This window comes from Eucyclogobius newberryi, unplaced genomic scaffold, assembly GCF_026437365.1.
Source record: "Eucyclogobius newberryi isolate DKJ021-1_F unplaced genomic scaffold, fEucNew1.0.hap1 SCAF_21, whole genome shotgun sequence".
Lineage (NCBI taxonomy): Eukaryota > Metazoa > Chordata > Actinopteri > Gobiiformes > Gobiidae > Eucyclogobius > Eucyclogobius newberryi.
This window is the reverse complement of record NW_027315846.1, coordinates 30,016,930-30,161,108: the sequence shown is the minus strand read 5'-3', so window position 1 is coordinate 30,161,108 and position 144,179 is coordinate 30,016,930.

The following is a 144,179-nucleotide window of genomic DNA, read 5'->3' as shown; positions in this document are numbered from 1 at the left end:
GAGGCAGTATCTGTGAGGCAGTATCTGTGAGGCAGTGTCTGTGAGGCAGTGTCTGTGAGGCAGTGTCTGTGAGGCAGTATCTGAGAGGCAGTATCTGTGAGGCAGTATCTGTGAGGCAGTATCTGTGAGGCAGTATCTGTGAGGCAGTATCTGTGAGGCAGTATCCGTGAGGCAGTATCTGTGAGGCAGTATCTGTGAGGCAGTATCTGTGAGGCAGTATCCTTGAGGCAGTATCTGTGAGGCAGTGTCTCTGAGGCAGTGACTCTGAGGCAGTATCTTTGTGGCAGTATCTGTGAGGCAGTATCTGTGAGGCAGTGTCTCTGAGGCAGTGACTCTGAGGCAGTGACTCTGAGGCAGTATCTGTTAGGCAGTATCTGTGAGGCAGTATCTGTGAGACAGTATCTGTGAGGCAGTATCCGTGCGGCAGTGTCTCTGAGGCAGTGACTCTGAGGCAATATCTGTGAGGCAGTATCTGTGAGGCAGTATCTGTGAGGCAGTATCCGTGAGGCAGTATCTGTGAGGCAGTATCCGTGAGGCAGTATCTGTGAGGCAGTGTCTCTGAGGCAGTGACTCTGAGGCAGTATATGTGAGGCAGTATCTGTGAGGCAGTATCTGTGAGGCAGTGTCTCTGAGGCAGTATCTGTGTGGCAGTATTTGTGTGGCAGTATCTGTGAGGCAGTATCTGTGAGGCAGTGTCTCTGAGGCAGTGACTCTGAGGCAGTATCCGTGAGGCAGTATCCGTGAGGCAGTATCTGTGAGGCAGTATCTGTGAGGCAGTGTCTGTGAGGCAGTATCTGTGAGGCAGTATCTGTGAGGCAGTATCTGTGAGGCAGTATCTGTGAGGCAGTGTCTGTGAGGCAGTATCTGTGAGGCAGTATCTGTGAGGCAGTATCTGTGAGGCAGTATCTGTGAGGCAGTGTCTGTGAGGCAGTATCTGTGAGGCAGTATCCGTGAGGCAGTATCTGTGAGGCAGTATCTGTGAGGCAGTATCTGTGAGGCAGTGTCTGTGAGGCAGTATCTGTGAGGCAGTATCTGTGAGGCAGTATCTGTGAGGCATTATCTGTGAGGCAGTATCTGTGAGGCAGTATCTGTGAGGCAGTATCCGTGAGGCAGTATCTGTGAGGCAGTATCTGTGAGGCAGTATCTGTGAGGCAGTGTCTGTGAGGCAGTATCTGTGAGGCAGTATCTGTGAGGCAGTATCTGTGAGGCAGTATCTGTGAGGCAGTGTCTGTGAGGCAGTGTCTGTGAGGCAGTATCTGTGAGGCAGTATCCGTGAGGCAGTATCTGTGAGGCAGTATCTGTGAGGCAGTATCTGTGAGGCAGTGTCTGTGAGGCAGTGTCTGTGAGGCAGTGTCTGTGAGGCAGTATCTGTGAGGCAGTGTCTGTGAGGCAGTATCTGTGAGGCAGTATCCATGAGGCAGTATCCGTGAGGCAGTGTCTGTGAGGCAGTATCTGTGAGGCAGTATCTGTGAGGCAGTATCTGTGAGGCAGTATCTGTGAGGCAGTGTCTGTGAGGCAGTGTCTGTGAGGCAGTATCTGTGAGGCAGTATCCGTGAGGCAGTATCTGTGAGGCAGTATCTGTGAGGCAGTATCTGTGAGGCAGTGTCTGTGAGGCAGTGTCTGTGAGGCAGTGTCTGTGAGGCAGTATCTGTGAGGCAGTATCTGTGAGGCAGTATCTGTGAGGCAGTATCTGTGAGGCAGTGTCTGTGAGGCAGTATCTGTGAGGCAGTGTCTGTGAGGCAGTATCTGTGAGGCAGTATCCATGAGGCAGTATCTTGCGGTGACTTTTATAGATGGGCAAGTCTGGCTCTAGTTCTAACAGCTCATGTTAGAGAGCGGAGCCTCTGAACACGGTCTCAGACTGAGCAGCTGTATTGCAGTACTGCACAGCGGCCTGTAGTGGCCACTAAAAACAACATAACTTCAGCCAAGCTTCAGCGGCAGAAGTGAGTGGAAAACAGGCTCATTTGGATACATTTTAGAACAATTGTTATATAGTTGTGACACATTGCCCTGACCGCACGTCACTGATGTGAGGCGTTTTCTCATCAGGATTTGGTTTTAGCATTCCATCTACCAAAGTGAATTACCGTATGGAAAAAAACAGGCTTGCCTTGACATGCTAATGTAAGCATTTAGTCGTAAGGTGAGACCTCCAGCCCTCTGTCTTTAACGTCACAAATGTGAGAAATTGTGAAGTAAAGGTTTTTGTGAGGCTCAAGAGCAGAGAAGATCAGCTTGAAAACAATACTAATTTAACAAAGGTGAATGGAAACTAAATACAACTCCAGCTTGGGGTTTGATATATATATTTGATATATTTAGCATATCCTTTAATTGTCACGTTAATATTATTAAAGTACATATTTTGGCTACTGTATCACCTCTATGGCTATGAGTTTTGATTCTTAGCTTTCAGCAGAGTATGCAGAGCTATATGGACTTTAAAGTTAGATATGAACTTGCAGGACTTGTAACATTGTCACTTTTCACTTGGCGTGCTGACACTTCCATTAAACCCTGCCACCCTGTTCTCTGTGAGGACTGCTGTGGACACACTGAGCAGACAGGAGTGTTATTGTCATGGGACATATCAGGGGACGAGGGTCTAAAGGCTTCCTCTGCTCGGACGCCAACAGCTGCAATGTCCACACAAGACAACCATTCAACACACAGACACACACACACAACTCAACCCTGGCACATTGCACTGGCCCCGTTGTAACCGTGGCGATGAAAGACATGCCATGAGCCTGTGGTGGGAGACATGAAGGCTCTGTGTGCAAGTGTTGTGGACACAATGATGGGCCTGTGTGGAAGGAGGGCGCCTGGACTACACAGGCATACACAATATAATCACAAAATACAAAATAATAATCACATAAATATAATCATCACAACGGTTGGTTGATCGCAATTTTCATTTTATTTTGCTTTGCTATATTGCTTTCATGAACATTACTAAATGTTCAATTATCGCCAATTCCAATGCCAATTTATTCTTACTGCGAGGATTGACTATGGAACTCTGCATTAAAGAGACCTAAGCTGATCATTGAGGCAAACTGGCCTAAAGTGGCCAATCACAATACAAAACAAGTCAAAGTCTTTTATCTTTTGATATATATATATATATATATATATATATATATATATATATATATATATATATATATATATATATATCAATATATAGTGTGTGTGTGTGTGTGTGTGTTGAATCCCTTGAATACAGGGAAATAAAGATCACTCAAACATGCATGAATCACTCTAAATTCAAATCTGAGGGAGAAAATGAGAGGGAAAATAATTAGAACATTGTAAAAAAAACTCTTAAAAGATCCTTTGTTGAGATACTAGTGCTCTGTTGTTGCCATGAACACAATGGGCATGTTGTCTCTGCAGGCCACAGTGTGGGGCGGGACATTAGATAATATCACAACTTCAGCAGGAGCGAGCTTTAATTCCTCATGAAAAAGACAGGGCTCTACAATAAAGGTCTGGGATTGTGCTGTATTCACTTATATTTACAGTAATATATAGCTATGATTTATATCATATATATGTAGATGTCACAAGATCGAAGATGAGCTTCTCTGAAGAGCGAGAGACAGCCGAAATATAAGGATTACTTAACCATGCTTGAATTAAATTAATATAAAATGGCTTGTAGAGGTACTTATAGTCCTGAAACTTTTTCACATTTTGTCAGGTCAGAGCTTTGTCTTTCGACTCCTTATTCACCACAACAGTCCAATACAGCAACCCCATCACTGAAGACTGTCAATCTCATGCTCCATCCATTCCTCCCTCCTGAAGACCTCGAGATACTTGAACTCCTCCACTTGGGGCAAGGACTCCCCACCCACCTGGAGAGGGCAAGCCACCTTTCTCCGGTCGAGAACCATGGCCTCGGATTTGGAGGTGCTGATTCTCATCCCAGTTGCTTTACACTCGGCTGCAAACCGTCCCAGTGCATGTTGCAGGTCCGGGTTTGATGGAGCCATCAGGACAACATTGTCTGCAAACAGCAGAGATGAGATCCTGTGGTCCCCAAACCAGACACCCTCCGACCCCTGACTGCGCCTAGATATTCTGTCCATAAAGACTATGAACAGAACCGGTGACAAAGGGCAGCCCTGGTGGGGACCAACATGCACAGAGAACAGGTCTGACTTACTGCCGGCAATGAACACAGTACCCGCTCCGGTCATACAGGGACTACAGAGCTTTTGACAGTGCGCTTGGCCTGTCAATATCTGTAAGCTGCCTGCCTCAGGAGTCAAGTCAACCAAAAGAAGCCTCTTAAGCCTCCTTCTTTTGCCTGATGGCATCCCTTACTTCCAGTGTCCACCACTGGGTTCCGGGGTTACCACCGCGATAGGCACCTGCGACCAGTGTTGTGCCTGAACGCGTTCATTGAACGAAAGTTCATGAACGCGTTCATGATTTTGGTGAACGTGAACTGAACGAACGGTATTACTGCTGAAGAACAATAATATGAACGCGTTCATTCTGGTGTCTGTGAACGGCAAGTTCGTTCTTTTTATTTTCGTTCAATAAGGTGTCAGATTTTTAGAGACTTCCAGGCGAAAAACCCACCGTTATGTTGCCCAAAAAGAGCCTGTGTCTGGCAAGTGTGAGAGCTCCGAGTTGTAGAGGCGATAGCGCAGGCAGAGATTTGGCGTGTCGCACAGAACTCCGCATGCGCATCAAAACAAAAAGCAGCAACAGCAACAGAGCAGCAAGGAGTCGCCTACGACCAGTTACAAAGAGTCGCCCTACGACCAGTTACAAGGAGTCGCCCTACCACCAGTTACGTGAGTTTTATGATATGATAAGGTCGGTGAGGATGGGAACAATCTAACATTTCTGTGCAAATTCTGCCTGTGGCTGTTCCTTCAGTGTGAATGTAAATCCTGGGTACAGATTCAAAATTGGATATGAAGATGAAATCTGACACATAGTTTCAGCATTAAACTAATAAAATGTTTGCTGCCTGTGGTTGTATTTGGGCTTTGGAAATAATTTAGAAACATTATAGTATAATATTGAAAAAAAGAACTGAACTAGTTCATTTTTTGGAGCTGTGAACTTAGTTCAACATTTTTAATTATGAACTATGAACTGAACTAGTTCATTTTAAAATGTGTGAACTATGAACTGAACTAGATCATGTAGAAAGTGAACCCAACACTGCCTGCGACACTGCGACCACAGCTCCGAGCAGCCGCATTGACAATGGAGGTCAAGAACATGGTCCACTCAGACTCAATGTCCCCAGCCTCTGCCGGGATCTGGTAGAAGTTCTCCCGGAGGTGTGAGTTGAAGACCTTTTCCGGTCCGGTCCGCAAGACGTTCCCAACAGACAATGCGCTTGGGCCTCCCAAGTCAGTCCGGCTTCCACCTCCGCCAGAGGGTCCAACTCACCACCAAGTGGTCGATTGAGAGCTCTGCCCCTCTGTCAGATGACACGACAACAAAATCTATCATTAACCTCCGGCCTGGGGCCACGTGCACCAGGAAAGACCCGGCCACCAGATGGTCAACCCCAGGCCTGGCACCAGGGTGGAGCCCCGGTAACGCCAGTCCGGGCGACGTAACTGGCCTTGTTTTTGAATTGATTTCTGTACCACTCTGAGGTGAACCCCGGAGATTTATTGTTTTTTAGTCTTTGATTACAGTTGATGCTATTTGTAATTTTTCAGATGCCAGTGTATTAACCATGTTGACATCATTCTTGTAAATCTGCTTTTGTTACACAGCACAATTTTTATTTCTCATTTTTGTTAATATTTTTGATCAATTGATTGGATTCAATGGGCCATTTATATTAAAGGATGCTACTTCTCTTATGCCTTTAAGTAGATTGTGTTGATCATACTAATGCTACGGAACTCTCTGAACAAAACACTACATAACATCGAAACAAGAGAAAAGATCTATTGAAAATCAAAAAGGTTCATGCCAAAAACTTGCATTGAACCCCAAACCTGATCGAGTAAAAGATTTTAAAAGGTATTTGTGTATCTAAATACCATCTTCAATTTGACAATAATATCTTTACTGAGACTGTCAATTGAAAAACTAAAATAAGACTTCCAAGATGATGGCAGCTTAATGTCTGTCTGTCTGTGGTCTAATAATATTACATCTAAAAAGCACCAAAATATAGAAAGTAAAATTATTTTTGTTGAAAACCTTTTAGTTGAGGGCCCCCAGACCCCACAGGATTGTGATGGATGCAATATTTACAACATTTAATTTATAACAATAACACAAATTCAGAAACAATAATAATAAAACATAATAATGTATGTGCACATTAACTAAAGTATACACATTGCATATCAAAATTTAGTAAAAAAATCTATCAAAAAAAAAAAAGTATAGATACTTTTACTTTTCAAAACCTCCGTCAGTATCAATATATTTTGCATCAATCTACCCAAATGTCAAATTATAAACTTCAACCTTTAACAGTAACACGTAGTTTAACAGGTCATTTAAACTTTTTACATTTAAACTTTAGATGCATTTTAACTTCCAGTTTATTAAAAAACTTGAGTGGGTCCAAAAGAGCAGTCATGCTCTTGTACATGTTAGTACTTTAGAGAGTAACAAGGTGCTGCAGACTGTATTGGACAGGCATTCCAGTGGACTTCAGAACAGACAGTATGTATTTGGGCCACAAAACTCATCACAAAGAAATGGATGACACAAACCGCACCTACAATCAAAGAATGGACAGACGATAGGACATCTGGACTTAATCTGAACATGGACAAATTGGACAAACTTTGAACTAAATGAGTCTGTTATAAGATAAGATAAGATAAGATAATCCTTTATTGTCCCACATGGGGAAATTGCATTGTTGCAACGCAGGTAGATACAGAGGTAGATACAGAGGGAAAGAACAGATCACTTATAGGAAGTTTAAAAAACACTCTCAGTAGAAGATCTCCTATAAACAAAAACTCCTATAGACAAAACCTCCCATTTCCCAACAAGGGATGGAGGGGAAAATAATAAAGATAAAAATAAATAAATACCATTGCATGTGATCACGACAGTAATTGCACATGAATTGCACATGAATCACGACAGTAATTGCACAGTAGGACTAACAGTGTTTGTTGTAGAGTCTGACAGCAGCAGGAAGGAAAGACGTACGAAACCTCTCCTTCACACAGCGAGGGTGGATCAGTCTCTCACTGAAGCTGCTCTCCAGAGTGGACAGAGTGTCCTGCAGGGGGTGAGACTCATGGTCCAGCATAGATGTGAATCTTGCCAGGACCCTTCTGTCTCCCACCTCCTGCACCGAGTTCAGCTGTGCAGGAGGAGGGGCGGGTGACCGATCAAATCTCAAGAAGTGAGCGTTTAAATCGTTCACCCACTGTAGATCCCCCTCTGTCCGGGCAGGGGGGATTTTGAAGCCCGAGATGGTTTTCAGGCTTCTCCACACTCCCCGACTGTTCTTCTTCTGCAGCTGCTCCTCCATCCTCCTCTTGTAGCCGGCTTCAGCCTGCCTGATCTTCCTTCTCAGCTCCTTCTGCACAGTCCTCAGCTCCTCCTTGTTCCCTGACCTGAAGGCTCTCTTCTTCTCCTTCAGCAGAGCCTTCAGTTCACGGTTAATCCATGGCTTGTTGTTTGGAAAACACCGCACCGTCCGGGAGGGAACAATGTTCTCAAAACAGAAGTTGATAGTCTGTGATGCACTCTGTGATGGTGTTGATGTCCTCCCCATGTGGGCCATAGAGCTCAGTCCAGACAGTGGTGCTGAAGCAGTCCCTCAGAGCCTCCTCGCTCTCAGCAGACCACATCCTCACCTCACGGGGCACCACAGGCTGCCTGCGCACGATGGGTTCATACACAGGCCTCAGATGTACAAGGTTGTGGTCCGAGCTGCCCAGTGGAGGGAGGGGGGAAGAAGAATAAGCCTCTTGGTGTTGGCAAAAAACAAGTCCAATGTTCTATTCTCTCTGGTGGGGCAGGTAAAATACTGGGTGTATGTTGGTAGAACAGAAGAGGGAGAAGCGTGGTTAAAGTCACCAGAGACGAGGAAGAGAGGCTGTGGGTGCTGTGTTTGCAGCCTACAAGTGCAGGAGAGCAGTGCTTCACAAGCATTTTCAGCATTGGCAGATGGGGCCACATAGACTGCTATCAAAATCACATGTGAGAACTCCCGGGGCAGATAATATGGCCTCATGCCAATAGCCAATAGTTCAATATCCTTGTTACATAGCTGCTGCTTCACTGTGCAGTGTTCGGGTTTGGACCAGCTCGCGTTCACATACACAGCCAGGCCTCCACCTCTCTTCTTCCCGCATTCTCTCGTTCTGTCCGCCCGCAGCAGATGAAAATTATGTTGACCAATATGTGCGCTAGCGTTTATACGTGTCTGTTTTTACCCCATCTCCTTTGCTTCCTCTCTCTGTGTCGAGTTATGTGTTCTTTGTTCTTCTGGGGGACCAAAATGACTTGCATAACAAGAAGAACTATAAAGTATTTTCTCAGTCAGAGTTTGCCATCATGCTCAGAACTTCAGTAAGACTTTGATATCCACAGACAAGAAACCAGCACAAAGACGTCCAGTCAGGGTGACCAATGGGTTCAATATTCGCAGAGAAAGAACACAGACTTCCCGTTCATACAGTGTGGGCCCCTGTATTGTGGAACAGTATTTATCACATTGTGGAGACTAAAATCTAAACACAAACTCAAACCATGGGACGTACTGCCCTTATGGAGGAAAAAAAATCAGGCCTGAGATCAAAATCCTTTATTATTAGAATAAACTTCAAGTTAAGCTATGGTTCAAAGTTTAGGTAGTAGTAGTAGTAGTAGTAGTAGTAGTAGTAGTTAGTAGTTAGTAAGCAGTAGTCATAAGTAGCAGTAGCAGTCGCAGTAAGTAGCAGTGACTAGAAGTAACTAGCAGTAACTATAAGTAGTAGTAGTAGTAGGTCTCTGGGAAGTTAACGCAAGTCAATGTCCCTAAAAAGCATGAAAGTAAATAAGTTAAGTTCTCAGAGGATAAGAAAGAATATAGTTTTGTAATACGTTTATACCGTTGTTCCACTGCAGTGTGATAATAATGAGTACAGGAATGGTGAACAGGATTATATAATTTTGACAATGAATGTAGTTGATTTGCAGGTGCCGATTGCGATCATAGTCCTTAAATATCAGTGCACTGCTGAACTGTGACCCATAACAATCGGCTCCAATCATGGCTAGCAGTCATAGCGGCTAAAGTGGAGTCAAACCTCATATTTGGAAATCTGAGCGTATGTATCATAGCAACCAAAGAGCCAATCAGGAGTGTGGTTGTTGATGGTACTGGGAAAATGGAACCTTGTCTTCTACGTAAGTCTAAGTAAATGGATTGAAGCTATAAAAATTTATGTTTTGTCTAGATTTCTCTATTTGTTCCGAACTCTTCCTATTTTCATCCCCAACTGGCTGTTTGATGAGTGGAATAAAGCAATCTCTAGATTTATATGGCAAGGCAAAAAAATATTTTAATCAATGCAATTTGTAAACTCTAATAAAGAGGTCTGTATTTCATGCAGTGGCTTTTGTGAGTGAGGTGCTGCTTTTGCACAGAGATGCAGGTTTGGAGCTGGACTCTGAGGATTATCAGGTTTTTAGTCGGTTCTGGCTGTGTGCCGCCTCATCACGTCTCTCTCCTCTCCCTCGTTTCCCTGACAACATACATCTACATTAGCGTTTTGATTGGTCAATTCTTCTAACAAGAGTTTGTTACAGTTTTACTTTCACCCACAGTCCAGCTCCATACGCAGTAAGAGTTGTTTATGCATTATCGTGCATCGATAAATGTGATAAATGTGTCCGGCAACTTTATACTCTTTGTACTAAATATGCTGGAAATCTGTTTTCCTCTTGCTCCTCAAATCAAAATGAACTGAAATGTCCATATATTACAAATCAAACTATCGTCTCTGCGCTCTCTGGCTCCTCTCTTTTGAGCTCATTCTCAGTGATCTGGCCTCACCAGATTCACCAGGAGCAGCACAAAGTGTATGTGAAACCTCAGGCCTGAGTTAGTGTTGGTCAGACCTGGGATTATTTCTTTCATGGAACAACTTAAGGCATAAAATGGAGATGGAGCTAAATTCAGCCCAGGATTTTAGGAGTATATATATCTATATCTATACATCTATATATATATATATATATATATATATATATATATATATATATAGATATAAAACAACACTATATATATATAGTGTTGTTTTTACTTTTCTGTAGTTATTTCTTAAATATGATTGCAAAAAAGTTACCTTTGAAACTAATACTTTCAGCAAAAACATTACTGCAGTTCAGATGTATTCAACATTTTATAAACGTGCGGTGAGGTTCAGGGCTATTGAGGCACATACTCTTTCAGAGTCAGATTTACAAACACGAATGAACCCAAAAGAGCTCCTTAAACAGGTCGTTCTGGACCAAAAAGAGGAGAAGTTGTGCAGGAGACTTGCCTTCATTCCTCACCATTTGTGTGCTATACAGTCCCACTAGATCCGCCCTTAGTCTCACAAAGTCAAAAAACCTTGCATATTTTGACAGGCTCTGCAGTTTTGTGTCATCCAAATGTTGTGCAATCCACTGAACCAAGAAAGCTAGCTCACTTAATGATCAAACCTGACTTGAATCTGATCACTAATGTTATCAAAAATGTTAAAGAACCAAGTCGATCCGAGTCAATCCCAGGATCTCTTGAACTCTAGGCCGTGTCTCTAACCGCTAGGCTAAGTGTGATGTTTATAGAAGCAGCGTTTTTAGAGTTATCACTCCGTCTGAAGCAACGCGTTCAACTCCGGTGTAGCTCTTCCTTTAGTTATAACTTCTTGCTTTGTTTGAAAATCCAGATTTGCGAACTGTTTTAACTTGGAAATGTAATCGTCCAGATTCTACATACAATAATAATGAAGAAGATAGAGACATGTCCTGTCCACACACGGCCAGGCTCAGGAGCGCCCTCTTCATGTGGCACATGTACTGTTGCCTCGCTGAGTGAACTTTTACTGCGGTTTTATAATGAATCTGTGAGACTAAAACACGTTTCAGAAATACATTTCATACATGATGGAGAGTATGGAAGCACAGCATTGTTCTAAACAGAGGGAGAGAGAGCGACACATCATTTGCATTGCACCAGCTCAGTTTGTGAGGAGTGTTTGTGTGTGTGTGTGTGTGTGTGTGTGTGTGTGTGTATGTGTGTGTGTGTGCTCCAGAGGCAGAGCAGGTGCTGCCTCCTCCCTGTATCTGAACAGCAAACATCTGAACATTTTGACATTCTTATTTGACAAAAGATCAAAGATTCAAACGGAAATACAGGGTATAATACATACCAGATGACAAAATATTAATATTTGTTCTAAAACTTTTTTTTTTAAATTTCCCCAATATTGACAGGTGAGGCACTGCCTCGCCTGAATGCAGGTCACTGGAGGATGTCAGACTGAGTCTGATCTAAAGCAGCAGAGGAGTGAGTCTCCTGGTCCTGGTGCATCTGTGTCTTCATCGTCCAGTCTGAAATACTACAACACCAGACGTTATGCACAGTATTGATAATAACTGTAGAGCCAGCCTCTGTGTTACACTGTGTACATTTACATGTAGTAAAAACAGATAACTAGAACAATCTAATCCAATAGAAGATAAACTAACTGACTAACACATTTTATTGTGGTAGTTGTGATTGAAATAACTTTTGATTTCAGTCAAAAATGACCTGCTAATGCTTCTAATTTAACAAATGACCTTAACAACACTTAAACTTGACATTGTGACATCCTTAACCACAGCCAACCCGATTGAGCGCGTCATGATCACGGTTATCATGATGAAGGTCCAATAGCTTCAGAGAAAACACTTTCTTGTTCCTGGTCTCCGGACAGCTCCTCCTCGGCTTACACTAGTCCTAAAGTCGGGTCAATAAAATGGCCTTCTTCCAGGGAGACTTTGGCTTCGATCGATGTAGGCAGAACTAAAGACGGTTCAAAAGTGTGTGGACCGCACACTAACTACCCCAGAAAAACTGCTCGTGCCAGGCCTCAGCTGCTATTTTCCACAGCGTCCCTGCGCTGGAGAACCGCCGCTTCAAAACGCTTTAACCGATTGATTTGACAGCTAATTTACAGAGGAGATTTGCATAAGGGCTTTTGCTAATAAGACAGGCTCTTCTCATGCTTTTGTCTCAGCGTGGCACCGCTTTTTTCCATTTTTAGTCTGCGCTAAATAGCAACAGATAACGTGGAGAATTAGCCAAGACAAGACATTCAAATTGGATATTGATTACACGGCCAAAGCCTTGTGTTTCACCCCATTCAAGCTTGTCTTTAAATGATTGATTTACAATGCCATGCTTGACTTTTCAGTGTGCCGTGGTTGTCCGTGTTTCGCGGAAGGCGGTGAATGCGCGGTGTCGATCCGTGCTAAGTGCTTTGACACGACTGAACAAAGCAGGCCTGTCTCCTCGCTGTCTGTGGTGCTGGTTGTGGAGGAGGAAGAGAGGCCGAGGTGAGGGCTTTTAGGGAAGGACAGGGTTTCCTCACTTAGGCAGGACACAATGCACTGAGTGACAGCGTGACAGAGGACAAAGTGCGGACTGGCCGTGCAGTGGAACAGTGAGTGCAGGAAGAGGAATGGGGTCAGGAGCAGAGTGAGATCTAGGGGACAGAGGAGAAATGGTAAACAGCAGAGTGTCTGGGAGAAGGCTCTGGACACATTGCAACAAAAGACTATTGTGAGGGTAGCAACAAGAAAGGGATATTAAAGAAAATTTAGTTTCCTGTCAGAGGAACTGAGGAAACTACTTGGATGAGGAGAAACATATTTTCTCTAGTTGGTCCAGTTAACAGAATTACATTTTCCTTTGTTATAAAAGGCCCATTAAATTTGCCAAATTGCCCCTCTGAACCACTGTACATCACATTTAAAGGTTTGTTATAATGAACTATTGCAGGGGTGGGCAATTATTTTCCTCTGAGGGCCATATTTGAATCCAGGCCTGTTGGTGTGAAAAAAAAAAAATCCCCAAAATTAAACATCAAATAAAATATCACTTTTATGTCAAATATAGGCTATTGAATCTATTATTTAATTCATTTCACGTCATAGTTATTAAGGATACAAGTGCAGACAGATGCCTGAGGGCAAAAAAGAAAAAATATTAATATTACTTGGACAAGCTTGGCGGGCCGGATTGAAAGCCCCGGCGGGCCGGATGTGGCCCGCGGGCCGTAGTTTGCCCACCCCTGATTACTATTGTATGGCAAATACCTTAATCTTGTGCAATAAGAACATTGGGCCTCAAAGTAAGATGGCAGTCATTGGATGGAAGAAAAGAACGGCACTGCCTTTTGTTTGTTTGTAAAGCTCTTACTGACATTTTGCCTGATCATCTGGCACATAATATGTTGAACACCAGATCGAGAATCAATTATGATCTCATGACATGTTTATTCTGCAGTCACATCCACAAAGAATTGGAAAAAAGACTTTTAGCTATTTTGCTCCATATGGAATGAAGCACAGGCATTTATTATATTGAATAATGTGCCATTTTATGAATTTAAGGCACTTGTTGGGGATTGTTTTTACTATTGTTCACCAAAGCAAGTTCCTAGTATGCAGTATCCGAGTATTGTTCACTGACAATGGCAATAAACCTATTCTGATTCTGATTATTAAGAGTCGGTGCTCATCTTTTTAATGTGAAATTTGATTTAACATGAACGTTTTATTTACGTTTTATTCCAAATTTATTTTTGAATAAAATATATTTATTAAATACTTCAATATATAAATTATAAAACATATTGGGTGCTGGAGGGACCATCATGGGAGGACACGCCTATATGGGATGTACCACCGGAACATAACTAAACTAAACTAAGGACAGGGGAGCATGGGACATTTGTCTGTGGACACGGGTTACTATGAACATTGTTTAATCTGATTTCACTGATGCCCCTTGAGGCAACTTCTATTGTGATTTTGGGCTTTACAAAAATAAATTCAATTAAATTTAATTGAAAAAAGTTTTGGATACGGCGGAACAGTGGAAACGCTAAACTGGTGTATTCAGATCTTTGCAAAAAATCTGTTTTTAGACTCCTGAAATGCCCGCTCCTGGTGGATAATAGAATAATACTGTTTTAGATCAAATATTTTTGTAGATTTTGCTGAGTTTAGCTTCGTGTGGATGAGGCCTTAAGTACTTGGCCGTGCTGTCCAACAAGAGCTCCTTGAGAAGCAATAGCATGTTTAAATCTCTGTGTCAGCAAGGACTTTTTCTGTAATGGCTTAAAGCTGAACCCCAAAGCAGAGTCACAAGACCGATGGAGGTTTAACAGCAAGTTTTACAGCAGTTAATGTTGCAAGCAGTGGAGGTAAGGAACATGCCAATGTAACTAGAGCACAAAGCAGGAGCAAGAGGACGACACTACCAAATGTGACGGGATTATCTGGCAGTTGGTGAGAAGACCGGGTCTGATATACTGGAGATGGATGATCAGATGAAGTGAAGTGAAGCCCTGTGAGAAGCCACGCCCCTCTGGCCACACCACCGAGCCACACCCATGCTCTGCAAGAGGAGGAGAAGGAACATATCCAACCCAATGTTGTTACTCCTCTTTGACTTGTGTGACAAGACTGTGACATAAGGTAAAAACAAATGAATCATATGCTCATCATTTAGATACAAAATTGGCCATTCTGTTATTTTCACCACCTCTTTTCATATGAAATTATATATGAAGATAAGTTTGTTATCTTAAGTTGGGGAGCAGGACCACGCCCCTTCCTGCGGCTACACTACTTAATCATCCAGATCACACACACCTGTGTTCGTGATTTTCGTGCCCCTCCCTCCCACCCTCTTTAAACTGTTCTAATTCTAATTCATCTCCCAGATGGGGGTATCGAGGCTCGGGAGCCTTCAGCCCTCATCGCAAGAAGACCCAAAACGGCATCAACTTCTGTACATTTGTGTTGTTCATGTTTCTCCCCTGCCAATAAACACTTTGCATCGTATCTGGGGTCGTGGTCCTTGCTAGTGAATGTTAAACAATTAAAATCTTGAGAGAATTTTTTTTTTAGTATTTTAGTCGAAATGGAAGTAGATTAACAGAATTTAAAATAGATAGATAAATTAAATAAACTATCTTGTATATTTTACAGCTGTCTGTAGAGCTGTGGAGTAAAACAGGGCTCAAACAGCACAAATGCGTAGCACATGTAGTGTATACCCAAAACAACATTTAAAATAGATGAAACTAGGTTTGTAATATCTCACACAGTAGAAATGATGGCCAATTTACGTGTTGCAAATGACAAAAAGTGGAGTCAAACTCTAACAAGGGAAAAACGATATACTTATATAAGAGTGAGTTTGTTTTCAGTCTAGTAAAAAGCCTGTGGAGGAAACAAGGGAAAGGGAACTTAAATAAGTGTTTTCCAAATGTCTGGACTCTCGAATTTCTATTGAGCTGCACTGATTGTTACCAACCACACGGTCAGGCACAATCACTATTGATCACTTAATCAAAGACTTGTTCCACCCTAATGGAAAAGAGAGGGAAGGGAAGGTACAAGAACAAATCTGATTTAATCTTATCAGTGTTCTTAACATGTACTGTAAAGCTATGTTCCATTTGTCCTCAGAGGTTAGAACTCAGACCTTGAAGACGTTTTCTCTGAGTTTCTGTCTTCCAGTTGTCAAACTGGAAAAACAATGATCAGCGCATAATAATTTATGTACGACTCAAAACAAGTAATACAAACCAGGACAGTTCTCTAATCAAGCCCCTCATTACAAGATTATTATAATAATAAAAAACAAAACAAAAACTTTTCAGTAAAAATGTTAATTTCCTGTAAGTTATTATTGTAATATCATAGTAATACTGTAATAGTATGGCAGTAAGCTATGGTTAACTCAATACAGTAATTTCAAATGGTAAAACCACTGTAGTTGGTCATTTACTGCTCACAGCGTGGGGAGGTAGAACAGTTCTGCTCATGTGCTCGTAACATTGGCTTAAATGATGCAGTAAGGTTCAGACAGTGGTGACACTTTTGGACCAATCTGCTCCAAAGTGAGCCAGACCAAACAAGGCTTATGTTTTTGTCTGGAATAACCTGCTCTGTCCATTAAGAGGTTCTTGTACTCCACAATCTGGTGATCTGCTGCTGAATCACTGATAAGGTATGACACATCTCTGAGAACACAAAGAGGATGAGCGCGGACACCAAAGAGCATCAGCGTCACTCTCTCACACCATCTGAACTGTTAGGACCACACTGTTCTCACGGAGACGTCTGGACGTGGTCAGATCTGGAAGAGGCAAGCAGAGCGCCAGAATGTATTCAGAAAAAAAAAATAAAGCTAACATTGTTGTTTCATTATAATATTGTGAATGTCATTTACGAGAAAAAATAACAGGCAAATTGATTTCAATAATGGGTAGAAAGTCAATATTTCTTATTAATTGCAAACTCAAATGGTGCTGCCTGGTGTTGGAGAGGTTGAAGCAGCAGCACATATGCCAGGCGCTGTGTAGTCAGCCTCTCGTGCTGATTTCACTACATGAAACGCGGGTTCGAAAGATGCCACGAATCCTTGGCCCATTGTCTCCGCTTGAGTTAAGCCACAAATTTATGGAGTGAAAATCTTCAATTATTCTGAATCAGAAGTGCAGATAACTCTTGTAACTTATTTTTCAGTCTGGTAATTAAGCATTAAACTGTTACTGTATCAAAAGATAAATGTTTCTATAGAACAGTAGTAATTTCCATTGCATCTAGTGATTTTTTTCCAATGCCATAATAACTTACTGTAATACATATCATCATCTGTATTTTGGGGCAGATATGTAGTATGCTTTCCCCCTCAACACAAACCTTACATAGTGCACATTTAATCATACATTATGATTACAGGCTACTTCTCTCCAAGATTCAAATCTTAAGCGATCATTTGCTCCAGTTTTCGACTCAAGTGCAGAGCTTGTAGTCTAACGTTGCCTATTTATTGCAGATAAACATATTCTTCTCTCGTTCCTTTTAGTTTTGATACAGTCCGAATATCACATCACGCTCCGTAATCCCAACCACTACAAACGGATGGTGCTTCACATACACACACACACATAACCAAAGTAATGCACGAGGAGGCGGGACATGCGGCAGATAAACCAATGAGAGCTGCACTTCAGCCTGCTTGCGCTGCTGCTGTGGCAGAGGAAAAGATGAAATAACATTTGTCATCTTACCTACTGCGTAAAACCAATAAAACAAGTAATTTGATCAAAATGAAGTAAGAGTGAATTTACTTTGTCAAGCCGATGTTCACTTTCTCTTTCTTATTTGGTGTGATCTGAACTGTGGAGCTTCATCCGCTCGGACACCAGCAAAGAAGAAAATAGACTGCTCTGTAATTTTGTCTGATGGTGGAGAAGTGGTGCAGTCCTGTCTTGTGGAACTTCTCTTATTTACTACAACAACTGCATGAAAAACATGCTTTTGGTTCATCTAGATTAGACTAAACTACTCGATGAAAAGTTTTCAACTGGTTCAAAATGCACCAGGAATATTACTAACACGTAGGTGTGATCCCTCATTCATCCAGGAGTGATCCATTTTAGAAAAATATGCTGTTGTCATCTGTCTACAGGGCGGTTAGGGTGACAAAGAAGAAATGTTTCAGGTGAAACTTAAAACTGTGCAAGCATATAGATAAACAGGGCAGGCTATTATCAGGACTCACACAGCTCAGAGTTGGCTAAAGATGTGATAAGAATGACTTTTTGATGAAAGTCTAAACGTCTTGTTTTTCAAAAACAGCGTCCAGATGACTACAAATGAATACTTTCTGTACAAGATTACTAACAGGAGCTAAAAGAAGAGAGCACTTTACGCCGGTGCTCCTGTCAAGTTTAGAATCAAATTTACAATCCTACTCTTGACCTACAAAGCCATAAATGAAATGGCTCCTCCCACCTCAAAGATGCTATAGAACCATCTCATCCAAACAGAGCTCTTCGCTCTCAGAATGCTGGCCTTCTGGTGGTGCCAAGAGTCTCTAAAAGCACAGTAGGAGGTAGAGCCTTCTGGTGGTGCCAAGAGTCTCTAAAAGCACAGTAGGAGGTAGAGCTCCTGTCCATTTCTGGTAAAATCAACAATTTGAAAAAAAAAACTGTCTGAGGGAACTGCTGCTGTAATTTTTGGCTTTCCAAAAATAATTAGAAATAGATCTGTTCTTTTGAAACAAGTGGATCTATTTTCGAACACAAAAAAAAACCCGCCATGAGCCAGGCCAAACAGGCATAAGTCCTGATGCCTCGATCACCGTTTCAAAGCCCATAAAAGGCCTTTGATTTGGGGCTGGCGCATGCAATCACTGACTCCCAAAGCGACTGGAGCAGGGCTGAATACAGCCCAATCATGGGGCATTTGGCCTGCAGCTGCACTTATCCATGTCGGCCTGTGATGGGGAGAACAAAGGCAGAGATGGCCAGAGCGGCGGAGGGCTGGACACATCAGAGGAGCTGACAGAACAGGACAATAACGGTGATTAGCAGAGCACACTGACATATTGTTCAACTGTCTCAGGACGCTGTATGGATTCTTTGTGTCAGATCTTCTGCTGTCGTTTTATATCTGCAGATTATTGGCAATTTGGTACAAAAAAAAACATGAAGATGAGGGTTTCCATTTTGGATTTAAGATTGAGAAATGTGGACGGGTGACAAGTGAATTTACCTGCTCCTGTTTTATTAGCTGAATCTTACAGCCTCATGAGCAACGGAGGGCAAGTATTCTACATAAGGTTAAGTGCTGATGTGGGATTGAAAGCAACAATCTACTTGTTCCTAGACAAATGCATTGGGGAATGTTGGGCTTAAGGGAGATTTTAATAACTTAAATCTGATTTGTCTGTCAAAACTACTGCTAACACCTTGAGCTTTGTCCTACCTTGTTGTAAAAATAGTGTCATACTTCATTACAACTTTATGATATCAGATTCAGCAAAGTTGTCAGTGAGCAAAATGCATAACAGGAATTAACATTCTTTGTTAATGCAAAACAAGGAATTATAGTAGTAAATAAGGCTGACAGGCCTCTGGTCAGAATGTGGCGCTCGGGCGGAAATATAAATATTTTTAAAGAAGGCATGCATAAAATAAGGCGTTAGAATAAAATAGACATACAGTATACAGAATGGACAGAAGAACAGTGCAACATTAGAAGTGGAATGAACACTTCATACACCTGTCACTTTAATGAGGTGGAAGAAGATTCTAGGCCTCGCCGTGATCACACTCACAAAGCACTCATCTCAAGTTAGTTTTATATTTCCTTCACCAGCCTTGCATTGTTCTTCTCACATGGTTCAAAACGGGTTCAAAACGTTGTTGTGGCGCCGGTCAGAGCTCCTCCTCCTCTTGTCTCCTCTCAACTGTCAATATTTGTCTCCACCTTTACAGGCGATCCAAAGGTGAAGATCATTTGTACCATAAAGCTCTAGTCTACTACTGCTCTGCTCGGGGAATGTGAATCACAGGTCAGAAGCAACACTCAAATCCGAAAAGCAGTCGAGTGAACCATCCCCTACTGTGGCATTTAAACTATTCTGTTATTCATGGGGAATCTGGGACTGCTATAAAGGATAGTGATATTAAGAATGAAATGTCAGATCAGACTGGAGTACATTGTAATTAATAATCAAACAATAAGGTGATCCAAGAAAAATAAATATATAACTGGGCACCAATCGATAGCACTTGCTATTCAAGCCATTTTTGTTCTATCAGACCTGATCATTTTGTTTCTCATGGTGGGGGTCCTTCAGGTGCCTTTTTAAAAACTCCCGGTGGGTTGTCACATGCGTTGTACTGAGGAGTGTCTTCCGTCTGGCCTCTCTACCACACAGACCTGATTGGTGGAGTCCTGCAGGAATGGTTCTTCTGGAAGATTCTCCTCTTTCTACATCTGATCTCAGAACAGCAGGACCAGTGTTTTGTGTCCCTTCCCCCAAATTTGGATATACACTGCTCTAAAAATCGTAGACCCGCATTACAAATTGGAATGATCTTTTTCTAAAATGACTGCTTTCAATCTGAAGCGGGATTAAAATGTACTCCATTTCGCTGTTTTATGCTGTTTTATTAAACATTCTGATTGAAGACATGATGAGTTTATGTGCTTAATGTTAATGTTGTTCTCCTTGTTCTTATGACTCATCTTGAAAATATTTTATCCTATGTAACCATGAGGACTATGTATGTATGTATACTCACACTCGCATGTGTCGTATTGGTTGAAACTCAGCGCCAATATTCACGGTGTTGCCCAAACTAAAACTACTGCACAGGCCAACTCAAAACAGTTCCATCCAGGTTTTCCAGGACAAAAGACCCATGACCAGGGGCAGTACTGGGAAAGTTCACTTTCTACATGAACTAGTTCAGTTCATAGTTCATACATTTTAAAATGAACTAGTTCAGTTCATAGTTCATAATTCAAAATTTCAGAGCTCCAAAAATGAACTAGTTCAGTTATTTTTTTTTAATATTATGCTATAATGTTTCTAAATTATTTCCACAGCCCAAATACAACCACAGGCAGCAATTATTGTATTAGTTTAATGCTGAAAATATGTGTCAGATTTCATCTTCATATGCAATTTTTAATCCTTACACAACCAGGATTTACATTCACACTGAAGGGACAGACTTCCCCCATGTGTTGCTGTCCATTCAGCACCACACATATTCAACCCCACAGTATATTCTCAAAATCATGAGGGAAAACTTGCTGGGCAAAGTTTGCACAGAAATGATTGTTCCAATCCTCACGACCTTATCATAAAACTCACGTAACTGCTCGTAGAAGGGCGACTCCTGCTGCTGTGTTGACTACACTTCACACGCTGCGGTCGCGTCAATGCTGCTTTTTGTTTTGATGCGCATGCGCAGTGCGGTGCGACACGCGAAATCTCTGTCTCCGCAATCTATGGCCTCTGCAACTTCAGAGCTCTCACACTTGCCAGACACAGGCTATTTTTGGGAAACTTAACGGTGTTTTTCGCCTTGAAGTCTCTAGAAATCTGACACTTTATTGAACGAAAATAAAAAGAACGATTTTTGCCGTTCACAGACACCAGAATGAACGCGTTCACAGTTTAGTTCTTCAGCAGTAATACCGTTCGTTCAGTTCACTTTCACCAAAATTATGAACACGTTCATAAACTTTCGTTCAATAAACGTGTTCAGGTACAACACTGACCAGGGAGATATGTAATACATTTGCAAAAACAACCTTCAAACAACCTTCTTTCACAGTGTCATGATGGGGTATAGAATTATGAGGCAAATAAGGAATTAAATCCATTTTGGAACAAGGCCGTAACATAACAAAATGTGGGTGCGCTGTGAAGCCTTTCCAGATACACTGTATATGAAACGTAATGTGACAAAATGAAAACAGTCTGCTCCTTTTCTGAGCCTCACAAAAACACAGATCCTGAAGTCTCCTGTGTTTTTTTTTAAATCCATAAATCATCACCAGACTCATTCGTAGCATTTCTACTTCAATTCACAAACAAATTGCCCAATCTAAGCATGTAATATTATTACATGCTTAGATTGGGCAATTTGTTTGGTAAACTATTCTATTTCATGATAGCATGCCTGTTTTCAGTAGATATATCAGAATCAGAAGAGGTTGTCATAGATTCACAAACATAGGAACTCTCTTTGGTGATTTGGTGCAACATAAAACAATGAACAATGATAAAACAACCTATATAAGTCAAAAAGAGTAACGAATTAAATCTGCTATAGGATAAGGATAAAAATAGGTTATAATATAAACAAATGAAAATAGGCTTACTATGTACACACAATTTACAGTAGAATTTACCTATGTAGTGCAGAAGTGAACAGTGCAGTGAGTGATTATAGTTAAAGTGACAGTGTTTAAGAAGTGTTCATGAGTCAGAGGCAGAGGGAACGAAACTGTTCTTGTCGCGGGAGGTTCTGGACCGGATGGACCGTAGCCTCCTGCTTGAGGGGAGTGGCCTCCTGCCTGAGGGGAGTGGCCTCCTGCCTGAGGGGAGTGGCCTCCTGCCTGAGGGGAGTGGCTCAAATAGTCCGTGTCCAGGGTGAGCAGGGACGGCTGTGATACGACCTGCTCGTCCCCGAGCCCTGGAGAGGTACAGGTCCAGCAGAGATGGAAGTCTGCAGCCGATCACCTTCTCAGCAGAGCGCACAATGCGATGTAGTCTCTGTTTGTCCCTGGCTGTGGCTCCAGCGTACCATAAGATGAGGGAGGAGGTGAGGATGGACTCAATGATGGCCGTGTAGAACTGCACCATCATCTCCGCTGGCAGCTTGGCTTTCCTCAGCTGCCGGTGGGCTCCCACGTGAGGTCCTGGGTGATGGTGGTGCCGAGGAGAAGTCCACTATCATCTCCACAGTCTTCTGGGCATTGAACTCCAAAATGCTGAGGAAGCCTTCAGCGGCACCATCTTGCCAGATCCTGCGATATATTATTTCCAAAACATGAGATGCCAAAGTAAATGAACAAGAGCACGTTTAAAGGACAGGAACAAAACAAATACTGCAGAATATGTGACTGACCATGGCTAAACCAGTTACATGTCTACCCGGAGACATTTTGAGTTATTCACAGATTCTGAAAGTGTGAATTCAAAGCTATACAATGATGTCTCAGTCATGTAGATCTGATCATATTTGAGTAAGTTGTGGTCATTTGAATGTAAACAACTCTCAAAACCTTTCACTGAGAAAACGGCCACTAAAGATTCTCACCTGAGTGAGCCCAGAGTCACAGGGGGCGGGGCTCATTTGCATCTCATTGGGATAAGCCCTCCCCCCTGTCACACTGACCCCACCTTCCCCCTACAGCTGTCACTCAAGACTCAAGAGGAGTGTTGTTATTGATGGTAACTGGACTTGAATCAGAATTAGAAGTTACTATATTAAAATGGAAATACTTGGATTACAAAAGGCCCTGAATAGAATCAAAGAATCAGAATCAGAATAGGGTTCATTGCCATTTGTCGATAAACAGAATTCACAGGTGATTCAGTGCAACACAAACAACAAAACATTGAACACTTGGCATGATATTTACATAATGAAATATAATGTACAGTGTTCTCGCTGGGCTGAGGTTTGAGGGAAAGTGTATCTGTAGAAAACAGAGGGAGAGAGGGAAGGAATTAGATTAATTATTTATGTGACATTTGATAAGATATTCCTTTATTGTCCACACATGGAGAAATTTCATTGTTGCAACGCAGGTTGATACAGAGGAAAAGGACAGATAACTTATAGGAAGTTTAAAAAACACTCTTAATAGAAGAACTCTTATAAACAAAATCTCCTATAGACAGAACCTCTCATTTCTCAATAAGAAATGGAGGGACAAATAAAGATAAAATAAAAACAGCTAGCGTAAGACAAAATAATACTAATAATAATGGTAAAATAAACACTCTATTTGCATCAGTTATATGCACATGAATGTGACATTATTGCGTGTGATAGAGACATTTAAGTCTATTCATACAGTAACAGTCTATAATTGCTATTCTGCATTTGCACTTTATTGTACATTTAATAAAGTGAAGTTAAGTAAATTATGTGTAATAAATAGTACCTGCTGTGCAAAGTGGAAGCTTTAATGCAATGGACTTCTGCATAGTTTTTGATAAACTCCAGCTGTGAGCGCCTCTTCTGAAAAGTGAAACAAAGAAGTTTGAAACGAGCTAAACCAGCTAACGCGGGCTACAGTGAAAAACAGTAAAAAAAAACACAAATATACAGACATTACACCGTCCCAAAACAGATAGTTTCAAGAGACTACGTAATGTTAATTATTCAGAAAGTAGTCACATTAAATTCAAGCCCAAGTTTATAATGTAGAGTGCACTGAAGCAGCATGTTAGCTTAGCATTGCTCTGTCTCTGCTCCGGTGCCGGAGGCAAAAGTGACGAGGCTAAAGTGACATCACGAGACCACCTTAAAACACAGCGTTAAAGCAATACTTTAGAGTAAAAGTACCTCAGTTCCGTTGCAATGTAGTCCAGGGAATGTAAGCTCTGAAGACAGTCTGGAGAAATGAATAATGTCTCTGAGAGGAGAACACGGAGCTGTAGCCATGTTGTTCGCAGCTGATTGGTGGAAAAAGATCAACAGTACGCTGCTGAAAAAAGGTAACGCCCCCGCGCGGCACACGAAAACTACCCATTTTTAACAGCTTAATGTGTACTTTTAAGGTAATGAATATTGTTATCTGAACTATGGAAGGGTTCCTTTATAACTTCAACTTTCACATAATGCAAAAAACTAAAATCACAAATTTGGGGGAAAAAATTAAAACCCTGTATTCTCAGTTTGGTCGGGGCCGACATGTTCCGGCATTTACGGCGCTTCGTCACATATGTCCTTTATATTTTGTAGTGTTGTTATCGATCACTGTGACATTTGAACTTTTCTATTATTCATCAGCTCTTCGGCAAAAAATATTGTCATGTATTAAAAATCACATCCATGTTAAATCAGACCTATTCAAGCGTAGAACACTGTGAAAATAAGACAATACGTGACTTTGTACAGCTCTGCGTGAAATGCCAGGGTATTTAAGTTAGAATAGTTCCCATCTCTCCTCTAAATATCCTTTTCAGATCGGAAGGCGGCGTTCTGGAGTCGTGTTGTAACCCGGAATCTAGCTATAATAAAAGTCTCATTTCCAAAGATGAACAGATGTTATGCCAATCAGCACGGGCTTAAGGGAAGACATGGCTGTGAATATTCCGCGCTGTTTAAGAAGGACGAGCAAACGGAAGCATCATCACGGCACATTTGAGATCATTACGACATTATGTGAGCAGGGTGGAGGGAAAGTCTGCTTTACAGTGGGATTAGAGAACAGAAGGTTTAGATTATACTAGGAGGAAAACCTGGGTATGAGTTGTTTTAATGGCAGGTACCACCAATTTTTGTTTCCACATGGTAACGATTATTATTGGGGCTGTATCGCAGTATTCAAATCAAATCAGTAACACTCTGCTAACACTGCTATAGAGAATTTTACTTGTACTTGATCTACAACAATGATTAATATTTGAGGGGAAAAAACATTTGACTACAAAATTATATTTATGAATTACTAAGGAATATTTACACAGCTGCACACGGCCACAAAACACAAACCAGAACAGGAAGAACTCTAATTTGTCTTTCCGGACCATTGCAAAAGAGAAAACCACATTATAGACTGGGCTGGAACTAACATCATTGTGACCAAGGACAAGAACCATCATTGCTGGATTATGGATTTATCTGAAATACAGAAATGTGCCCGAGGAACTATAACCTGGGATGAGGGGGCCTTTTTACTCTTACAAACTTGCCCTGGGATATTGTCGCAAGTAAGTTGAACTGTAGCTGTTGTGCTGCCTCCACATCACACATCACCACCACAACAACAGAAGACCTGAAAACAAACTCTCACCTAAATAAATAATATCTTAGAAAAAATATATCGCATGACCAAATTAACCTTATAAGGCAAGTTTATTTGTAGAGCACATTTCATACACAAGGCAATTCAAAGTGCTTCACAGCAGGAAAAATGCATTCAAATCACAAAGAAATTACAGAAACAGAAATACAATAAAATTAACTAAATTAAAAATTATCAATCCAACTGATTTTCTAAACTAATAAAATCACAAACAAAAGAGAAGAGTGCAAAGCAAAAATCCTTTCAGTCATATGCGCAGCTAAACAAAACTGTTTTTAGCTTAGATTTGAACATTGTCAGAGTAGAACCTGTCTCACATCTTCAGGAAGAATGTTCCAGATTTTAGCTGCATAAAACTGAAACGCAGATTCCCCATGTTTAGTCCTGACTCTGGGCACCAGCAGGAGGCCGGTCCATGTTTAGTCCTGACTCTGGCACCAGCAGGAGGCCGGTCCATGTTTTGTCCTGACTCTGGGCACCAGCAAGAGGCCGGTCCATGTTCAGTCCTGATTCTGGCACCAGCAGGAGGCCGGTCCATGTTTAGTCCTGACTCTGGCACCAGCAGGAGGCCGCTCCATGTTTAGTCCTGACTCTTGCACCAGCAGGAGGCCGGTCCATGTTTAGTCCTGACTCTGGCACCAGCAGGAGGCCGGTCCATGTTTAGTCTTGACTCCGGCACCAGCAGGAGGCCGGTCCATGTTTAGTCCTGACTCTGGACACCAGCAGGAGGCCGGTCCATGTTTAGTCCTGACTCTGGCACCAGCAGGAGGCCGGTCCATGTTTAGTCCTGACTCTGGCACCAGCAGGAGGCCGCTCCATGTTTAGTCCTGACTCTGGACACCAGCAGGAGGCCGGTCCATGTTTAGTCCTGACTCTGGCACCAGCAGGAGGCCGGTCCATGTTTAGTCCTGACTCTGGCACCAGCAGGAGGCCGGTCAATGTTTAGTCCTGACTCTGGCACCAGCAGGAGGCCGGTCCATGTTTAGTCCTGACTCTGGCACCAGCAGGAGGCCGGTCCATGTTTAGTCCTGACTCTGGCACCAGCAGGAGGCCGGTCCATGTTTAGTCACTAGCATGTCCAAGATGTACTTTGGTGCTAGGCCATGGAGAGACTTGTACACAAGCAGAGCTGCTTTAAAGTCTCTTCTCTGAGCCACAGGGAGCCAGTGCAGAGACCTGAGAACAGGACTAATGTGATCATACTTCCTGGTTCTAGTCAGGACCCGAGCAGCAGCGTTCTGGATGAACTGCAGCTGTTTTACAGCTCGTTTGGAGAGGCCAGTGAGCAGGCCGTTACAGTAGTCTAATCTACTGGAGACAAAGTCTCTCTAAATCTGGTTTTGACACTATATTTTTGATTTTGGCAATGTTTTTTAGATGGTAAAAAGCTGCTGATGTTATTGATTTGACGTGGCTATTAAAGTTCAAGTCTGAGTCCATTATTACCCCCAGGTTTTATAGACTGTGGTGATGTCTGCATGTCAAGATTAGCCAGTTTTTCAATTACAGGAGATATTTAAGGCTACGGTACTTCAATTGTAGACATTTTAGAACCTTTGTTATACCACAAGGATGTTTGTGGTGCAACACGTGTCATGTGTGTCAGGGGCCATGTCAACTAAAACGCTGAAGAAGGCAGAAGGAACGACACTTCTGATGTTGCATCCATTCAAAAAACAAGTGAGACCCTTTTGGATATCCTTGGGTGTCTACGGGTGTTGTAAAGGTCGATGAATATCAAAAATACAAATCCTGACGTTGTAAAGTTGCCGTCAAAGTCTGGCGCGAACACAAATTTTACAACAAATGGTAAAATCCAATCCAATGCTCATTTATATAGCACAATTTATACAACCAGAGGGTTCAAAAGTGCTTCACAGCAAGGTAAAACAAAGTATCCAATCCTCTAAATAAAGTCCAGAAGGCGTCATGAGCTCACAAGTATTAAATGCAACAAGTGCATCAAGTGTGCCACATTCCGCGTATCCTTATTGCAGATAATGTACAAGCAGGAAACATTTATATTGATTCATTTATTTTTATTTGACAGGGACAATGCAATCATACATACAAAACAAAGCCTTGTGGCCGTTTATAAGTATATAACAAGTGCTAATGTTCAAATCCCGTCCCTGGTTGGCTTTTCTACACTTTTTACAGATATAAAAGGCATTAAAATGAATTTACATTTTATTAATAAATCAGTGGCAAATTTACACATCTAAATAGCTCCTTCTTTCACCCTCGCTCATGCTCGTTCGCTCATGCACGTTCGCTCATGCTCGTTCGCTCATGCTCGTTCGCTCATGCACGTTCGCTCATGCTCGTTCGCTCATGCTCGTTCGCTCATGCTCGTTCGCTCATGCTCGTTCGCTCATGCTCGTCCGCTCATGCACGTTCGCTCATGCACTTTGACTCATGCACTTTGACTCATGCACGTTCGCTCATGCTCGTTCGCTCATGCACGTTCGCTCATGCTCGTTCGCTCATGCACTTTGACTCATGCACGTTCGCTCATGCTCGTTCGCTCATGCACTTTGACTCATGCACGTTCGCTCATGCACGTTCGCTCATGCACGTTCGCTCATGCACTTTGACTCATGCACGTTCGCTCATGCACGTTCGCTCATGCACGTTCGCTCATGCACTTTGACTCATGCACGTTCGCTCATGCACTTTCGCTCATGCACGTTCGCTCATGCACGTTCGCTCATGCACGTTCGCTCATGCTCGTTCGCTCATGCTCGTTCGCTCATGCACGTTCGCTCATGCTCGTTCGCTCATGCTCGTTCGCTCATGCACGTTCGCTCATGCTCGTTCGCTCATGCTCGTTCGCTCATGCACGTTCGCTCATGCACTTTGACTCATGCACTTTGACTCATGCACGTTCGCTCATGCTCGTTCGCTCATGCACGTTCGCTCATGCTCGTTCGCTCATGCACTTTGACTCATGCACGTTCGCTCATGCTCGTTCGCTCATGCTCGTTCGCTCATGCACGTTCGCTCATGCACGTTCGCTCATGCACGTTCGCTCATGCACTTTGACTCATGCACGTTCGCTCATGCACGTTCGCTCATGCACGTTCGCTCATGCACTTTCACTCATGCACGTTCACTCATGCACGTTCGCTCATGCTCGTTCGCTCATGCACTTTGACTCATACACTTTGACTCATGCACCTTCGCTTATGCACGTTCGCTCATGCTCGTTCGCTCATGCACTTTGACTCATGCACGTTCGCTCATGCACGTTCGCTCATGCACGTTCACTCATGCGCGTTCACTCATGCACTTTGACTCATGCACGTTCACTCATGCGCGTTCACTCATGCACTTTGACTCATGCACGTTCACTCATGCGCGTTCACTCATGCACGTTCGCTCATGCACTTTGACTCATGCACGTTCACTCATGCGCGTTCACTCATGCACGTTCGCTCATGCACTTTGACTCATGCACGTTCGCTCATGCTCGTTCGCTCATGCACTTTGACTCATGCACGTTCGCTCATGCTCGTTCGCTCATGCTCGTTCGCTCATGCACGTTCGCTCATGCACGTTCGCTCATGCACGTTCGCTCATGCACTTTGACTCATGCACGTTCGCTCATGCACTTTCGCTCATGCACGTTCGCTCATGCACGTTCGCTCATGCACGTTCGCTCATGCTCGTTCGCTCATGCTCGTTCGCTCATGCACGTTCGCTCATGCTCGTTCGCTCATGCTCGTTCGCTCATGCACGTTCGCTCATGCTCGTTCGCTCATGCTCGTTCGCTCATGCTCGTTCGCTCATGCTCGTCCGCTCATGCACGTTCGCTCATGCACTTTGACTCATGCACTTTGACTCTTGCACGTTCGCTCATGCTCGTTCGCTCATGCACGTTCGCTCATGCTCGTTCGCTCATGCACTTTGACTCATGCACGTTCGCTCATGCTCGTTCGCTCATGCTCGTTCGCTCATGCACGTTCGCTCATGCACGTTCGCTCATGCACGTTCGCTCATGCACTTTGACTCATGCACGTTCGCTCATGCACGTTCGCTCATGCACGTTCGCTCATGCACTTTCACTCATGCACGTTCACTCATGCACGTTCGCTCATGCTCGTTCGCTCATGCACTTTGACTCATGCACTTTGACTCATGCACCTTCGCTTATGCACGTTCGCTCATGCTCGTTCGCTCATGCACTTTGACTCATGCACGTTCGCTCATGCACGTTCGCTCATGCACTTTGACTCATGCACGTTCACTCATGCGCGTTCACTCATGCACTTTGACTCATGCACGTTCACTCATGCGCGTTCACTCATGCACGTTCGCTCATGCACTTTGACTCATGCACGTTCACTCATGCGCGTTCACTCATGCACGTTCGCTCATGCACTTTGACTCATGCACGTTCGCTCATGCTCGTTCGCTCATGCACTTTGACTCATGCACGTTCGCTCATGCTCGTTCGCTCATGCTCGTTCGCTCATGCACGTTCGCTCATGCACGTTCGCTCATGCACGTTCGCTCATGCACTTTGACTCATGCACGTTCGCTCATGCACGTTCGCTCATGCACGTTCGCTCATGCACTTTCACTAATGCACGTTCACTCATGCACGTTCGCTCATGCTCGTTCGCTCATGCACTTTGACTCATGCACTTTGACTCATGCACCTTCGCTTATGCACGTTCGCTCATGCTCGTTCGCTCATGCACTTTGACTCATGCACGTTCGCTCATGCACTTTGACTCATGCACGTTCGCTCATGCACGTTCGCTCATGCACTTTGACTCATGCACGTTCACTCATGCACGTTCACTCATGCACTTTGACTCATGCACGTTCACTCATGCGCGTTCACTCATGCACGTTCGCTCATGCACTTTGACTCATGCACGTTCACTCATGCGCGTTCACTCATGCACGTTCGCTCATGCACGTTCGCTCATGCTCGTTCGCTCATGCACTTTGACTCATGCACTTTGACTCATGCACCTTCGCTTATGCACGTTCGCTCATGCTCGTTCGCTCATGCACTTTGACTCATGCACGTTCACTCATGCACGTTCGCTCATGCACTTTGACTCATGCACGTTCACTCATGCGCGTTCACTCATGCACGTTCGCTCATGCACTTTGACTCATGCACGTTCGCTCATGCACTTCCATAGCACTTACGGGTGGGTACAGTTTTTATTTTCCTTCAGCCAGCACTTAAGTTTGGAGGTGAACAATTTTACCTCAGAAATGCACCTTATTTCAGGGGTAATGAATTCCAGTGTTTACAGCTCTTGAAGGAGAAGGATGATTGACTGAAAGATGTCCTGCCCTATTAATACATTTGAAACATAATTTAAGTTAAGTTACTAAAGCTTTCAAAACTTAATAAATTATCATTCTTAAGAATGTGGCAGTGATGAAAGCATAATTGGTTTTCGATGCATAACTTGGATTGCCAGGTTGTAAAGTGAACCATGTTTCTTTGTGGCTGATGGGCTCATGCTGTCATCTAGTATGACTCTTATTATCTTATTAGTTTAAAGCAAGCTTTATAAAAATAAAAATAGCCTTATAATAATTATGACTGTGAATTTCAAGGAGATGCACTTTTTATTAACACACTGTCAGTATTTTAATAATTAATGAAAATCCATTATTTTAAATCATTTTGCATAGGATATTGTTAAACCAATGGGTCAGATTTTGAGATACCAAACTTAGCATTCATTCAAAGTATTCAGACACTATTTACCTGGTTAGGGTAATACATTGTAATGCAGTTTTGTAAAGAATGTCTAAGGACGTTTGCACTGCTGCTAAAAACATGTCAGATTTTGCCGTTTGATCTTAAGCTCTACAGACTCAGCTGTACTGCAGCATTTGCCAACACCTGACCTCAGCTAAGCCTTCCAAGTTCATATTTTTATATTTATATGCCCCGTTCTATTTCCCATCTCCTCCCCTCTATACCTTACCCCCCTTGTTCATAACTCTCTCTTCCATTTACTTTGCCATTTCCCCCCATCTCCGTGTAAGCAGTGGCCTACACTCCATCACAGCACTGCCTCGTCTGCTGCGTGGCCTGTGAGCTCCACCAGTCTGTTTATCTCCACTCCTGCGGCTAACACGAATGAAGCGCACCCTATTTCCCTATTTGCTGCCCTCTACACTCAGAATCTGCTGCTCCTACATCATCAGTGTGTGTCATGTTGGGGAAAATCAATAGTGAAGAGCGGTGCACCCTGTAGTTCTCTGATAAGCTGAACTCTCATCCTCTTTGCAGGTCAGAGGGACGGGCACTGCCACTTGTAATTACATCTCCTCTGCTGTTTCTGCTGGCGGTAAAACATGAAGGATAAATTGTGGCCACGGGACTCGGGTTTTAATGTACGGTCAACAGCATCTAAATCCTATACCTTCAAAATATGGCCGACATGGGATCACGTTTTTCACAATGGAACAATAAAAATCAGGTTCAGCACCTTCATGCCAAATTACAATAGTATTCTTTGCCCTTATTAGCACATGATGATGATGATGAGCTTTATGTCCAAAAGTCACACAGATAATGGCCAGACTGAAAACGCAGCAAACCAACACTTTTATAATCATTGAAAACACATTGGAAGGCATTCGTCCATTCTAACTGGCTATTCTACATTCACCTCATCAGTTTGAGAGAAACTGCTGTCCAAAGATGATACTAGATGGGTTTTGTTCAGAATATTTCATCAGTTTCAGATTACTTTGCTCATTCATATTTTAAAGCCTTCACAAATGAGGGCCGGCTAAAGTTAGACGGTTACAGAAAAATGCACAAGAGGAGTCACTGCGGAAACTAGACTTGGGGAAGTGTAGTGGAAGAAAACAAACAAAGGGATAGTGTTGTGTCGGATTCTAATATAACTGGGAAAACAAGACAGGATGTGGTCGTGTAGATCAAAAGAATGTATTCCCTACAATTACAAAACTAACAAATTAAAGCATGCATGTTCCCCTGTCCCTCACAAGTTCCACCAGACGGTCTGGGTGCTCTCTCACACACAAAGGATACTAATATTCATAAAAAGGTGGATCCTCTCGGACCACCTCTCCGTACCATTCCACGGACATCACGGACATGCTCGTTCCTAATATGAGATAAGACAGAGGAGTTGGCTTAGAGACGCAGACAGAGCATTTTAAAGACGATGTATGTTGCTTTTATTCTGCACATATGTAGATTTTGTTCTGTGGAAAGATCTAAAACTAACGAAGATAATTGACAACTGCTGAACAATGCTGGTAAATTTGTGTACGTCCCATGTAAATTCAATTTAACATAATTTTGTAACGCACCAAAATCCCAAAAGAAGTTGCCTCAAAGGGCGACACTGAAAGATAGATTAAACAATGTTCATAAGAAATTAGTAATTAATGTCCCAGCATCCTCTGTCCTTAGAGCCTCCTTCTCAGCAAGGAAAAACGACAAAACCCTTGGGAGAAAGTAGAAACCTTGGGGAGAACCAGTGAAGTAGAGCTTTTACTCCCACAGACAGACATGCTTTAATTTGCAGATAGACTGTGCTAGAACCAATCAGGAGGAGAGAGGGAGGTTCATCAAGAAACAGTTCATCCAGGCAGATGAGGAGCATCTGGATCTACAAGTCATCAGTGTCTGAAGCAGTACCATTCCCCGAGAGAAGTGGAAGAAGGAGAAAAACATGTGAACAGCAAAAAGCAGACAACAGGTAAACTAAAATATGAAATATTGTCAAATCAAATCAAATCAATTTATTTTTGTAATATGAAATATTGTTCATAGGAAAGATAGGAGGAAGCAGAGGATAGTGCTCAAGTTGCCATACTTCCCCCAGCATAGTTGCTCCTAGGGCAGCGTAGCTGGGAAACTGAAGGTTTTTATTTCTGTTCCTAACTGACCCGACCATAAGGCATTTCAAAGACTCTACCTCTACACTTAACCTCTTTCTGTGATTTTAGACACTTTTGGGAAAACCAAGAGGGATTTTAGCTATATTATGCAGATGAAAGTATGTGCTGCTGTGACTAGAGTGCTCGGTCAGATAAGACTCCATGGTTTCTTACAGAAGAACTAGAGGCTAGACTGACATAGTCCAGTGTCTGCTCGGAGTATCGTAGAGGTTTAGGGCCTAGTATGATTACAATTACTCTTTACTTAAAGAAGCAGATAATTAAGTGTCATCCAGGTTTTTATATTGTTCACACAAGCACTAAGTCTGTCTACTTGATCGCTCTGATCAGGTTTCATTGATAAATACAGCTGAGTGTCATCTGCAGAGCAGTGGAAGTTAATGGCATGTGACCTGATGAAGGGCAATAAGCCCTGTTGATGGCTCCTGTTGGTTGGGAGGGTGTGTGTTGTCTGTCTGTTTTTTTTTTACGAAGACGCTCCGGAAGTATAAAGGATTTACATAATGGACCTGATTTTTGTCCCCATAAGGGTGGCGTGTGTATAAAGATTATAGTCCCCACAATGTGCGAAATATCGGCCCACACACACATGAAACAAGTTTCTCTTTGAGCAGTACATTGCCTCTTCAGTCTGATGGACCGTGTCTTTAGTGGACTTCACCCGTCTCCTTCCTCCTCTGAAAGCAGTGCCTTCTTAGGGCCTTTCAGTGACATACTTTCTTTTCATCCATTCCCATCCATGCACCTGCAGAGGAGAGGACCCTTCTATCTGAGGCTGAACACAACACAATGGAAGCAAGAAAAGACACAGTCACTTTTCATGTTTTAATGTTAGCAGCTTTTGCTAGTTCCTCACCTTTTGGGTTCCAATCACATTCACCTTTAAAGAAGCCATGGAAGAGTAACAAGTGACAAGTGTGCTATTTTTTCTGGTTGGAACTATATTTTTTCAAACGCAAGGAATGCTGAAGGAGAATTTTATTCTTCTTAATTTTGTGCTGCTGCTTATTTGTATATAATAAACAAATATTTGCCTTACTATTTTAAAGTAGTAAAGGCTCCTGCACAAAGCTGTTTGGTTATCATGGGGCTATGTTCATGTTAGTCTTGGTCGCGAGATTATTTCATAATGTAATTTTAAAATTATGACACTGTATTACACCTTTTATATATGATATCTATACAGTACAGACACAAGTTTGGACACACCTACTAATTCAAAGTTTTCTTTATTTTTATGACTATGAAAATTGTAGATTCACACTGAAGGCATCAAAACTATGATTTAACACATGTAGAATTATATACTTAAAAAAGTGTGAAACAACTGAGAATATCTTCTTGGTTTTTCAAAGTAGCCACCTTTAGCTGTGATTACTGCTTCGCAGACTCTTGGCATTCTCTTGATGAGCTGTCACCTGAATATATATATATATATATATATATATATATATGTATATATATATATATATTATTTAAACTCTTTCTCACCCTCCGCGGGTGGTCTCTATTTCTCCCCCTTCAAGCTTGGGTCGTGGGAGCTTGGGAGCATTTCCAATGTTTTTTTCCTGGATCAAGCCATTCCTCCAGTTTGGAGGTCACTGCCCCAAGTGCTCCGATCACTACAGCACCACCGATACCTTCACGCTCCAGGCCTTCTCCAGCTCCTCTCTGAGGCCTTGGTATATCTCTAGTTCTCATGTTCCTTTTTCCAGACCATCCCATGGTACTGCAATGTCCACCACCACGGCTTTCCTCTGTACCTTGTCGACCACCACTATGTCCGGTTGGTTCGCCATTACCATTCTGTTTGTCTATATCTGGAAGTCCCAGAGGACCTTGGCTCGGTCATTCTCCCATTCTCTCGGTCATTTGGTGGTGTTTCCCACCTTGTCCTTGGGGTCTTCAGCCCGTACTCTGCACAGATGTTTCTGGATCAGGGAGTCAATGTCCCGCTCGCTCTTAGCATACAGCTTGATGTCATCCATGTAAAGGAGGTGACTGATGGTAGCTCCTTTCCTGAGACGGTATCCATAGCCAGTCTTGTTGATTATTTGGCTGAGGGTGTTCAGACCTATGCAGAACAGCAATGGGGACAGCGCATCACTTTGGTATATGCCACGTATATATTACTGCGCAGAACCCTCAAGCTCTCGGGGTTGGTAGAGGACCTTGAGGGGGATAAATATAGACCGCCCGCAGAGGGTGAAGAAGAGATTAAATAATATATTTGATTTTACTGTGGGTGTCCCGGCCTGAAAACTTTGGGAACCCCTGTTTTAGCTCATTCATACCATAGACCAAATCCCCAAAGCAAATGCCTTGTACTGAGATAGTAATTACCTGTTGTATTATCATTATTAGGAAGGAAATGTGCCACCAAAACATTACGTTTTTAAGGTCATAGAGGAGCTAAAACTGTGCTAGAACAGTTTGACACAGTAGGCACATATCATGTGTTTTGTGACTGCTGTTATTCTTAAATATTGGATTCCAGATTGTTTTTGATTTTGGACCAAATGTAACATTTATTCTGGACTATGTGCCGTAATTTTCTTTTTTTCTTCTTTTTCTTTTCTCTCTCGTTGTGCTCTGCTGAGTTTTTCTCTTCTGTTTTGTAAACACAAAAACTAGAAAAGCTGACTGCTACAAATTGGTTATGGGTGCTACACATTTAGTAAGTCACTTAAGCAGTATTTCTGCTTGTATTTTGACATGACATGAAGTAATTAAGGTCACATTCGCACACTCTTAGGAGTTAATTACTTTCAACAATCTTCACTATCTGATTCTGTCCTCTTTCCTCGCACCATCCCTGCGCTGTCAGTGGCCTGTTATCTCAGCATAGACTGTGCATGTGTCTATTGTTTTGGCTTGGCTCACAGAATCATTCATCACGCAGCAGAGGAAACGCGCTCATTTGTTTGAACATGGAGGATTTCATGTACAGTACGAGGAGGAGCAGATTTATCAGCGCGCCACAGCTTCGGTCCTGTGTGCAGCTGATAAAGCATTATTCACTATCTGCTCCCAGCATCTGGTGTACTACAAATATGAACACAAATATATGTCAGAGCTGTGCTTTTACTATTTATTTATTTTACGTCATTATTTATTCATTTGGTTGCTTCTTTTTTCCATTGCTGCTCATCAATTATCTAGTTTGTTTGATGAGTATTATGAAGATGTGATCATTTCAAATGCATTATAAGGGCCTATAAAAGTCCATGGGAAATTCACTGTTTGAAATTAATATCCACAACATTTTTATGAGGGATTGGTACCACAAACTTGACTGAAGGGGGGCAAAAAGTAAATGTTTATGCTTCTTGAGTTTTTACTTAAGAAAAAAATGTCTACTATCAGTTTTAATTCTGTTAGATCTGATGCTGCTTTTGACACTGTCGATCATGGGATCCTCTTACAGAGACTAGAGGACTGGGTGGGCATCACTGGCACTGCCCTAAACTGGTTAAAGTCCTATCTGTAAGACAGGAAGTACTTTGTTGAAATTGGTAGCTGTGTCTCAGACCACATGACCCTGACCTGTGGCGTGCCCCAAGGGTCAGTCTTGGGTCTTCTTCTGTTCAACCTCTACATGTTGCCGTTAGGTCAGTTGATAGGCAGTGAAAATGTGTCCTATCACAATTATGCAGACGACACTCAGATCTATGTTTCACTATCGGCAGGTGACTATGGACCAGTAGATTCACTCTGTCACTGCATCCAACAGATCAGTTTGTGGAGGCAAAACAACTTTCTCCAGCTGAACTCAGACAAGACTGAAATCATCGTCTTTGTCACAGAAACAAAGAGAAAGTGTTAGCGGTCACCTCCAGAGTCTCGCTCTAAAACCTACAAACCAAATTAGAAATCTGGGGGTAATAATGGACTCAGACTTGAACTTTAATAGCCACGTCAAATCAATAACATCAGCAGCTTTTTACCATCTAAAAAACATTGCCAAAATAAAAAATATAGTGTCTAAACCAGATTTGGAGAGACTTATCCATGCGTTTGTCTCCAGTAGATTAGACTGTAACGGCCGCTCACTGGCCTCTCCAAACGAGCTGTAAAACAGCTGCAGTTCATCCAGAACGCTGCTGCTCGGGTCCTGACTAGAACCAGGAAGTACCATCACATTAGTCCTGTTCTCAGGTCTCTGCACTGCCCCCTGTCGCTCAGAGAAGAGACTTTAAAGCAGCTCTGCTTGTGTACAAGTCTCTCCATGGCCTAGCACCAAAGTACATCTCGGACATGTTAGTGCCATATGAACCATCTCGGACTCTGAGGACCTCAGGGACCGGCCTCCTGCTGGTGCCAGAGTCAGGACTAAACATGGGCCGGCCTCCTGCTGGTGCCAGAGTCAGGACTAAACATGGACCGGCCTCCTGCTGGTGCCAGAGTCAGGACTAAACATGGACCGGCCTCCTGCTGGTGTCCAGAGTCAGGACTAAACATGGAGCGGCCTCCTGCTGGTGCCGGAGTTAAGACTAAACATGGACCGGCCTCCTGCTGGTGCCAGAGTCAGGACTAAACATGGACCGGCCTCCTGCTGGTGCCAGAGTCAGGACTAAACATGGACCGGTCTCCTGCTGGTGCCAGAGTCAGGACTAAACATGGACCGGCCTCCTGCTGGTACCAGAGTCAGGACTAAACATGGACCGACCTCCTGCTGGTGCCAGAGTCAGGACTAAACATGGACCGGCCTTCTGCTGGTGCCAAAGTCAGGACTAAACATGGGGAATCTGCGTTTCAGTTTTATGCAGCTTCAGTCTTCCTGAAGATGTGAGACAGGTTCTGCTCTGACAATGTTCAAATCTAAGCTAAAACTGTTTTGTTTAGCTGTGCATATGACTGAAAGGCAAGGCAAGTTTATTTGTAGTGCACATTTCATACACAAGGCAATTCAAAGTGCTTCACACAGCAGGAAAAATGCATTCAAATCACAAAGAAATTACAGAAACAGAAATACAATAAAATTAACTAAATTAAAAATTATCAATCCAACTGATTTTCTAAACTAATAAAATCACAAACAAAAGAGAAGAGTGCAAAGAAAAAATCCTTTCAGTCATATGCGCAGCTAAACAAAACTTAACTTAGATTTGAACATTTTCAGAGTAGAAGCCTGTCTCACATCTTCAGGAAGACTGTTCCAGATTTTAGCTGCATAAAACTGAAACGCAGATTCCCCATGTTTTGTCCTGACTCTGGGCACCAGCAGGAGGCCGGTCCCTGAGGTCCTCAGAGTCCGAGATGGTTCATATGGCACTAACATATCCAAGATGTACTTTGGTGCTAGGCCATGGAGAGACTTGTACACAAGCAGAGCTGCTTTAAAGTCTCTTCTCTGAGCCACAGGGGGCAGTGCAGAGACCTGAGAACAGGACTAATGTGATCATACTTCCTGGTTCTGGTCAGGACCCGAGCAGCAGCGTTCTGGATGTACTGCAGCTGTTTTACAGCTCATTTGGAGAGACCAGTGAGCAGGCCGTTACAGTAGTCTAATCTACCATCTAACCATCAAAGTCTGTGCATATGACTGAAAGCATCTCAGTAAAATCATCAATAAAACTTTGGCAGTGCTGGGGAGGCTTGTATAAAACAATGAAGAGAATGGATGGAGACCGTTTTAGCTCCATTTTAAAGGATACATACTCAAATGATGAAAACACCCCAAAAGACAACCTGCGGGTAATTATTTCATCTCTAAAGACAGCACAGACTCCACCCCCTTTTTTGTTTTCTCGTGTTTCAGATTCAAACTTAAAGTTGGGTGGAGCAGATTCTATCAGAACTACATTTCCTGTGTTTTTGTCAAGCCATGTTTCAGTTAAAAAGATAAAATCAAGATTATAAGAAGAAATAAAATTAATAATTAAGAGTGATCTGACATTTAGCACAGCAAGTTTCAGACTAGTTTCAGTGGGACTGGGCTTTATCTTTTCACAGGGAATATGAATCAAATTTCCCAGATTGGGCCTGAGTCGCATTTTGTTTTCCCATCTGTGTGATGATGTGACTACAGAAATAGCACTAGGGGGGGCTCTTTTTACATAGGGCCCCGGGTTGGTTTGATTTTTAATGTGACAATAAGTCCCGGCAACGCTGAGACCCAGTGCATCCTAGCTATGGGAGATACCAGGTGAAAGGCGAGGTTGGATGGGTGGTGGGGCTTTTGTAGCCAAGGAGAGTTTGGGACCAGGTGAGAGGCGAGGGGGGATGGGTGGTGGGGCTTTTGTTGGTGTAGTCGGTACTGACATAGCCCTTGCTATATTGGGCGTGAGTGGAGCCATCTTAATGCCTGATTTGATCAGACTTTCAAAATGGCTAGGAAGGCCCATGGGTGAGAGTGGAGATGAGAAGGAGAATGATGAATCTTTAGTGGGAGTAGATGTTGCAGGGGGAACCCAGGGCTGGTGTGAAGGCAGGGGCGATGACAGGGATGTTGTTGGGCTTGTCACAGATGGGTCCAAGGCCTTTGAAGATTGTTCCTTTGCTGGAGGCGGTGGAGGTGAATGTGGAGCAGCTGGAGCTGAATCCTTTGCTGGTGGTGGTGGAGCAGCTGCTGATGAATCCTTTGGTGGAGGCTGAGGTTGTGGTGCTTTTGATGTTGAAACATTGGCTCGGTCTCTGGCTGATGGAGCAGGAATTCTTCTCTCATTCCTCTCTTCTCTAACTATCTGCTCAGGACCCTGTCCAGGCCCAGTCCAATGCCTCAGAGCGTGGAGCAGGTTCTCTGTCAGCACCCTCACTCCACCTCTGCATAGGTGGGGGCCATTTCTCTTAAACAGGTCCTCTCGTTTCCAGAATAGATAGAAGTTCTCAATGTAGTGTAGTCCTCTCGGGGAACACTCTTTGGACAGCCATGTGTTCAGCTGAAGAAGCCGGCTAAACTTGTTTATCCTCCTGTCGATGTTTGGAAGAGGTCCACTTATGAAAGTTTTGATTTCCATTTTATCAAGCACGTCGAATAACTTCAAGAAGTCTTTTTTCAAAACTTCAGTCTGTTCCCGCCGCATGTCCACTGCACCCACGTGCACAATCAGCTGTTTAGCTCCTCCATGCTTAGCCATAATATTTGGAAGGAGTGACGTTATCTCAGAAACAGTGGCGCTTGGAAAAGAATGTGTGTTTATCTTTTCATGCGTCACGTGACTTATCGCGCCGTCCCCAACTAAAACAATCTGCGTGACCTTGGCTCCTGGCACAGATCCTCCTCGCTGTATTTTGGCCACGTCATCTTTCCTTTTTTCATTTAATTCCATCTCTGAAAGTGGTAAAAGGTGAGCTGTATTTTAGGCGACTTCACGTTATCTCTGTATCGTTTAGGCTTTGCTCCAAGTTTGTTCCAAGAAACAGCCTGGTCTTTCTGGTTTTTAGACAGTTTTGGAAACGACACAGAGTCACTGCGGTTTAGGTTGAAAGTAGCAGTTTTTCTTGTAAAAACTGTGCTCTTCTTACCGTCGGTTGACACAGGAATGGTATCGTGAAGAACTTTTTCAGATTCCAAAACAAATATCCGTGTTTTCAGCTCATTAATTTCTTGTTGATATTTCCGACAGCGTTCACAGTCTTTCTCCCTTCTTCTCCCGGACATGTCGCTGGCGTCAGATATGTCGTTAAAACTGGAAAAATGTTCTTAAAATCCTTGGTTTACTTGAAAAAGTCTAATAGGCCATAGGCTGTAGCCTGTATCGTTCAAGTCCGCTACACCTGTCACAAGACTAAAAAATTACTTCAAATATAAAATTATCATTGTACAATTAGCTCATGACCAAAAGTTCTCCACTCGGATCGCGCCAGTTTTTTTACGGCGATAACTTAAAGGCGGAACTATATTCTCAGCCTGATAGCGCAATATCCCTACGCCTGAATCATTCCGCCTCTGAATCAGCCAATCAGGTGAGAGTTATAACAACAACATAAAAGATGGCTGCTCCCGTGGACCGGCTTGTTGTCACTCGAGCCGATAGAAAACACTATGAAAATATGGATAACACGTGCATCACACACATTTCAGCGGTAGAAAAAGAACAAACACAGCCACAGACTGGTGACTTGTGCTCAGAAGTGGATAGAAATCGACGGAATAGACCGCGCGTTAGCGGCAGCTGTTTGTGTACACAATGATGACTTCGCCAAACAAAACTATCCTACGTCTTCTGTGGCTTCTTCGGACGGAAATCTTTCTAACATGCTATAGACGTTTCATTGACAAGAAACGAATTACTAGTGCTGAAAAGCAAAACAGTCGGTATGTGGGCAGCATGGCGAGGGTGAGAAGGTGAATCTACCACATCAACTCTGCCACCTTCTCCCAAACGACTGAGCTCTACCACAGATGTAAAGACAAAATCATCTAAAAAGTCAAGCAATGTACTTGCTGCAGTTTGCATCATTTGCAGAAGGTTGATCGCTGTATCAAAGAGGCTCACAAGACAAAGAAAGATAAATTGGTCCAAGCTGAAACTTGAACTGCTGGTGAGTAGATTATATATTGATTCTTGCATGTGTGTTTTCTCTTGCTCGTGGTAAATAGGACTAATCACAGTGAAATAAGTTGGCCAAAATATACATAGAAAAGATAAGATAAGATAATCCTTTATTGTCCCACATGGGGACATTTCATTGATGCAACGCAGGAAGATCCAGAGGTAGATACAGAAGAAAAGAACAGATCACTATAGGAATATGGGCCTAGTTTATGACATGTAGGTGTAGATGTAATGTACGTGAGACTGTATGATGATGTGAGTTGAATAAAAAGGCAATACAACTTTTGCGATTGTTTACTGATTGTGCTCACCCTTGATTGAAATTCTTTTACTTCTCCTTTACTGGGAAGTTTGGTCAAAGCAGCTGAATCAAGAGCAGATGAATCCATCCTGATGTGTACCAGAGGTAAAGATTGTGTTGCCATTGAAGGCACCTCTATCACAAGAGGTGTTACAAAGAATACACAAGCTTTCTGACAAAGAAGACAAGTGATGAAAGGTAACATTTTGGTAATCAAATAAAATATATATATTTCCATATATTTAGATAAATTCATAATTTAATTGAAAATTATTGTAATGACTACACGATAATTTTAAAGACGTTTGAATCAAAGCAAATTTCTGTTTGTAGTGAGCTAGTATATTTCAATCACTGACCAATCACTGCATTTCCTTGCTTTATACAGGTGACCTAAAGTCTGGGAGTACAGCAGACATACAGCATTCTGTGACACTGTCATCCGGGCACAACTGATTGAAAATCAGGAAATCCTCAGAATGAAGAAGCTCTTGTCCCTGTTCCAGAAATTCATCAAAAAACACCCTGGTCATGGAAGTTACCGGTAATTAAATTATTCTTATCGTTTATGAAAGAAAACAATAGAAGATCGGATAAACATCACAGCTATGTTTATTCATGAAATTTCATTCAAGATCAGACCAATCCAGTCCTGCTACAGGAGTCTACATATTTCCATTCATTTTGTTTATTTATACAGGGAAAACCCAGTGAGAAAAGTGGTTACCCTGTTAAAACACAACACAAAATAAACAACAAACATAGGATACTAAAACACAAATAAAATAATAATTCTAAAACTAAAACACAAATAAAATAGTAATCTATCAATACTTATGAATTTCTATTCCTTGTCTAATTTTTACAGATCCGATCTTCTGAAGAAGAGATTACAGCGAGACTTCCCACAGCTGAATTTTCACAAACCACCAAGAAGAAACCTGAGTGAAATGGTTTCCACGGAGACGACCGGACTTCTCCACCAGGATTTTTCAACTGAAACTGAGATGTCATGTAGTGATGGAGAAATGGTGCCAGAAAGTGGTAAAGATGCAGCACTGCGAGAGCTCTCAAGGACAGTTTACAGTGCAGGTGTATTACTGAAACAAGCGGTCAAGAGTGCCCCTAGTATGGATGAAACAAGCGGTCAAGAGTGCCCCTAGTATCACTGAAACAAGCGGTCAAAAGTGCCCCTAGTATGGATGAAACAAGCGGTCAAGAGTGCCCCTAGTATCACTGAAACAAGCGGTCAAAAGTGCCCCTAGTATGGATGAAACAAGCGGTCAAGAGTGCCCCTAGTATCACTGAAACAAGCGGTCAAGAGTGCCCCTAGTATCACTGAAACAAGCGGTCAAGAGTGCCCCTAGTATGGATGAAACAAGCGGTCAAAAGTGCCCCTAGTATGGATGAAACAAGCGGTCAAGAGTGCCCCTAGTATCACTGAAACAAGCGGTCAAAAGTGCCCCTAGTATGGATGAAACAAGCGGTCAAGAGTGCCCCTAGTATCACTGAAACAAGCGGTCAAAAGTGCCCCTAGTATGGATGAAACAAGCGGTCAAGAGTGCCCCTAGTATCACTGAAACAAGCGGTCAAAAGTGCCCCTAGTATGGATGAAACAAGCGGTCAAGAGTGCCCCTAGTATCACTGAAACAAGCGGTCAAGAGTGCCCCTAGGATGGATGTAAATTGGCCTCCTACATCAGAGGATCTAAATGTTTCCTCTGCCAGAAAGATTGTGCCAGTTGAACTTTATAACTTACCAGCTTGGTGTGTAGGTGCTAGTGATAAATTGACATTGTCTAACATGGTAAATGTATCCGAGGAGGTTGATCTTTGTTTACTGTCAATTTGCCAAGATATATATTTGTCCTCCAAAGGTAAAAATCAAACCAATTGTACTTACACATTTTGACATCAATCATACTTATATCATTCCTCTGTTTGTATGTATATCCTATTCTGCAGAAAGTTTGCCTTATACTAGATCGAAAGATACACATGTTAATTAGCCTGTTTATCACGATGTAAATACTGCTTTTATGATTGTAATTATTCATATTGTTCATATTGTAAATACATTACATAAAATTATATCCGTTCTATAGAATAAAACTTTTACCAATAGCCTATGTTTTCTTTCTTCAAATGGGCAACTGGTGTTGAAAGGGTTAAAATACTACTTTTAGATTATGTTTTTATAGTGTAGTATGAATCAAGACTAGAGAATTTGTAATTGTTGAAGCATCCAGTTGAATACTAAATGTGGAGTAAGAGTTTTCAAGTGCGTAACGATAACATGCAAAATTGTTAAAACTGTTTTTTTAACTTATGTTTGCACATAAACTAAAGCACCCAGAGTCTCACCACTTTACATCCTCCAAGAAAGTAGTATTGTCTCTGAGAATCTGAATTTCTGAAGTAATCAATCAAAGAATGAAAAAAATAAGAAGGTACGAAGATGGGTGTACAGCCCAATTTGTCTCATATTTGGGTAAACTGGCAACTTCGACACCTATTTTCTCAAATACTGGCAGAAATCATGCGGAGAACTTTTTCCCCCAGCTCAAGTACACCTTTGAGATTGGAAAACCACTTTTGAAAAGTAGTCTTGATGTGGTGGAGCGAAATTCATTTTCTAGCCACATTCTGAGTTACAGCCTATGGCCTATAAAGCAAAAATGTTTGGAAGACAAAAACTGATTAAAAAGCAAAATAAATAAGGAAAGCAGCGATAGCAAGCGGAGCGAGCAAAAAGGCGTGTGCACTCTTCGGAAGCAGAGGGTTAGAAAGGAGTTTTCTTTGCACTATTCTCTTTTATTTCTTAAACTGTTTTGTGATTTAATTGTTAACTGGCAGACACACTATCCTGTGACCTATTTTTGACATTTTAAACACTAAAATATGGGTCTGAGACTCTTTTGAGGTAGTACCTTTAAATTTTATCCTAAAAATAGCACCTTTAAATGTATTAATATTTAAACACAATTAAAATTGAACATGTAAATACTGCTGGACACAATAGCCCATTGTGCTGGTGTCTGGGGAGTGGGTTAGAACACTCACTGGTTAGGTTGGTCAGCACTAAGCCTACTGTAAAGACCAGGAAGAGCCTGGCGCACCTACCCACTGACCAATAGCCAGTTTTAATACTGAAAGCTTTGGTCGAGTTTTGTCTGGGACAATTAGTTTAGTGAAAGCTAAATCTAGGGAGGGGCAGACGAGACTGGGTCCGTCGGTAAAGATACAAAGCGCCACACATAAGGTGGAGGCGTCGACGAGAGAGTCGTCGTAAAAGATACATACGCTCAGCACAGACGTGTGCAGAGGCAGATAGCACGTTGATATGGGAAAGAATCAATCTAAAAGTGATGTGTCCATCCCAGAGACGCCTGTCACATCCCGGAGACGCCTGTCATGCTGCAATGTCAAATAAATATGGGAAAGAGTGTCTGGAATGCTATGTATGTGGTCTTTAATTTCTTTGTGATTTGCATGAATGCATTTTTCATGTTGTGTGAAGCACTTTGAATTGCCTTGTGTATGAAATGTGCTCTACAAATAAACTCGCTTTGCCTTAATCTTTTCCATTTTACGAATGTCAATTATATTGTTAGCCCAGTCCTTGATTGTCGGTGCATTTTGTGTCATCCATTTTTTTATGAGGGCCTTTTTAGCTGCCTCCTGCTGCTGGTTGTGTCCATGGCAGGAGTCCTGAGGCGCAAATACATTGTTCATAAATCCATTGGGATGGTGATGTCATAAATTCTTTAAGGCTTTGTTGATCTCAATCCAAAACTTCTGTGCAACAGGACAATCCCAAAACACATAGTGTTAGTGATAGTGGTTTGCCTCCTGCTGCCACATCCTCTCCAGCAGTCTGCATTTCCCTGTGAGTAGTGGGCACTTTGACATGGGATTATAAAGAAACAAGACACACTTTCCCAATAGAATTCCCTCCAACCTTGTGATTTTGTGGTTTTCCACTTAGACGTACACATACTTTACCATTCTTCATCAGCCTGAACAAAGTGATCCTCAGTATCAGTTGCTTTAGGCAAAGTTTGAGGGCATTTAATGAGAGAACATCAATTTTATCCATTTAATATCATGTATAATGGGAAGCACTAAAAAACGTTGCACAGATATAATTTGACATATAAGGAGTATATACCTGGACAGCCCCCTCCATGTGCACACGCGCACACACCCATACATACCCATACACTCTGATTTTGTACTTATGTTTTCTTCCAAATCAGAAGAGGGGGGAAAAAGAAAATAGTTTGCATGAGTTTGTCAGTGAAATAGTCAACAAAAAAGGGAACAAAACTTACGTCTAAGTCTTACCCTACTGCTACTAGTCAGAGGTTTGAGTGAGAGCTGCAAGGAATTCCTCAGCGTCCGTGGGCTCCTTGAAGATATTTTTTCACCTCCTTGCTGCAGTTTGATTGTTGCTGGATACTGTAGAGAAAGCGTGAAATCCTCTGGTACGGGCATTATGCTTTATTTTGTAACAGGGTTTGTGGCATTTTCTTTGCCTGACCCGCCAACCACATTCTGTTCGAATGCTCTGGAATCCGAGTCAGAGCCAATTAAGTCGTCGATCCTCAATTTACCGATCCAATCCCAGCGAAGATTTTAACGCGTCACACTGACGATACCGAAGTAGCTTTTCACCCCTGTTCCAAAACATTCAAGATGGCGGACCCAGCTCGTGACCCGGCTCGTGACCCGGCTCGAGACCGAGTGTTTACTTCTGCTGTCTTCAGTTTTGAACAATCAGGAAAGTATCAAATCCTTAAAAACAGAGCAAAAAACTGCGTTGAAGGCATTTTATTGAAAAGGGACGTTTTTTCCACTCTTCCAACTGGATTTAGAAAGAGTTTAATCTATCACTTGGCTCCACTTGTTGCTAAAGAAATGAAGCTGCCGTTTTCGTCATATCTCCTCTGTTAGCTCTCATGGAACAACAAGTAACGGAGGCAAATAAACTTGGTGTCGATGCAACTCGGGGTTAATAGTGAGGAAGACATCTGTAGTTGTTGTTTGGTTGCTAAATGACAAATGGCAACACTTCTTGTCCACCCTGATGGACGTTATCGGCATCGTGGTGGACGAGGTTCATCTCACCTATAAATGGTCAGTAAATCTGGAATAATGCTATTACGAGTAACTTTAAGAAGTTTTGAAGGAACGCCATGTATCGTATTAAGCATTTTAAAATCTGTACTGATATGATAATACTATTGTAACCCTTATTTCTTGTGTCTCACCAGTCTCTGAGGCAGTGGGTATTGCGGGTTACAGTTGAAATGAATGATGTTATGGGTTTTCTGTTATTTTCCTATGCTAAAATATACCAACACGACAGGACAGTGTTCAGGACCAACTCAACTTCCTGTGCGTCAACAAAATGGGTTGTACTGAAACAATATACAGAATGAATAAATGTACCCAAAATAAAATAAGTGCAACACACTAAAACCAAACCCTCAAATCAATATCAAATACAAATTCCCAAATAAATATAAATAAAATAGAAATTAATGTTAAATAAAATTATATGTTACACTATTAATAATATGTGACAACACAATCCCGAGCTCTATTAAGCGTCTTGCAGTTTCTGTCTGATCACAGTGTGCTGACTTGAACTGTTTGTGACTTTGCAGGGTACAAGCTGAGAAAGGTAGTAGTGCCTTCTGGAAGAGCTTTGTCAGGCTTGGTGAACTACGCTCCATTGTAAAATCTGTTAATTCCTATTAATCAATTAATACGATTAATCAATGTGTAGTGTTCTATTTCCTTACTTAGGAACAAGCTGTAAAATCATTCAATAGTAAAAGACAAATACAATTAAAATGCAGCAAAGCAATGTAAATACAAGAAAGTATACCAACTGTATCAGTCTAAGATACAGTTAAAGTTTAAGATCATAACTGCTCTAAAGAGACTTGTAAAAGCATAGAATTACAAGTAGAAAGTAGAGTTAAGTTATAGTGTTATATAGTTATATAGTATTGCAATAAGATATGAAAGTTAAGTTTAGATGAGTGTGTTTATTAATTATTCATTTCTCCATTTTAGGCACACCAATATTGGCACTAACAGCTACTGCAGACATTGAATCAAGAGTCAAGAGTGAAGAGACAGCTACACATGGAAGAGGCAACATTTATCACAGCAAAGCACAAACTGGGAGAACATTAGACTTCGTCATTGGACCGTCTCAACTGGATTGTGGAAGAGTATGCTACTGACATGCAAAAGTCATGTTTCAGAAAGGCTTTGTATACTTATTTTGATGAGCAAGTGACAGAGGTATCACTTATGACAGAGGTATCACTTATGCTGCACCTATTGCCACAGCATATGTTTATGAGTCTACACCTGTGTACCAACTGTGTCAAAGTGTGTCAACTTTAGCTAAAAGACGTGTTACAGAGGATGACATTGAGATGTTAACACAACACAAGTACACAAGTACACGAGTACAAGGTCATCAAATATTCTTAGAACAGTAAATTAAATATTTGATGATATTGAAAACTGTCCCGTTATGTCCATAACAGCAGCCAAAAGCCTTCCCTTAGACATTGATTACACAGGATATGTTGAAGAGGTCACCATGGAGACGCCTTCAAGCCGGAGTTCTGAATAGGGGCTGACCGCTCTTTTAAGCTCAGACTGAGGGTGGTAGACCCAAATGTAACAGTTATACTTCTAGTATATATTGTACTCACTCAAATGCAGCTTTGTAATTTTAACTTTGTTACTTTGGTTCTCTAAATAAAAATGTATTGTTTAAAATGTTACTTTGATTTTCTCTTCCTTAAAATATACATTACAACATGTTCCTTTTATGTTAGTTCAATAAATGTAATACAAATTGTAATCTATATAATGCAGTTCACTTAATTACCTAAACAGTCCATTTGATAAATTAACTATAATCAAACATATGTTCTCTTTGTAGATAATGAATCAGGACGGTTGCTTAGCTGCGAGCCACATTCAGAATTCAGATAATTGTCTTTAAAAACAGTTAAAGTTTTTGCTATATAAAAAGGAATTATAAAGTAGAAGTAGCAGAGATTTATTCAGTCATTTTACAGCTTAATGTTCATAACCATAAAGACAAATGTGACAAAGTGTTAAACCGCAATAAATTAAATTATACATAATAAATACATTAAAAACACAATATTCTGTAAAAAGAAAATGGAAATTTTATCTTTGAGTAAATTAACAGATAAATATTCATAATATCAACTGAAAGTACCAAGAACATAATGTGATCGACCAGGGGAAAAACCGCCACAACTCGGCCCGGACCAAACAGAGATAAAGCCAAAATAAGATTTTTTTTCAAATGTGTGATTTTCGTTTTTTTGCAGAATGTGAAAGTTGAAGTTATGAATAAGCCCCTGTGTGCTTCAGATAACACTATTGGTTGTCTTAAACGTATACATTAAGCTGTTAAAAATGGGTAGTTTTCGGGTCTTTTTCCAGCGCTCCTGGGGGCGATCTTTTTACACCAATCAACTGCGAACCACATGGCTACAGCTCCGTGTTCTCCTCTCAGAGACATTATTCATTACTCCAGACTGTCTTCAGAGCTTACATTCCCTGGACTACATTGCAACGGAACTGAGGTACTTTTAATCTAAAGCTTTAACGCTGTGTTTTAAGGTGGTTTTGTGATGTCACTTTAGCCTCGTCACTTTTGCCTCGGCTTCTGCATAACAAATACGGGCTTGAATTTAATGTGACTACTACTGAATAATTACCATCACGTAGTCTCTTGAAACTAGCTGTTTTGGGACGGTGTAATGTCTGTATCTTCATGTTTTTTACTGTAGCCCGCGTTAGCTGGTTTAGCTCGTTCCAAACTTCTTTGTTTCCCTTTTCAGAAGAGGCGCTCACAGCTGGAGTTTATCAAAAACTATGCAGAAGTCCATTGCATTACAGCTTCAACTTTGCACAGCAGGTACTATTTATTACACATCATTTACTTAACTTCACTTTATTAAATGTACAATAAAGTGCAAATGCAGAATAGCAATTATAGACACACAATAATGTTCTTTATTTTTTCCCCCTCCATTCCTTATAGAGAAATGAGAGGTTCTGTCTATTGGAGATTTTGTTTATAAGAGTTCTTCTATTAAGAAGAACTTCTATAAGTTATCTGTCCTTTTCCTCTGTATCAACCTGCGTTGCAACAATGAAATTTCTCCATGTGTTGACAATAAAGGAATATCTTATCTTATCAAATGTCACATGTCTTAATCTAATTCCTTTGCTCTCTCCCTCTGTCTTCTACAGACACACTTTCCCTCAAACCCTCTGCAGCCGGTCAGCACGGAGAGGCCTGCTGACCCCGTGCGCGTGCGCGCAGCTTCCAAAGATCAAGAGTTATCAGCACACACAGAGTAACTTGGCTAGCTAGTTGTTCTCGCCTTCTGTGGCTTATTTTTCGGTTTTGTTTTGTATTTCTTGACCCGTGGGTTGTGTGAGTCGTGCGGGGTGTGCTTTTATGGTGGTTTGGTGTTAGTTTTCGTGATTTTATTGTCACTTTTGCCGCTGAGTTTGGCTTGTTCCACCGGAGCCGAACGGAGCTAAGCTAAACCCCTGCATTGCATTGCAACGGAACTGAGGTACATTTACTCTTGAGGATTGCTTTAACGCTGTTTTTCATGGTGGTCTGGTGTTAGTTTTCGTGATTTTCGTCACCTTTGTCTCTATAACTTAGCGCCTTTGCGCTAAGCTATACTATGCTACGCTGCTTCAGCTCCAGGCTTTTGTCAGCCCCGGGCCCAAATTGCTAAATCAAACCCTATGCAGCATGTCGACAAGTACTACATGCATCATTTCTTCAACAACTTCGGTGTTGGAAAAAAATACGTGGATCTTCATTGTGACAACTGCAGTGGCAAAAACAAAAACACTTTCATGTTGTGGTGCTGCTTGGCGTGTTGGACACAAGCTTCACCACACAATGGACATCCACTTCCTCATTGCTGGCCACACCAAATTCTCCCCTGATTGTGGCTTTGGACTTATCAAGCAAGCATACATGAAGACCAGGGTTGACACTTTGGAAGACATCGCTGAGGTTAGTTTATATTATTTGACTACTGTAATGTGTAAACATTAGCCTGGTAAAACTTCAGTGCTGCTCTCTGCTTAAGATATGTTTCTTCTGTTCTCATTTTTTTTACATTGTCGCCCTTGTCATCAGGTAGTGGAAAACAGCTCTCCTGAGTCTCACCTCAATATCCCACAGCTTGTTGGAACGGCGGATGGCAAAGTGTTTGTCAAGAACTTGGACTGGCAGAAGCATCTGAGTCCCTTCTTCAGACGGCTTCCAAAGATCAAGAGTTATCAGCACTATTTCAAATTGTGTTAAAAAAAAAAAAAAAAGTTAATGAGTGTTTTATGTGAAATAGTTAGTCATTTCTTAAATGTCCTGTTATTTACTTACAGCTTTGATGCCAAGAGACCAGGTGTGGTGCTTGCAAAAAGTCACTGTGAAGCAGAACCTGTGGAATTTCAGCTGCTACGCAATTCAGCAGTTCTGCCTCCGGTTGACAATCTCCATGTCCTGGTCCTACCTGGACTGAACATTGACAGGCAGACCTATCTGCATGAAAAAATCAGGCCTTTCTGTCCTGACGAGGCAAAAGACATCACATGCCCAGCGCCGAGAGTCACAGCACAGAAGAGTGCACAGACGAATGTGCAAAAGAGGATGCGGATGTAATCTCTGATTGGCCTCTTGGATTGATACATTTTTATGATGTACATATCACCACTTCCTATTGCACTACATACGTTTATACCTATATATTTTATTATGTACATATCATGCCGTTTAGTGCTCAGTGTTCAATGTTTTGCTGTTTGTGTTGCACTGAATCACCTGTGAATTCTGTTTATCGACAAATGGCATTAAACCCTATTCTGATTCTGATTCTGATTCTTTGATGCTATTCAGGGCCTTTTGTAATCCAAGTATTTCCATTTTAATATAGTAACTTCTAATTCTGATTCAAGTCCAGTTCACATCAATAACAACACTCCTCTTGAGTCTTTAGTGACAGCTGTAGGGGGAGGTTCTGTCAGTGTGACAGGGGGAGGGCTTATCTCAATGAGATGCAAATGAGCCCCGCCCCCTGTGACTCTGGGCTCACTCAGGTGAGAATCTTTGAGCCCCGTTTTCTCAGTGAAAGGTTTTGAGAGTTGTTTACATTCAAATGACCACAACTTACTCAAATATGATCAGATCTACATGAGTGAGACATCATTGCATAGCTTTGAATTCACACTTTCAGAATGACTCAAAATGTCTCTGGGTAGACTTGTGACTGGTTTTCATACGGTCGGTCACATATTCACAAGGCAACATTTTGGCTCATCGCTCCTCATTTTTGACACTGTGAAACTTGTAGCGTCAACAGCTGATGTTGATTGATCTTCCGTTGTCTCTTGTGTTTTCCATGAATTAAATGTTCTTTGGTCCTATTCCAAACGTGCAACAAAGGTTATGCAGACCTCACACACTTGTTGACCTGTTCGACGTGTCCAACATTGCTGTCTCAGTTCCACAAGTCATTCGAAAGGAGGCTTTTCATGCTTAGTCCGATGACAAATCTGAGTAGTTATTTCAGCTCCTTATTTTTCATTTTACTCTTCTAACATAAGAGGCAAATTGAGGGTTTCCAGAAAGAAATTGATATCATCCTCTATATCAGTGATTCCCAACAGGGGGCACGCGTACCACTAGGGGTACGTGAAAGGTAAATAATAATACAAAAATCAAAGTAAATAATATAACAATTCCGTCAAAAATTATGTTTCCCCACGGAGACAATAGTATATGGCCCAACAGCGCCAAAATCACACAATCAAAACAGAGCTAACATGCAACCAGAAAGTTAACGTTAGGCCAACGCTTTGGATAAATGGCTGAAACGTCCGCTTGCTGTTCGGGTCAGGGTTCAGAAGAGCTCGTCGAGAAACACAAGAAAGAGGCCAAATCAAAACCAAGGCATACAGTGAAAAATATATATCATATGGATTAATTTCTACCTCTCCGGACCCGTCGCAGTCTCAGTGCTTCTTTTGCGGTGAAGTCCTGGCAAATGGTGCGATGAAGCCATCTCATTTACTGCGACACCAGTGCACCAAACACTCAGGGACTGTTGATCAAAGTGAAGAGTTTTACAGACAAAGCTCTCGGATGAGATGACAGATGTGAGTGGAGAAGCTCGGCTCCTTCGTGCGTTACAAATATGTGTCGGACACAAAGGAGCATATTTTATTTTGCAAAACGCTGCCAGGATCGACAACTGGGGAATAATTGTTCCAGGTCATTGACAGCTTTTTCAAAGAGCATGATCTGCAGTGTAAAACCTGCAGCCACATTTGTGCTGACGAAGCAGCTGCGATGACGGGGCGCGGAAAAGGACTGTTTGGACATGTGAAAAAGGTAAATCCCGACATTAAATGGATGCATTGTATTAGTCATCGTGAAGCATTGGCTAGCAAGAGAATGAGCCGTGATTTAAGTTCTGTTATGGATGATGCTGTGAAGATGACAAATTTAATTCAATCTTGGCCATTAAATCACTGTCTGTTTGAAACTCTTTGTCATGAGAACGGCACAGAGCACGATCAGCTATTACTTCACACAGACGTCCGCTGTCTCGTGGGAAAACGCGGAGAGACTTTATGAACTTCGCGGGGAAGTTTCTGAGCTTTTGACGGAGCATCAGCATCCTCTTGCTGTGGAGTTGGATGATGCAAAGTGGGTGGCACGCCTGGCATATCTTGCTGATGTGTTTACCAAATTAACAAGCTCAACCTATCTCTTCAGGGGAAGGAGTCAAACATCCTGAAATTGTATGACAAAGTTCAAGGATTCACAAAAAAGCTCAGACTATGGGAGAGGAAATGTGATGAGGGAGACGTGAGCTGTTTCCCACTACTCAATGCCCATCTTGTCACCACTGATGTTACAGGGGTCCAGTGGTCAAACTAGTGCAAGCACATCTGTCCAAACTCTGCACTGATTTAGCCATTATTTTCAGGACATTGAAGAAAAGTCAGAAAGACTGGATTGGGTGAGGAACCCATTCACTGTGAGTGAGAGCAGCAACAACCTGCAGTAAGGCTGCAGGAGCATCTGATGAAATTCTCATCGGGCCGTGAGATGAAGATGGCATATGCTGAGAAGACACTGACTGAGTTTTGGTGTGATGTAGAGAAGGAATACCCTGAGCTGGGGAAACATGCACTGTTTTAACTTTTGCCCTTTGGTTCTACTTATATGTGTGAGGTGACCTTCTCAGCTTTGACACACATCAAAGCCGAGCAGAGGAACAGACTGGATGTGGAGAATAGCCTGGTAACAGGTGTTTCCACACTGCCCCCAGAACTATCAAAGCTTATGAAAGACAAGCTTAAGTGTCTCATTAAAGCTCAGATGACTGATGAAAAGAACTAGGCCGATTGTGAGTCGGACTATTAGTGTTTTGTTCCTGGTTTAAAGTTGAAATGCCTGTTTAAAGAGGATTTACTCAAAGGGGCTCCAGTTGTTTTTAGTTAAGAGGCCATATATTGCAAAAAAAAGGTTGATTATTTTGAATTCATATTTATTTATTTGTTTATATTACATATGTATTTTCATGGCCACATATTATTCATTTTTATGATTAGTATGAGTTAAAATTAAGACAATGCCTGAGAATTAAAATAAGATGATTTTTATTGAATCATCAATTAGGTTACGTTCTATTTTTCACATAAAAATAAGGAGTGAGGGGGTCCTCATGGTATGACAAAAAGGCTCAGGGGGCACACGAGACAAAAAAGTGTGGGACCCACTGCTCTATATCTGCTGGAATTTTAGAGAAAATGTTTTTATAGAAGGATTAAAATAATGATTGAATCTGGTCTTGTTTGGTTAAGATTGCATTACTTTGCCAGTCCCGTATTTAAAAATGTTTATTTCAGCTTGTTCTTGTTTTGTGTACAAGATGGCAATTTAGACTCTGTGGATCCACTCTCATTATATCTTTGTTTGGTAAAGAGCATTTTCTTAACTATTTCCTGTGAAGTTGGATCATTAATTTCTCCTCATCTTTTTAATTTCCTGTAGCATTTGAGGACTTCTTTTTTTTTGGCATGATTTACTTCCAGCAATCATCTAGCCTTTTCTTCCTTTTTTTCTATGGTTACAATTGTTCCTCTAAAAACTGACAGCGCAAGCAATTGACAGTGCAGGGGGAATTCTTTACAAGGGGTGTGATTATGCCAAAATATGAGAAGTAAAGCAACTGGAGGGCGTGGTGTGGTGCATTTTGTGAATAGCCAGAATTGTAACTAATTGAGTGTCTGCGTGATGTCACGCAAACACGTATTTTTTATTGTTATATTTTCCATGATTTTCCATTTAGCCAGTTTCAACTCCTTAACGCTTTAAACGACATGTTATACCTCATTATGATCGCTTTCACGGTAGTACGTGTGCTATTACTTTTGACATTTGAAGTTTTTGCAGATTCTTCAAAAGTATTAGTACTTTTTCCCCATTCAAAATGAATTTGGGCATTATGAGTGTCAGCGGAATTCTTTAGCCTTTATTCTTTAGGCTTTATTCTTTAGAATTTTGGGACGGAGCCAGTCGAGCGAGAGAGAGAGAGAGGGAGGGAGAGAGAGGGAGGGAGAGGGAGATGGGGAGAGAGGGAGGGAGAGAGAGGGAGATGGGGAGAGAGGGAGGGAGAGAGAGGGAGATGGGGAGAGAGGGAGGGAGAGAGAGGGAGAGGGAGAGAGAGAACGAGGGAGATGGGGAGAGAGGGAGGGAGAGAGAGGGAGAGAGAGAGGGAGGGAGATGGGGAGAGAGAGGGAGGGAAGGAGAGGGAGGGAGAGAAGGAGGGAGAGGAGGGAGGGAGAGGGAGAGAGAGAGGGAGGGAGAGGGAGATGGGGAGAGAAGGAGGGAGAGGAGGGAGGGAGAGGGAGAGAGAGAGGGAGGGAGAGGGAGATGGGGAGAGAAGGAGGGAGAGGAGGGAGGGAGAGGGAGAGAGAGAGGGAGGGAGAGGGAGAGAGAGAGGGAGGGAGAGGGAGATGGGGAGAGAGGGAGAGAGACGCAGACACTCCAGCAATGGCTTCAGCCATTGCAGATTTCCTAGTTAACTAATGGACTCATAGTACTATCCCCATATGGACAAGATAATCAATAAAAAACAACCTTCATGGGAATAAATATCACAAATTCTAACTTAAGAATAATGAATACAATGACATTTTATGTGGTTATTTTTCCCCCCACTCACGTAAACAGTGCAGCCCTGTTACGCACTTCGCTCTTAAAGATCTATTAGCTGAACCCCTGTATCTCCTGGGTTTGGACACCTGTCATTGATCATGACTAGACTGGACCGGACGGTGTGCTCAGCTCAGAGAAAAACGTCACATTCAACCAAAAACCTCATACACACAGGTTGTTCTTTGTATGTTCAGCTACACGATGCCTCATGTTTCATTACAATCAGTCACATATTCACAGAGAAACAAGTCAAACGAGGAACTGATTTTAGAAGCGCAAAATGATACAGGCGAAGCGCGGACATGTAAAATAGTGGGGGAGAGGGGGAAAGAGCGAGCGTGCGTGCATGGAGCTGTGGCTGGTCTCATCACTCAAAAAAGACTTTCAGCATTAACAGTTTTGAGAATACGAATGTGTTTAGCAACCAATGGTTTAGCCAATCAGAGCCTATTGATGGACAGCCCTGCCGAACAAACTTCTGCTCAGCTGATGTGTCAAGAACCAGCTGCGAGAACTGACCAGCTGACAGTCCGAGGTGCACGAACAAACTTCTCGCTTCTTATGAAGTATGAATAGGCCTTAATGCAGGTTGCAGCAGTCTGTGAGAGTGCGCTTCAAGATCACCTGTTTCCATGGCTCTGTTGCTGCTGCCTGTCCTCGTTTGTGGATCACATGTTGAGATTACAGGCAGTGATGTGTGCACGTTCTTAATCTGGGTTTAGTTCGGGCAACCTGGGGATGAAGGCGAGCTCTCTTAAATAAAGAAACAACGCTCCTAGGCTGCGTTGCAAAATTTTGTTGTATTTATTTATTTCCTTTTGTTAATTCTGGGAACAGATTGATAACAGGAAATCAAACAATGTTATTGCACACATATTTCATTCCTTGGATATTAAGCCATGACAAACATCTCCTACAGGAGGTGCTTTTGAATATCACAGTTATCAGTCATTGGTTCAAACACTATCGCCATATATGGACTGGCACCATCCCACTCCAGCCTCCACCGGCCAAGTCTAGCCTCTTCATGCCAGCGTTCAAGTCAGGAAGGTAGCAAAATAGCGCTCCCGTTAACGCTATCTCCGGGGGCAAAATATGGCCCATAATGTTGTTTGATATTTTTTCCTTGAACAAAGTGTCATTAAGCAGGCTGACATTGAACCTTCATAGTGTGTTTTTCATGTAGATTGGAGCATGGTCATAAATCTTTGTTCAAACGTCTCTGGACATACTGGGGGACAGCTTTGCTCTCTACCAAAAGGCCATGAAGGAGGCCAAATGCAAATATCTGTCTGATATTATTTGTAGTAACCCCCGTGTGTTGTTCAATGCCATAAATTCTGTTGTGAATCCACACACATCGATGATTGATACTTCTGTTTCCACCTGAACTGACTGTTTTTTAACATCCTGTAATGTAGTGACACTTTGTACAGTTTGTCTTTAGTTAGTTTTTATGCTTTGGTATTGCCTTGATTTATTGTGAAGCACTTTGAGTGTTGTAAAGGGCTCTATACATAAAGGTTGATTGATCAACCTGAGTGAGTGAGTGAGTGATTGATTGATTGATCGCTTACCAACAGCCATGCTGGATCTGCAGATCAGATGCACACTCATTACATTTGTGGATGATCATGCTGGAGGATCATGCTACTGCAGGTCATGGAGCTGGAACCAAGCTTGGCTGAGAAAGTGGCACAATGGTTTGATTGATGGCTAATTGACAAATAATATGTGTTGTACAGGAAGAGGGCAGACCAATAATGAATTTGAGAGGCCAAATGCTTGCAACGCGTGAACGTTTTTAAATGTTATTTTTTTTAAAGTGATGAATTAAACTGGACTGCTAAATTTAGATGCCACTGGTAACTCGCGAGCTATTGGTTGGAAATCCCTGGTCTAGATTTTCACAGTTCATTTTTTAGAATTGCTGAAATCTGCTTCATGATTAAAAATTATAATTCAAAAATGATTTCGATTTTATTTGGGTGATGTCAGTCGCTCTGACTCTGGACCCAGATTGAGGCCCTGAGCATGAAGACACACTTCACTAACAGAACTGTTCCGCAGTGCTCCAAAACAGACCAGTCTGGGCACCAGGGTCAGTCAAAATGTGGTTTTACCACACCAGATATGCATAAATACAAACCAAATCGGACAGGTCTTATAGTATGGTATGTTTTTTTTTAATTTTTACAGGAACAGTGTGCAATGTTACATTGACCAAAAAAGGAAAGATGCCTTGTGCCAGTTCTAGCTAAATATGCTAATTTCCAGCTGTTTTCTCTGGGCAGGTCGAAGAATTGTAGCTACAATACATTCTTAATCCAAACATACTTCTGGCCTTTGTCATGAAAGAACAGCAAGTGGTTTGTGTTTCCATCACAAACAGCCTGTGATAGATCAGCCCTTTCCATTTAAACACGGGACCCTGGGGACCCTACTGTGTACGAGTACTTTGAAGTGTCCGCATTTAATTCTTCTGTATGATAAATGTGTAGCCTGCGAGGGAAACGGTGCTAACAAATGCAGCACTGGCTGATAAGGCTGTGAGTGTGTCGTGTTGGTCCTCTCTCTGCAGACATCCACAGCCTGATAAGAATCCATTCTATCAATCACAGCCATCAATGAGTGTGGCAGATGAGACAACCATTCTGGGGCTGATTGGGGGAAATGTGTGCTCCGGGTTGATTACAGAGCTTGTGTGTGTTGTTAGGAGGCTAAGCTGTAATCATGGCAGCACAATGAGCCCTGTTTTTCTGTAGACTCATGCACTGTTAAAGCTAGGAATTGTCAGCTGCTATTTCAGGACCATAGACAGTGCTAGATTCAATTTGGATTGTAAACAAGGAATATGGGTCACATCTACACAGGGGTTCAACTGACATCACAGTATTCTGTATTTGTAATCTTTTTTGTATGTACTGTTATAAGGTTTCGTTTCATGTACATCTCACAAACAGAATCTCAATTATAGGCTAGCTAACATTACAAAGTTATTCCTCATAAGATTACTCTGAGTTGAGCGATTCAGCGGCCTGAGTGGAGCAGAGTTGAACTGAAGTCAACTTTATGCAAATACAGAGCAATATTGCCGAGGCAACAGCCACTCTTTGACAGGCACTTTTGAGGTACTGGTCAAGGCACTAAATGGGCTCCTAACTACCCCCTCCTGCTGTGGACTTCCTGTAGAGGCCTGACAACAGGAGGTGAGCGAATAAGGATCAGGAAAGAGGTTTTGACGCTCTTAGTGCAAGAAAAAAAAGACGATTTACAGTTACAAGCAAGCCAATCTGAGGAAGCGCTTTCCATGCCAGCCTCTTTTGTTTTTTATTTACAGCTGGCCCAGAGCTTGGCATATGCGCTGCACAATTATGATCTACATATGTAACAAAAGTGAATAATCCTCTCACCTCACCGCCTCTGCACATCTCTCATGTTTATTCACACAACTTCTACACTCGGGTTTCACACTGAGCTATTTCATGAATTAACATGTTTAAAAGAAGAATACAGCATTACCAGTGGTACCACAATAAACCGCTGAGAGGACATGAACGACTGCATTAGCTTGAACCAGAGAATACAGCAGAAATCCTGGCTTGACTTTAGGACCTGTTAATGTCTTAATTGTCTACTTTATTATTTATTTGTCTCTTGGTCATGGCACTGTTAAAGTGAATGAGTATAGTGACTATTAGAATGATGGAGTAGTACACAAGTTCAGACCCTGAATCAAACCTGAAACCTTTCTGATGTAACAGCTCATTGCACACTCCTGTTGTGTGCAATGGAAACTTCAAAATATCCAAAAATGTTATGGCCTTTCTCACACTGTGCTCCATCACCCCCTCCAATGAGCCTGCCATGGCCTACTTCTGTCCCAGCAGTTGAGGGTTCAACTCACCTTCCCGACTCCTCCACATGCACATAATCATAATGAAGTTTTATTTAGCCTTACCTTTGTAAGTAGAGCATCTCTGAGCCAGACCACTCCATCTCCTGCGCTACACCTGGTTCACTCACACCCAGCACAGTAAAATGCTTTAGTCAGGTTGGTTTTTTGTGTTGAACAACTGTAGTAAGAGGTTTTTTCTTCTAAAAAAAGCTGAAGTGAAAAGAAAAGGAGGGGCAGAGTGGTTTTCATCCTGGACCAGCTCTATACTCTCCATCGAGTGTTTGATGGTTCATGGGAGTTTGCACAACCAGGCCACATGGGCTTCATAGATCTGGAGGTGGCTTTCGACCCTTGGGGTGTCCTTTGGGGGGTGCTCCGGGAGTACGGGGTCCGGGGCCCTTTGCTCAGGGCTGTCCGGTCCCTGTATGACCGTAGCAGGAGCTGTGTTCGCATTGCCGGCAGTAAGTCAGACCTGTTCCCAGTGCATGTTGGACTCCGCCAGGGCTGCCCTTTGTCACCGGTTCTGTTCATAGTTTTTATGGACAGAATTTCTAGGCGCAGTCAGGGGTCGGAGGGTGTCCAGTTTGGGGACCACAGGATCTCATCTCTGCTGTTTGCAGACGATGTTGTCCTGATTGCTCCTGCAACATGCACTGTGACGGTGTGCAGTGTGTGAAGTGTGAAGCAGCTGGGATGAGAATCAACACCTCCAAAACCGAGGCCATGGTTCTCCATCGAAAAAAGGTGTCTTGCTCTCTCCAGGTGGGTGGGGAGTCCTTGCCTCAAGTGGAGGAGTTCAGTTATCTCAGGCTCTTGTTCACCAGTGAAGGAAGGATGGAACGCAGTTAGATCGGTGCAGCGGCTGCAGGGTTGCAGTCGCTGCATCAGACTGTTGTGGTGAAGAAGGAGCTGAGACAAAAGGCAAAGCTCTCCATTTACCGGTTAAAAAAAATACTAAATGCACCTTAACATCTAATCAGTTCTTTGATGATGATGATTTGAATTTAATTTTGTTTCACTCAGTTCTCTGTGCATGAAATCATTGTGATTGTTGCTGCAGGTAGGCAATTCCTACAAGGGTCTATGCAGTCACCTTGTACTTTTATCACTTATTGTTTGAAATGTTGACCATTTTGTTTTGTTATATCTCAAACAACCAACTTCCAAGTGTGAAATTGTTCTTTTAAAGCGATTATTTCTTGTAAAAAGCAAACACGTACATGAGTCTCAGTGGGGGCTCGGAACAGGCTGAACGTTCGCTTTGTTCCTGGTAAACAGAAGATGGGAAGTTTGGGTAATACAGCGCGAGTTGCACCAAAGGCCTGTGGCTCTGCTCATTTCACTGTTAAACACTGGAGTGGCTCTTTCATCTGCAGCGCTGGACAAAAAAAAATGAAAATGAATTTGCTCTGCTCTAAGTGGATTATTTGTGAGTAAATGTTGTAAAACACAAGCAAAACATCATCAAGGCAAACAACAGATGCTAACATCAAACCTGCAGCAAATGAGCAGTGCATGTTGAATACTACGGTTTATAATATCAAAACCACTACCTACTACTATCTGTAGTGTTCTTCATTCATTATTTATTGCACATTTACACCCTTAAAGTTGCACATACACACCAAACTTTACAATCTTGGACTAAACAAGATTTTGACGGATCATATCAAAGGATTTGTTTGTGTCTAATTTGCACAAATGTTAAAATCTTAAGCTGGTTGGCTTTTGATCAAAATGTTGTGCCAAAGAGCACTGACTGACCAAAGAAACGAGACCAAAGAGAACAAGGATGACAAAAGATCACGATAAAAGACATCAAAATAAAACTAGGGCACACAAACTCCAACATAAATGTTCCAGTTGGTCCAAAGTCACACAGATTTGTCCAATTCGAAATTAAGTCCAAATGTGATCAGTTATGTCGGTCCAGTCCTTAAATTTCATATATGTCCCAAAGTGTTTTCTTGATTGATTCCCGCAGTGTTTAGCTATAGCACAGACTCTCTCCTTTCCTCCAATCTCCAAACTGACGGGCGGTGGGGCAAGACCGCGTCATAACCACAGGCACGCGTCATCATCCCCCCTCCCCCAATTATACACTTAGGATAGACTACGAAACATGAAAAAAGCATGTTGTGGCACCTTTAATCTTAGCGCAATTTGTGTCATCCAAAGGAGTCAGCCAGGCGCATATTCCAAAGAATGTCCATAGTGGGAGTTTTGAGGCCCAAGAACATCATTCTGAAAGTGGGATGATGATGTCAAAAAAAGTCATGCCTAGTAATAGTAATGCCTTGTTGATCTCAGTCCAGTATTTTTGAGCAACAAGACAGTTTGTTTAGTTTGTATGTTTGATTGTTTCAGGTCAGAGTTTTAGTTTTGGCGGGTAAATTAAGAGTATTAAGATTATATTTCTTCTTTGTTTCCTTTTATTTTGGTTAAAAGATATGTAGAATGATTCAAATGCATGAATTTGATCTTGTTGGGTCAAAATTAAATAATTTGCCTCTCTAGCATTTTATATATATATATATATATTTGCTCTACATACTTCTCAATGTTATTTTGACATTTTTGAAATAAATAAATAGAGGGTTATTTAGAAGACTATCATTATTTTTTTTGGTTCTGTTCCATATCTTCAGTGATGTAAATAGGGGCATGTCATTTTTTACATATCTTTGTTGAAAATAAAAAAGTAGTCTAGTGGGTTGGAATATGGACATTAGGATCAATCTCTCCAGATATTGATCAACACTATATTATGTATACATTTACTGAATGCATTATTCATAGGTTGACCAGTGCTTTGTGGGCTTGAGATATCCCATGTTGGCTGAACATGTAAGTTTCAGTCGCCGCCACAGACAAGGTGGTTTGCGGTACCTGCTGGAGCACATACATTTATCAACGTAAACACGCTTCCTATATCTTTGACCACTTAATTGGACTCAATATGCCAGTAACATTAAGAGATACTATTCATTTTTCAGATGCCTTTTTATTTACCATGTTGAAATAATTCTTATGAATTTGCTTTTGTTACACAACTCTCTGGTTCCTGTGGTTCCTGTTTGTTGTGTTCGACCAAACATAATAATACAAGCAAACTGCAAAAAAGAGCTCCTACAGTTAACATATCCAAGCTTTTAATTTGATTTACAATCTGGTAAAAGATGTTTGTACCTTTTGTTGTCCAGGCCTTCAATCTCAGGTTGGTGCTGTTTGGTTCAGCTTCATATTCTGGATCATACCAGTACAGCAATGCTCTGATTTGAACTAAAATAAAGTCATTTTTCAGATTTTGAGATTGTATTAATCCACTCATCAAACAGCCGGTTTGAGGTGGAAATTGGGAGAGTCTGAAAAGATTGAGAAACATTGGTTTCGCCTTTTTCAGATTACATAAATTGTGATTTTATACTTCATACTGAAATTACTCATTTGATCATTGTGTAATAATTCCCAATATAAATTGTAAACTAGATTTTTTGAAAATGTCAAACCAAGGTTTGTAACCAAAATAATCAAGTCCTCTAATGCCAAATGATGGCCAATTAATTGATTACCAATGCTTTAGTAGCTTTCATTTGAAATATATAACCCTCTTTGATAGTGAGCTTTCTAAACCCTTTCATTTTAGCGCGCCTGTCGAAGCTTCTCTGCAGACTCCATTGTCCTGCTGTTGAACTGTTTGAAGCTCGTGTGGCATGTGTAACTCTATCATGTTCATTGACACCACTCGCTCAGTCGCAGAGTCGAGAGCAGAGCAGAATCGCACGCCTGTTAGGTAGAAACAGCTGTCAGGAGAGATAGCACAGTGAGTCATTTCAGTCCCGCTGCTTTTTATGACCTCCGGAAAAAGTCCAAATATTCCATTCTTCCTGTTTTTCTTCTGCTAAAATGTGTGAAAGTGTTTGTGGCCAGAGGTGAGTTGTATGCCTCCAAGAAGGGGAGAAAAATGATTGAAATGAAATTATAGTGTATTTTGTGGCGCGCTGTAAGAAATAGTTAGTTTTTCATCTTAAAAGCTTGCCTCAGAGGAAATTGAATTGGCTGAGTGGGAGGTGCACGACGTAGCTAAATTAATAAATGGTTTTAAATACGAGGCAGGTGCAGAAATGTGTTTTGGTTGTAACAATGAAAGAATACATTGAATCTCAGGATGTTTGTCAAGGGCAGAATGCATTTGCTCTGGACTAACACATGCATTAACATACATGAAAACAATTCATAATTAGAGATGTCAAAAGAAGTGTTGTTCAAATGTGCACCATGTCACTTTTCAGGTGTATACTTTAAATCATAAAAAGAAAAAAGATCTGACCTGAGACTTGGCCCGATGACGTCATTTGTGTCCAAAAATACTGTATATACACTTTAGAACATTCCAAGCAACATTATTCCATCTCCATGGAGACAATGAGGTGACTTACCCTCCACCAGAAAAGATTCAGTGCACCTTTAAATTAATGTAATGTTGTTAGTCCAATGATAATATTCAAATTTTTGTATGCACGACATGTCCTGCGTCACGCTTAAATCCTCATTGTTCGATAAGACTAGTGTGAGTCAACTCTTCATTTCTTATAGGGCAAATCCTAGTCCTTTTTGGGTCCTCTTATCCAGGGCCGGGTTGTGCAATTCAAGCAGAAAGGACCAGACTTCCCTTTCACGTACAATTAAACAAACGTTGATAATAGTGTGTAACTGTGTAATAGTCAAGACCACACTAATTGGGACAAAGACCTACCCAAGACCAAGACTGGGTGTCGAGACTGAAACTTTTGAGGGTCAAGACCAAGAACAAGACAGATAGTCAAAACCAGTTTTAAAAACATACTAAATTAAGACATTGCCCAAGAACGTGGATGGAGCCCTGACAATATTAAACACATTTAGGCATTCAATTAAATAAACACATTTCTTTTAGGACCTGGGTCTCCAATTGGTAGCTCCCGGGCCAACTCCGGACTGGCAAGCAATATGGTCTGGCTCGTAACTCATTTTCCCATAATTGAAAATATACAATTTTATTTTTTTCATGTTGTTTCTTACAGTTTGCGCTTCATGTGAACATGTGATGCTGCAGACATGATTTGGTGTAAATGTTACGGTGCCCCCCAGGGCACGTTGTGAGATTTCATTTTAGATATGCATAGCAAGCAAAAAGCAAACTATAAAAGGTGCTTATGGTTCAGTCCTGCACCGAAGCCTACAGCTCTAATAGCACTGTTACAACATGGGAGTTGGCCGAGACAAATTCAAAAACAAAATTGCTCTTTGTCCATGTTTTCCTCCTAGAGCAACCACAAATGCCGGTCACAGGCATTTGTGGTTGCTCTAGGTTACTCACCAGCGAATCTCAAATCCCGCAACCAGGTCACTAAGTGTAGGCATAGCCAAAGCCTCGGCTTGGTGTAGGGTTCTGGACATGACTGTGCAGCCTGCGGTTTGTTCAGGCTACTCCTTTTGAAATGGTGCAGTCAGAACAACACACTGCTGGAGCGCACCCTACTCTGAGCAGAGGTTTGGTGCTATTCGCCGCGCGGACTGAACAGGCATTACTTTGCAAGCTTTATATTTGTATGTTGGCCTATACATACACAGTATCTTTATTAGGCTTCACCATAGTTTACAGGCAAAGGGAGTTTTGGGACTGTGCGTCATGACATGTGAAGCTGTCATGAGCTCCCTCTGGTACCAATCGTAGGCTATGCAGCGTTACTCCCAGTTACAGTGGTGGGAATTCATATTTGTCCCCTTCCTGATTTTTGGCGTGTAAAACTTAAATGCTTCAGATCAAACAAATTAAAATAATGTATCAAAGACAACACAAGGAAACACAAATTAAGTTTTTAAATGAAGGTTTTTATGTTTGATAAAAACCTTCATTTAAAAACTGCATTTGTTTGGCCCTGTTTGAAAAAGTAATTGCCCCCAAACCTATCCTTAACGTCAACAACAGCAATCATGCGCTAGTGATAATTTGCAATGATTCTAATTGTGCAATTTTACAATTTTGCATTTTTTTTATTCTATTGCAGCATTGTGAAAGAATTTTGGCCCACTCATCTTTGCACAATTGTTGTAATTCTGCCACATTGGAGGGATTTTCGAACATGAACCGGCTTTTTAAGGTCATGCCACATTTCAATAGGATTCAGGTCAGGACTAGGTCGACTAGGCCATTCTAAAGTCTTCATTTTGTTTTTCTTTAGCCAGTCAGAGGTGGACTTACTGGTGTGTTTTGGATCATTGTCCGGTTAGAGAACCCAAGTTTGCTTCAGCTTGGATTTTTTGGTGGACGGCAGAATTCATGGTTCCATTTATCACAGCAAATCTTTGAGGTCCTGAAGCAGCAAAACATCCCCAGACAAACTCACTACCACCAGCATATTTTACTGTTGGTATGATGCATTTTTCTGAAATGCAGTGTTACTTTATGGCGTATGGCGTATTTTCCCAAAAGGCCCAAAATTGAGACAAGCTTATGGTGGAGTCATGAACACTGACCTTTACTGAAGCAAGTGAGGCCTGCATTTGTTGTGGGGGTCTTTTGTGACCTCTTGGATGAGTCATTGATGTGCTCTTGGGGTAATTTTTGTGGCTCGACTACTCCTTGTGTATAATGGCTCTGCTGGAGATCCAAAGCTTTAGAAACGTCTTTAGAACCTTTTCCAGACTGATAGATCTCAATTACTTTTATCTCATTTGATCGAGAATTTCTTTGTATTTCAGCATGATGTCTATCTTTTGAGGATCTTTTGGTCTACTTCACTTTGTCAGGCAGGTGCTTTAAATAAGTGTTTTTGCTAGATTAAGCAGCCTTTTAATTTTTCATTATTTGTTGTTGTTACAGGGTCGGAAATCAATGGGACACGTTTGTCACTGCAGGGTATTATACTTTGCGTGTGCATCCTCGCATGGGCTGCACCAGCATATGTAGCGTATGGTTATGAATGTCCTTCCAGCTGTGAAAGAGGGGGACATTCAAGGTTGATTTTGATTAAGGAATTGTTCAAGATTTCAAACATGACACACTGCACAAGTGTGGGTATGTTTGTTATCTATCATATTTTAAGAGTAAGTTGGGGCACCAGCCGTATATTCGGCATTTAACAACTCTGTAATCAATATCCAAGCACCACAGTGAGTGAGATAACGTCACTCCTTCCAAATGTTTTGGCTAAACATGGAGGAGTTAAACAGCTGATTGTGCACGTGGGTGCAGTGGATATACGACAGGAACAGACTGAAGTTTTGAAAAGAGACTTCTTGAAGTTTTTCGACGTGCTTGATAAAGTGGAAATCAAAACATTCATAAGTGGACCTCTTCCAAACATCGACAGGAGGATAAACAAGTTTAGCCGGCTTCTTCAGCTGAACACATGGCTATCCAAAGAGTGTGCCCCGAGAGGACTACACTACATTGAGAACTTCTATTTATTATTAACCTCTACATGCTGCCGTTAGGTCAGTTGATACGCAGTGAAAATGTGTCCTATCACAATGATGCAGACGACACTCAGATCTATGTTTCACTATCGGCAGGTGACTATGGACCAGTGGATTCACTCTGTCACTGCATCCAACAGATCAGTTTGTGGAGGCAAAACAACTTTCTCCAGCTGAACTCAGACAAGACTGAAATAATCGTTTTTGGCCCTAAGAAACAAAGAGAAAGTGTTAGCGTCACCTCCAGAGTCTCGCTCTAAAACCTACAAACCAAATTAGAAATCTGGGGGTAATAATGGACTCAGACTTGAACTTTAATAGCCACGTCAAATCAATAACATCAGCAGCTTTTTACCATCTAAAAAACATTGCCAAAATCAAAAATATAGTGTCAAAATCAGATTTAGAGAGACTTATCCATGTGTTTGTCTCCAGTAGATTAGACTACTGTAACGGCTGCTCACTGGCCTCTCCAAACGAGCTGTAAAACAGCTGCAGTACATCCAGAACGCTGCTGCTCGGGTCCTGACCAGAACCAGGAAGTACCATCACATTAGTCCTGTTCTCAGGTCTCTGCACTGGCTCCCTGTGGCTCAGAGAAGAGACTTTAAAGCAGCTCTGCTTGTGTACAAGTCTCTCCATGGCCTAGCACCAAAGTACATCTTGGACATGTTCAAATCAAATCAAATCAAATCAATTTATTTTTGTAAGGCCCAAAATCACAACAACAGTTGCCTCTGAGGGCCACAGGGAGAAATGAATCAACAATGTATGTGGTGGCGATGAAGTCAGACAATGTCTGTGGTGGCGAGGGAGTCAGACAATGTCTGTGGTGGCGAGGGACGATGTCCCAGGGTCCTCTGTCCTTAGACTCTCCTTCTCGGCCAGGAAAAACTACAAAAAAAACCTCTTTGGGAAAAAAGCGTAGAAACCTGGAGGAGTTCCAGTGAAGGAGAGATCCGACTCTCACAGACGGACAGACGGACACAAGGAGACTGGAGCTGGACCCACTCTTCAGGCAGAATAGGGACCGTCTGAGTCGAGCTGGACCCACTCTTCAGGCAGAAGAGGGACCGTCTAGAGGCGAGCTGGACCCACTCTTCAGGCAGAAGAGGGACCGTCGGAGGCGAGCTGGACCCACTCTTCAGGCAGAAGAGGGACCGTCTGAGTCGAGCTGGACCCACTCTTCAGGCAGAAGAGGGACCGTCTAGAGGCGAGCTGGACCCACTCTTCAGGCAGAAGAGGGACCGTCGGAGGCGAGCTGGACCCACTCTTCAGGCAGATGAGGGACCGTCGGAAGCGAGCTGGACCCACTCTTTAGGCAGATGAGGGACCGTCCACATGTTAGTGCCACAAGAACCATCTCGGACTCTGAGGACCTCAGGGACCGGCCTCCTGCTGGTGCCCAGAGTCAGGACTAAACATGGGGAATCTGCGTTTCAGTTTTATGCAGCTAAAATCTGGAACATTCTTCCTGAAGATGTGAGACAGGTTCTACTCTGACAATGTTCAAATCTAAGCTAAAAACAGTTTTGTTTAGCTGCGCATATGACTGAAAGGATTTTTTCTTTGCACTTTTCTCTTATGTTTGTGATTTTATTAGTTTAGACAATCAGTTGGATTGATAATTTTTAATTTTGTTAATTTTATTGTATTTCTGTTTCTGTAATTTCTTTGTGATTTGAATGCATTTTTCCTGCTGTGTGAAGCACTTTGAATTGCCTTGTGTATGAAATGTGCTCTACAAATAAACTTGCCTTGCCTTGCCTTGCCTTATTCTGGAAACGAGAGGACCTGTTTAAGAGAAATGGCCCCCACCTATGCAGAGATGGAGTGAGGGTGCTGACAGAGAACCTGCTCCACGCTCTGAGGCATTGGACTGGGCCTGGACAGGGTCCTGAGCAGATAGTTAGAGAAGAGAGGAATGAGAGAAGAATTCCTGCTCCATCAGCCAGAGACCGAGCCAATGTTTCAACATCGACAGAACCACAACCACAGCCTCCACCAAAAGATCCATCAGCAGCCGCTCCACCACCACCAGAAAAGGATTCAGCTCCAGCTGCTCCACATTCACCTCCACCGCCTCCAGCGAAGGACTCATCAGCAACAGCTCCACAACAACCTTCGATGGCTTCGGACCCATCTGTGACAGGGCCAACAACATCCCTGTCACCGCCCCTGCCTTCAGACCAGCCCTGGGTTCCCCCTGCAACATCTACTCCCACTACAGATTCCTCATTCTCCTTCTCATCTCCACCCTCACCCATGTGCCTTTGAATGTCTGATCAAATCAGGCATTAAGATGGCTCCACTCACACCCATAATAGCAAGATCAAGAGTTATGTCAGTACATAACAACTCTTCCCCGCACAAGCCGTTTACACCAACAAAAGCCCCACCACCCATCCCCCCCTCGCCTCTCACCTGGTATCTCCCATAGCTAGGATGCACTGGGTCTCAGCGTTGCCGGGACTTATTGTCATATTAAAAATCAAACCAACCCGGGGCCCTATGTAAAAAGAGCCCCCCCTAGTGCTATTTCTGTAGTCACATCATCACACAGATGGGAAAACAAAATGCGACTCAGGCCCAATCTGGGAAATTTGATTCATATTCCCTGTGAAAAGATAAAGCCCAGTCCCACTGAAACTAGTCTGAAACTTGCTGTGCTAAATGTCAGATCACTCTTAATTAATAATTTTATTTCTTCTTATAATCTTGATTTTATCTTTTTAACTGAAACATGGCTTGACAAAAACACAGGAAATGTAGTTCTGATAGAATCTGCTCCACCTAACTTTAAGTTTGAATCTGAAACACGAGAAAACAAAAAAGGGGGCGGAGTCTGTGCTGTCTTTAGAGATGAAATAATTACCCGCAGGTTGTCTTTTGGGGTGTTTTCATCATTTGAGTATGTATCCTTTAAAATGGAGCTAAAACGGTCTCCATCCATTCTCTTCATTGTTTTATACAAGCCTCCCCAGCACTGCCAAAGTTTTATTGATGATTTTACTGAGATGCTTTCAGTCGTATGCACAGACTTTGATGGTTTGGTCATTACAGGTGATTTCAATGTGCATGTTGATAATATTTGTGACCGAAACGCTAAAGAACTTGATGCTGTCCTTGAAACCTTCAGTCTTACTCAGCATGTGAGAGGCCCCACCCACAGCAAAAGACACACTCTAGATCTCATAATTACAAAGGGGGTAAATATTTCAAATGTTAATGTGATCAATGTTGCTCTGTCTGATCATTTCTGTGTCTTCTTTGACTTGACTGTTTTTCCCAAACCACCGGCTGGTCCTGCAGTTGTTCAGAGGAGACACATAAGTGATGGCACAGGTGCACTGTTTATGGAAATTATAAAAAAAACGTCTCATGTTCTAATGATTTGTTGAACTCTGTTACATCTAGTGTTTTGAATGTTCTGGACACCATCGCCCCTATGAAGGCTAAAGTAATTAAAAATAAGCAGAAGTTGCCATAGAGTAATGATGATTCGGTCAGGGCACAGAAAAGGGAGTGCCGCCGGGCCGAACGGAAATGGCGCAAGTCAAAGCTCCAGGTTCAAAAAGAGATTTACAAAGAGAAGCTGAACATGTACAACCTCACCTTATGTAGAACTAGGGAAAGATATTTATCTGAAATAATTGGAAGCTGCAGTGACAACTTGCGTGTCCTGTTTGCCACAGTAAACAGATTAACAAGCCCTCCAGCTCAGCTGCCGTTCGAACTCATTTCCACATCCAAGTGTAATGAGTTTGCATTATTCTTTAAAGGTCCCATAACATGCAAAATCGACTTTTCAGAGCTTTTAACCTTCTTACATTGTTATTTGTGCTTCATATATGTCCAGAGTGTTTTTTAGATTGATTCCCGCAGTGTTTAGCTATATTACAGACTATCTCCTTTCCTCCAATCTCCAAACTGACGGGCGGTGGGGCAAGACCGCGTCATAAGGGCAAGCACGCGTCATTATCCCCCCTCACCCTCCCCCCTCTCCACCCCCCTACCCTCCCGCCTCCCGCCTGTTGCACAACCCTTATTATTATCAATTATACACTTAGGATGGGACTTGAAAAAAAGCATGTTATGGCACCTTTAATGAAAAAGTTCAGGGCATTAAAAATGCTATAAATTCCACAATGCAAAAAATTACCCTAAAACCACCAAGACACTTAGAGCTAATTCACTTTGCACCTGTAACTGACAAAACTGTCCATGAGATCATCACCAGTCTGAGTTCATCTACATGCTGCCTCCATGTGTTACCCACCAGATTTCTAAAGTCTGTGCTGAACAGTTTACTTGCACCATTCACTCACATAGTTTCTGGCCGAGAAGGAGAGTCTAAGGACAGAGGACCCTGGGACATCGTCCCTCGCCACCACAGACATTGTCTGACTTCATCGCCACCACAGACATTGTTGATTCATTTCTCCCTGTGGCCCTCAGAGGCAACTGTTGTTGTGATTTTGGGCCTTACAAAAATAAATTGATTTGATTTGATTTGATAGTCAACATGTCGCTTCAATCTGGAACATTCCCAATGTCTTTGAAAACTGCGGTCATAAAGCCTCTCCTAAAGAAGAGCAGTCTTGATGCCGCAGTACTGAGTCATTACCGGCCCATCTCTACTTTGCCATTTTGGGGCAAAGTCCTTGAAAAGGTTGTTTACAACAGTCACAGATTTCCTCTTAATAAACAACTCATTTGATGTTTTTCAGTCAGGTTTTAGACCTCATCACAGCACTGAGACTGCTCTTGTCAAGGTGACAAATGACATCCGCCTGAACACTGACACGGGCAAAGCCTCAATCTTAATTCTGTTAGATCTGATGCTGCTTTTGACACTGTCGATCATGGGATCCTCTTACAGAGACTAGAGGACTGGGTGGGCATCACTGGCACTGCCCTAAACTGGTTAAGGTCCTATCTGGAAGACAGGAAGTACTTTGTTGAAATTGGTAGCTGTGTCTCAGACCACATGACATTCTATCACAATGATGCAGACGAGTCAGATCTATGTTTCACTGTCGCAGGTGAATATGGACCAGTGGATTCTGTCACTGCATCCAACAGATCAGTTTGTGGAGGCAAAACAACTTTCTCCAGCTGAACTCAGACAAGACTGAAATCATTGTTTTTTGCCACAGAAACAAAGAGAAAGTGTCACCTCCAGAGTCTCGCTCTAAAACCTACAAATCAAGTTAGAAATCTGGGGGTAATAATGGACTCAGACTTGAACTTCAACAACCACATCAAATCAATAACATCAGCAGCTTTTTACCATCTAAAAAACATTGCCAAAATCAAAAATATAGTGTCAAAACCAGATTTAGAGAGACTTATCCATGCGTTTGTCTCCAGTAGATTAGACTGTAACGGCTGCTCACTGGTCTCTCCAAACGAGCTGTAAAACAGCTGCAGTTCATCCAGAACACTGCTGCTCGGGTCCTGACTAGAACCAGGAAGTATGATCACATTAGTCCTGTTCTCAGGTCTCTGCACTGCTCCCTGTGGCTCAGAGAATAGACTTTAAAGCAGCTCTGCATGTGTACAAGTCTCTCCATGGCCTAGCACCAAAGTACATCTTGGATATGTTAGTGCCATATGAACCATCTCGGACTCTGAGGACCTCAGGGACCGGCCTCCTGCTGGTGCCAGAGTCAGGACTAAACATGGACCGGCCTCCTGCTGGTGCCAGAGTCAGGACTAAACATGGACCGGCCTCCTGCTGGTGCCAGAGTCAGGACTAAACATGTACCGGCCTCCTGCAGGTGCCAGAGTCAGGACTGAACATGGACCGGCCTCCTGCTGGTGCCAGAGTCAGGACTAAACATGGACCGGCCTCCTGCTGGTGCCAGAGTCAGGACTAAACATGGACCGGCTTCCTGCTGGTGCCAGAGTCAGGACTAAACATGGGCCGGCCTCCTGCTGGTGCCAGAGTCAGGACTAAACATGGACCGGCCTCCTGCTGGTGCCAGAGTCAGGACTGAACATGGACCGGCCTCCTGCTGGTGCCAGAGTCAGGACTAAACATGGACCGGCCTCCTGCTGGTGCCAGAGTCAGGATTAAACATGGACCGGCCTCCTGCTGGTGCCAGAGTCAGGACTAAACATGGACCGGCCTCCTGCTGGTGCAAGAGTCAGGACTAAACATGGTCCGGCCTCCTGCTGGTGCCAGAGTCAGGACTAAACATGGACCGGCCTCCTGCTGGTGCCAGAGTCAGGACTAAACATGGACCGGCCTCCTGCTGGTGCCAGAGTCAGGACTAAACATGGACCGGCCTCCTGCTGGTGCCAGAGTCAGGACTAAACATGGACCGGCCTCCTGCTGGTGCCAGAGTCAGGACTAAACATGGACCGGCCTCCTGCTGGTGCCAGAGTCAGGACTAAACATGGACCGGCATCCTGCTGGTGCCAGAGTCAGGACTAAACATGGACCGGCCTCCTGCTGGTGCCAGAGTCAGGACTAAACATGTACCGGCCTCCTGCAGGTGCCAGAGTCAGGACTGAACATGGACCGGCCTCCTGCTGGTGCCAGAGTCAGGACTAAACATGGACCGGCCTCCTGCTGGTGCCAGAGTCAGGACTAAACATGGACCGGCTTCCTGCTGGTGCCAGAGTCAGGTCTAAACATGGGCCGGCCTCCTGCTGGTGCCAGAGTCAGGACTAAACATGGACCGGCCTCCTGCTGGTGCCAGAGTCAGGACTGAACATGGACCGGCCTCCTGCTGGTGCCAGAGTCAGGACTAAACATGGACCGGCCTCCTGCTGGTGCCAGAGTCAGGATTAAACATGGACCGGCCTCCTGCTGGTGCCAGAGTCAGGACTAAACATGGACCGGCCTCCTGCTGGTGTCAGAGTCAGGACTAAACATGGTCCGGCCTCCTGCTGGTGCCAGAGTCAGGACTAAACATGGACCGGCCTCCTGCTGGTGCCAGAGTCAGGACTAAACATGGACCGGCCTCCTGCTGGTGCCAGAGTCAGGACTAAACATGGACCAGCCTCCTGCTGGTGCCCAGAGTCAGGACTAAACATGGGGAATCTGTGTTTCAGTTTTATGCAGCTAAAATCTGGAACATTCTTCCTGAAGATGTGAGACAGGTTCTACTCTGACAATGTTCAAATCTAAGCTAAAAACAGTTTTGTTCAGCTGTGTTTGACTGAAAGGATTTTTCTTTGCACTTTTCTCTTTTATGACTTAAATTGTTTTTAATTAGTTAATTTTATTGTATTTCTGTTTCTGTAATTTCTTTGTGATTTTAATGCATTTTTTCCTGCTGTGAAGCACTTTGAATTGCCTTGTGTATGAAATGTGCTCTACAAGTAAACGTGCCTTTCCTAAATTAATGAATTTATAAAAAATGAATTTGCTCGTTGATCTGAAGGTTTGAGAACGTAACCGTGACATTCACCCATTTTCTGGAAATTAATGAACACTTTACCAAATATGGATTATGAAGATTTAATGACCAAATAATTACCGATATATAAATTAGGAATATGCAAATGAGTCGATAACAGATGGAAACACTAGACATGATTGTTCTGGATCTATCTAGTTGTGTGTTGTAGTTAAGATGTCTAAGATGATATTATCAGCCTGTGAAGTGCATTATACGAACGGAACCAGAAGCTGTGATCCTGAGGAGACGGGCCTGTTCGGAGTCCAAGAGTCTGCGTGTCCTTGGCTCTGAGGCGATCCTCAGAAAAAGGGCCGTTGCGCTGATTCACAGATGAAGCTGGTCTGAAAACTTGCAAAAAAGGTCCTTTGTTTAATTTTGCATGATGCAGTATCAATCACGTTTAAAAACGGGCACAGAATTCTTAGTTCTGGGAGAGGAAGTTAGCATAGTTACTCCTAGGGCGCTATGCTGCCCTAGGAGTAACTATGCTGGGGGAAGTATGGCAGCTTGAGCACTATCCTCTTCTTCTGACTACTTATGCTATCAAACAATATTTATTTTTTAATTCCACTTCCAAACTGTTCACCGCCTTCTTTTCTTTCTCTCACTCCTGAGGACCTGTGGACCCAGATGCCCCTCCCCTGGTGAAGTGGTCCCTGCCCTGTGTGGACGGTCCCTCATCTGCCTGAGGAGTGGGTCCAGCTCGCCCCCGACGGTCCCTCATCTGCCTGAGGAGTGGGTCCAGCTCGCCCCCGACGGTCCCTCATCTGCCTGAAGAGTGGGTCCAGCTCGCCTCAGATGGTCCCTCATCTGCCTGAAGAGTGGGTCCAGCTCGCCTCCGACGGTCCCTCATCTGCCTGAAGAGTGGGTCCAGCTCCAGTCTCCTTGTGTCCGTCTGTCTGTCTGTGAGAGTCGGATCTCTCCTTCACTGGAACTCCTCCAGGTTTCTACGCTTTTTTCCCAAAGAAGTTTTTTTTGTAGTTTTTCCTGGCCGAGAAGGAGAGTCTAAGGACAGAGGACCCTGGGACATCGTCCCTCGCCACCACAGACATTGTCTGACTCCATCGCCACCACAGACATTGTTGATTCATTTCTCCCTGTGGCCCTCAGAGGCAACTGTTGTTGTGATTTTGGGCCTTACAAAAATAAATTGATTTGATTTGATTTGAAATGTCTTTGTCCCGTAGCTTAGCTTAGCTTAGCCTAGCTAGGCCAGAGGCCTTCTTCTCCCAAGGTCCGGGGTCATGGACCTTCCTGGTGGGACTCTGATGGAGACTCGAATGGAACTCTGAATGGAACTGAAAAAGTGGCTCAAACTCCCCTTTCCTTTGTCTGCCTCTCACTTACCCATGCGGGGGTTGAGATTTGGCGCCTGAGGTTTCAACCAATCAGCACGCACCGCTGAGTCAGAGCTTGATAAGACAAGAGATCTTGAGTCAGGTTTAGCATTAACATTAGGCCACAATAGTTACAAAGGTAAAATTATCCACAAGACAAGTTATAAAACAGTTAAATGAACATGTTGCACACAATCATTATGTACAGTAAAGTTATCTGTGGACAAAGTCTGTGACCAAATTATTTTTACTAAAACCGTATAGTCTTTTTAGCATTTTAGCTTTTGTCTTGGACAAAAAATTACTCTCTGGGTTAATTTTAATCGAAGAAGTCATTCGATGGAAAAGTTATTTCCAATGTTCAAAGTGTCACAAAACTCCACGTGGAGGTTTATTAGCTGATAACACCTTTAGCCCGCATTCTTGTCACCATGGCAACATGCAGAGGTCATCTGCATATCCTACATCACCTTGTTTTATAATTGGTTTATTGTGAACCTAAAAAACAGTCTTACCTTCAGCAAACGCACATGCCTCAGACAGACCGAGCTGCTGTTTGACCTGTGACTTAAGTTGCTTTAGATCTTTCAGACGAATAAACCCTCTCCTGTGGCTCAACTCAAACATTTAGATGGGGCAGTTGTTGTTATGTCTTTGCCAAAAAGTTAGAAAGATACTTTGTTTTACAGCGCGTGACCCAAATGCCTCTTTGCTCCAGTCCAGATAAAGCATTTTTCTTACATCCATGAGCAGATCAAATAGCATTTTCTTCTCCGCGCTCCATGATAACTTCGTGGATTTGCAATATGCTCCCGCCCCCTTCCTACTTGCAGCCAATCATATGCCAGCTTGACAAAAACTAACCAAACAACCAATGACACAGCCTGAGAACACTTAATACCTTGTGTTTCTGCTGTCTAATATTTGATATCAGCACCGGGCTGTGGGCAGCTGTTCTAAACATGTCACACTTTCACTTTACCTTTACTTTACTTTATTCACTCTCCGTGTTATCATTGAGTCATGGCATTTCATTCTTGTGCTTTTTACATGTTGGAATGACTCTGGCAGGTGTGATTGACTATGATCCACAAAACATTCATATTTTGCAATTCTGCTTTTCTGCTACAAGACTGAAACTTATTGATATGCTTGAAAGAATCACAAAATCTCCTTTAAGCTGTTGTTGTCAAACCGTTTAAAGTCAAACCACTGCTGGCCATTCTGTCAAAGTGGGAAAGTGACAGGAGAAAACCGCCACAGCTGCTATCATTAAATCCACGTTTATCTTTTCAAAAGTATTTTTCTTTTCCAACAAATACCGGAGGCATGCTGTTATCCCAGGACAAATAAAGGAGGAATCCAAAACACAGAACGGGTGCTTGCCAAGGGAGCGTGTTCGGCCGGCACATGTCTGAGGAGTCTGAGCCTGCTCCTCTTTATGACAGTGGAGATGGTACAAAAACAACAAAAACAGAAGACAGTGGAGATGGGGGTGGGGCAACCTGCTTGAGGGGGGGTGCGGAGGATGCTGTAGGCGCCGCTTCATATTTTAGTTGTGTTTTGAGCTTGCAGCAGTTTTGCCACTTACTTGTGTTGCATCTGCATTTCCACTATATGAAACTGCATTAATTGTGATGATCACATACAAATGCCATTATTTTTGCCATATCGGCCACTATTTACTCCTGCCTGTTAGTGCCTTTGTGTATCCCTTGATCCCCCTTAATGAGCAGCCCTCTCCTGAGTCTCTGTCCACCTCTGCCCCTCTGACCACAGCCAACATGTGGCCCTTGAGTACGGGGTCTAATTGCCAGGCCCGAGCCGCTGCTGTGGCTCTGCTCTTTCACACCGGAGCCAGTCCCAAAGGATCGTAAGACAAACAAACCCGGACGGACAATCGATAAAGGAAGCACGAGTTAGCGCTCGAAACAGCTCCTGATGAGGCCTCTGCTGAAGGCTGTGTGTGGATCTGTTTACCGCGACCAAGCGCGGGCACGGAAACATTTTAGTGCACCGCAAAAGAACAAGAAAAACATATTTGCGTCGAAATGCAGGATTCGTTTTGATTTGAATAGTTTTGCTATGTACATTTTTTGTTTAATATAGGTCAAGATTAACTTGGATTTGAATTCAATTTTAGTTTAATTTGTCCTCAATGCCACTGGTTTAAACCAGGAGCAGCGGGGGCACATCTCCAGATTTTCAGCTGGGCGTGGTCAGAAGAGTACAAGAACTATACAAACATATTGTATCAGGACAACTGATACAATATGTTTGTTTTTAGAACAGATTTTTTAGCTATATTTTTGCTCAAATTAACTTCAAACAACAAACTGGAGCCTGAATGTATTTTCCTTATTGTTACATCGACTGTGCAGAGCTTAGCTAGCTTGGTAGCAAGTATTTCATATTTCGTTTAAGTGTTTATTTTTTTCAACATGGTCATGCAATATTAGCCCCATTCACACATGCAGCCTGTGAATTTACCTGTATTTTGCCAGCGCAGTGAATGAAGGCAGAACTGATTTCCCTGCTATTTGAATCCGGCAATTTCTCTTTGTTAAATTGCCAGGACTGATGCAGGGTAGGTGTGAATAAAGCCAGAAGATGGTCAGTACCACTGCTTACGGGCTTTGTATCCTGGGTTAAGTTCCATTTTTTTTTTGCAAATTGTTATAGAATACAGAGACAAATACCAGGTTGAGTGTGAACAGAGCAAATCTGGCAATGTTCTGGGACTGATGCTTGTGTGAACGTGGGTCTGAGCAGAGCAGAGTGCTGGCAATCTGAACAGGGCAATTTACTGGGAACTATGTGTGACTGGAGCTATTGACTGCTGTGAACACACAGAAGACACTGTTCTCATATTTCTGACATGAGCAAAGACACAATGAGAGACAGAACAACTGTGTTAATGAGCGCGGAGCACGGCGCTAAACCAGAAACAACCCTCCAACAAGGGCTGTCACACATTTTACTTGGAACTTTTAAAGTTTACAAAGAACTAGTGATAGCTGCATCTTTTAATGTAAAATGCTTATTTTTTTTACTTGTCAAAGTAATCTTGTAATCTTGGTGCATTGTTATGACCACTTTGTTTATTTCAACCGTCTTGTCAATAAAGAAACAAGCCGAGTCGAGCCAGTGTCCTCTGTGTTCTTCTGTAGAAAACATCTTGGTGTTCACATGGCAGACATGTGTGCTGCATATGACACACGTTTGTGTAAATACCTGCGGACTGCTGTTGTGTTGTTCTTATTGCTGACTGGATTCATTATTATAATATAACTAGACTGCAGATGGAAACAAGCTCTAGAATCTGGTGCAGAACATCCTATTTTAATCTTAAACTCAATGTCTCGGTAGAACAAAAGGAGAAGGGAGAAGAGACAGCAAGGATGTTTTTAAAGCCCTTTTTGGGGCATTTACTTAATTAAATAATCGTTATGTTACTGTTGTCAGTCTATATGGATTGTATGCTGCTGTGGCTGCATTTGGTGTGAATAAGAATCAGTAAGAAAACCTTTGTAGTGCAATGACCACTTTGTCAATAGCTGTAGAAGTGACAGCTAATGACAATAAAGGCCAAATCTCAAAACTGTTTTATAAACTGTAAATGCAATAAGCGTAAAATGAACATAATTAGATCTTTAATCTGGTTTACAAAATCAGGAACAAGATTAACATGTGCTTCTACTTATGAGTCCAGCCCACACTACAGAGTTTGCCCCGATGGCTGCTACAGAAACAGTGTTCAGGGCGTGGCTCCGGCCCCGCATTATACTGGAGCTGAGTCTCTGCAGCTGCTGGTGTATATAAACTCCAGGCTTCGTTGTGGCCGTCCAATCAGCTTGCCAGCCCATTTCAAAATCTGCAAAAAGTGCTTTTTTGTTCTTCACTGACACATTTCCAACGCAAGATGATGTGCAGAAGGCTAAAATGGACTCAATGAAAGCAGAATAAAACAACACATAATAGTCTTGTCCACACCAAAAGTCGACAGTTTCCTGAGGCAGTGCAGGCGCTGGTGTCAGAGTCAATGACTGTTTCCAGGTAGTTACACTGGGTCACCAGCTCCACAGTCCGACCATTGACTGTGACCGCTTCATAACTTCATTTGACATCTCATGTTCAAGAACTCAAAATAATGTGTCTTCTAAAACCACACATGCCTTTCTCTGAGTAAGGCGTTTTCCACATCAGGAATTGAGTTAGACATCTACCAGCAGCAGAGGGAATTACAAAGGGGAGATGAACAAAGCCAGCTTTCCCTCGACATATACAAATGTAAGCACACATATTAAATGCAATTAAAGACAGAACGAGTTTGGTGATTATTCATGGGATTTTTTTTGCACGATTGAAACAGAACACCTAACATGTTTTAGCTCAAATCATGCAGGACTACACCAGGTCTAAACCAGAATGAATAGATTGTTCCATGTAACTATTGTATCTTTGAACAACTGGCTTTTGTAATGCTTTCTCTGTTCAGTAAATACATTCACTCATACCTAAACATTTGAGTTTTAATAGCTCAAACCTTCTGCCGACAAAGTCCTTCTTGAAGCCTCCATCAGACAGTTGATGACTTTGTGCAGTGACCGTTTTCCATACACGTCCATCTCGTGTCAGCTTGTCTCCCCCAACCCTCCCTTTCCCACTTTTGTTCTCCCAGGCCCACTGACTCATGCTGATGATCTTGACCAAAGCGCGTGCAAAGGTCAAGGTTGGCCCAGTGCAAATTGCCTTCCAGCTATCAGCCTGGCCTCTGCTCGCTTCTGTCTCCGCCATCTTTCCACATCCCCCACCTCTCCGGTGTGTTTGCTCTATGGGGGGTCATGGCAGAGAAGGGGGGCGGGGCCTGCGTGTCCTGTTTGAAGTGAGGAGTGGGGTGACATTTCAGACTGACCCAGCAGGGAGGGTGTTACCCGCGGGTGCTGGTGGTAAATATCAACCTTCCAAACATGCAGAGTCAGAGGAGTCCAGCTGGGTCAGACAGTGATCGGGGTCTGGTCGTTTGCAAACACGATTCACACCCAGAGGAGAGGCTACCAGGGGCCCAGCGCTGAGGTCAGTGTGGTCAGCTGTTTGTCCAAAGGCGGTTGGGGTCTAGGATGTAATGTGTCAGAATATTTTTTTTATGCTGTTTGTGCTCTATTAGTAACATTTTTAACTTCAAATATGTTCTGGGGTGTCTTGTAATTTAGCATTAGCACCAAAACTTTGTAGAAATGATTGCTTATAAAATCATACTTGTGATCATATGTACAACCACTTTTTTTGGCAAACATAGAGTGATTTCAGTTTCTGAAGAAATGGGTTAGTTAGTTATTTGCCGCAGCACAAATAAACACTGAAGCTTCTGTGGTTTTTACTCTCACTTAAAAATAAACTTTTATTGTTGTAAATCAGTAAATAAGTTCATTGTGTGTGTGTTCAGCGCTTTGTGACAACATTAGACTATAGCACATTGTCTCCCATCCAAGGTTACAGGTCCAAGGCTTAGCTTTAAATCTGGTGAGTGCTGGCAATGGCAAGCAGTTATAGTGACACATAAGTCATTTCTCACATTTGTGTCTTCAACTGCAAATAATGTCTGAAATGTTAGGAAAGCTGTGGCCAAACTCTAGGTCATTCATGTGATTTTAACTAGACTTCATTACACAAAGACACAGAATCACCCCATGACCCCTGACCTCTGGCACAACCACAGTTCTCTTGAGTCAAGGGCGCAGCAGCTGATGGTTCTCTACAAATCCACAGTGTAACAGGAGACAGTGAACCAGGAGACAGAGCAATCATGTTTAGTCTGCCATCACCGCCAAAACATTGTCCACCCAGCCAAGACCACAGGCTTTGAAAACACTTGACAAAGAAGTTTTGGTCTGGAATCATAACCGCCGCTCTGACTTCCAAGAGACGAGACAAAAATCAAATGAAAATAACGCCGATTTGTGCAGAGTCAACAAGCGACAAGCGAGATAAATTAAGGACACGTGACACATTTTGCCGTAATTAAAATCAAACTTTTATTAACTTTAAAAATAATAAATATATATTCTTCTGTGCCAATATGTTTTTGGTTTAAAAAAAAGTACTGTTTGCTCGTTAAACCATTTTAATAAAATATTTCCTCTGCCTTTCTGCTAATCTACATATTATAATGCACATCTAAATGAGTATTTAACTATATTTGGGAAAATGTGTTTAAAAAAACAAAACATTTCACTTGTCTTCTAATAACAGTGGTATACAAGCGATAGATCATTTACCTGACATGTTTCAGCGACTGGACTTCCGCCTTTGTCAGAGGTCGTGACATGCCAGCCTGTAACACGGACTCTCAGTCGAGATGAAGGAGCATTTACTTTGGCTCACACTTGTGACTCATTTCTCCAGAGACCACCACATGGGGACAGACGTGGTCAGTCTGACAGATCTATCAGACTGGGAATAACATCTGACACGTAACAACATCTGACGAAGGCGGAAGTCCTGTCGCTGAAACATGTCAGGAAAATGATCTATCGCTTGTATACCACTGTCTATTTAGAAGAGGAATGAAATGTTTTTATTAATATAAATTGCATCTGAATAATATCTGTTAAAAGACGCGTCATAACATCAGACGTCACCTCTGACAAAGGCAAAAGTGCTGTCGCTGAAACAAGTCAAGTAAATTAGCTATCGCTTGTATACCGCGTATTTAACACATTTTTCATTTGCTATTTGTATTGGCTTACTATCTATCTTCTTGTGCTTATATGAGGCCAGGTGGCAGGGGCAGGAGTCTAAGTAGGGACTCCCAGACTTCCCTTACCCCAGACACTTCCTCCAAGCAAAAAAAACAATGTTGTGTGAACCGCGATGCGTTGTGATTTGGTGTTCATTTAAACCAAAATTGCATCGCTAGTTGTTAGAAATGCATGATCGCTACAAGTGTATTAAGGTACATACCGTATCGGTCAGAGCGCTTTGAACATGAACAGAACCGGTGACAAAGGGCAGCCCTGGCGGAGTCCAACATGCACTGGGAACAGGTCTGACTTACTGCCGGCAATGAACACAGCTCCTGCTCCGGTCATACAGGGACCGGACAGCACCCCGGTTTTATTTGTGTAGTGTATTTATGTGATAGCGACTCATTTAAAGCCGCTCCAGTCCAACTTAGCTGTGTTAGCAAATTGTTATTAGCTCAGCTCTCCACAGCTCTTTGACAAATTCATTGAGGAACAAAGTTAGTTTAGAAACATTTTGAGAGCATTTTGTGATAAAACGGCTTGCATTCTGCACAGTACTATTAAAAGTGTTTAATTAAGCTAACAAAGCGGCTTGTGTGATTACTGAAAATTCAAACGCAAACAAATTCAAGGCTCAGAGAAATCTTGGATAGATAGTTCCAAGGGACATGGATGTGGACAGCTTTTGTCCAGAGAACAGACAGGCTTGTCCTGCACAAGCTGCATCAGTGTGAAGAGGGAGGCGGAGAGAGACACACCGACTGCAGCAGCTCTGTAAATACATTCTTGCTGTCATTAATTATTAATATCTTCTCGATTAGGCCTTTCTTGCAATCGTTGGGCACAATAATCATATTTTTTTAATTACATTTGATTAATAGCACAGCCCTAGTGTGTAGTCTTGGCTGTACACTTTATTGCAATGTTTTCCAACCAGGGGTACTTCTTATCAGGCAACCCGGTCTCCTGCGTGAAGGGCACACGCCTATTCTACTGAGCTAAACATATTTATTTGGCGTGGTGTGAAACTGTGTTGTCCTCAGGGTTCAGACTTCTAAAACAATTCTGCTGTCCGCTCTGGTCATAAAAGCTCCTGAACCAAGATTCCCTCGCTCAACAGCCTGTAGAGCTCACTAAAAGACACCGTCACTTCAGCCAAGCTTCAGCAGCAGAAGTGAGTCGAAAATGGGCTTATTTGGATATATTTCGGACCAATTTAAATATAGTTGTGACACATGGTGATTTTAGATTATATTGGTCAATCACTGCTTGCCTTAATTGCCCTGATCGCACATCATTGTCTGACGCTCTGCCCTTTGTAAACGTGCACACTGAGTTGCGTGATGCATTTTTGGAGATTTAGTATAAAACATCGGCTTCGACAAGCATGTTACACCCCCCGGATATTATCATGTAGGCCTAAAAAGCAGCACACAAATGGAACTCTGGCTACCTGGCTTCTACCCTCTGCCCCTGTCAGAGTGCAGGAAGGAAGATGGCACTCAATTAAAGTCAATTCATGGGTTTCAATCACGTGCCTTGTTGTCACCGCCGTGTGGAAGGCATCACTGCATGCGGTTGCCTCTCCACTGATAGTCATAATAAACAGCACATAAAATTGGAAGGTCTCTGAATTTGGCAGAGCTTTGGAGCATGGAGCAGCGCCGCATAAAGTTTTTGCTTTGCTCTGTCTATGATGTTTTGCCAACACCAGTGAACCTCCAGAGGTGGAAACTGACTGAAAACCCCCAGTGTGAGCTGTGTGGGAGAGCAGCCAACCTAGAGCATATCCTGTCAGTTTGCCAAACTAGCCTGACAGAAGGGAGGTTCAGATGGCGACATGACCAGGTGTTGGCTCAACTGGCTCAACTGGAGATGGAGACCAAATGAGATAAATGCATCACTTTCCTTAGGCCAAGGGAGGAGACCGGGAAAGAGACTGGCACCATGGGGATGTTTGCATCCGCAGATGATTGGGACATGAGAGTAGATCTTGAAAGACAGCTTAAATTCCCTGGAGAGAATGTTGACGCTACCCTTCGACCTGACAATGTAATTTGGTCAAAGGCAACAAAACAGGTAGTGCCCTACAGGGAAGTGTAAGGACAAGGTTCTGTCAGATATGGTAGCTGTGATATTACATTGTTTTACAGATAAAATTATTAGGTTATTAGGTTTGATACTTCAAGAAGACAGAAGTTATGAGCTTTAGTATTTATCTACACTGGTGAGTTGCTGAAAACACTTAAAAGCAGCAACAACACACTTTTACATCTAAACTTCTTCATCCACACGCCCTTTGCACCGAACAAGCACTCAAAGCTTTCAAGAGCACGTACTTTGTGTCTGTCCTAAAATTTTGGGAAATTTATCTAACTGTCTGCAAGTAGGCAAACATAAACTGTCTGCAAGTAGGCAAACATTTATTAGCATAGCCACGCAATAATATGTGAACGAGCATTAGCCTGCTGCTAACTACCTGAAACAAACAGCTCAGTCTGGAAGGATTTCTGTAAGTCCACTGGTCCCTCCTGATACATTTCTGGGCAAACGGGGTCTTTGAGATATTATACAAGAGGAATCCTTTGTTTTGAGACTTTTTGTTGGCACAGCCCACAGTGCAACACGCTGCTTTTTTTCCTCAAGGTGGCAGTAACAATGAGTGTGTAATGTCACTTTGAACCCATGCATAGGATGCACTCATTGGTGTGCATCACCAGTTTAGCCTTAAGCTAGCTACATCCTGTGGCCACGCAGCCTGCCGACCATGCGCTGTAATGCTCTTCACCCACACACCAAGTGACCGCTCTGACCAAATAGACTGAGAGTTGTTAAAGTGAAGCAGAGTGAGCCAAAGCTAAAGATTAAAAAGCCTTTTTTTAAGAAAACAGAAGGATTTTAAACCGAGAATCATCACAAATTTCGACCTTTGTGAAACATGTTGGTGGCCTGTTGAACATGAGAAATTTGTTTTGACAGTGCTCTGTATCGGACTAATGCTTCTCCTGACTGTGGAGGATTGTTTTGCTCTGGTACTATTGGGCTGGCCACTAGAGCCAACTCACAACAGGTGTAAGATAGCCATGGCAGGAAGTTGGGGCTTTTTGAAAACAACCGGCATATCACCTTTACCAATGTGACCACTGCCCCTTCCACATTGCCATAGCAACCCATATTTTATATGTCACAGCAATTCATGGGTTTTAGTCACGTGACTTGTTTGTTGTTGTTTGTTGTCACCATTTTGCAGATGTCACTGTATGCTGTAGCCTGTCTCCACTGTTAGATAGTCGTCATGAAATAAGATATCTCAGTGAAAATGAGAAGATAGGTAAGTCGCTGACACCACTTAAAGCAGTGAAAACTTGCCTCAGCTTACTTTTGTGGACATTTATTCTACATCTGAGTTCCACATACAGAACATTCAAAACACTCAAAGGCATGGACTTTGTGTCTGAATCGAAAAGGCCAACTGTTAAGTATGCTAGTATGTTAATGATGTTTATTAGCATAACAAAGCAATAAGTGTGGTAGTTTAATGTTCAAGTGTAAACTTGCTCCTTAAATAAAGTGCTCTTAGTCTAGAGTGATTTCTTGGAGCGCACTGGTTCCTCCTGATGGTGCTAATCCAACCAGACGGCACTATAGTTTCTGTCCTCAAAATATGTTGCGTGTCATTTCAGACCCATGAATACGGTAGATTATGGCTCCACTGGTCCTGGACCACCTCACAGACCGACCCCAGTTTGTGAGAGCCCGGGACTGTGTGTCTGACACTCGGACCTGCAGTGTGGGGGCGCCCCAGGGCACTGTCCTCGCGCCCTTTCTCTTCACCCTTTACACTGCAGACTTCAGACATGACACGGACAGCTGTGTCCTGCAGAAGTTCTCTGATGACTCTGCCATCATCGGACTCATCACGGGCTGTGCTCTGGACTCGGTGCAGGACGTGGGGGACAGAAGGGTCCTGGCTGGTTTCACATCTATGCTGGACCATGAGTCTCACCCCCTGCAGGACACTCTCTCCGCTCTGGAGAGCAGCTTCAGTGAGAGACTGATCCACCCTCGCTGTTTGAAGGAAAGGTTCCGTAGGTCTTTCCTTCTGCTGCTGTCAGACTTCATAACAAACACTGTTAGTCCTGTGCACTCGCAATTCCGTCATATTCATGTGCAATTACTGTTGTGATCACATGCAATGGTATTTATGTATTTATTTATTTGTCTATAGGAGTTTTTGTTTATAGGAGATCTTCTACTGAAAGTGTTTTTTCAAACTTCCAATAAGTGATCTGTTCTTTTCTTCTGTATCTACCTCTGTATCTACCTGCGTTGCAACAATAAAATTTCCCCATGTGGGACAATAAAGGATTATCTTATCTTATCTTAAAGTTAACTGTAAAATGGTCTTTGCAGTTAAGAAGGTTTTTTAGGAAAATTAGTGATATCAGTATCATTAAAACACAATAATACAATAACCGATAAGATTGGAAAAAACACTGCCCCATTGCATTGAAACTATGTATTGAAAAACAAACCAGTGCTGCCTGGTGGCCGAGTGGTTAAGGCAGCAGCACATATGCCAGGCTCCTTGTGCAACCAGCTGCAGTGTCGTTAGTTTGAATCTCAGCTCTGACAATTTGTCAGACCTTTCTCTCATCCCCATTTCACACTCAGCTGTCCTGTCTAATAAAGCCTAGAAGCCAAACAATCCTTTGAACAAAAAACAATTCATTATTACTAAATATTTTGAACTTGTTCTTTTATGTAGTACACAATGCTGCCAATACCATTAAAAATGAATATGTTCCCATACTCTCTTCAAAACCTGGAGTAACCAACCATGACCTAACCATTTGTGCTGAACACAATCTCCCAGGCAATTTTTCTCCTATACTGGGATCAAGGACAGCCGTTTGGGTCAGCTGTTCTTTCCAGTCTACTGTACACGACTGGCTTTCAACTTCAATATGTCGCCCCACCACCCCTTCCCCCTCTCTCTGCATCCCGATCACTTCAAAGCCCGCCCGTCCAAATGTCTCCATCTGCCCCACGCACACGACTGTGAACAGGTGTTAACATGATCGGCCACAAGTCTCCACATGCCGCTGTGCCGTAATCTCTGTCGCAGCTGCCCGGCCGAGTGCGCACGGGGGAGGGAGGTGGCTGTTTACGGTATGCGGGCTGTAAATGGATCCACTGGGGGGGCTTGGGCTGTGGAATATTGCTCAAATCCAAGGGCAAACATAGAGAAAGGGCAGTGAATGAAAGAGCTTTAGACCTGGGATTGAGCGTCCAGGCCGAGCTCTGGTTGGTGAAGACTGGTTATAAATGGATTTGGAAAGTAGAAGCCTTTGAAGTGGGTAGTAATTATGGGGTCACGTAATTTAAAGGGGATTGTGAAAAATCTAGGTCACCTATTGAACAAGAACCTTAAGACTAACTTGTGTTGAGCTTTTAACCATTATTGTGTATTGGTGGAGTTGTATTTGGCTTCATTCACGCATGTTTCATTAATCCTGTTTATGAGCTCGTCCTCTCTGAGCACTTTTCCACACCTTGTTTGTCACAGGTAAGTTCTCCGATACAGTTTTTAAGTCCATACACCATCACCGGGCTCATTCTGCATTCAAATTGTGTTCTCAACATTCATGTTGCCTAAAGGCTTCATTTATTTATTTTATCAATGTTAATTCCTACTCCTGACGGCACATTATGTGGACAAAATGTGATATACTAATGGGCTCAGCACATAGGGTGCGATGTTGTTTCTTCTCCATTATTAGAACTTGCATGACTGTCCAACAATCGCCAGTCTCTCTCAGGTAGGCAACAAGCGACTGTAGTGCTTGAGAAAACACTCAGGCTTACTACACAATGCAAAGTGCTGTCGCCTGAACTGCAGCCAATCAGGGAGAGTTTCATGTACAAAGCAATGAGCAGTAAAAGTGCATAGTCAACTTTACATTTTACAAAACTACTAGTTGGACATGCCTATTGAAGAAAGCAACTGGCTTTCTGACCCAGGGTCATCAGGGTTAATAACTCTTTCAGTGGAGGAGACACTGTAAACAGGTGCATCTGAGCTGAAAGGCTCTATTTCCATCTTTACAGAAAGAATGATGCACAAACAATAACAGCAAGCGTGAAATGGGAATGAGACTGGGGATTCAAACTCACGACGCTGTGGCCTGGCGTACATCTGTTTTGGTGGGCCATGGGTCACATGACACTGTTTAACCAATGAAAAGTCAGGACATACATTAGCCTAAATAAAGTATTAATAATAATAATGAACTCTCTCTATAATTATTATACATTAGAAAGTGATTTGTGATTTTTGGTAGTGATTGTATTTTGTAAGATAAAAAGTTGTTCCGTTGTGTGGTCTGTAGGCGTTATCAGACAGGACAGCTTTGCGTGAAATGGGGATGAGAGAGAATTAAAAAAAATTTTATAACGCCCAAAATCACAACAACAGTTGCCTCTGAAGGCCACAGTGAAAAATGAATCAACAATGTCTGTGGTGGCGATGGAGTCAAACAATGTCTGTGGTGGCGAGGGACGATGTCCCAGAGTCCTCTGTCCTTAGACTCTCCTTCTCGGCCAGGAAAAACTACAAAAAACCTCCTTGGGAAAAGTAGAAACCTGGAGGAGTTCCAGAGTGAAGGAGAGATCTGACTCTCACAGACGGACACGAGGGAGACTGGAGCTGGACCCACTCTTCAGGCAGATGAGGGACCATCAGAGTCGAGCTGGACCCACTCTTCAGGCAGATGAGGGACCATCAGAGTCGAGCTGGACCCACTCTTCAGGCAGATGAGGGACCGTCCACACAGGGCAGGGACCACTTCACCAGGAGAGGGGCATCTGGGTCCACAGGTCCTCAGGAGTGAGAAAAAGGAAAAGAAGGCGGTGAACAGTTTGCAAGTGGAATCAAAAAATAAATATTGTTTGATAGCATAAGTAGTCAGAAGAAGAGGATAGTGCTCAAGCTGTCATACTTCCCCCAGTATAGTTACTCCTAGGGCAGCGTAGCTAAAGCTGTGGGTTTATATTTCTGTTCCTAACTAGTCTGACCATAAGCGATTTCAAAGAGGAACGTTTTAAGCCTGGACTTAAATGAAGAGACTGTGTCAGCAGATTTAACATGGGCCGGGAGCTGATTCCATAACACAGGAGCTTGGTAGCTAAACGCTCTACCTCCTACAGTACTTTTAGAGACTCTTGGGACCACCAGAAGGCCAGCATTCTGAGAGCGAAGAGCTCTGTTTGGATGATATGCTTTGAGGTAGGATGGGGCCATGTCATTTATGGCTTTGTAGGTCAGGAGTAGAATTTGAAATTTGATTCTAAACTGGACGGGGAGCCAGTGAAGAGACTCCAGCACCGGCGTAATGTGCTCTCTTCTTTTTGTTCCTGTTAGTAATCTTGCTGCTGCGGTTTGAACCAGTTGAAAGCTTTTTATGGAGCTTTTAGGACACGCTGTGAGCAGGAGTTACAGTCTAATCTAGTCGTTACAAATGCATGGATACGTTTTTCAGCATCGCTTTTAGGCAGGATTCTTCTGATTTTGGCTCTTGTTGCGCAAATGGAAATAGGCTGTTTTACAGGCTTGATTTATATGAGCTTTAAATGAGAGCTCCTGGTCAAATAAGACTCCGAGGTTTCTTACAGTAGAACTAGAGGCTACATTGTCCAGTGTGACTATCTGCTCAGATAGAGCGTCTCGTAGATAATTAGGGCAAAGCACAATGACCTCGGTTTTTTCAGGGTTAAGAAGCAGGTAGTTAAGTGTCATCCAGGTTTTTATCTCCTTCACACAAGTACTAAGTCTGTCTACTTGATCGCTCTGATCAGGTTTCATTGATAAATACAGCGAGTGTCGTCTGCATAGCAGTGGAAGTTAATGCCATGTGACCTGATAATGTTGCCTAATGGCAGCAAATAAAGAGTAAACAGAATTGGACCGAGTACCGAACCCTGTGGCACACCGTAAATTACTTTAGAACAAGGTGAGGAGCTCTGGTTTACATTAACACATTGGTTCCTATCAGATAAATAGGATTTAAAGCAGCTGAGGGCGGGGCCTCTGACCTACATCACATTCTAACCTCTGCAGTAGAATGTTGTGGTCGATGGTGTCAAACGCTGAGGTCCAACAGAACCAGGATTGAGACCAGTCCATCGTCAGCGGCTAATAACAAATCATTTGTGACTTTAACTAGTGCAGTTTCAGTGCTGTGGTGGGCTCTGAACCCTGCTGTGGTGGGCTCTGAACCCTGCTGTGGTGGGCTCTGAACCGTGCTGTGATGGGCTCTGAACCCTGCTGTGGTGGGCTCTGAACCCTGCTGTGGTGGGCTCTGAACCCTGCTGTGGTGGGCTCTGAACCCTGACTGGAAAACTTCAAATAAGTTTTGGATTTTAGAGACGAAGGGAAGATTTGAAATAGGTCTGTAGTTTACCAATAGGTCGGGGTCTAGGTTAGGCTTTTTCAGAAGAGGTTTAATGACGTCATGTTTGAAGGACGTGGAACATAGCCACTTTCGAGTGAAGTATTTATGATATTAAGAATAGAGTCTATAATTAGGGGGAGAATGTCTTTGAGGAGCTTGGAATGGGGTCTAGGACACAAGTGGAGCTTTTAGAGGACATAATGGCTGAAGTTATCTCTGCTTGATCAACAGCTGTGAACCTTTCTAAGTTTACAGCTGGATTTATATGGGACGTTAGATTTACAGCTTGGGCTAGTTCAGGGCTAATAGTGAGGCTAATTTCATCTAATGTATCTCTGATTGTTTTTATTTTATTGTTAAAAAATAGGAGGACATCATCAGAGCTGAGAGAAGCTGGGAGTGAGAGCTCTACTGCTGTGACAGTTTGTTAGCCTAGCTACAGTGCTGAAAAGAAATGTAGTGTTACTTTTGTTGACTTCTATTAGATTTGAATAGTATCTGGTTTGGGCCTTACACAGAGCTGCTGATAGGACAGGAGCAACTTTTCCATGATTTTAGGGATTCTTCTGTGTGGAGGCGACGAAATAATCGGAAGACAATGAGGTCACTAATCTCTGTTCCATACGTTAGGACAAGATCCAGAGTGTTCTTATGACTGTGAGTCGGTTTATTTACATTCTGAGTGAAACCAATGCTGTCTAACAAGGCGCTGAAGGCATTACTGAGAGAGTCATCACTCATGTTCACGTGGATATTAAAGTCTCCAGCTATAACTATTTTATCGTAGGCTAGCACTAAGTTTGATATAAAGTCAGAAAACTCTGTTAAAAACTCTGAATAGGACCAGGAGGTCGGTAGATAACCATGAACAAAACTCCTTTTTGGTTTTTCATATTTGGACATGTGATTGACAGCATGAGGCTTTCAAGAAGGGAAGACATTCAGTAAATTGTGAAAGTTGGGATTCAAACTCACTACACTACAGCAAAGAAAGTTTATATCCAGTTTCAAGCAACACAAAAACTCAAGGTAAGGTCAACCAGATTCTAGCAACAGGCAAATGGCATCGCTGCTCCAAACAGTTTAAATATCCACTGTTCCATTTCCATGACACTGACCAGGTGACCAACCTTGAAGGTGATTTCTCCATCAGCTCCATGCCCTTGACAGCAGGTCCTTGTGCGGTAGGGTCGTCTCTGCAGATTAAAGCTTCTGTTATAATCACCATGCAGTCTGATGTATATGTAAATGTGTGTCCCGGGGTGGGGCCATCACACGGACACCGCTGTTCTTCAGGGATTAGACCAGCGCCTGCTCTTTGTGAGACTGAAGATAGGTGACACAAGCTCCAGATCCAGGTCCAAATCCCCCACATCATTTCCCACCTTAGGGGAAGAGCTGCTTCAAGAGACTGCGCATAATCGAAAGGCAAAAAGAGGTCATTTTAATGTTAAAAAATCATGTTGTTTCATGTTATAAATGGTTTCTGTCAAATTTATAAAGAAAACATCTCAACCTATGAAAGTGTACACGCAATGACAATAAAAAGAAAGAAAAGTTAGCAATTTTGGACTAACATTTATTTTGGAAATCGATGAGGCCAGCGATTATTCGTTTGACCAATCAATTTCTTATTTAGACCGCGACAGGCCAGTGAATGAGAATTTTACTTAATTTTACTTGGATGGAGCTGAACTGAGGACCTCTAGTGGAGATTATTTACAGATTAGAGGGTGTTTAATCAAAAACACAAAATGTGCACATTTCCCATGTCATTTTCATATGTAATCAAACCTCTTCTCCCAGATCGTGGCCTGTTTTATGTAATGTCCAGTTAACTATTATTTGATAACTTTATAGTTGACTATTTCTATAATCGATTATAGTTGTTTTTACATAATCTATTAACTTGTTACAGCCCTAAATGAGTGTGTATGTTGGACATTGTGTGCTTTAATTTCCTTTTCGTTTGAAGGGTCTATTGGGTTGAATGTGAGATCAACAATGATATCATCATTGTATTGTATTGGTACTGCTGTAGCTTGTCTTATTCTTTAAAACAAAGTCAAGACGACAGAGTTATGATTGTGAAATGCTTTAGAATGTCTGGGCGCAAACTTTTCTGTGGCTGGCTGAGTCGATTGCTTTGAGGTTGGAATGCCGCTTGACGAGGTGGGAGGGGGCGGTGTTATGGTAGCGGTGTGTTAGGGGAGGCCGGCTGTCTTGTGTGCTATGTTTGAGAGTGTTTGAGAAAATAGGGATGGTCACTGCTAAAACTATGGACTACTCCAGGAACCAGGAATGTGCCACGGCTGCTTGTCAATACCCCATCTTGTCAGTTCTTGGAAACTAAACAGGGCAGGGCTCTGGAAAGGCGTATAGGAGGGCGTGTTCCAGTTCCTCCCTTGTAGAAGAAATTGAAGTTGCCCGTTGTTGAAAGATTTTTTGATTCCACTTGCAAATTGTTCACCGCCTTCTTTTCTGTGGACCCAGATGCCCCTCCCCTGGTGAAGTGGTCCCTGCCCTGTGTGGACGGTCCCTCATCTGCCTGAGGAGTGGGTCCAGCTCGGCCCCGACGGTCCCTCATCTGCCTGAAGAGTGGGCCCAGCTCGCCTCCGACGGTCCCTCATCTGCCTGAAGAGTGGGTCCAGCTCGACTCAGACGGTCCCTCATCTGCCTGAAGAGTGGGTCCAGCTCGCCTCTAGACGGTCCCTCTTCTGCCTGAAGAGTGGGTCCAGTTTGCCTTAGTCGGTCCCTCATCTGCCTGAAGAGTGGGTCCAGCTCCAGTCTCCCTCGTGTCCGTCTGTCCGTCTGTGAGAGTGGGATCTCTCCTTCACTGGAACTCCTCCAGGTTTCTACGCTTTTTTCCCAAAGAGGTTTTTTTTGTAGTTTTTCCTGGCCGAGAAGGAGAGTCTAAGGACAGAGGACCCTGGGACATCGTCCCTCGCCACCACAGACATTGTCTGACTCCATCGCCACCACAGACATTGTTGATTCATTTCTCCCTGTGGCCCTCAGAGGCAACTGTTGTTGTGATTTTGGGCCTTACAAAAATAAATTGATTTGATTTGATTTGATTTGAAAGAAACCAAATGACGCCCGCGTTCTAATGCAGGATACTTTTATTTCCAGTATGGGACCTGAGACCCAGAGACATGAACTAAGACATTGTGATTGAATGTGAATTCCAGTTTAGTCCAGTCTGACTATGCTTCCGTTGTAGGAAGAAATGTACCTCTGAGGATAACAAGAGCTGACCTGGCAGTGTTTGACTGGGACATGGGAAAAACGCTATTTTATAAGAGTAAGGCATTAGAGTGTTAGACTTTAGTTGGAGGATTGTGTGGGTTACAGAGGCTGGTGTCATGTCCGCTGGCTCGTGGTGCGTTCAGGAGTATGGGACATTAGAGTGTTAGACTTTAGTTGGAGGATTGTGTGGGTTACAGAGGCTGGTGTCATGTCCGCTGGCTCGTGGTGCGTTCAGGAGTATGGGACATTAGAGTGTTAGACTTTAGTTGGAGGATTGTGTGGGTTACAGAGGCTGGTGTCGGGGCCGCTGGCTCGTGGTGCATTCAGGAGTATGGGACATTAGAGTGTTGGACTTTAGTTGGAGGATTGTGTGGGTTACAGAGGCTGGTGTCGGGGCCGCTGGCTCGTGGTGCGTTCCGGAGCATACTCTTTGTTGGCTTCTGTTGGATGGTCGTGGAGGCAAAGCGGCGTAGCAGCCAGCTGGACCAAGACTGCGGGAGCCCTGAGGGTGAGCTGGCACATTTTGGGCTGCTCGCTGCTATGGACAAGGTTAAATCACCCAACAATGAATAGACATGCACACTACTGAGCAAGTGCTTCACCAGAAAATAGATCAAACTATAGTGAACTTTTCCACTCTCTCTTAAACAGATTACTGGTCAAAACATAACCTATTGAGCAATTTAATTGTTTTTTTTGGCCCCTGTTTATGATCTGGTTGCTAGGTAACAATTTTGAAATGACCTCTGTATGTCACATCTGCACATGTCTACAGGTCCCAGGAAGTAAAGGAAATTATAAACGTCACCTTAAACTTAGTAAAATCTTAGATATAATTATGTTCGCTATGCTAAAGTGAAATGTGTAATGTGTAGTCTAACCTGCCGTATGGACTTACATCACATAAATAACTTGATTGGACCAAAGTTTGTGTAGATTGGGGTAGATTCCCATTGGCCTTTAAATAAGAAGATAATGGCCCTCATTTATTAAACATTGGTAAGTTAATTTTATTTTCTGCGCTCCATAGATTTTCTTTGGCGCGCACTTTGTGCGAGGAGTGCGGGAAGTGAGGAGAGCGAGGCCAGCGTTCAGTGCTCACAGGCCGCGGCTGGTTCCGAGGAGAAGCAAAGAAAAGACAGAAGTGCATATGTGCTCGACTCCTGCTCAGCTGCACCTCCTCACGCCTCTCCCTGCTACTTCATCTGAGCCCGGCTTGAACCAGAGCTGCTCTTCTGGTTCAGGTCTGGCTCTAGTCCAGGGGTGGGCAAACTACGGCCCGTGGGCCACATCCGGCCCGCAGGGCTTTTCAATCCGGCCCGCCAAGCTTGTCCAAGTAATATTAAAAAATATATATACATATTTTTTTTCCTTTTTTGCCCTCAGGCATCTGTCTGCACTTGTATCCTTAATAAATATGACGTGAAATGAATTAAATAATAGATTCAATAGCCTATATTTGACATAAAAGTGATATTTTATTTTTAATTTTTTTGATTTTTTTTTCCACACCAATGATGGCGGGCCGGCCCTCCACTACTTGCCTGGATTCGAATATGGCCCTCGGAGGAAAATAATTGCCCAGCCCTGCTCTAGTCCCACTGTAGCACCTGCATCACACCATCACATTCAATATCACAATTATTAAGCCCTAAGCATTGATTAATTGTATCACATCAAATGTGGGATATATCATTTAGGTTACTTATTTTTCGAGTTTGAATTTTGATTACACCTTCGCTTCATGCTATATTTTCCAAAACGACATAATTCTTCTTTTCATGCCATTTTTATGATTTCCTCTTCAGATGAAGCCACTTGAAACATGAATATTTTGGGGCGTTTTATTCAAATGACGCTGGGTTTCAGCTGCTGCATTTATCACCAGAGCTCGTGCGTACTGCAGGATCAGAGCCGTGCACGCAGGTTCATAAATACCACGCAACCTCTGGTGAACCAACAAATATATATCCATTTTCAACACAAATTAAAGTGAAAATTTGGTATTTTTAAGTATTTTTTGGCTTGAATAGAAATGGGGATGAGAGAGAAGGGAGGATATGCAGTAAATTGTCAGAACTGGGGGGCCCCGGCTCTGAAACAGCCTCTGCATGTTAGAGCTGCTGAGGCACTAGAGCAGTTTCAATCTTTGTTAAAAAAATACCGTTTCTCTCTGGTCTTTTGACATGAACTGAGTCAATATTTGTATAAACTATATGTGTAATTGATTATGTTTTATGTGTCATTAATTAGGCCCGAGCCCCAGCAGGGCGGAGGGCCTATTGCTCCCGCAACGCTGCCAAAGGCAGCGTTGCAACTGTCTGACCAAACATGCGGGCTGTGCCCGCATGTTTGGTACCCCGTCGCCCCTGGCAAGTACAGTGAACTAGCCCATGCCAAAGGCATGGATCATGCATACTTACTCCTGCTATGACAGAAATAGTCAACAATGAGTGAATGGGCTACGCCCATTCACTCATTGTTGACAACAGCAGCGCGAAGCGCTGCATTCCTCCAAAATCACTCCTGGCATCGTCCCGTACGCGAGAATCCATGCCGCATGCATGGGTCATGCTTGTATCTGCTCAAATCAATGGAAGTCTATGGGGAGTGGGCGGGGCATCCCGACGGAATAGGGAATGACGAGCGCGTAAGCGCTCGTAATAATGATTCCACCCCATGGCGGCATGGGGAAGGCTTAGAGCTTTCCAACGATGTATAATTTGTTGTTATAGTGGAAACGACTATATTGTTTTTGCTAAAAATATTATTATTTTTATTATTATTAGGCCCGAGCCCCAGCAGGGCGGAGGGCCTATTGCTCCCGCAACGCTGCCGAAGGCAGCGTTGCAACTGTCTGACCAAACATGCGGGCACAGCCCGCATGTTTGGTACCCCGTCGCCCCTGGCAAGTACAGTGAACTAGCCCATGCCAAAGGCATGGATCATGCATACTTACTCCTGCTATGACAGAAATAGTCAACAATTAGTGAATGGGCGTAGCCCATTCACTAATTGTTGACAACAGCAGCGCGAAGCCCTGCATTCCTCTAAAAACCCTCCTGGCATCGTCCCGTACGCGAGAATCTATGCCGCAGGCATGGGCCATGCTTGTATCTGATCAAATCAATGGAAGTCTATGGGGAGTGGGCGGGGCATCCCGACGGAATAGGGAGTGACGAGCGCGTAAGCGCTCGTAATGATGATTCCACCCCATGGCGGCATCGGGAAGGCTTAGAGCTTTCAAACGATGTATAATTTGTTGTTATAGTGGAAACGGCTATATTGTTTTTGCTAAAAATATTATTATTTTTATTTTTTTTATTGTTCTTCTTCAGCGCTTTGAACTCTAATTTGACCCCCTGAACATGCTCAAAAACTCACCAAACTTTGCCCAAAATTCAGAATCGGCGAAAATTTTTATTTTTTCTGGGCCATTTTTTTTTTCGTTAAAAAATGGCGCAACAGCGCCACAGACAAAAGTCAAAATACATTGCGCCTATGGGAGACGCCCCGAGGTCAACTTTGGCGTAAAGCTACGAAATTCGGGACACGTATTCCTCTCGTGAGGACAAAAAAAAAATATTATTGTGGCCACGCCCCCAGACTTACCCTATGGCCGCCATCTTCCTTTGAAAATGAAAACAAGCTGAGTTAGCCATTTTATTTACGTCAAACTTTGACGAACTCCTCCTAGGGCGTTTTGCCCACCGACTTCAAAATCGGCGGACGTCCTCTAGACAAGTGGGGCATCTAAAGTTATCCAATTTTTTGAGATGCCTTTTACGGTCTGTGTGCGGCGCAGCCGCAAAGTTGGACAACTTATTTTGGAATACTGCAGATCTAAAAATTGCTCCCATTTGATCAAAACAAGTCCGATTAGGACCAAATTTGAATCAGTTGTTAAACTTTCTAGTTTGGACCAGTTTAGGCTGACAAAATTGAAATGGCCGCGATAGCGCCCCCTACAGAGTGACCTTTAAATTAACATTGAAGGTCAAAAATTAGTTTTACCAAAATTGTCTAAACTTTACCCAAAATTCTATTTTGCCGTCCTGATCACAAAAGCCAATCACAAAAATGCCTAAATTTTTACGGCGTAGTCGTAGCGATGACAGAAACCTCCCATGTTATCCCTATGGGAAAACCACAAAATCTCTCAAATTACCACATTTTTATGTTTTACACTTTAACAAACTCCTCCTAGTGCGTTTTGCCCACCAACTTCTAAATCGGTGTACGTCCTTTAGACAAGTGGGGCATCTAAATTTATCCAAATTTTAAGGATAACTTTTACGGTCTCTGTGCGACGGAGCCGCAAACGTTTCCCTGAATTCTGACTATTTGGCCTTCAGAGTGGCCTATAAACAATAGTTTTTCCAAATGACATGATATTTTGCACTAAATTCTAATTTGCCATCCTGATCATAAAAGTATGAGAGCCAAAGTCATATTTTGTACGGCGTAACCGTAGCGATGACAGAAACATCCCATGTTATCCTTATGGGAAAATTGCAGAATCGCTCAAATCACCACATTTTTACGCTTCACACTTTAACAAACTCCTCCTAGGGCGATTGTCCGATTAAACTCATATTTGGGGAAAATCATCTACACAAACGGGGCATCAAAAGTTAGTCATATTTTGATTTTAAGTGCTACGGTCTCTGTGCTGTGGAGCTGCAAATATACTGTCACAAATGGGAAAACGCCAAATCTTTGAAATGTTCACATTTATGCTTCACACTTTAACAAACTCCTCCGTGGGCAATAGCTCAATCAAGCTTTACTTTGGGAATATGATCTACACAAGCGCGGCATCAAAAGTTATCCATATTTTTATTCCAAGTGCTACGGTCTCTGTGCGGCGGAGCAGCACATTTGACTGACACTTGTGTTGATTTGCACTGGATTGGCCATGTCCAATGTGTCCCCGTCTGTCAAGTTCTTTTTTAATTCAACACACAATAAGGGCGCCATCTTTATCAAGTCGAAAGCGCAGAGTCGGAAGGCCGGTGGCCCGCGAGGGCCGTTGGATGCCGCTTGCGGCTTTAATTTTTCTTGTTCTTCATCGCTTCGAACTCTAATTTGACCCCCTGAACATGCTCAAAAACTCACCAAACTTTGCCCAAAATTCAGAATCGGCGAAAAATTTTGTTTTTTCTGGGCCTTCTTTTTTTTTTCCTAAAAAAATTGCGCGACAGCGCCACCGACAAAAGTCAAAATACATTGCGCCTATGGGAGACGCCCCGAGGTCAACTTTGTCGTAGAGCTACGAAATTCGGAACACGCATTCCTCTTGTGAGGACAAAAAAAAAATATTATTGTGGCCACGCCCCCAGACTTACCTTATGGCCGCCATCTTCCTTTGAAAATGAAAACACGCTGTGTTAGCCATTTTGTTCACGTCAAACTTTGACGAACTCCTCCTAGGGCGTTTTGCCCACCGACTTCAAAATCGGCGTACGTCCTCTGGACAAGTGGGGGATCTAAAGTTATCCAATTTTTTGAGATACCTCTTACGGTCTGTGTGCGGCGCAGCCGCAAAGTTGGACAACTTATTTTGGGATATTGCAGATCTAAAAATTGTTCCCATTTGATCAAAACAAGTCTGATTAGGACCAAATTTGAATCAGTTGTTCAACTTTCTAGTTTGGACCAGTTTATGATGACAAAATTGAAATGGGCGCGATAGCGCCCCCTACAGAGTGACCTTTAAATTAACATTGAAGGTCAAAAATTAGTTTTACCAAAATTTTCTAAACTTTACCCAAAATTCTATTTTGGCGTCCCGATCACAATCAGACAAATGCCTTAATTTTTACGGCGTAGTCGTAGCGATGACATAAACCTGCCATGTTATCCCTATGGGAAAACCGCTAAATCTCTCGAATATCCACATTTTTCTGTTTCACACTTTAACAAACTCCTCCTAGTGCGTTTGGCCCACCAATCTCAAAATCGGTGTACGTCCTCTAGACAAGTGGGGCATCTAAAGCTATTCAAATTTTATGGATAACATTTACGGTCTCTGTGCAGCTGAGCCGCAAACTTTTCGCAGAATTTGGACTATTTGGCCTTCAGAGTGGCCTATAAACAAGAGTTTTTCCAAATGACATGATATTTTGCACACAATTCTCATTTGCCATCCCCAAAATAAAAGTATGGGAGCCAAAGTCATATTTGGTAAAGCGTAGCCGTAGCGATGACAGAAACATCCCATGTTATCCCTATGGGGAAACCGCAAAATCTCTAAAATGACCAAATTTTTACGCTTCACACTTTAACAAACTCCTCCTAGGGCGATTGTCCGATCAAGTTCATATTTGGGGAGAATCATCTACACAAGCGGGGCATCAAAAGTTATCCATATTTTGATTTTAGGTAATAGGGTCTCTGTGCGGTAGAGCCGCAAATATATGTCACAAATGGGAAAAACGCCAAATCCTTGAAATGTTCACATTTATGCTTCACACTTTAATGAACTCCTCTGTGGGCAATAGCTCGATCAAGCTCATATTTTGGGAAAATCATCTACACAAGCGGAGCATCAAAAGTTATCCATATTTTTATTTCAAGTGTCACGGTCTCTGTGCGCTGGAGCCGCACATTCGACCCACATTTGTGTTCATTTGCACTGGTTAAGCACAGCATTGAACATGTACAATGTGTCGCTGTCTTAGTTCTTAGACAATTACGTTAGCGCCATCTCTGTAAAATGCAGAGAGCAGAGTCGGAAGGCCGGCGGCCCGCGAGGGCCGTTGGATGCCGCTTGCGGCTTTAATTTATTTTATTGCACTTGTCTGTACAGCTTCTTCTGTGAAAGGATCCTTTTGATGTTGTACATCTCCAAGCATTCAGTGATCCACGTGTGTGGATGAGTCTTTTTCTTCTTTGGTGTTTTATGGTGGTTGGAATCCATAGTGTTCCATTACCACCCCCTGCTGTAAATGTACGTCTTCAAAGTATGTGTTTTACGCTATACCGTAAAAAAAACAGAAAGAGAGTGAATGAAACTGAGCCAATATAGAGGAAGAAGTCATATACTTTTCTGTAATCAATCCAGGCAGTACAGATGGTGTGACAGGTTCAGCAGTCTTGAGCGACTGTTCTGTCAACCAGGAGTTGGTGTTTGGCTCCTTTTTCTTCTTCTTTTTTGGTGTTTTATGGCAGTTGGTCTCCAAGTGTTACATTACCGTCTATTGCCATTGTACATCATGGACTTTATTCTTTAGACTTTATTCTCAAAACTCCACTCCCCAGACTTTAAACTTCATTGTTCAGACTTCTCTGCCGATGCCCTTCTGTGCTTTACTCATGTGCCCACTTATATTAACCACAATGATGCCTTAAATGAGCATCCATGTTGTGGAGAGACAGGTTATTGGCCGATGGTTCAATGGGACTGTGCCCTACTATCCATATCCTAGGATATGGATAGTACGCCCTTTGGTTTGCCCTTCCCTTAGCAGCTGGTTCATTTGTGCTGCTAGGTACTCATGGAGTGTTGTGAGTTTCTTTAGCCAGTTGGCAGGAGCCTAGTGTTGTCCAGTTTTTCATACCTGAGACCCTTTCTTGGATGTCTGTCACTGTGATGGTAACACTGGGTTCTGTTCAGGGAGGTTACTGTGGTCCATTCTTAGATCCATCAGCCACTGTGCATCTCTGTTATGTGTTAGCTCTTTTTCCCTCTACTGACTTTATGTCCAGTCCTCTATGGTAACAATACAGAAGATTCCACTGGTGAAGTGGAATCTTCTTACTGCGGAACGTTTTTCTTAAATTGCTTTATTTCGCATTTAAACTGACTCACGTTTCACTGTGGGCTCTAAATATGTAACCAAACCATGTTTGAAATGTGCTATGTTTGTACCATACTTGACACAATGTACATTTCCTCATTACCTGCTAATGATGTGTGTATTCATTGAGCGTCACTCCCACTTTAATCTCCACCTCTGCTGCCAGATCAAAAACAAGGCTGCCTTTCTCTCTTCTTGCTGGACCTTTGACGTCAAGAACTCCTGGTCGGTGACTCCTCGGTGCCCCTCCCCCATTATGGGTGTGTTGGCTCCTTTGTCTGAAACTTCAGTCTGCAATGGTAAAGTCTCAGCTGCTCAGCTAGTCTCAGCTAAAGACTCTTCAACGACTTCGAATGCTAACCCTGCACAAAGATCACGCTGCGGAGGTTGGGGTTGGGTTCGGTAAGTGACCCAAAGAGCCAGAGGAGGCCCTGATCCACATCTAAGGACTGATCCAAAAGTGGCTTAAACCTGCTGAGTCTGGCACCAAAGGTAGTTGAGGTTTCTCTTAGATTTATTTGAGATTAAAAAAATCTTACTTTTTCAACACCAGCGTTTCTTTTTAACCAAGTTGAGATGAAAATAATAATGAACATTAATTACCCTCAATATTACATTAGTCTTGCCAATGGTGTGAGGACAAGTAGAACTACATTCTTTTGGCGACTGTGTGTGAAACAAGACTAATACACTCCATATTGGTTTCCACTGTGTGAGGAGGCTATTAGAGAATATGTCTTACAAAATACTTAACAATCCTACTATTATAGTAAACAAAAGTTTAGATGAAGCTAGTGCAGCTAGTATCCGCTGTTTCCTGTCCACAGTAAAGCCATTTGCTTCAAGGCGACAAAGAACTGAAGCAGAGCACTGCACTTACAAACTGTAGTAGTATCATTTTGGCAATGCAATGCAGTTTGGCAGATAACTGCTTTTAATGCACAGAAAGTTGACCATAAACTACACAGGAAGTGTGTTTATTGCTACTAACTTGCATGAGGATCTACATTCACTTTTCACATTCATGTTTTCTTTTTGGTAAGAACTCTTCAACTGAATTAATAGCAATGTTTTGTGGACTGGACTTCATTGAATTGGGGAGGAAAATACAACAAGGACATGGATGAGAACGCTGTAGTTTAACTTTAGCTTCACGAGGTGAGGAATAAAGTTGTGTTCTGTTCACTACTCTCCATGTTTGTATCCTTCCTTTGTGTCCCTAATTCCGTCTGCTTCGATCTGTTTTATTGGCCTCTGCTGTAAGAGTATTGCTGAGTTTTATAGTTACTATACCGTAGTGCAACAGTTGTCATGTGAATTAAGCGGTCAATGATCTTTTCTAGAGAACTCTGCGTCTAAGGTTTTCTAGCTGTCCTATTAAAGGAGATGGATTGTTTACCTGCTGTAACCATTGTACAATGTTCTACTTACCCCAATTCCCTTGTGTACTCAGACAGAAATGTTTCCTCAATATGTTGTGACCACAGTTAAGTTTTAAACCTTGGACTTGGATGGCATTGGAATTATTTTTCTTTTATGTTGCTTTTTTTTTTTTTTACAATTTTGTGGCCCTTAGGCTTTATTGACAGGAATGTACAGTGTGAAATGGGTATTAGAGAGAAGGGAGGACACGCAGAGTTGGGAATCAAACTCACGACACTGCGGCCGGCTGCACTTGGAGTCTGGCATACGTGTGCGGTGCCTTAACCACTCGACCACCGGGCAGCACGCCTTGATGGGTCGCTGTGGTCACCTTCCGGACTTCAGTTTGAAAGGAGCTTGTGCTCCTCCGGAAAAAAACACTCTCCTCTGATAATGGAATTTTAAATGGCCTGCTCCTTAATAACGTGTGGGTTTATTAAAAATCAAGCCTGTTTCGCCGGCCACCAGGCAGAGCCGCCAGTCCGTGTCTCTGTTGCACATTAATTAGTTTTCTATGGAGCAAAAAATGGACCGTTGAGGAAGAAAGTCAAATCCGTCTGGAGTTTAAAATAGAAAGATATATATTTTTGTGCCTAATGTGTCTTGTGTGGCTGGCAGGCTCTTATCTACGGAGGGCTGAATTTGGATGATTGCAGGTCGCCTGATGAGAATACATAATGAGAACACTGGAATTATGAAGTGTTCAAGAAAAGAAATATAAGGGTTGACCACATGAAAAAAATGACATAAAGTTCTTTTCCATTTACTTTCTTTTTTAAAACACAAAAACAAAAATAATTTAGAGTATAATCAAAGTCTGATATGTATCAGTCTCATTTGTGCACATGTCAAGCCCATTTTACTATTCTTTAAATGTCCAAAATGATTTCAGTCCAGTCCTTGACAGTTGGTTCAGAAGTCTCCTGCGCATATTCTTATGCAGCCCCGAAAACTCTCACATGTCACTGGATCCCATATCATGCAAGGATTGATTTTATGGTGAAACAATACAGCAAGATGGCTGCCAAGATGGCTGCTTGCCTGTGAATAGAGAAGAGAGTCTGTGTTCAATTTATCAAATACTAATGTTTTATCTGGCCTTTCTTCCAAGACTTTGACCAATCTTAAGAGTGAAGAAAGCGAGTGAACATGCTAGATTACCCTCTAAATCTGGTTAGTTTTGCGTAAGGACCCCTAGTTAGCTGTGGCCCAGAGCCTCAGGATTTTCCTTTTTACTGTACATCCAAGGCCAAGGGGCACATTTGGGGGACGAAACAACATGCTTTCCAAACAACCAAAAGCAACACCTCTAGAAGATGAGTCCCTTTGTGACCACCAGCAGACAAACTCAAATGCTCGAGCAGCTACGAGCAATCCTCGTAAGAGACTTTTACGAGGAAATGTTACAAAAACAGGAGAAGTTTAAATGTTATCTTATTTTGGATGGCACTTACAAATGACGGGATGATCCCATTCAAGATATTCAAGGTATAAAACTAAGCCTTGAATTTACCCAAGATAATTAAATGAGAAGAGTGCAAAAAGAGGTGCACGGTGGCAAAGGCGGTTAGCGCGCTTGCCTCCCAAGAAGGGTTCGATTCCCGGACCAGACCCCGTGTTACCGTGGGTTCCCTCCGGGTTCTCCGGCTTCCTCCCACCGTCCAAAGACATGCATGTGTTAGGTAAAAATTGGTGACTAGTGAATGAATGTGAGCGAGAACTGTCTGTAATGTCTGTGTCTCTGTGTTGGCCCTGTGACAAGTTGGCCACTGTCCAGGGTGTATCCCGCCTAAGGCCCGAAGTCACTGGGATAGGCTCCAGTCACCCGTTACCCCGAAAGGGAACAAGCGGTAGAAAATGGATGGATGGATGGAGTGCAAAAAGAGATGGATGAGTTGAAATGGAACAAGTTGGCCACTGTCCAGGGTGTATCCCGCCTAAGGCCCGAAGTCACTGGGATAGGCTCCAGTCACCCGTTACCCCGAAAGGGAACAAGCGGTAGAAAATGGATGGATGGATGGAGTGCAAAAAGAGATGGATGAGTTGAAATGGAAACCCTGGCATCAGAGGAGAGGCTGGACATGATGTTTCTGAAACTGGACAACATTGAGAACCAATCAAGGAGAAATAACATAATATTTGATGGCATTCATGAGGACAGATGTGAGTACTGGGATGAATTAGAGAAGAAAGTCAGGCACATGCTCGATGGCGGAAAATTGAGCGTGTCCACAGAGTAGGTCAGTATCATAAACTCATGCATTTTAAGGATAAGCAGACTATCTTGTCTTCGGCAAAGAAACTGAGGCACAAATATCTAGGAAAACGAGGGTTTCTGAGGCTAGAAGAAGAGAAAAGAACCGTTGCTGTTTGTGAGAGGAGAGGTGTAGCCACTCTCAAATATGACAAACTGATCGTAAAACCCAGGAACGGAGGACGCCAAACTTAAAGTTAAACATATGTAAGGATCTTCAAACATTTACATATTTTTGGTCTGAAATTATAATTTGTTTTATATTGTTAAGAACTCCGTCAACTGTAAAGATCTTACAATAGCTCACCTGAATATATGCAGTTCAGGTAAAAAATAAATAAATAAATGACGTAGTACGGATGATACATGGTATTCACATTCTTTCCTTGTTTCACAGATGCAGAGTTAAAGATGGATGGTTACAAGTTATTCAGGAGAGACAGAAACAAACATGGTGGAGGCACCGCTCATGTTAAAGATGATATCCCAGTAACAGTAAGAACTGAACTTGAGTTGTTTGTATCCCCCTCCCATAGTTCAAATGCCCAATATTTGAATGAGATTTGTAATATAATTGATGCAAAATGAAGAAATATTTATTTTGGGTGACCTAAAAAAATATATTTAATTCTTTCAAATATATACTATATCTACTGCATGTGGCCCAAAGAAAATTATAACCCAGGCAATTATAGTCTTGATCAGTGCTGTAGGAACTTTGTCTACCAGTATAGATCACATCTTTACAAATGCTTCTGGACAATGCTCTAAGTGACCATAACATTAAATGAACTTGAGGTCCAAATTGATCAACATGATAGAGAGAAGTGAACAAATTTAAGTATCCGGGGGTTGTTGAAGATTGTAAACTCAAATTTGATGCATATTATGTATCTTATATATTAAGAAAATGACCAAGACTATAAAAACATATCTATTTTCGTATGATTCGATCATGTACAGTACATCTACCCAAGCTGCACAAGTATATATGCATGCTATGATTTTATCTGGCATATTGTATTGTGCCTTTGTCTGGGGCCATGCCACAAAATCTGTCCTGAAGCCTTCAGTGTCACTGCATGAACACGTAACCGCTGGAGCTTAAGTCACAGTCTGACTTTTTTCCACAAAATTGAAATGCTGTAAATTGAAATCAACTGTGTGAACATGTCTTGGAATATTTAGTGGATAGAAATGCCTTGTTTTTATGTATTCTTATCTGTGTTTTTTTATACTTACTTTGCAGTGCTTTATCGTACTAAACTCTTAAAAACCTTTAACCTGTTCCCATCCACCTGCGCGCCGGCGCGCATTTTCCAAATTACAAATATTCTCTTACATCATCACTTTTATTCCGGTGGTCAATACCAGCAAGTTATACATCATTTCAAAGATTATTTTCTCAACAAAACGAATATCTCATTGATTTAGATTGAATAATTTGCCCCAAGAAGCAATTGCCAATAGTTTGTGAGAAAGTCTCAACTTTTACAAACGCATGTCCTGTTTGTGTTTATGACGGACGAAACGGCTTTAATTCTGTACATCCTTGTACTCAGTCTGTCCGTAAGGAATCATTGAACAACAATATACACTTGTATTTTTCCTGAAGTTATCCGATTTCGAGATATTGTCAAGAGTTTTCTTCTCTGGCTCATGCTTTTCGTCCGGCTCGTCCGGCTCATTTCTCCGTCCATAACAAATTACCTGTTTTGACTTATACGATTTTTTCTGTCGACGGGTTTGTTTTCTACAGCCTCTGGAAAAAAAAAAGTGCAGCTTCCGAGGCACATGGTTCCATTGTTTTTAGCCACATAGCGCTAGCATGCGGTCACGTAGCAGACTTTGATTGACATATTATTCTAGCCAATAAGAATAGCTTTAGAATGCGGGGCGGGACTTAGGGGTCCCACACACAGAATCGTCTCTATTCACATGCGTAACGGCTGTAAAGAGACAGATTTTTCGGCAGGAGGCGACTAGATTTTACGCATAACGTTTTCTGATTTTATTAGCCTTTTGGACACGCATTCTTGTTATTTTTGTTATTATATCAATACAAAAATAAAATAAAAATATTTTTTTCACCTCGATATGGGAAATTCATGGGTTAACTCATATTTATTTTCACATCCATTGTTTTTAGCAGTTATAATAGATATTAATGACCTACAAAACATCAAAATGTATGTTTTATGATCATAGAGGAGCTAAAATTGTAATAAAACAGTTTGGCACAGTTGGCACATATTTGGATCACTTGAATATACTTTTTGATACAAAAAGGTCAACAGCACCAAAATGCCTGTTCTAGAGATCTGAAACTTTACACAGTTGTTGTCAACAAGATAAACATCATGTACAGTGAACAGCATAAGCACACAATGAAGTATGTCCTGCTCAGGACCATTACACATGGACAATATTCAGGCTAAAAAAAGGATGTTTGGTTTATGTTTGGGCTTCTGTAGTGTAAGTTCTGAAGCCCTGACAGTGTGTCATCTGCACATCTGCAGAAACTAGAAGGCCTAAGCTTTCTAATGATGCATCACACTCACATGTGGGCTGTAAGATCCTCTTTTAATAAGCAATGTAATTTGGGTACAACCATTGTGCACAGGGGTAAAGAGGTGGAGCCTAAGCAGGGACAGAGGCTGCAAATTAGCCTGTGGGAAGAAGCCTTATGTACATGACATCGGTTACCTGTGTGGTGGCAAATTTTCATTGTACTGTCCCTGTCAAATAAAAAAAACAAATACAATCATTGTAAGTGTCACAACAATAACTAAATTACCAAATTGTGGCAGTAAAATGATTTATTAAAATCTTAATCTTTTATTAAGATTTGTACAGAAATGGAAATCAATCTGCAGACTCGTCAGAACTATGTGCAGATGGCAATCCCGATTTGGCCCTAAAAATGTTCATGGCAATGTTAATGAAAATTGTGAATTAGCATCTGAGAAAAGATATGCGCCATGGTTGGATTATTATGTTTTTATTCATGGTTTTATGTTGCACCTTAACGCTGAGACAAGTTCCTATTTGCAAACTGTGTTCAACGGCAATGGCAATAAACCTGTCTAATTCTGATTCTGGATACAAATGTAAAAGAAAAAATGCTTTCAATAGATAATGCCAAAATAAAAGCAAATCATTCTGGTAAATGGGCAGACAAAGAACATTATAGAATTCTAAAGAGAATACTTCCAGGAAAAGATCAATAAAGCAACATATGATGTAGCTCTCTGCAAGTCAGTGAGTCATTCTAAATAAAATAATGAATAACAATTCCACTTGCATTCGTTGACAATGGACAATTTGTGCTCAGTATAGCTGCTAAAATGCTGTCAAATAGACAAATGAGGGTAATAATTTTAGATTTTAGTCCGGGATTTGACCTCATTGATAATTAAATCTTACTTTAAAAAAAAATAGAAAGAAAGCTTTTCATCTACAGGGCAGCTGGATGGGCAGCTCGATAGAAAGCAAAGCCTAATTTTTAATGGTCAGTTTTCCTCTCTGAAAATGGTACACTGTGGAGGGCCTGTCTTATATTCCATCTTTACAAATGATTTGCCCGAGTTCATTGCAGAATTCAACTGTAGTTATGTATGCAGATTGACAGTTATGTATGTTATGTATGCTGCACAAATGGCTGAACGTGGATCTGAATTTTAATTTGAAAAAAGTGACTCAATGAATAAAGAATAAATTGGCCCTAAATATAACTAAAACAACATCCATCATGTTTGGTAACAAATCTAAACTAACAATTGACAGCTTACTGAAACTGTCAATTAATGGGCTTCAGTTGAAGCAGATGAAACAAACCAAATTACTAGGAGTCACCTTGGACCCTCACTTTCGTCTGCACATCATCCATCCATCCATCTTTTTTTCCGCGGCCAGGTCACGGGGGCAGCAGTCTAAGCAGGGACTCCGAGACTTCCCTCACTGCAGACCCTTCCTCCAGCTCCTCTGGGGTACCCCAAGGCGTTCCCAAGCCAGCCAAAGACTTCCCCAGGTCCTCTTCTTGGTAGGGCATGTCCGGAACACCTCCTTAGGGAGACATCCAGGAGGCATCCAAAACAGATGCCCGAGCAGCCTCAGCTGTCTCCTCTCCAAGTGGAGGAGCAGCGGCTCTATTCTGAGCTCCTCCCGTGTGACTGAGCTCCTCAACCTATCTCTCAAGGAGCGCCCAGCCACCCGGCGGAGGAAACTCATTTTGACCGCTTGTATCCGCAATCTTGTCCTGTCGGTCACTACCCAAAGCTCATGACCATAGGTGAGGGTAGGAACGTAGATTGACCGGTAAATCAAGAGCTTTGCCTTTCGACTCAGCTCCTTCTTCACCACAACAGCCGATGCAGCCGCTGCACCGATCCAACTGTCAATCTCACGCTCCATCCTTCCCTCACTCATGAACAAGAGCCCAAGATACTTGAAAACCTCAGGACAACATCATCTGCAAAAAACAGAGATGAGATCCTGTGGGAACCGAAGGACACGAACCGGACACCTGCCGACCCCTGACCACACCCTCCGACCCCTGACTGCGCCTTGAAATTCTGTCCATAAAAACAACGAACAGAACCGGTGACAAAGGGCAGCCCTGGTGGAGTCCAACATGCACTGAGAACAGGTCTGACTTACTGCCGGCAATGCGAACACAGTTTATTTAATTTTTTTAATTGAAAAAAGGAAAAACTAGTTACTGATGAGAGTGTTACAGGTACAGAGTGCTTCCTGGATGATCCCTGAAACAGGGAAGACACTCAGTAGCCCCCAATCATCTGCTCATCCGAGGGGAAGGATAGAGACTATTCTCTTGCTCAAGACTGGAGGAATCAAAAAAACACTTTGGGCACATATACCAATCTGTACAATCTGTACATACTGTAAGAAGGTTAAAAGCTCTGAAAAGTCAATTTTGCATGATATTGGCCCTTTAATGAATAAAATGTGATATATAATGTCTTGATGTGAATCTCAGTGATGCTTTGGTTAAAGGTTGCCGATAAGTCATAGAAAAGAGTTTAATAAACACAACAATGTCCTGATGCCGGATCCAAAGTCCTCACACTTGGTGACTGGCATGGCTCATGAATATGAATTACTGTGCTGGAAGTTGACGTTATAGTGGCACCAGGTCAGAAGCTAACCACGGCTGTACGCCCACTCCCCACAGTCACATAAGTATGCAACAACATGTGAATGTCAAATACCATCAGCTCCAGTTACACAAGTGCAAAAGTGTGTACAGATCTCCATGTAGCAGCTGATCAGCATGCTAAATCAGCTAAACCTCTACAATTGTTTTATGCCACCTGTCACCATATCGGTTCTAGTTCCATGAAAAGCCATGAGCTGTTAGATAGAACCAGTGTGGCGGCGACTGCTCCAACAGTCAATATGCCCTGACTGCTTTGGCAGAAACCGATAGAGTTATGTACCACGGATCTATTAAAATATCTGGATAGAATATTGCTTACTTAAACTGCCGTGAGTTTGCCTAATGGCTAGCCCATTTGTACTGGAGCAAAGATTCCTCTGCTGCCCAGAAAATCTTTTTCCCATAGAGCGCATTGTAGAAAAAACCTTTTGTATTTGGCTGAGCTGAACTTTCACAAAGGTTAGATTTTGTGGTGATTTTCAGTTGGAAAATCTTTCCGTTTTCTTAAAAACAGCTTTTTAATCTATAGCTTCGGCTTGCTCTGTTTCGTGCTCTGGACAACACAGCCAATGGGATGTACCAAAACTGCTAACTGCTTAAATGGCAACATGCGCTAATGACCGCAGCCCATGGACTTCAATGGGAGGGCATCTCACCCCCCTTGGCTTGTTATGCACTGATATAATTTACATTCGACAAATGGCAGAATTAAAACAAACTGAAAGTAGTTTCTCCTTGTTTGTGAACAATTGGGGGAGATAAAGGAAACTCAGCTTCAACAGGTCCATTGACTTCCTGTTCAAAATTGCAGAACTGATAAGTCCTGCCTCTTCATTGTGTCATTTCGCTGTAGCAAGCAGCAGATTGTTATTTACATGTTTCTATTTTTGAAAAGTGTCTACATGACATTTTAGAACCCTACATGTGTCACTCAGAGTCTGAATTTTTCAAATAATCACAACTTAGAACAGGATCTGGGCGGGAATGCGCAGTAGGTGAAAACAAGACATTTTTGGGCACTCAAGCCTCTGTTTTTCGACACAGAATTATTCAAATATTCAGGAATTAGTCTAAATACAAATTTGAGGAAACTAATGATGAGGAAACACTACTGTAACAAGGTGAAAAACTCTTTACTGAGAACTCATACAATCAAATTCACATCCTCCTGCTAGGGTAGTCCAAGCCTAGCTGAAGACCTGGTGATGGGTCCCCATGTGGTAACCCACTGCTCCTGACTTGTCCCAACCACATTGAGGGATGGGTCAAATGCAGACGGGAAATTTCCTCATGAGAATCAATGAAATGTACATTAACCTTAAACTAGGTCAGCTCTCAAAGCGCACTAGGACAGAAAATGAAAGACTAAAGCCTGCACCTTTCTAAGACCCTCTGTTCACAACGGGACTAGACTATCAGACTGTGGTCCTCGTTCGTGTGAGCCGGGCTGAGTTGGAGGATGTCTATTACCCCTGCTGATCCTCCGGAGGTAATGGCTCCTCTCGATAGCGGCAGGCTGCAAAGAGCGCCAGAGTCAGTTAAAGAGAAAAAATGAGTGTGGTGACTGGGCCTTTGAATGAAATATGACCCGTATTATTCCTGTGTGCTCCTCAGACAGTGGCCGTCCGTCATGGCCACAAGACGAGCTAAGAAACTGGGCTAAGTGGACTCTGCCATTTCTGTGCTTTTCCAACCGGCTGGAGAGATATTAAGGATTTTACAGGCTATTACACATGATAATTGCATGGCATATTGAATTTTAGGCAATTTTCTCAGAGCTCTCATCCTTTAGCTGGGCATGTGCTATAAATAAACAACAATGACAAGATCGTAGTGTGTGTGGATTGACGCAGACGTTGTTCAGGAGCAGCGATTGTGGCATTTGTGAATTCAATAACACCATTCAACTAATTGCAAAGCTTAAATCCAGCTTAAGTCTTCAGATATTTATCTAAGCCAATTAAGTCAAAGGCGGAGAGGGACCATGGCGTAATCCTTTCCATGTTGGAAAACAAATTCACTTGCAAAGTCAGAGAATGACCCAGGACCCCCAACAGTGCCATATACCTCCAGTTTTTTGGATATTGTATTGGTTTTTAACATTTTAGAAACTACAGTTATTTTTGAATTGTCTTCAAATTAAATCACACACAGTCTGCATTATTTGTATTGTTATACTGTAGGTCTTTAATAACACCGGATTTTAAGATTTGATGATTTAATGACTTAAAAACAGCTCAGAATATCTCAGAGCTGTCACAAAACTGGACAATTTGAAGCTCGTAAACACAATGAAACGAGTGATTGAAGCTAAATACAACTCCAGCTATGTGTTTGAGGAAGGAAAGAGAAAAAGCCCTTTTGAAATAATATGTGTCTTTTACTTATCTTTTTAGCCCCTCATGAAAGCTTGCCCTCTGCTGGCAGCAGTGGAAAGTGAAAATGACAAAAGCAGCATGGCTAATTTTCACGGATAATAGATGAAGTTAGCTAATGAAGTGAACATAATTCAAGATTCTTCCTTGACTGGTAACTTATGCTTATATTGTATGCTATAATTGTTGAGATTCAAAACAAATTCAATAGGTAAATGTAATGATAATGATTTATATTTGCTTTGTCCAATCTGCTGCTAAAGATCTTTTTTAATCGCGTTGAATCTACTCGCATCCATAGATTTATATGGGACATTGTAACTTCAAAGGCCTTTTTTTCCAAATACATTATTCTTCCCCAGATACATAAAGTAGCACCTACACGCACCAAACTTTATAAACTGAACCAGAATTTAGACAAATTGTAAAGATGGATTTGTTGAATTTCTTTGGTGCCGACCGACGCCTCACCAACACCGTTTACGGTGCGGGTGGAGGCCTGATGACCTCGACTGGGGATGTCGTCGGACGGTGGAAGGAATACTTTGAGGATCTCCTTAATCCCTCAGTCACGTCTTCCGAAGAGGAAGTAGAGACCGGGGACTCGGAGGCTGGCTCATCCATCACCCAAGCTGAAGTCACTGAGGTTGTTCGCAAACTCCTCGGTGGCAGGGCTCCGGGGGTGGATGAGATCCGCCCTGAGTACCTAAAGTCTGTGGATGTTGTAGGACTGTCTTGGTTGACACGTCTCTGCAACATCGCGTGGCGTTCGGGGACCGTGCCTCTGGACTGGCAGACCGGGGTGGTGGTCCCTCTGTTCAAGAAGGGGGACCGGAGGGTGTGTTCCAACTACAGAGGGATCACACTCCTCAGCCTCCCGGGTAAGGTCTATTCCAAGGTACTGGAGAGGAGAATCCGACCGATAGTCAAACCTCGGATTCAGGAGGAGCAGAGTGGTTTTCGTCCCGGTCGTGGAACACTGGACCAGCTCTATACCCTCCATCGGGTGCTCGAGGGTTCATGGGAGTTTGCCCAACCAGTCCACATGTGCTTTGTGGATCTGGAGAAGGCTTTCGACCGTGTCCCTCGGGGTGTCCTTTGGGGGGTGCTCCGGGAGTACGGGGTCCGGGGCCCTTTGCTCAGGGCTGTCTGGTCCCTGTATGACCGGAGCAGGAGCTGTGGTCGCATTGCCGGCAGTAAGTCAGACCTGTTCCCAGTGCATGTTGGACTCCTCAGGGCTGCCCTGTGTCACCGGTTCTGTTCATAATTTTTATGGACAGAATTTCTAGGCGCAGTCAAGGGTTGGAGGGTGTCCAGTTTGGGGACCACAGGATCTCATCTCTGCTGTTTGCAGACGATGTTGTTCTGATGGCTCCATCAAACCCGGACCTGCAACATGCACTGGGACGGTTTGCAGCCGAGTGTGAAGCGGCTGGAATGAGAATCAGCACCTCCAAATCCGAGGCCATGGTTCTCGACCGGAAAAGGGTGGCTTGCCTTCTTCAGGTGGGTGGGGTGTCCTTGCCCCAAGTGGAGGAGTTCAAGTATCTCGGGGTCTTGTTCACGAGTGAGGGAAGGATGGAGCGTGATTGACAGGTGGATCGGTGCAGCGGCTGCAGTGATGCAGTCGCTGCATCGGACCGTTGTGGTGAGTCGAAAGGCAAAGCTCTCTATTTACCGGTCGGTCTACGTTCCTACCCTCACCTATGGTCATGAGCTTTGGGTAATGACCCAAAGAGCAAGATCGCGGATACAAGCAGTCGAAAGGAGTTTCCTTCCGCCGTGTGGCTGGGCGCTCCCTTAGAGATAGGGTGAGGAGCTCGGCCACACGGGGGGAGCTCGGAGTAGAGCCGCTGCTCCTCCACGTCGAGAGGAGCCAGCTGAGGTGGCTCGGGCATCTGTTCCGGATGCCTCCTGGGCGCCTCCCTCGGGAGGTGTTTCAGGCATGTCCCACCGGGAAGAGGCCCCGAAGAAGACCCAGGACACTGGGCTGGCCTGGGAACGCCTCGGGATCCCCCCGGAGGAGTTAGAGGAAGTGTCTGGGGAGAGGGAAGTCTGGGAGTCCCTGCTCAGACTGCTGCCCCCGCGACCCAAGATGGATGGATGGATGGATGAATGGATTTGTTGAAACTGTATGACAGTCAAATCTAGTTAACTCTAATTGAAAAAAAAAATCTAATAAACATAAGTGTCCATTTTTTGGACCCACATATGGTCATTTTGACAAATATAATGTCTTATTTATATGTGAAAACATATTTAGTTTCTTACATTTATGTGCGACAACTACAGAAGTTGTTAAGTGTGCACCGGAATGTGAGCTCAGAATAGTTCAGTGTTCAGTAGTGTTATTGTCTTAGATGCACACGTTCTTGAGAGGAGTTTAATTGTGTCATCTCTTTTGTTAAAGGTGGAAGTGAGGTGAGATCTGCATAAACGACTTCATCTGGCTTTGTGCATACAGTGGATGGATGAGAATCCTTGAGTGGTGCTAAACCATTGCTTCAGAATCTATCAGTGTTTGTGGACTTTATTCTTAGTATATTCTTAATGTAAGACCACCTTCCAAAACTGCTGTGTTTTACTTCAATAATTTAATGGAACTTTATTTGTAAAGCACTTTTCATTTAAAAAAAAAGTATGCACAAAGTGCTATACAGTACACCAAAAACAACCTTACAATTGCACATCCTAAAATGGATTCAAGGATGAGAATAAAACATTGAGGTCCTCCGGCAGACTGTTCCATAGACGAGGCCTGTAATACTGAAAAGACGGTTCGCCGTGAGGGTCCTGACTTTGGGAATGACTAGGAGCCTGCTGCCGGGGGAGCCCAGGGGACACGAGGGTTCATACGGTATATCTGAAAGATAAGAAGACCGAAGACCATTAGGTTAAGTTTTGTACTTGTGCTGATGGATTAAAATACTGTGCTTGAAGTGTGGGTAAATGTTTTTCTCTCCACTGCAGAGCCACTGCAGCAGAGACAGGAAAGCACATACAGCAAATGATCAGATTCGGATCAGAACTCATGCTGCTGGTCCACATGTAAGTGATGTGTGCTACTCACTCAGCCACAGAACGGCACCTTTGTAGTAAACAAAGCAATATAAGTTGTTGGAGAGAAAACTGTGGACTGTGTGGACTGTAAGGTGCTGGTTCAGGTGTGTAGCTGTCAATGCTCTGGAGTGCCGGCCAGAGCACGATTTAAGGCCTGGATGGATATTGGGCTAGGTGGAGACAATGAGGACACAGGGACGGGTTCAGGAGCTTTAATGAACCTCACAGGTACACACAGATCGCTTTCTGATTATCTGATTATTATTGTTGTTGTTGTTGTGTTGCTTTAAAATATATATATATATATATATATATATATATATATATTAAAAAGATGCTTTCAAAAAGATAAAAAGAGAGACGGCAAAAAAAAATCCTGATTCTCTGACTTTTTCTCCTTTTGTGTTTTAAGGCGATTGGTATCCAATTAGCAGCCTCTAATGTAGTTGTATGTCTTGGACTTTATTCTTTAGACTTTATTTACTTTAGACTTCTACTTCTACTACATAGTAGCACCTCCCAACACTGTCTATACGTGCACCACACACAATACACCAATAGCCAATCCTCCCAAACACACGGTCCAAACTCCATCCTCAGCAACACCTCCCAAAATACAGCCATAGAGTTCACAAGTCATCACTGACAAATCCCCCTGCGAATACAACAGCAACACCCATCAGCAAGCACCAGCCAGGAGATATCACACCTCCAAAACCCACAAACACCATGTTCACACTGTGCTGTTCCCCATGAGCCAAATGTGATGCCACACCTCCCGCCACAAAAAACAATGGACACGATTGAAAACACAAGGTTACCAAAACATCGCAACAGCAACAGGAATTGTAGCCAGCAGCCCGTCCCCACCATCCACGGTCCCCGGTGCAAGCCACGCCCACCACATGTGCACCCCTCCACCCGATCCAGTGTGCGCACCACATGGACACAAGCTCCCCACAACCTCAACTGGCCAGATGATCCCACTGACAAACGAGACCAGAGAAGGTGCACCGGCGGCCACACGGACTCCCCCGACCAAAAACAGCAGTCTCCCTCTGCCACGTGGGATACAATCATACAATCTTCCCATAAGCAAACATTCCCCATATATAGCGCCACATCCACTCGGGGAACCCGCAGGTGCCCAAAGCAGCGACCAAAATGTGTGGCCCGTCGACGCGAGCAAACCAGCAAGGACTTGCCAAAGAGCCATGTTGCGTCGCCTAAGACGGCACCCGTGCACGCAATGACCGGAAACATTCGCGGAAACCAAAAAAACAAACAATCCCGTGCTAAGCAATCCCCGGCCGGCAGCCAACTGCAAAGGTGCATGTACCACCACCTACTGTACTTGTACGTCTTGTACGTCGTCTTCATATGTGTTTTACGCTATGCTGTAAAAAAAACTACAACAAAATAATAATAATAAAATAAAATAAAAAATACAACACTGCATAACTCGTTTCCAAATGTTAAAAATCAAGCCTCCCCACAACATTGTACCATGAGGTGAATACTGTTGGTTCTAATTACTGAGAATAACAAGACAAGATTCTGGTCGTTATAATAAAAGTATTTATTCCCTACGATTACAAAACTAACAGATTAAAACGCATGTCATGTCCCTCAAGTTCCCATCAGACATCTGTGCCCCTCATCTGGGGGCCTCTCACACACAGGACAAAGAATATGAATATTCATAAGAAGGTGGATCTTCTCTCGCACCAGGCTGTACCTTCCAGGACATCCTAATATGGTCGTGAGATGCGACCCTTGACCCGGACAGAGAAGCTGGGGGAGCAGAGACAGACACAGCAGACAGAGCAAGAATGTGTGTGTGTGTGTGTGTGTGTGTGTGTGTGTGTGTGTGAGAGAGTGTGTGTGTGTGTGTGTGTGTCCAGTCTGCAATAACAATGAAAGGTGTATTAATGCATTACAATATTAAATGCTTATTAATTCCTTCAATACTGTGATTGTGACTATACTTTATGTAAATTGCACCATGGCATTTTGCATTGTTGACAGTTGCAGACGAAATGCCTTTGACTGGACCGGACCACATCTTCCTCACTTCCTCATCACCAGTCCATTCAACATCTGATCCTCTGAAGTGGACAGTCTTTGGATTCTCATACAAATTAGCTACTTTGACCTTTGACCTCTACAGTCCAATAACGCCATCAGTTCTGTGAAGAAAACAGATCTATATCCTAAACCCAAACATGCCCCAGCACAGTTGCTGCCCCTGGTGTAAAATAAGACTCCAGGTTAATACGGTTAATAGAAGTAATTCTAAACAGAGTGCTTCATTCTGGGAATTTAAAGGCACGATATTATGACGCTTTGCGATGTTATAACTTCATTCAAAACATACATGGAGTTGCAGGCTGAATATAAGGCTGTGTCTTTCTATTCAAATTGCCCTGTCCCACTTTGTGACAACATTTTCCACAAAGTAGTCTTTCCTCATTCAACTCATTTATTTGCTCAAATCTCCCTATAAGCTGCCTTTTAGTGTAATTTGAATTGCTACGCTCTACAGTTTATCTTCAGCAGATAATGAACAATTATTATTATTTTTTAAATCAAATTAATATAAATTTTAATCCAATGTGTAAGTACAGTACATGTTTCATAATAATAATTGCGCAGTTGTCCCTACTGTAGCCACACCTGCCCTGTGGCACCTGGTGTTCACTGCAGCCTCCCATCTAAGTACTGACCAGGCCAAGGCCCAGCCCTGCTTAGCTTCAGATATCCGATGATATAAGCCAAGGTGGTAGGATAAGAAACGACACAATGGGAAATTCCTTTGTTGCAATGCATAGTTCAAGCACAAAGGCGAGGCTACCACACTATTACCATATGTAGTACTGTAACTACAATCAGAGCCACTTATTGTATATTAATGTAAAATATCGGGTCTGTTAATACTACAAACGTATTAGTCTGGTATTATGGTTTCCGAAATGTTTAAAATGAAAGCAATTTAAAAGTTGAAATGATCAGAACAGGACTTCTGGTTGTGACGTCAGGCTCGAGACACACACACGCTCCGCTTCTCCAAACTTGCCTTAAAAATCAGTTTCATTCACATAATTCCAAGAAACAATGAACAAAACATGAGTAAATACAAAAACACAAGACGGGTAATGCTACAGGAGCTAATCAAGCAAAGTTGTCGGACCGTGGCTTCAGTGGAAAAGAGACCATCGCACAAGCTAGTCAGTCTGGAGTTTCCAGGCCCACACCTATCGGAAGGAGGAGAGGACATAACTTTACAACAGATGGCCCTTATGCTGTGTGAAATACAATGTGACATGGCGTCATTGAGAGCTGAGATGCCGAGAACAATAATGCTAGGCTTCAAGAAGAGACAGCTGAGGCATGGGTTTCATTCCCAACTATTCATTTGGTGAGGCAGAGGTGCTATGTGAGTTCAAGTAATGGTCAAATAAGACGTTTCTGTTGGTTTGAAAAGAGTGATGATTGTAGTGAGATTTTATTATTTTTGACATCAGACTTTATGCCAAATGTTAGCTTTAATAAACACTGTCTAGTTACACGCACTAATCTGAGTACTAATATATACTGTAATGTAAACAATACTAACAAACAATACTAAAGGTGGCGCAGGAGAGTAGTGGTCAAGGAGATGCAGGGAGATGTCCTTGAGTAGGAATCAGAATCAGAATCAGAATTAGAAAGGGGTTTATTGCCATTTGTCAATGAACAGAAATTCACAAACATAGGAACTTGTCCTGGTGGTTCGGTGCAACACAAACAACAAACATTGAATACTTTATACAGGGACGGCATGATATGTATATTCTAAATAAAATATAAAATATAAGCCATATATAATACAATCAATACATTCCTTTAACAATCAAATGATAACACTGAGAAAAAAAATTACATTGTGTATTTACAAGAAACACATTCAAGTGATATAAAACATAAAAAGCTAAACAAATTAGTTTTTTTCAACTATTCACAGGGTTGCAATATTGATTTCAAACTGAATAGCGTTTGAACAAAGTTTAGAATGTAAAGACAAATATGGCAGATATGTGACTGACCGAGGATAAACCAGTTACATGTCTACCCGGAGACATTTTGAGTTATTCACAGATTCTGAAAGTGTGAATTCAAAGCTTTCCAATGATGTCATGTAGATCTGATCATATTTGAGTAAGTTGTGGTCATTTGAATGTAAACAACTCTCAAAGCCTTTCACTGAGAAAACGGCCTCTAAAGTTTCTCACCTGAGTGAGCCCAGAGTCACAGGGGGCGGGGCTCATTTGCATCTCATTGAGATAAACCCTCCCCCTGTCACACTGACAGCACCTCCCCCTACAGCTGTCACTCAAGACTCAAGAGGAGTGTTGTTATTGATGTGAACTGGACTTGAATCAGAATTAGAAGTTACTATATTAAAATGGAAATACTTGGATTACAAAAGGCCCTGAATAGAATCAAAGAATCAGAATCAGAATAGGGTTTATTGCCATTTGTCGATAAACAGAATTCACAGGTGATTCAGTGCAACACAAACAACAAAACATTGAACACTGAGCACTAAACGGCATGATATGTACATAATAAAATATAAAGGTATAAAGTTATGTAGTGCAAAAGGAAGTGGTGATATGTACATCATAAAAATGTATTAATTAATGAGATAATATGTACACCATCAGAGTCCAATTACATCAGAGATCACATCCTCTTCTGTGCTGTGACTCTCGGCGCTGGGCATGTGATGTCTTTTGCCTCGTCAGGACAGAAAGGCCTGATTTTTTCATGCAGATAGGTCTGCCTGTCAATGTTCAGTCCAGGTAGGACCAGGACATGGAGATTGTCAACCGGAGGCAGATCAGCTGAATTGCGTAGCAGCTGAAATTCCACAGGTTCTGCTTCACAGTGACTTTTTGCAAGCACCACACCTGGTCTCTTTGCATCAAAGCTGTAAGCAGATGACCCGCGCCCGCCTCTGCGCGCGCGGGGCGTTCTGACCAATGCTTCAGGTCTGTCATTCCTGTCTGTGTCCACGAAGTATCACACGCACTTGTTTTAAACAGCAGGCAAGGAAAACAAAAGATGGCATTGACATACCTACAGCTAGTTAGCCATGGCTTTCGATCAAACCAATCTCTGGAGAAGATTCTGATGTATGTTTTCCCCTTTTCGCCTGTCTGTTGGGTTAAGTTCACTTCTGGCTTGTCAGGTCCGAGTTGTTTTACAATGAGCTTTTCCTCAAAAGTTATTTCTCCAAAGGGAGAAGCAGATGTAAGGATTTGACTGAATTTGGGGCAATTTCATCCGACGTCGCCATTTTACACACTTCGCTGCTGGAATAAAAACACCTGTAAACAAGCAGCTGTAGTGGTCTTGGTACTTTGGGGCGCTAATCTTCAGCGCCTCAAACCCATAAAATTCCTCGACAATGATTGGCGGATGTGTATTCTTTTTTGCCTAGCAACAGGGGAGCCATTGGCTTAAATACAGCACAATGGGCAGAACAAAGCTGTAATAGTTAGTTTTAATGCTGAGAAACCTTTTGACTCTGTTAGCTGGCCTTATTTATTTAAAGTAGACGACTTAAGTATACAAAAATATTGGGGCTCTTTACAATGGTCCAACATCAAGAATTAAAATCAACCTGACTCTGGAAAAAGGGATGAGACAGGGCTGTGCTTGGTCCCCCCTCCTGTTTGCTTTGTACTTGGAACCATCGGCCCAATGTATTATACAATCAAAAACAATTCATAGTGTTACATATGTTGATGATGATCTATTATATTTGACCAAACCAGATTTCCATACCCAATGTGATACGTTATCAGAATATACAATGGAAAAATATTGAGAGTAATATTCTGCCAGGGGTTCCCGTGCAGGCCTTAATGGCAGATGATAAATGGTTGGCCAGTTGGAGGAAGTGGAGAACTCCTGGGTAAAATATGTGCTTACAACTATAAGTGAATATTTTAGGCCCCAAAACTCTGGCCATGGACACAATCAATAGATATCTTTGGAATATACTCTGAGCAGGATCAAGGACTGGACCCACATTATCATTGAAGGAGACCGTGGGTTTGATTTCCTTCTTGGTTTATTTTAATACATTGCAAGAGTCTGATTTAAACAAAGTACTCACCATTCTGATGGAGCAAAACTTTAATATGTTGTTTTACGCTTATAATTGAGCTTGAGTGACGTCTTTGTGCTGCGTTTTGCAGGAGGGAGACAGATTATGAAACGCTGATGGAGGAGCCCAACACTGCCATTCATCAACATAATTAGTGTAATCAGCAGTGTCCACACAGCAGCGCGATACAGCAGCACGTTAGTGACATGTGAGCGAAGCGTCAGAGAACAGAAACAAAACGCTTTGTAATGTTCAGTGAAGAAAATCTATTAAACTATAATGGGAGATATGAGTTGTTACAGTGTGGTCCGGTCCATGAGTTATATGCAAATCAATCCAAACGGTTATTTTTATGGCGTGTAATAAGCGTTGTTCTATGTGAATCAATTTGGAATGCACCACTGGTTTTAATTGAAGAAGTACAAGTTGTAACGTTTTAGCACGCTGTTGTTTTGGTTTCAGTAACTATAAAAACTAATGAAATGTAACAGTGATGCGTCTCATAGCCTCTGAAATACAACAAATACACACAATAAATGATAATAAAGCAAAAGCATACAACAAATGAGTATTTATTAATTTATTTATTTTTACATAACTAGGTTCTATTTTGGCTCCCCTGTTTTTGTTTTTTTTACTTTATATTAATGAAATACCCAATGCTTCAGTTCAACATGCTATAATTTGCTATAATTATAAAGTGCATTTTATTTCTACAAGTAATTTTTGAATAAAGTTTTTATTGAAGAACTTACCAAATTATCTACTTGGTTCAAGACCAGCAATAGTCACTCAAAATATGTGATCGACCACGGGAAAAACCGCCACAAGTCAGCCCGGACCAAACAGAGAAAAACTGGGTTTTAGCTTTTTTTCCCCAAATTTGTGATTTTTGTTTTTTTGCATTATGTGAAAGTTGAAGTTATAAAGGAGCCCCGCCGTGCTTCAGATAACAGTATTCGTTACCTTAAATGTACACATTAAGCCGTTAAAAATGGGTAGTTTTTGTGCTCTGCGCGGGGGCGTGTTACCTTTTTTCTGCAGCGCAATGTTGATCTTTTTCCACCAATCAGCTGCGAACCACATGGCTACTTATTCAGCAGCAGCTACGTGTTCTCCTCAGAGACATTATTAATTTCTTCAGACTGTCTTCAGAGCTTACATTCCCTGGACTACATTGCAACGGAACTGAGGTACTTTTACTCTAAAGTATTGCTTTAACGCTGTGTTTTAAGGTGGTCTCGTGATGTCACTTTAGCCTCGTCACTTTTGCCTCCGGCACCGGAGCAGAGACAGAGCAATGCTAAGCTAACATGCTGCTTCAGTCTTCACTCTACATTATAAATACGGGCTTGAATTTAATGTGACTACTTTCTGAATAATTAACATTACGTAGTCTCTTGAAACTAGCTGTTTTGGGACGGTGTAATGTCTGTATATTTGTGTTTTTTTTACTGTTTTTCACTGTAGCCCGCGTTAGCTGGTTTAGCTCGTTTCAAACTTCTTTGTTTCACTTTTCAGAAGAGGCGCTCACAGCTGGAGTTTATCAAAAACTATGCAGAAGTCCATTGCATTAAAGCTTCGACTTTGCACAGCAGGTACTATTTATTACACATCATTTACTTAACTTCACTTTATTAAATGTACAATAAAGTGCAAATGCAGAATAGCAATTATAGACTGTTACTGTATGAATAGACTTAAATGTCTCTATCACACGCAATAATGTCACATTCATGTGCATATAACTGATGCAAATAGAGTTTATTTTACCATTATTATTAGTATTATTTTGTCTTACGCTAGCTGTTTTTATTTTATCTTTATTTGTCCCTCCATTCCTTATTGAGAAATGAGAGGTTCTGTCTATAGAAGATTTTGTTTATAAGAGTTCTTCTATTAAGAGTATTTTTTTAAACTTCCTATAAGTTATCTGTCCTTTTTCTCTGTATCTTCCTGCGTTGCAACAATGAAATTTCTCCATGTGTGGACAATAAAGGAATATCTTATCTTATCAAATGTCACATAAATAATTAATCTAATTCCTTCCCTCTCTCCCTCTGTTTTCTACAGATACACTTTCCCTCAAACCTCAGCCCAGCGAGAACACTGTACATTATATTTCATTATGTAAATATCATGCCAAGTGTTCAATGTTTTGTTGTTTGTGTTGCACTGAATCACCTGTGAATTCTGTTTATCGACAAATGGCAATGAACCCTATTCTGATTCTGATTCTTTGATGCTATTCAGGGCCTTTTGTAATCCAAGTATTTCCATTTTAATATAGTAACTTCTAATTCTGATTCAAGTCCAGTTCACATCAATATCACTCCTCTTGAGTCTTGAGTGACAGCTGTAGGGGGAGGTGCTGTCAGTGTGACAGGGGGAGGGTTTATCTCAATGAGATGCAAATGAGCCCCGCCCCCTGTGACTCTGGGCTCACTCAGGTGAGAATCTTTAGAGGCCGTTTTCTCAGTAAGAGGAATTCAGAGTTGTTTACATTCAGATAACCACAACTTACTCAAATATGATCAGATGTGCATGAGTGAGACATCATTGTATGGCTTTGAATTCACAATTTCAGAATCTCGTGACCCTGAGATACTTGAACTCCTCCATGTGAGGCAGGGACTCAGAAAGAGTAAAGATGAGATCCTTTGGTTCCCAAACCGGAAACCCTCTGACCCCTGACTGCGCCTAGAAATTCTGTCCATAAAACAATGAACAGAACCAGTGACAAAGGGCAGCCCTGGTGGAGTCCAACATGCACTGAAAACAGATCTGACTTACTGCCGACAATGATCACAGCTCCTGCTCTGGTCATACTGGGACCAGACAGCCCTGAGCAAAGGGCCCCAGACCCGATACGCCCGCACATGGTCCAAAGCCTTCCCCAAAGCACATGCGGACTGCCAGAAACTCCCACAACCTGGACATCCTCCTGAATCTGAGGTTTGACTCGTCAGATTCTCCTCTCCAGTACCCAGATGTAGACATTACCAGTGTGGCTCTGTAGTTGGAACACACATTCTAGTCCCCCTTCTTAAATAGAATGGCCACCACCCCTCGGTCTGCCGAGGATCCAATAACACCTTTTCATTAGGAGGTCCCTCCCGGTGGGCAGGGCCTACCCAGAGTAGGATAAATATCTGAGTTTCTGCTCCTGATTTGCAGATTGAGAATGACTCTTGGATGAGAGTCCATGGTAGGAGTTTTGAGGCCCAAGTACATAGTTCTAAAATTTAGTGGGATGGCAATGTCAAAAACAATCTGCAGTGCATTGTTATTTAAGTCTAATATTTTCTACAACAGTACAGTCCCAAAACACATGAGTGGTTTGCCTCCTGGCTGCCACTGTTCCGCAACCGAATCACCTTGGTAAGTAATTTAAATCAGCTAAATGGAGGCTAAACAAGAAGCTACCTCATTGCTAAATCAGGCTGAAGGATTTGATCTCTGCATGAATTACACTGACTGAAATGTCTCGGTAAGTGACTTTGGTTTTGTGCAGGAGCTAGTCAGCAGCTAATTTAGCAGCTAAATGCTAAGCTAAGGCTACCGCGTTTTGGACATGGAGAGAAAATGCACAGGCTTCCCCAAAGATCCACACCGTGTTGTAGCAGGGAGACGTCTGTACTGTGTCCTATGAAAAAGACTAAATTCGACTTCCAGGTTATGGTGACGCTTTGAGCTGATGCGCCCACACCTCTGCTGCAAAATTGTGCTTTAAAATCATTGTTTGACCCACCTAATCCCAAAGAGGAAGAACGAGGGATGCGTAATCAAGAAAGACACAAGTCTGGTAACACTAAGGGACCAAAACAAACAAAGCTGGCGGCCCACGGTCCCATTGGAAAACAGCCCGCATCGCAAGCTAACAAACCTAACGAGGCAAGGGGGGAGAGAATTTATCTAATAATCTGTTATTGCTCAAGATGACCGAAATAAGATGTGAAATGCAGCATGATATGGAATCTTTTAGAGCCGAGGTGATTGCTGCCATGGTCCTGGCCGTATCTAGTGCAGTAGCCTCTGAGCTGAAAGCAGCGGGAGTAACTGGAGTACGCATGGAGGAAATCAAGCAGCGTATTTCAGATAATGCAGACGAGGCGCTGCGGACCAGGGTGACGACGCTGGAGTCGGAGAACAACAATATGAAAAATAAGATCTTGGATTTGGAGTGGACCTAACCTGAGGAGAAGAAGGAAAGGATTCAGAAATCTTTTTGGAGAAGATTATTCCTGAGCTCCTTGATGGCTTTGGAGTTGAAGTCCCTGCCATCATAATCGAAGGAGCACATCGCCTGGGTAAACCAGGACCAGCAGCTGATAAACTGATAAACTACGCTGCCCTATAATTAGATTTCTTAACGATCGTGCTAAGGAACGTGTCTTGAAGGCTGCAAGGGTTAATAAAGGAGACCTTCAGTACAAAGGCAAAAGCATCTTCTTTGCTCCATATATTCCATATAAAGTTCATGAACAACATTTTTGTAATCCACATACTATCTATTCCAGAAAAGATTACTCTTTTATTTTTACTAACGACAGATCTAAAATTACTAGAGCAAATATAGGCACAATAGATCGAAGTGATCATACAATTTAGATTTGGAGGAAAGACTAAAAGATCTGCAAGTAAATTTAAAATTGTTGGAGGATAGCCAGGCCAAAACGGGGTGTCCTGAAATGCTAAAAGAAATGAAAAAAGATAAGGAGAAATTAATGATCTGACTTCACAGGAAATAGTTAAGAAAATCCTCTTTACCAAACAAAGATATTAGGAGAGTGGATAAACATTTTCGAAATTACGATCTTAGAAACTTAGATAACAACAAGCTGAAAGAACAATTTTTAAAATAAGGGACCGGTATAATGATGTTTTAGTTAAAAAAGGCCAAATTCAATCAGCATTTGGATACTTTTATAAAAAAAAACTTTTTCAAAAATAAAGATGATATAAATTCCTTTCTGTATAACAAAAGCCGTAATGATTAATGTGATGCATTTTCTCCAAAAGATTGGTCAAATGTGTGGATGCAAAATGAATGTCAAAAAAAAAAAATTCTCTCTTACTGGCAACCCCCTCTGACCTTTAGAAAGACCCACCCATTTAAATGGCAAACAGAATATCTTAGATATTAAGGTCTAGTACTTCCTAGAGACCTATACACTACTCTGGAGAAGAAAAAAAAATGTAATTAATATAAAAAAGATCTTCAAACTGTAAAAGTGATTTTTTTGCCCAGGTTTCTCTATCTGTTCCAGACTCTCCCGATTTCCATCCCCTATCCGCTGTTTGAGTGGAATTTAGCACTCTCAAGATTGATATGGCAAGGGAAAAAACCTGTGTCCAATTCAAAACGTTACATTTATCAAAAGAAAAAAGAGGCTGGGGTTTACCTTGTTTGAAAAATAACTTTATTTCAGCTCAGATCAGAGCCTTGCTGTACTGGTGTGACCCAGAATATGAAGCTCAATGGAAAAATACTGAGATTAGTGTTAGTTAGTTAGTGCCGGGGATTCCTGTAGAGGCCTTACAGGCAGATGACAGACACAACCCTTGGGTGAAATCTGTTCTTACAACATGGAAGGAGCTGATCAAAACACACAAACTAAACAAATATGGTAAAATATCTGGACAAACAAAAGGTTTAAAGGTCTTTTACCAGATTGTAAAGGATAATCATTTGAGAGCTTTGATGAGTGGAAAAAATCCTTTGGCTTGGATAAACAGGACTATAGGTATTTACAAATAAGGAGTTATTTTAATCAAGAAATTAAAAATTATGATCACCATCATAGCCTTTTGACTGAAATATTAATTAAAGTGTATAAAGTTGACTGTTGGAGAGGATGTGGCAACCGGAGGCAAACCACTATCACTTTACAAACAGGCAATAGAAATTATGGATAGAAAACCTGTACGATTTCATCCCTGCCACATTCTTAAGAATTATAATTTATTAAGTTTTAAAGTTAAATTATATCTCAAATGTATCAATAACTTGGCCCCTGAACTGCTCAGTACATTCGTACAGAGACTAAACAGCAGCGGAGTGACAAGAGGCTCCTCAAATCCCACAGTGCAGGACATTTGGACAATCATCCTTCTCCTATAAGAGCTGTAAACTCTGGAATTCATTACCCCCTGAAATAAAGCATCTCCAAGGTATAAATGTTCACCTCCAAACTTAAGTGCTGGCTGAAAGAACATCAAAACTGTACCCACCTGTAAGTGTTAAGAAAGTGCATGAGTGAACGTGCATGAGTGAAAATGTATGAGTGAACGTGCATGAGTGAAAATGTATGAGTGAACGTGCATGATTGAAATGTGTTTTAATGCCTTTCATAGCTGTGGGGGATTTAGAAAAGCCCAACCAGGGACGGGAGTTGAAAACTGGCTATAAACTTTGTATGTGTCACATCGGCTACAAGCTTTGTTTTGTAACTATGTATGATTGCATTGTCCCTGTGTGTGTTTTGGGGTTGTCCTGTTTTTCGCAAGTATGGGACTGGGCTCAAGAGAGCCTTACAGACACAATCACCATCCCACTGGATTACAGAACTCTGTATTTGGGCCTCAGGTCTCCATGACACAACCGGCAGCTATCTTTGGAGCATCCTCCAGCAGCAGCAGCAGCAGCGAGGGAAAAACATTCACAAAAAATGGATGACACAAAAAGTACCGACAATCAAGGACTGGACTGACGTACTGGACATTCGCAAATTTGGTACAGTACATTTTAAAGATAAAATTTATGTTTTCCATAGTTTGTTTTATGTCATGATTATTGTTTAAAATGTGAACTATGATAATTGTACATGCTTGTATAAGATTTATTTTATATTCCATGATTATAAAATACATCATGTTTGATAGAAAGTTAATGTTATGTAATGTTAATGTTAGTTATACAGTTTTCCATTAATTATAACATGGTCATAAATAGACAAGGATCATGAGCTCTATAGTAATAGTCCTTTTCCATTCAGACTGGGTTTTTTACTGGACCTTGGATCTGGATTCTCCCTGACGCAGGAGATAGTGAGCCATTCCTTTTGGCCCTTCCGAGGCGGCAGACGGCTTTCCATTACAGAGAAGCTTGGTAGGACCGTACTGCACTTCATAGAGGAATTTTGAGGATTAACTAACTACAACTCACTTAAAGCCGGCACGACTAAAACTAGCTTCTTCTTTTGAAGGTCGTAATGTGTACAATACGACCAAACTAAACTTGGCTACTTTATCTGTGACTCCAGTAATTCTTTTGGCCACTCGCTCATGCTGTATTGCCTCATTCTGAACCTAGTCATTAGCTCAACTTTATGCAAAATGCTATTAAATCATATGCTATTAAAAGCAATTACATAGCAATTAACCTTGACATATTTTCTCTATAAAATTCCCTCCAGACATGTGAGTTTGTGGTCCTCCACTGGGATGCACATACATTTTCCCACTCTTTGACTGACAAAACAAGATTACCTTCATCAGGTACGAGCGGTACTTATTTATTACACTGTCATATTTACTGTTTTATTTTATTCAAATTCAATTTTCTAACTGAACTACACAACCAAGCAAATTAAATGTTCCATCCAAATTTGACTTCAAACAGATAAACTCCACATAGTTCTGTAGTCACACTGTTTTACAGAAACCCTTTTACTGTGACTCTGTGGCGCAAGTCTGGACCAACATGCGCGTTATTGCTCAAGCCCTCCTCTGCAGTCTGCTCCTCACATGTTTGGATCTTCTGGTGGTTGGTCCACAGATGAGAGGAGGTCAGGAGACACCCTGAGCCCACACCTCACACTCACAGCCAGCCTGATCCTATTAAACATGCAGCTCACTCCACTCTCATCCATTATTAACAACCACTCGCTGCCCAGACAGGCCATGTACACCACTTTATACTTTATAGGACTTTTAAAATGTAACCACTTCATATTTAAATAGCTGGCAATTCTGAAAATGAGCCGACAGGCGACTATAGCCCCGCTGGGTGCATTCACACAGATTTACATTGTGCTGAACAACTCTGCTGTGGCCTTTTGTTAACAGGTTTAAGAGCAATATTCTTCGTCCAATGTTGCATTTTCTCACAAAGGCAAAACTGATGTATTTGTTGTTTATGACTGCAACGGAAACAGGAGCGTTGTACATTGAATTTATTCAATACAATTGGACGTAATGTTCCTTAGAGGCATATGAATAATGCAGATTATTATTTACCATTTATAATTCTTCCTAAACTTTTCATAGCCTGTTTAGATAATGATGTTTTTTTTTCAAACAAACAAAAAATAAAATCACTGCAGGCACTTTCTTTTTTTGAATCCTAATTATCATGTTGTCCAGGTCTTGTCCCAGGGTTCAAAATGTGATTGTGGTGCATGGTGCAAGGGCTATTGGCCCAGAATATCAGTCAATTTCCTGATAGTTAGCCCCAAGGCAGCTACCACTTGAGAAGAATGAATTAATGAATTAATATTAATCCATTGTGATTGTTATGTTTGCAGAGGTTGGTAGAGTAGCCAAAAATCATCACTATAACAGAATTAACACATTTTCTACTCATAAACTGTTGGTGCCCTTTTACTCTATCCACTTTTTTGAAGGCTGGTAAAATATTGTAGATAATTGATTGATTGATTGATTGATTGATTTGTTTGTTTGAATCTATTAATCTTCATGTTAGGTTTGTAACCCCGGTTCTCTGAGTAGCAGGGGTGAGATGTCTCACTATGGGATGCACCCCCTCACATATTCACAGAAGCACAATACCAATACACCAGTCCTGAGTGGCTGGCATTGGCAGCGTTGTGACGTTGGCACCCCCTATAAATGCCACACATGCGACGCTGCTCGTCGTTCAATAAGCAAACCTCTTCTCGCTTCCCCAATCAGCAATAAGGGCTGTCTGGTGAGACATCTCACTCCTGCTACTCTGAGAACCGGGGTTACAAAACTAACCTAAAGTTCTCTTTCATAGCATTCGCTCGATGTCTCACTATGGGATATGGAGACTCCCGTATTGTCAGACAAGCTTACCGCAGCGACCCAACGCCAACCAAGGCCCCTGGTGTGGCCAAAGATCAGGGCAAGTCTCTAGGTGAACCCAGGCTAAGGACAGCGTGGTACAAACCCTGATACGTGACGTCCAATCTGTAAAACCTTGCAAATGTCAAGGGTGAAGACCAACTAGCAGCAACACAGATGTCCTGAATAGGCACACCCTTGAAATAGGCCCAAGATGTAGCCAAGCCCCTGGTAGAGTGGGCCTTAAGACCAGCCGGGACCTGAAGGCCTGCAGTGGAGTAAGCCAGCGAGATGGCCTCCACAATTCAATGGGAAAGCCTCTGTTTAGAAACAGGTTTTCCCTTGTGGGGTTTCGCCCAGGACACAAACAGCTGATCCACCTGTCGAAACGATCTAGTCCTTTCAACATAGATGCACAGAGCCCGGACCGGACAACCGCTGCTGCTCAGCAGAAGTGTGGGGTGGGGGCTGAAAAGCATCCACTTGGGTACATGCACCAACCACCTTTGGAACAAAGGCTGTAAGAGGCCTGAAGGTCACCCTGAGATCAGTACTGAACCGCATACAAGCGGGATGCACTGATAGAGCGTGAATATCACTGACACGTTTTGTCACCACAAGTAGAACAGTCTTAAGTGACAACAACTTCAGGTCAGTGTCCTCCAATGGTTCAAAGGGATGGGCAGCGAGAGCTTGAAGCACAACCGCCAGATCCCATGATGGTGACATAGGTTTGGACACAACCAGATGGCCCACGGTCTTGCCCTCAAAGCCAACATGGCACGCGGAAAGCGCAGCCAGATAAACCTTGATGGTGGAGAGCGCTTTCTTCTTATCAATAAGGTCCTGCAAGAATGACAAGATGACATTCAGCGGACAATAGGAAGGGAACACTCCCGCTTTAAGGATCCCCTCCTCAAAAACTCTCCACTTACGGTCATACCTTAAGTATGGGGCCTTGTGGATGCGGCCCTGGCGCTCTGAATAGTATTCACAACATTCTGAGGCAGCCCAGCCACGGTCAGGTTCAGCCACTCAGGAGTCAAGCTATTAGCGAAAGCCGCTCGGGGTAGGATGAAATATCTGCCCTTTCGCTTGTGTCAGGAGGTCCCTGCGCAGGGGAAGGGCCCAAGGGCGCCCCTGCAGTAACTGTTTCACCTCTGCTAGCCACGGCTTGGATGGCCAGTGCAGTGCGGGGCTGATCAGTATCAGCGACAGGCGGTGTTCTCTCACCCCGTGAAGGGTGCAGGAATCAACGCGAGTGGAGGAAAAGCATAGAGCGGTACCCGGGGCCACTCGTGAGAGAGCGCGTCTACTCCCAGTGGTGCACGCTAATACTGCAGGGAGAAGAACAGAGGACAGTGAGAGTTCCAGCACCCACTTTGATTCTGTGCAATTTCTCCAGCTTTCTGCTCTCAGAGACAGCACTGAATGCGCGGCACCTGTTGGTGCCCTCCTCCGTGATTCTCTGCCGCCCTCTGCTGGCGGAGGATTGCCGGTGGGCCGGGAAGGACTGTGCATGCACGGCCTGACAGTGCTGGGACAGTGTACAGGGGTCCCAGAGGAAACATGGCAGCTCCCCCCTGGCAGAATGCGCACCAGGTCCAGGCTGGGCCGAGGGGGGGAACCACCCGTGGCACCCTGGTAGTGACAGGGACTGGCGAACCCTGAACTGTGTCGTCCTTGTCCAAGATTAGTGAAAGTGGACTGCTAGGGCGCCTTCTTTCTCCTCCTTGGCTGCTGCGACCCGCTCGGAGGCGGTGGCGCTGCTTGAGTGTTGGGGGGACCCGCCGTCTTCTTTGGCCATGCATGTCTGACCACCTGGGGGCCAGTCAGTGCTGTGGCAGGGGCCTTTGGCGCTGGCCGTTGTGGGATGCGGAAGGGGATGTTAAAGTCAGGCCTGGGACCCGCTCGAGGTGTGTTTGACCTTGGGCCCATCTTGCACGGAAGACAGAGCTGGAGTGCTTCGTCTTTCCGCTTCCTGGATTCGCATCTCTGTTGCATGAAGGCAAGTGCAGAGCCGAAAACTCCCTCCGGAACCACCGGCATGTCCAAAATATCCTCCCTCTCTTTGTCGGATAGATTGGTCAGGTTTAACTACCGCGCTCTCTCCTGTAGTACCAACATGGCCATACATTTCCCCACGGCTTGCACAGCACAACGCTGGACGCGTAGACATGTCTGTAACCATGGTGATGTCATCCTACGCCGCAGTGTTGGGGACATGGGCCATGTCTGTGAAGAGCTCCGCTTGATTAGCGGTCAACATGGAGGTGACATTGAGCGCTGTCATCGACAAAGCTGCCGCTTTGTAGGCCCTTTCAGTCATGGTGGACTGAAAACGGTCGGCCTTGGAGGGGTGGGCGGGTGGTCTGGTGGACGTGGCCGAGAGCTTTGGGTGAAGATGGGCTGCCACCATGGGCTTGGTGTGTGGCCATGCCGAGTTTTTCCATATCCACAAAGTCCATGGAAGAAGCCCCCAATATGTGGTTCTTGCTGGAATAAGGGTGGTCCTTCCAGGAGACAGATACCTCCTCGAGAAGCTCTGGGAAGGCCGGGAGAAGTTCGCTTGGCTTGGGGCAATTTCTTCCCCTCATAGCGGGAGTGCGGCGCCTCCACCGCGACGGGCGGCCTGGAGATTTCCAGCCTCTCCGCAGTGCGTTTGCACACGTCGTGCAGGTCGGAACTGAGCGCCAGGCCCCACTGTTCTCTCTGACTTGGGCCGTGAGCAGGGAGCCTTGGAACGAAGGAGGAAGAGTCCTCCGAGACCAAACACCCCTCTCCGAAGGAGCATTCATCCTCATTATATAGAAGAAGAAGGAAGTCTTCAAGGGGGCTAAAAAGCCCTAGCGCAGAGCCCCAGCTCGGTGCCGAGTCCGACTGAACAGCCGCTCCGAGCTGGTTTGCTGCGGTAGCGGGTTCAGTCGTGACTGGGTCCCTCTCCGACAGGCTAGCTTGGCGTGCTAGTCTGCGGCGAAGGCTTTTCACCGTGTACCGGGAGCAGTGAGGGCACGAGCCGGGATTGTCCAGCGGGGCATGTTCCAGCCCGATATTTTGTTCCTGCAGGTGCAGAGCTGGGTGGTCTTTGTATCCATCTCTGTGGTAAGAGAGCTTTGCAGCTGTCATGGTTGTTACCTGGCGTGGTTAACAATCCGTGAAAAAGAAAAAATCACTGAATTAGTCAGTGCAAATTTCCGTCCTGTGTGGAGACCGGAGGTCGTGCCAAAAAAACGCTCACCCTCGGCAGCAGAGGTGTTGGCTTTTAACCGTGAGCAGCTAGCGGGCTGAAGGCATTGGCCAGTGAAGCGAGAAGAGGCTTTTGTATTATGAGCAGCGTTGCGTGTGTGGCATTTATAGGGGGTGCCGACGTCACAAAGCTGCCAATGCCAGCCACTCAGGACTGGGGTATTGGTATAGTGCTTCTGTGAATACGAGTGGGGGCGAATCCCATAGTGAGACATTGAACGAATGCTATGAAAGAGAAACACAATCCATACATGTATTTAAAAGTAAAGTTACAAAAGGTGTTATCACATAAAAATGTAATTTTTTTCAAAAAAATATTAATAGGTTTTTCCTTTACAATCTTGATCAAGTAAAATATTGGAAAAAAAAACATTGGCTTTGATTTTGTAGTTTTTTAATATAGCAGGTTTTTGTTTCGTTGGCACCGTTTTCCTGCATTTTTGAAGATAAGTTTGTTATCTTAAGTTCAGGACCAGGACCACACCCCTTTCACGCCCCCAAAACTGCATCAATTTCTGTACATTTGTGTTGTTCATGTTTCTTAAATGCCAATAAACACTTTGCATCATAGCTGGGGTTGTGGTCCTTGCAAGTTAATTTGTCTCTAATTACACTCTTGATAATTCGAAATGTGTGATTTTTATAGTTCCTACTGAAATTATTGATTTATCATTCAAACAGGCCACTGTATAGAAAGCCATTGTGAAGCTGACTTCAGATGTGAAACGGTTAACTTTGACAATATCCAGCTAAAACTACCACTTTAATAGCTCTTTTTAATTATAAAGTCAGTGAAATAGTCTAACTTTGATACATTTAATAAGTGTTTGAGGCCACAGACACAGCACAGCATAAACACAATTTAAAGGGTCTGTCAGTGCGTATATAAGTCTGCAATGGAGGGCTGTTTAAATACAGCTCAGCATCTGTAAATAAAGACGCCCCCATTATATATCAAGCATGCATATTCTCTTACTTTCACACACATGTTACTCAAGTATATTTACAAAAGTCACTCCTGTAAATGTGTGAGTAAATGTAAACAGTACTACCCGCCTCTGTACACTTGTTTTGGACAATGCTTTCCATTCCACAGGTTTGGCAAATAATGATGTTGATTTAGTTAATAAGCTGTAAACAAGCAAACAATAAATACGTAATTACAATTGTCTGCAGTCATTCTGGAGTTTCAGTGATGGTTCTATTTTCCTTTCCCATTCTGTGCACCACGTCGACCTGAGGGGCTAATATTGATATTCTAACTTCATTTTGGAAAATTGATTAAAATCGAAAGCGTCTATCCATTGGGTGCTGCTGGGGTTTGGCTTTAATTGTTTCCCTCCAAAAGGTCGCAGAGTGAGTTCCAGAGTGGCACGTTTTAATTATCTAAACAGTGTGAGTGTGCCGTTAGCTAGCAGCTAGTATGCCATGAGCCAATCCCCTACGACCCTGACCTTTTTCACCAGCTAATAGAATTACCGCACGCTGAATGCCAATGGAATAAAAAACACATAAATGGGAAGGAGAGCAGAAATGGAGGGAAAGGATTAGTCGCATAAGCCACGTTTGAACTGGCCCTGGCCCCCAAGACCGGTTCACTTTAGAACACTTTGGAACAGTTCTGTTAATGGCGGAGTGTGAATCTATGCTCAAGCCCAGGTTTTAGGTCCAGTGGAGGAGCTCTGCTGTGTGAGCAACTTACATCACCCAAGCATATCTAATGTTTTGTTTTATTTTTTATTAATATCTTCATTCCTTATGTGAAACCATCTATTTTGTACTGTATAAGACCATATAGTATCTCCAGTGATCAACGCTGTGTAATCCCTCAATAATATTCCGTTGGACACTGTTTTTAGAAAAAAACAAGACATTTTGCCAATGAGGCACTTACTTTCCATAATTTCTTGCCATGTGAGCCTAGGCTCCTCTGTTATCAGTAATGAGTGGCTTCTGCCTTCGTTGGGATACCAGGGTTCAGAATAAGCGGTATCGCATCGCAAAATGCGACGCAATTTCTCTCAAATGCGATACATTCGTCAGAAAAAAGTGTTTTTGTATCGCAGCTTTTGTGATACAAAAATGTGTGTTCACTTGTATCACCAAAGCGCCTAAAAGTACTGATCACTCGTCAATCGATCGTCAACAACGGCAGGACACATGTAGGACGCTGTGTTGACATGACGAGTCCCGCTGCTGTCACAGATCGCGAGTCTGAAAGTGGGAGGAGCCACGTGCGGTAAAGTTAGCGTCACAGATTGGGACTTCCGAGGTCAATAGCTCCTAAACGCAAAAGTCTTTGCAGCCAAAATATTCATATTAACCCTAACCCTAACCCTAACCCTAACCCTAACCCTAACCCTAACCCTAACCCTAACCCTAACCCTAACCCTAACCCTAACCCAGGCATTGATTTTTTACAATCAGATGCATATTTTGGGCACCGCAAATTACACGGCTCCGAATGTGCGAAACAAGTACTTAGGGACCGTCATCAAATGTGCAGCCGGAGCCGAGATGAGAGTACTTAGGGGCCGTCATCAAATAGCAAAACGAAAAATGGAATGGAACGTCAAATAGAGCGGTACAATTTGAATAACACATAAATACACCATGATGGAAACACCACAGCAACCTTTGTCTTTCCATCAGAAGCTTATTACATATTTTTGGTGAGTGTAATGACAATTAATGTAAATGAGACATCAAACTGATTGATGATGATATGGAAAAAAGTTGTAAATAAGGCCATCTTTCTGTTGTTTAAAAAGTGTTTAAAAAGTTAATTTGGTCAAGATTTATTTTTTTAAATAGAATGTTTACAAATATATTTTAAATAAATAGTCGTGTTTTATCAATGGAAAATATTGATTGTTAGTCACTTTCGTGTTTTGCTATGCAATCATAAAATTGCTATGCAAATTTGGACAAGTGAAAATCCTTAATCTGAGCCCTGGATACCATTACTACACTAAACACAGGATCCTGGGCATGGCGCTCATACAAGAGGGTCTGGAGGCTGTGGGGAAATATAACAGATACTTTGTTATCTGAGCACATTGCTGTGATCCAGTGGACAGAAATGCAAGCAAAAAATATACATATTGGGCCATTTGAAAGGTTGATCTATGTTATAGAGGAACAATTCAAGTGATCTGTTGCAACTGGGGCTGGATTTTTGAAGATATATCCTGTCTTTAAATGCATTAGTTGAGGTTTAATTATAAGACAAATGTCAAATGTCTGTAAAACTAATCAGTAAAGTGCAGGGGGTTAGGGTAACCCTAACCCAATTCTTTGGTCCAAAAAAATGTAATATATATAAACTTTTTGTATAGGTCATGTCATGTCAAATAGCCCCCCCTATATTTTGTACCACCAGCCACCACTGTCCACAGGGCCTCTTACCGGTTGGACATGCCCGAAACACTTCCAGGAGGCATCCGGAACAGATGCCCGAAGAGACATCCGGAACAGATGCCCGAGTCACCTCAGCTGGCTCCTCTCGACGTGGAGGAGCAGAGGCTCTACTCTGAGCTCCCCCCGTGTGACTGAGCCCTTCACCCTATCTCTAAGGGAGCGCCCAGCCACACGGCGGAAGAAACTCATTTCGACCGCTTGTATCCGCAATCTTGTCCTTTTGTTCATTACCCAAAGCTCATGACCATAGGTGAGGTCAGAACGTAGATTGACCGGTAAATAGAGAGCTTTGTCTTTGGACTCAGCTCCTTCTTCACCACAACAGCGACTGCATCACTGCAGCCGCTGCATCGATCCGCCTGTCAATCTTACGTTCCATCCTTCCCTCACTCATGAACAAGACCCCGAGATACTTGAACTACTCCACTTGAGGCAAGGACACCCCACCCACCTGGAGAGGGCAAGACACCACAATACGGGTCCAGCATATTTGTTTGATTAGTCTTAAAGGAATAATAGAGGATTTTTCGCCGATTTGAGAACTCAAGCGTCTGTTAGTCCCTTTTTTTAAGTAAATAAGTAAGTAAATTTTATTTCTATAGCACCTTTCACAGACAGAGGTCACAAAGTGATTCACAAAACACAGAATAAAACAATAAAAACACAACAAACTAAAGTAACTGCGCTTTAAAATGCGCATGTGCATACTCACCCCCCACCCTCCTGTTGTTTCCCATCAAACCTCGTTTGGAAGCATGCAACAGCCCCGCTGCTACATGTGCGTTTATTAGCGCGACGGATCGCCTCTCATTCTCGTCTCAGCAGATTTCCGTCTCTTCTGAGCTTGAACACTGTCTTTTTCTGTCGTCATTTTTGTACTGTACACTGAAGGAACTTGCTAAACACACACCGGCATATCAACCACGCATGCACAGTTAGGGAAACATGCTGCTATGGGAACGAGGCTGCAGGTGTGCAGTTGGACGCAGGGAATGTGGGAGAACTACACGGCTGTCTACGAGGAAATGAGACACGGATTTGACTACAAAAATGCTCTTTCATCCTTTAAGCGCGTCACACGATGTTACAGGACCCGACCAGCTTTGCTACACAAACATTAATGGATAATCAATAAGTAACTGAGTATGAAATAATGAGTAACCATAACTATTACTGGCAAATTCAATTAGATGTTAAGTGTTAAAGTAATAATTCAGTAGTTATCAAGCATGAATCACTCTTAATAAAGCATTAGAAAATCATGAAGAAAGGCTTAGTAAGGCTTACTTGTTACCCACATTTTCCCAGCCTTTGACTGTCAAAACAAGATTCCCCTCTGTTTCCCCATTTGCTCTTAATATATTTATTAGAGTAGTTGTCCAGAGTAGAAATGCATTGGTATAATGTAGATACCGTTCCCCTTGAAAGTTCAGATTTATAAGCTTGGATAAAAATTTCCGTCAGAGCATTATAATGGTCATTACTTTTGTAACATGTGATTCGATGCACAGGAAGTTGAGTTGAAAAGCACGTGAAAATAAAGAGAGACGCTGATAAACACTGTCCTGCCGTGTTGGTGTATTTTAGCAAGGAAAACAACAGAAAATACATTACGTTTTAAATCTCAACTGTAACCAGCCATACCCACAGCTCCAGAGACTGGTGAGATCAAGATTAAAGGGTTACACTTTTTTAATGTCTTGATTATAATAACTCCTTACTTATAAATACCTATAAAAGTTATGTTACTCCAAGTCAAATGATTCTTTGTTTAGGTTATATGTATGTTATTGACTAGTTCTTTCCAGGTTGTAAGCACAGAGTTTACCCAGAGGTTCTCTGGGTTCTCAAAGAGACTTAACCGTTTTGTCATTTGCCAGAAGGGCCTGTACAGGAACAACATTACTCTCCATTGAGCTTCATATTCTGTGTCACACCAGTACAACAACACTCCGATTTGGGCTGAAATAAAGTTATTTTTCAGACAAGGTAGAACCCATCCTCCTTTTTCCTTTGAGAGTACTGAACCGGATTCAACATTTTTTGCCTTGCCACACAGATCTTGAAATTGTTTTATTCTGCTCATCAATCAGCCGGTTGTGGATGGGAATTGGAAGAGTCTGGAGGAGATAGAGAAAGTTGGGCAAAACATTAATTTGTATAGGTTTGATCCTTTTCAAATCCTCCTTATCCCATACTTCAGTTTATTTTTCAAGATCTTTTTTTTATGGTGGTAAAAAGAGGTATATAGTTTCAGCAAAATGGTTGATAGATCTTTATGGAGGACTATAGCAAAATATCTAAGAGATTCTGTTTGACATGTCAATGGATAGGTCTTTCTAATAGTCGAAGGGGGTTACCAGAATGAGTTTTTTTGTAATTTGTTTTGAAGAAAATGCATCCCATTGGATATGGAAATGTCCGGTTGGTCAAAATATAATAGAACTTCGTCAGTATTGCAGGCAATTTCATGTTCCATATCATCAATTGTATAACATATATGGGAAACTGGGCTGCTAGACCATATTTCTTGGCAGTCCGGAGTTGGCCCGCAGGCTGCCTATTGGAGACCCAGGTCCTATAGGCCGATATATCATCGGCACCACCAGCCATAGGGTTCTCATCCGCTAGCATCATCAACACGCCCTCCTGTCTTGGGCACGGAAGTTGTTTTTTTACACAAAAGTTGTAGAACCACAGTGGCTTCAATGACCACACACACTTGCTCGGGGTGCATACCTAACATACTGTGGGGACACTGGAACGTCATTATATAGGGCAGACTTAAAAACTCATAGATTATGGCTGAGTGATGTGCCAAAAAATTACCACAAAGTCAATCACCATCATGTCTCGTCTGCACATTAGTTGCATGTTGATTGAATAAAATCCTTTGAAATTGACATAAAGATGCATCTATACAGCAAACAATTCCAAGCAGTACAGATTTAAAGAAACAATCTCCTTTTGATTGTGCCGCTTCCTCCTGGGTGGGCAGGCGCAGATATCCATTATGCCCTGGAGGGTGAGGGACACTCTTCTTAGGATCAAAAAAAACAAATTGTGTGTTTCCCGTGTGTAACCCGACCGACCTGAATTTCAAAATAAAAAACCTGACCTTCAACATTTTATCGCATATTTACTGGCCGGACGTTTCGAGAATGTCAAATTGTGAGAGAGAATCCAAAAGCTACGGGAAAAAATCATCTGTGGGGATCGTTAGATATGAAAATCGCTGCACTTTTGATTTTGGTTTGCGCATCCATGTTTACGCGAATACCTGGCTGCGGGCGGTGCGGTGTGTCTGTCCTGCCGTCGAGAGAGAGAGAGAGCGAGAGAGAGAGAGAGAGAGAGAGAGAGACTGAGAGAGACTCCCGGTTCCTGAGAAGGTCTGGATCCACGCCTGAGTATAGATGTAGAGAACTATTTTATTCAATATCTGCACCAATAAGGCCACTTCAATGCGAGGCGCTCACTTCTGAGAAAAGAAAACTCTCTGCAAAACCTGTGCCAGGATTAAAAAAATAAATAAAAAATCCGACCTCCCTACCTCAATTTTTTTTTCAATGTTACCAGAAGCACACTATTTATTTTATTTGGCCTACATGCTATTGTCTGATGAACATTCATCGTGTTCCACAAAGAGCTTTGAAAAGTCGAGTAGATAGCATGCCGTGCGCAACCAGCCGCAGGTTTGTCAGTTCGAATCCGGCTACGATATTTTCCTGTATGTCCTTCCCCAGTCTCATCCCCATTTCATTCTACTCCATTTCTTTCCCTTGCATGCATAAGTTGGGTGCATAAGAGCTCAATTTCAAAATGAGTTGAAAGCGAAACCTCTCGATCAGCTCACTGTAAACATCCAGGGGATTGGTCAAAGTCTCTCTCTTTCCAGAGCTCTTTCATTATTTAGTCGCTGAGGTTAAGGATAAAATGTAGCCTATTGTCAACTTGACACGAATATTATAGAATCCAGAGTTACAGAAATGTCGAGAGAAATGCGTTGTGTTTCTCCAGGTGAATAAGAGGCGGATTGTCCATAAATAAAATATCTCCACATCTCTCTGGATTGTGGATACAGAACTGTTTCCAGAGTCTCTAATTTTGCGGTAAATGCTGTTTATGATCAGGCAGTAACTTGTTTGCTTTTAGGCATGTCTAAGTCAACTTCCTCATTAGGCTAATTTCTCTATGAGTTGGATTGTAATAAAACCCATAATTTTACAGTTTAACATGTAGGGAAGTGTCCCCTCTGTCCATGATTTCTCTGTGTGTGAGCTGATTTACCCGTCTTCCTGCCTCCACTGCATCTGCTCTTCTCCTTCACTGCGTCTGTGTGTCACACACAAGTTACGCCGGCAGAACGAGAGAGTGAACGAGAGAAAGAAAGAGAGAGAGTGTGACACGCAAGCATTATTGTTCAGGTGCTGATTTGTTGTTCTCACCAGTTTGTGTCTTCAGGAATGTTAGACTGTTTGTTTGGTATTCTGGTCCAACCAAAACTCCACCTCTGAGTGGCACTTGGGGTGGCCAATCATATATCAAGGGTGGCACCCCAGGCCACTCCCTAGACATGCCCCTGACTATGTTGCAATGTTATTTGACTGTAAGAAGTAGAAGGGTTAGAGGTAAAAATACATTCTTCAATGTGAGAAATGTGAGTGTGAGGGAGGTACACTACATGTGTCTCAGGGCCAGTGCATGAGTCCAGTGCATTCTGGTCTGGAAATATAATAGTTTGGGTCTTGAGTGTGGGTGCCATGCGTTGATAAACAGGAAATAGCTGATGGGTTAACATGCGCTGCCTTTGTTTGGCTAAGCAAGTGAGCTCAACATATAACTTAGCATTAGTGGAAATTAGGTATGTAAATAATTGTCATGATACGCATCATATAATGTCTCGATCTATCTTGATGCACACAAGAACACATCTTGACAGTGGCATCTCTGCACACAAATGCGAGCATTATAGTCGCCCTCATGCAACATGCTCGACACTGCTTTGACG